The 144179-nt window shown below is 45.8% G+C and overlaps 1 protein-coding gene across 1 annotated transcript; it reads right to left on the minus strand.

Annotated features, from left to right (window-relative positions):
* Window positions 1-19953: 19953 nt before the first annotated feature.
* Window positions 19954-77584, minus strand: NEMP1 (nuclear envelope integral membrane protein 1). The gene is given in 11 exon segments (XM_069758534.1): window positions 19954-20305; window positions 30503-30537; window positions 30539-30566; window positions 43696-43869; window positions 52603-52828; window positions 54650-54764; window positions 59282-59375; window positions 66840-66912; window positions 71199-71415; window positions 73210-73331; window positions 77440-77584. Coding segments are annotated over 11 exon segments (1398 nt in total). The 5' UTR covers window positions 77537-77584; the 3' UTR covers window positions 19954-20088.
* Window positions 77585-144179: the final 66595 nt, after the last annotated feature.

Here is a 144179-nt window from a genome sequence, read left to right on the forward strand (position 1 = left end):
ACTGGAAATACATGGAGAAGCAGTGATCTTTTATATGCGCCCATGTAACCAAGGAATTCCAGCCAGCGTCCTTCATTCAGACTCCAGCCAAAGCAGAGTGGACCTCCGGAAACACGGGGTGGTACTGAAAGAGGTACTGCAGCACGGTAGACCCCGTTACACTGGTGGCAGACAGCAGGATGTGATACCCTGTCTACAGGAGGAAAGGAATGAATGGAAAACAACTATCAGAAGTTGAAGAGGACTACATTAAAAGATCTGGTGGAAGCCCGAGGATTAATCACCAGCAACAAAACAAAAGCGGATTTGATAGCAGCCATCATGGAACACGACAGTGCAGCACCCCCCAATGTGAACGTGGAGGAGACTGAATTCCAGAGGGAGGTAAAGAACAGACTGGCGTTCTATGGCCCAAACCCTGCGGTAGAGATCATACGAGAGGTGATGGCTGATGTGCGCACTGATCTGAAGGAAAAGATGACCGAGCGGACCAGGATAGAGCTAGCCAAGATGGAGTTGGCAGAGCGGACCAAAGTAGAGCTGGCCAAGATGGAGAGTCAGCGAGCAGGGGGAGCTCTGGCCTTGCCCGGGTAACTTCAACAGTCACTTCCGACATAGTGACGGATCAACGGATCCGTCACAATTATTGAGAAAACGGTTCTAACGGATCCGTTTTTTTTACGGATCCGTTACTTGGGGGTTGTCTGGGAAAAGTATCTACTTTTTTGAGCATGCGCAATTGAAAAAGCGGATTGGGGCGACGGATCCGCCGAAATGATGGTCACGACGGATCCGTCGCGATCCGCCATTTCGGCGTCGACAAAAAACATTATAATGTCCGTCCATGTCTAGATGACGCACCTTGGAAATAGGACAGAAGGTCCTGGTGTTAGAGCCCACTAGGCAGAACAAGTTCCAAGCTGCATGGCAGGGGCCCTACCAGGTAGTGGGGAAAATAGCCGACACCACCTACAATGTCGCCGATTGCGACGACCCCGGAGTTATCCGCATGTTCCACGTGAATATGCTCAAGAGCCCTGAAGAGGTAGTGGCCATCTGTGCACCTGAAGCAGAGGATTTAGCCCGACTTCCCTTGCCTGATGTCTTAGGGGAAAAGACTCAGTCTAAAACATGGGACCAGGTACACTTGAGTGAAGACCTAGGTCCCCGGGAGCGACAGAAGATATTTTTTTCGGGGAGACCAGGGTACACTCGCCTGGCACAACACAAGATTGAGATCCAGAATCAGACCGCCCTGCGACAACCCCCCTTCCGCGTCCCCGAGTCTGTACGAGAAGGGATGTGACAAGAGATACAACAAATGTTATGTTTTAGGGGTCATTGAAGAGTCAGATAGTCCCTGGGCATCCCCCGCAGTGTTAGTGCCCAAGAAGGATGGAACTACAAGGTTTTGTGTAGACTATCGTAAGCTCAATGAGAAACCGGTGACAGATGCGTATCCCATGCCGCGTGTGGATGAGTTGTTAGACCGGCTGGCGGGGGCAAAGTATTTGACCACCATTGATCTATGCAAAGGTTACTGGCAGATTCCCCTTAGTCCTGACGCTATTCCCAAGTCGGCATTTGTCACCCCGTTCGGCTTATTCCAGTTTCGAGTTATGCCATTCGGGATGAAGAATGCCCCGGCGACCTTCCAGAGGCTGGCTGACCGGCTTCTGGATGGTCTCCAGGACTATGCTTGTGTTTACCTGGATGGCATCGCCATCTACAGCGCGACATGGGAAGAGCATCTAAATCACCTAGAGACAGTATTGGACAGGATTCACAAGGCTGGAATCACCCTGAACCCAAACAAGTGTCACGTGGGCAAAGCAGAGGTTCAGTATTTAGGGCATTGGGTGGAAAGTGGCAAACAGTGACCAGAACCAGCCAAGATTGAGGCCATAGCCAAATGGCCCACCCCATGCACTAAAACCCAGGTCATGGCATTTCTAGGGACAGTGGGGTATTACAGGAAATTCGTTCCCAACTACAGCAGCGTAGCCAAGCCCCTCACTTATCTGACCCGTAAGAACCAACCCCACCAGGTAACCTGGACCCCAGAGTGTGAGGAAGCCTTCCGCCAGCTAAAGGACGCCCTCACCAATACCTCTGTATTGGCCGCACCCGATCCAACTAAACGTTTCCTTGTTCACACAGACGCTTCTATGTTTGAATTGGGGGCAGTACTGAGCCAAGTCGGGCCCGACGGCCAAGAACACCCGGTAGCTTACCCAAGTCGGAAACTACTGCCCGGTGAAGTAAGCTATGCGGTCATCGAGGAGTGCCTGGCGGTAGTATGGGCACTAAAAAAATTGCAACCATATTTGCATGGACGACAGTTTTCCTTCCTAACGGACCATAATCCCGTAGTCTGGCTTAATCGGGTCTCCGGAGACAACGCCAGATTATGCTATGTTCACATTTGCGTTGTTGGGCGCAGCATGGTCGATGCAGTGCAAAACGCATACACAATGCAGCGTTTTGTGACGCATGCGTTCAACTTTTACCTGAAATATGACGCCGAAAAACTGCATCATGTAGCATCGACTGTGCCCTGACTGTTGCGCCCAAATGACGCATGCGTCAGACGCTATACAACGCATACCGGCGCATGCCCATGTTAAAGATAGGGGCGCATGACGCATGCGTTGACGACGCTGTGCCCAACAATGCAAATGTGAACATAGCGTTACTGCGGTGGAGTTTAGCCCTACAACCTCTGGACTTCACCATCCACTACAGACCTGGCAAACAAAACGGTAGTGCCGATGGACTAAGTCGACAAACAGAACTTGTACCATCCCCATAAACTTCGGTCATCCCCAAACCGATTCGTTAAGGATCAGACTGTGTATGCCGATCACGTCGCTGAAAAGGGGAGCCGTGTTACGGAACCCCCCAGTACCCAGCATATGTTGTGCAGTTCTATGTATGTATAATAGGTTCCATGTGAGATGCATGTCCCTAATGCATCAGCCCACAGGCTGCGCCCCTGGGCAGAGGGGACAAGATATCCCCTTTCTGTCCTTCCCCCACCTTTGTAATTCCCACAGTGAATATCGGCAGGCTCCGGCCATCTGCGGCTATTGTAATGTATGTCTGGCCAGCCGCTTTTCAATTGGCCCGCCCTCTGTATCTGTGTGATATATTTTCTGTGTCCTGTGAGTAAAGTGTTGTCAGACTGGAAATACATGGAGAAGCAGTGATCTTTTATATGCGCCCATGTAACCAAGGACTAACAGCCAGCGTCATTCGTTCAGAGTCCAGCAAAAGCAGAATGGACCTCCGGAAACACGGGGTGGTACTGAAAGAGGTACTCCAGCACGGTAGACCCCGTTACACCAACCATGAGGCTCCCTTTACCATGCTTCACAGTTAGGACAAGATTTTAGTGTTGGTAGAGTTTATTTTTCCTCCAAACCTAGCATTTTACAATTTTATCTACTTAAAGTGAACCTGTTAGCAAGATTGTGCTGAGTATACTACAGACACTGTCAGGTTGGCACCGTTAGGCTACCGTCACACTAGCAGTATTTGGTCAGTATTTTACATCAGTATTTGTAAGCCAAAACCAGGAGTGGGTGATAAATCCAGAAGTGGTGCATATGTTTCTATTATACTTTTCCTCTATTTGTTCCACTCCTGGTTTTGGCTTACAAATACTGATGTAAAATACTGATCAAATACTGCTAGTGTGACGGCAGCCTTAGGGCTCCTTTCCACTTGCGAGATAAACGTCCGAGTCTCCCATGTGAAAACCAAGCTGTGGCGCCGGCCCTTGGGAGCGGAGCGTGTGGCTGCATAGCAATACATGGAGCCGCACACTCCGCTCCCAACTGCCGGCGCCAGAGCTTGGTTTTCACATGCGAGACACGGACATTTATCTCGCAAGTGGAAAGGAGCCCTTATACTGATTAAAGTCATACCTTGGTTGACGATACTCAATCCTCAAAAATATCACTTTTGTCCATCCCATTTTTGGTGTTTTGTGTGAAATGATGTCCAATTTGCCCCTTTTCTCAGTGTTTTTGTGTGTTGTGCAAATACACACAAAGGAAATAAAGTGCAGAACAAAACGTGTAATTACAATAATTTTCTTAAATACTTCCTTTTCTGGAACAATTTCAAGGGTGCCAACACTTTTGGCCCTGACTGTACATCACAGGAGGTGCTGGGGCACATACATAACAGGATGGGTTGTAAGCATATACATCACAGGAGGAATTGGGGTACATACATCACAGGAGATGCCGGGGCACATGCATTACAGGAAATGCTGTGAGCACATACATCACAGGAGTCGGGGTCACATACAGCACATGAGGAGCTGGGGGCATATATACATTACAGGAGGGGCTGTTATTATGAACAGTTAAGTAAACTAAAGATGAAATGTTGTGTAGCTGTTGGCTGATATATTAGAGACAAAGGAGAAACACAATTACAGTTCATTTTCCACCTCCTTACATTCCTCTCTTCTTTAAAGGGATTATGGCACCTGAATTTGGTGGGCTCTGTTTACGGTTCGATGGGCGGTGCTTTCTGTTCTTTCATGCACCCCTTCCTTTCCCGATGGCCGCAATATTGTCTTGAATTTGATTAGGTTTCCTCCGTAGTACACGCGTGCGCAATGCTATCTCGCCTTGAGCACACAAAGTATGCTTTGCCCAACTGCGGGCAAAGCCGAAAAGCATTAGTGCGCATGCGCCGGCACACTACGTCCCGGAAGTATTTCGCTGTGACAGGTTCCCTTTAAACTAGCCTGTCCTCGTGCAAGAAAATTTGGTTCAGACCTCAGATGCTCTCTTTTTTGGGCCAGCCCCAGAATAGATAGTATCCAGGCACACTCCTGTGCTTTTTGTACAATGCGTTGCCAAATAAATTCAATTTCTGTGTACCTAATGGGTGGGACACCAGTGTTGACATGCTGAGTTCTACGGGGCCCTTCCTGACTTACTCTTGGAGGAGCACTTGGGCCTGCTGACTTTTCTCACAGGCTCAGCCTCTGGCCTATTCTCTTGTTCAGTCTGAGGGAATGGTATGGTCGCTGTAGGTGCTGTGGGTACCACCCAACATTCATTTTTGTCATCTGTAAGGCCTCTTCGGTGCCAGGTTCTTCTGCTCTTTCAAAAGTTTGGGTACTCTATTCCCCTCAGACACACAGGGAAGAAGCATATTACAGTGTAGCACTCTTCCTGGTGCCCTCTTCCTCCTCTCATTGAACCTCATACACCGGATTCAAAGGGTGTACCCTTCTGGTGATCTGGTGGGAAGACGTCTGCCACCTGTCATCCAACTTGCCCCTAGGGCATTTTGTCCATACCAGCACTCTACAGATTGTAATTGCGCCTCCTGCACCAGTCACATGTCTGGATCGTTCGTGTCCTGGAATTTCTGTTCGATGAGCCGTCTCAGCGTCTGCAGCCGACCAGGTGATCGGGCTCATCCTGGCAATATCTTCCTCTGGGTCCTGCTCCAGCTCAGATTTTTCACTGCCGGTACAGCAAAGCAGCAACATGTGTACCTGGTTCTGGTATGAGCTTTGCTGTTGTACACCAACACCAGCTCACATGTTGAAGAGTTCGCACTCTCCATGTCCCTGAGGGTGTTGTTCTAGACTTCTCAATGCTGTAGACTCAATGTAGTTCCTCCATGCCTTTCCCCTGGATAAAATGATTGTGTCAAACAAAACAACAACTTGTCCCACAAACAAACAAGCCCTGATATGGTTATGTGATCGGAAAAATAAAAAAAGTTATGGCTCTCAGATGAAATGGAGGAAAACCAAAAAAATGACATGAAGAGGTTAGGGTGCATTTTCACAGACTGATATTGGGAAACTTATTGACTACCTATTTAAACAGGCTGCCAATCACCTTAGGTATGAGAAAAATCAGCTTTCATTGGGCAAAATTATTTTTAAAAGGGATATTTTCAAGTTGTTTCTAGGTTCTTGAGTGAGAGATATGGGGAAGAGTAAAACTATAGTATTAGGCCGTATGTTCTCTTATAGGAGAGAATCGGGCCGATTATGCTAAGGACCCTCGGCTCAAACTGTGTCAGATTTTGATTTGAGTGTCATCTGGGTATAATTAGATTCTCTCACATGAGAGAATCACAGCACAGATGCAGAGAATATGGAGAACTTACTAACACCATTTATTCTATTGTCAGCGGATGTCGGACTGCACTTTGATGTCATCCGAGTGCAGCTTGATATTTCATACGCACCCATAGACTTCAATAGGTGAGTGCGGTAGTGTTAAAGGCTACACTATCATAGCCTCAGTATTTAGCGCTGTAACTTTGCAGAACTGAGGGTCTTAGGTTTAAATCCCAAGGACAACATATGCAAGGAGTTTGTATGCTCTCCTTGTGTTTGCGTGGGCTTCCTCTGGGTACTCAGTTTCCTTCCCTACTCCAAAGGCACTGGGCGACACAGGCACAAACTAGTTAAGTGTTTGACGGCACTTCTGTTGCTGTAAAGATAGGTAAATTACGAAAGTATTGTTGATCTAATTAGCGCTATTCTGTGAGCCTTGGACAAGGACCACCCTCTATTTAAATCTCTTGCAGCTCGCAAGTTATAGGTTGTACTTACTCTGGTCTGTGGTTTTTAATTAGCCCTTGTATCGGAAGCATCCTAAGTCCTGACCTCAGCTCGTTTTCTGTCTGACTTGACCTCCTGATTTAGATCTAGCATTATAACCATTACCTGCCATCTTGCCCCACTGGCCACTTGATGGACATAACCAAGGGGCCCTACGTAAGTCTAAATCCCTTGCCAGAGGTTAAAGTGTAAAAGCAATGGTTCCCCACGGACGCGCTAAACAAAGTGGCTTGTGCTAAGTCTGTCCATGGAAACCATATTGAGAGCTTCCAGTCTTCCACCTATAGTGTTCATATACAACTGAACACAGATCGAGTTTATAGAAACCACATTCAAGAAGTTTATTAACCCTTTACGTGCTTCACAGGAACTGAAACAATGTGGAAGGAAAAAAATGAACATTTAACTTTTTTTTGCAAACATCTTAATTCAGAACCATTTTTTTTTATTTTCACATGTGTAAAAACAGAAATGTAACCATAAATTTTGTTATGCAATTTCTCCTGAATACCCCATATGTGGGGGTAAACCACTTTTTGGACGCACCGCAGAACTTAGAAGTGAAGGAGCGCCGTTTGACTTTTTCAATGCAGAATTGGCTGGAATTGAGATGGGACGCCATGTCACGTTTAGAGAGCCCCTGATGTGCCTAAACAGTGGAAACTCCCCACAAGTGACACCATTTTGGAAACTAGACCCCTTAAGGAACTTATCTAGATGTGTAGTGAGCACTTTGAACCCCCAAGTGCTTCACAGAAGTTTATAACGTAGAGCCGTGAAAATAAAAAAAATCGCTTTTGTTTACACAAAAATGATCTTTTCGCCCACAAATTCTTATTTTCAGAAGGGTAACAGGAGAAATTAGACCACAAAAGTTGTTGTGCAATTTCTCCTGAGTATGCTGGTACCCCATATGTGAGGGTAAACCACTGTTTAGGCGCACGGCAGAGCTCGGAAGGAAGGAGCGCCGTTTTGGAATGCCGACTTTGATAGAATGGTCTGCGAGCATTATGTTGCGTTTGCAGAGCCCCTGATGTGCTTAACCAGTAGAAACCCTCCACAAGTGACCCCATTTTGGAAACTAGACCCCCCAAGGAACTTATCTAGATGTGTGGTGAGAACTTTGAATGCCCAAGTGCTTCACAGAAGTTTAGAATGCAGAGTCGTAAAAATAAAAAAATATTTTTTTTTCCACAAAAAAGATATTGTAGCCCCCAAGTTTTTATTTTCACAAAGGTAACAGGAGAAATTGGACTGCAATAGTTGTTGTCCAATTTATCCCGAGTACGCTGATGTGCCATATGTGGGGGTAAACCACTGTTTGGGCGCACGGCAGAGCTCGGAAGGGAAGGAGCGCCGTTTTGGAATGCAGACTTTGATAGAATGGTCTGTGGGCGTTATGTTGCGTTTGAGTCATAAAAAAGCATTAAGCTACTTACTGGTAGCGGCATTTTTCGGAGGCCCATGACAGCACACGAGAGAGGGGATCCGCCCTTAAGGAACAAGAAACCTACAGATACAAAAGGGCGGCACCTCTCCCCATGCATCAGTTGTATTTCAGAGCCTGAGAGGACTGCCGCGGTTAGTGGTACACAAATATACATTATATACATTTTGAAACAAAATAACCCATTATTGTAATAAGACACCATACGTGAGATTTATATATTACGCTATATACATATCAGGAAGTGCTACCCCCACGTGATTAGGGAGGGAACTAAGGGTGCTGTCATGGGCCTCCGAAAAATGCCGCTACCAGTAAGTAGCTTAATGCTTTATTCGGACTCCCATGACAGCACACGAGAGATTTACAGAGATGTAAGCTACCTTAGGGAGGGACTATAGATTGTAGCACCCTTAACCCAAAGGAGAGATCAGAGGAGGACCCCAAATCCAACCGATAGTGTTTAAAGAAAGTGGAAGGGGATGACCATGTGGCCGCCTTACATATCTGCTCCACTGACACTCCAGATCTTTCCGCCCAGGATGACGCCATGGCCCGGGTGGAATGTGCCTTTAGATTCTGCGGAGCTGGCCCCCCACCTGCTGTATAAGCTAGAGAGATAGTTTCCCTAATCCATTTAGCCAGTAAATATTTTGATACTCTAAACCCTTTCCTTGGACCTTGGAAGGAAAGAAGCAGTGCCCCATCTTTCTTCCAATTATCAGTAGCTGAAATATACTGAAGAAGAGATCTCCTGATGTCTAACGTATGAAGCTCCTGCTCTTTAGGATTAGAGGGATTAGGAATAAAGGACGGCAAAACTATCTCCTGTGATCTATGGAAACGTGTCGCCACCTTTGGTAGATATGCTGGGTCTGGTCTAAGGACTACTCTGTCTGACAAGATTTCAGTGTATGGAGGAGCTCTGGAAAGCGCCTGTATATCCCCTATCCTGCGAGCTGAGGTTATGGCAATCAGGAAGGCTGTTTTGAGTGTCAACATTTTGATCGAGGCCTCCTGCAGAGGTTCAAAGGGGGGTTTAGTTAGAGAGGACAGAACTAAATTTAAATCCCATGGAACTGTTCTGTCTTTATGCAGTGGTGTAGATCTACTAACTGCCTTCATAAACCTCGCTATCCAGTAGTTATTAGCTATATTACAGGAAAACAGGGCACCCAAAGCTGAGACCTGTACTCTAAGGGTACTGGGAGAGAGTTTTAACTCGAACCCCTTTTGTAGGAACTCTAAGATTTGTTGTATTGGCACCCCGTCTTGGATATTAAATTTTGAACAAGTCAAGAACTTTCTCCAAGTCCTAGAGTAGATTCTCGTAGTTATTTGCTTTCTACTCTTTAGGAGTGTCTCTACTAAGTTTGGAGAGAAGCCTTTCCCCACTAATAGTGACCGTTCAAACTCCATGCCGTTAAATGGAGCGCCGCCACTTGTGGATGGGAGATCGGTCCCTGAGAAAGCAAGTTCGGGATCTCTGGCAGTACCCAGGGGACCGCTACGGACATTGTCTTGAGCCAGGCAAACCAGGTTCTTCTGGGCCAAAAGGGGGCGATAAGGATGACTTTCGCTCGATCCTCCCTGATTTTCCTCACCACCAGAGGTATCAGGTTCAGTGGTGGGAAAGCATAGGCCAGTGGAAAATCCCATTTTATCAGAAACGCGTCCACCGCCAGGGGATTCTCCCTGGGATTTAGGGAGCAAAAGAGTTTTACTTTTCTGTTGTTTCTGGTGGCGAATAGATCCACCACTGGTTGACCCCATCTGCGGACGATAAGTTTGAAAATGTCCTCGTTGAGAGACCATTCTCCCTGTTTTAACACATTTCGGCTGAGGAAATCTGCTGCCACATTTTCTTTTCCTTTGATGTGAAGAGCTGTCAAAGATAGAAAATTGAGCTCTGCCACCTGGAACAACCGACCCGTGATCTGCATTAAAGTTTCGGAACGAGTTCCCCCTTGCCGGTTTATGTAAGCGACCGCCACTCTGTTGTCCGACAGAATTCTGACGTGCTGGCCCTGCAGATATACGAGGAGTTTTTTAACAGCCAATTCAACCGCCAACAACTCCCTTTGGTTTGATGAGAATGTTGTGAAGGGTTCCCACTGTCCCTGGACCACCATGTCCCCCATATAGGCTCCCCACCCTGAAGAGCTGGCATCTGTGGTTATCACGTGGGTGACATCTACCATCCAGGGAACCCCTGCTGATAGATTCCGTTTATCTAGCCACCACCTAAGGGAATTCAATGTTATCGGCCCCAACGTCAATTTTCCATTCAATGCGCCTCCTAAGGCTCTGTCATGGAACAGGACTTCTTTTTGTAGGGACCTGGTGTGGAACTTAACTGCTGGAATGCAAGATGTGAGTGACCCAAGTAGAGACATTGCTTGCCTAAGTGTCATGGAAGGTGTATTGATTGCTCTTAATACAAAACTCTGAATTTGGTCTATTTTCTCTATAGGGAGGAGACACTGCTGTGTCACTGAATTCAACATTAACCCTAGGAATTTTTGAACATTTAGGGGCTGTAATTTCGATTTTTCAAATTTTATGATCCAACCCAACCGTTCTAGTTTGGTTCTACCAATCTCCCATTGTGACAGACAATGATCTACCGAGTTACCTACAATGAGGAAATCGTCTAAGTAGGGGACTATAAGGATATTTGACTCTCTTAAATGCGCCATGACTTCCGCAATTATTTTAGTAAACACCCTAGGTGCCGAGGTGATCCCAAAGGGGAGCGCTCTGAATTGAAAATGTTGAATCCTACCCCCCATTAGTATCGCTACCCTCAGGTATCGTTGGAAATCAGCATGAATGGGTACATGATAGTAGGCATCTTTCAAATCCACTACTACCATGAAACAGTTGTTGAAAAGCATCTTTATTGCCGAATTAATGGACTCCATTTTGAAAGTATGTTTCACCAAAAACTTATTGAGACCCTTAAGATTTATAATGGTCCTGTAAGATTTATCAGGCTTCTGGATTAGGAACAGGGGAGAGTAAAACCCTTTCCCTGCCTGAGAATACGGCACTTCTACCAAAACATTTTTGGAGCAAAGAGTCCTCACTTCTTCTTCTAGGGCGAATTGTTCAGTGGGAGATGAGCGCCAGGGTGTTAAACTAAATTTGTCCTGTGGAATATAAACAAATTCCAGCTTGAGACCATGGGAAACAGTGTCTTTTATCCAAACGCTGTTTGTAATTTTCGACCACTCTGCCGAGAATTGCAATAGTCTCCCTCCCACTGGAATTGCCAGTCATTGGTCTTGTTTTTTGTTTTCCGTTTGGTTACGGCGAAACATGAGACCTGTACCTCGTTTTCGCCTATCCTCCCATCTGGGACGATCTCTCCCTGGTGAAAAGGTGCGCTTTCCTCCCCGGTTGAACCTTCTTTTGTTGAAGGGACGACGGTATGGATTGAACAGGTTGGGAAACTTTTTCTTATCATCTCCTGCTTTCTCCAGGAGTTCATCCAGGGTAGGCCCAAACAAATACTCGCCTTTACAAGGGATAGCGCAGAGCTTTGTTTTTGCCTGCATATCCCCCGGCCAGCATTTCAGCCATAGGGCTCTCCTTGCAGCATTAGAAAGTCCTGCTGCTCTAGCTGCCAATTTTACGGAGTCAATTGAGGCGTCCGATAAAAAAGCCGCCCCCTCCTGGATTACAGGTAATGCTGCGAGTATGGACTCTCTAGAGGCCCCTTGTTTTAATTGGGTCTCTAACTGGTCGAGCCAGACCATCATTGACCTTGCCGTGCAGGTTGAAGCTACCGCAGGTCTTAAGGAGCCAGCTGCCATTTCCCAGGTCCCCTTTAGGAAGGTATCTACTTTCCTATCCAGGGGGTCTTTACATCAAATGGGAGAGAAGATCGTTTCGCAACCTTGGCAATTGCTGCATCCAGCTTTGGTGCTTTCTCCCAGTTACCTACTGCTGGGTCATCAAAAGGGTACCGACGTTTTTGCGCAGGTGGTAAGGAGCCTTTTCTCTCCGGTTTTCTCCACTCCCTATTAATAAGATCCTGTATTTTCTCATTTAAAGGAAACACTCTGCGCTTTTTCTGCTCCAATCCACTGAACATCATTTGTTCTTTGGATAGTTGAGGCTTGGGTTCCGATATACCCATTGTGCCTCTGACCGCCTTTACCAATTTGTCTATTCTTTCTATGGGTAGGCAAAACCGAGCAGCGTCTTCTTCCGAAGAGGAGGATGATGCTGCTGAATCGTCCGATTCTTCAGACTTGTCCTTTTCCACAGATGAATCAGATGCCCACTCAGTTCTCTGCCTAGAACCTCCTGACTGTGAAAGGTTTTTAAAGGACTCCTTAACCTCCATTCTAATCATCTCTTTGAGACTGGCCATAATAGAGGAGGATTCTTCGGCTACCTACGGGGATAAGTAAGGTAGACTAGAGTGTAAATCTACATGCTATACCCCCTCCTTCCAGAACCTCACCGTCTGCTGGATACAGGGGTCACATAGTTTGTTAGGGTGTGAGTCAGGCAAGGGAACCCCGCAGATGGCACATTCCCTATGCTTCGCCTTACTGACGTTTTTCCTTCCCTGCATAAGACATATGAGGGGAGACTAGTCACTAAGTGAACTTTCTCGAAGATCACTTACCAGTGGCTGTTCACACCCAGAAATACCGAAGCACGAGGGGAATCCTTTTTGGCTGATCCTCCAGACCCCTGTCTGGAGGAGCTTCTGCGGCCCGAACCATCGCTCCTCTTTTCATGTTCCTTCTCCTTGGGTTTCTGGGATGCTTGTTCCAGCAGCACCACCTGCTGATCCTGATCCGAATCCATTTTTAGTAAATTGGAGCCAGAACCCGGGAACATGCCGCTGGAGCCGCCTTATAAAGCCCCTCCTTCGGTCAACGCATCTTGCCCAGCTTGCTCGTTTAATTTTCCCGCCCTCCCGCAGCTGTGGGGGATCAATCGTCGCTCAGGAGGGATTGCGGCATGATCTCCGGTGGGCGCCGCCATCTTGGAGCCCCTGCGCATGCGCAGGAGCTCACCGACCCGGAAGTAGTCGCCGGCTCCGCCCCCCGACGTCACCACAGCTTACAGCGCTCCTGTCAGCGCTGCAGCCATCGTGGAACGCCGAGGCCGGCCAGCTACGTTCCGATCGGCGCCCCCTAGACGCTGCCGCGCCCCCCCTGCACAGAGAGACCCACAGCACACGGGAAGAGCGACTTACCATATGCTGGCCCCGGAGACCGGACACCCCCTGGCGACCGCTCCACGCTGTCTAGTCACCGCCGTGCCGCCCTGCCAGGGCCACCGTGACTACTTCAGGTACCCGCACCGGCCGAAGTGGGAGACCCCCTCGCCACCAGAATCGGTCCGGCCGGCCTGGACTCCTGTAGATTCTATAGGCATCCAGTCCCTTCAGGAACAGGAAACCAACTGATGCATGGGGAGAGGTGCCGCCCTTTTGTATCTGTAGGTTTCCTGTTCCTTAAGGGCGGATCCCCTCTCTCGTGTGCTGTCATGGGAGTCCGAATAAAAATATATATATATTTTTCCACAAAAAAGATTTTTTAGCCCCCAAGTTTTTATTTTCAAAGGGTAACAAGAGAAATTGGACCCCAGAAGTTGTTGTCCAATTTATCCCGAGTACGCTGATGCCCCATATGTGGGGGTAACCCACTGTTTGGGCGCATGGCAGAGCTCAGAAGGGAGGGAGCACCATTTGACTTTTTGAGCGCAAAATTGGCTGTCGTGTTTGGAGACCCCCTGATGTACCTAAACAGTGGAAACCCCCCCAATTCTAGCTCCAACCCAACTCCAACACACCCCTAACCCTAATCCCAACCCGATCCATAATCCTAATCACTAACCCTAACGATAATCACAACCCTTACCCCAAAACAACCCTAATGTCAACCCTAACCATAACCCTAATCAAAACCCTAAATCCAACACACCCCTAATCCTAATCTCAACCCTAACCTCAAACCTAACCCTAATCCCAATACACCCCTAATCACAACGCTAACCTTAACCCTAATCCCAAACCTAACCCTAATCCCAAGCGTAACCCTAATGCCAACCCTAACCCAAACCCCAACCCTAATCCCAACTCTAACCCTAACTTTAGCCCCAACCCTAACCCTAAGGCTACTTTCACACTTGCGTCGTTTGGCATCCGTCGCAATCCGTAGTTTTGGACAAGAAATGGATCCTGCAAATGTGCCCGCAGGATGCGTTTTTTGCCCATTGACTTGTATTGCCGACGGATCGTGACGGATGGCCACACGTCGCGTCCGTCGTGCACTGGATCAGTTGTGTTTTGGCGGACCGTCGGCACAAAAAAAGTCCAATGAAACATTTTTTTGTACGTCGCATCCGCCATTTCTGACCGCGCATGCTTTGCCGTAACTCCGCCCCCTCCTCCCCAGGACATAGATTGGGCAGCGGCTGCGTTGAAAAACTACATCCGCTGCCCACGTTGTGCACAATTTTCACAACGTGCGTCGGTATGTCGAGCCGACGCATTGCGACGGCCCCGTACCGACGTAAGTGTGAAAGAAGCTTAACCCTAAATTTAGCCCCAACCCTAACCCTAAATTTAGCCCTAGCCCTACCCCTATCCCTACCCCTAATTTTAGCCCCAACTGCTGTTCTCCTGCCGGCCAGCAGATGGAGACAGATGGCGGGCGCACTGCGCATGCGCCCGCCATTTTCTTTTCCCCGGCAGCCAGGAGGAGCAGCAGGAGGACCAAGGGACACAGGTGAGTATGCTAGGGTCCCCGAATCCCCCTATTTCTCTGTCCTCTGATGTGCGATCACATCAGAGGACAGAGAATTACACTTTACTTTTTTTTTGCGGTCGCCGGTAAACAGTTAATTACCGGCGATCGCAAAACCGACCCCGATCATGTTCTTTGGGGTCTTGGCTACCCCCGGCAGCCGAGACCCCAAAGATTCTCCCGGTGCCGGCCGGCGGGCGCACTGCGCATGCGCCCGCCATTTTGAAGATGGCGGCGCCCACCGGGAGACACGAGGAGCATCGGGGGAGATAGGTGAGTATTGGGGGGCTACCTGGGACCCCTTTTCTCTGTCCTCCGATGTGCGATCACATCGGAGGACAGAGAAATTAAAAAGATCGCGTTTTTTTTTTGCGATCGCCGGTAAACGGTTAATTACCGGCGATCGCAAATGCGGGGTCGGTTAAAACCCCCCCGAATCATGTTCTCTGGGGTCTCGGCTACCCCCGGCAGCCGAGACCCCGGAGAAAATCCGACCCTGGGGGGCGCTATTCACTTTTTCCACAGCGCCGTTAACGGCGCTGTGGTTTAAGTACCCTTAGCGGCCGCCGTTAAAAGGCGTATCGGCGGTCGCTAAGGGGTTAAATCCCCTCATCCAAAAAGAAAGAAGTCTAGTGAGTTTGTTGGATGACAGAGAAAGGGCTCATAAAAAGTTGTAAACATTTACTAGTGAACCTAGTGACACAATTACATGCACAGGAATCATGTAAAATACTGCACTAATTGGAGCTACAAAACACAGAATTACCAGTCAGCAGCTGATAGATTATATTCCATTAAAAAGTCCTATATACATTCACAGATTACAGTCCCCGACATTCATTTTGTAGCAAGAATCAAACTGGCCAGGGAACTGTAAAAGCAAGTAAGTAGTTCCAATAGTGGAGCAAACAAAATGTAGTGTAGGGCCCCCTTCACACATCTGCTTTAAAAAAAACAAAAAAAACAAAACAAAAAAAAAAAACCTACGCTTGAGATGGTCCGTTTTTACTTTGTCTGGTTTTCCTTTGGCCGTCCGTATGTACTATCCATGTACCATCTAACGGAATAGAAATGACAGATTTTTAGGTATTAAAGGAAACCTGACAGCAGGATTGTGCACAGCAACCTACAGTGTCAGGTTGGCGCCGTTATACTGAGTAAAATGATGATACCTTGGCTGATGAAATCCGTCTTGTAGTTGTTGTTTAATCTTTAGTAAAAGCTTTGAGTTAATGATACGCTCGTGCTCTGGGGCGGCCTGTGGGGGGTCTCCATGTGGTGCTCCGTTTAGGATATTCATAGGACATACATATATATCTTGGGAAAAAAATACCTTCTGCAGGCAGGCGATCGATAATTAATTTGTTGGATGTAATCCTAATATTCATAAGGAAAAAAAAAATCCTTTGAAAAAGGCACCGGACGCACCTGCACAGTAGCAGCTATCGGTGATCCAGTTACATAATTCCTGGCCAGTTCTGAAAACTTTTTGAAAAGTAGGTTAATCATATTCATCATAATTTACACAAAAAAATGTGGTGTAACTGATAACAAATGTTCTCAAGTACCTGACTGCAGTACATCTCTTGAGGTGGCGTACCTCTAATGAAAATTTCTCCAAATTCTTTAAGAGGCCCACAATTTCCTCCAGCACATTGTGTATCAAGACTGCCATGCAAAATGCTGGAGCAGATTAGGACGCTTTGCTGAGGCTGGGGAGACCGGTGTGAATTCCCTGCCTCTACCTATGAGTGGAAGAATACCTGTAGTTACTGCCTGTCTATAATACCGGCAGCATACATCAATGTCAACTATCAGAAGCGTGGCATGAGGACTACTGGAAAATTCTCATAGCCTGGGAATAATCAGAATTATTGGAATTCATTCGTGATAGAAGTGTCTCATTGAAACATATTGGATGTATACACATTATTTTTGTGTCGTTTTATTAAGCAAATGATGGATATTAAAATAACAATCAATTTTTATTTTATAAATTAAAAGTACATGTGGACCTAAGCAGCTTTGTAATATATCTGATGAGATCCTGGACTGATCATTTAGAAAGTGTTCTATTCTTGGGAAAGATATTATTACATTACAGAGATAATAGTGGGTTTTCATAAGATTCTATGTAAATCTCTGCTTCTCGCTCCTTCCTCCTCCTCTCTCCCCATCTTATCAGTGGCGCTGATCATCTCCCATCTCAGTGATGTGAAAAGCTGTCTTCACTGAATACAGATTTCACCCAGGAATTGAGAAATTTTTTAATTAATGATCAGCGCTGGAGGAGGAAGAAGCAGTTTCTCTATTAAATAAATGTTACAAAGTTGCTCATTTCCATGTTTACTATTAATTTATATACTAAAAATGAAAACAATGTTTACACTTTACAGTCTTTTTTTTAATTAGTTTAGCATTTTTTTAAATTTGGATCCTTCTTGCTATCTGAAAGACAGAACCTTATGAATTCTGCGACTTGAGAAGAACTGTTCCAGGAAAACAATAACAGGAGCCGAGCTCATCACCTGAGGGAGTAATACAGAAATTAATACCAAGTGGATTCGTTTGTGAATCTATATCTGCTCTCCTTTTTTTCAGAACAAAAAAAACTTGTTATGGTACTTTTAGGACCATACAAAATGTGATACTTCAGTGCCTATTAGGTCCAATTGATGCTGAATTATAAGAATTTACACTCTGTGAAAGGTGAAGATTAAAAATAAGTCGCAGAATGAAAAAAGCAATTTTTTTTAACAAAAAATTATCTTTAATAAAATAGATTTTCCATAATTAACTCTACACAACATGTTGCATTAGAAAAGATATGATCTTGAATACAACATTAAAAAAGAAACAAAAATAACCCCATACGCAGAGCTAAGGGTTACACTTTATGGAACTTTTGTGGTCTGTATGCTGTAAGTGACCCTCATTCTGATTGTCCCCTGTGTTAGACTCAAACACAGTGCAAGGAAAAGAAAGGGTTTTCTTGGAAATAACTGACTTTTTTTACTCCAGCAAACTGCGACAAACGTGTTGGCACGGCCATTAGCACATTCATTTTAGTGTTGCCGAATTACAGAGCACCAAGGGCATGGACTTGGTTGTGGTGCTCCAAGAGGTTCTGCCGATGGGCAGTGGTACCATGCATCAACACCGCAACATTAACACGTCGATGGCCAACGTTAAAGGGGTTCTTCATGAAATGTGGTAAAATAAATATACCTTTAAAATATTAAACATTTTTGTTAATAACTTCATTTAGCAAAAAGGTCTGCTTTATCTAGTGCACTCTATCAGGATTCAAAGATGGCAGGTACCATCAATCACAACTCGTCCTAGATTTCAGGACATGATGCGTGAAGAGCGAGACGTGTCTCTGTAGGCAAGCATCCTGTCCAGCATTGTGCATTTCTCTGTTCAGTCCACACTACTCCACTATGTCCTGTCAGGTTGACGGAACAGAGGAATGGAAGCTCAGGATGACTGACAGGGCGCTGCTCTGAAGTGACTTCTGCCTCGTTCTTCACGCAGCCTGTTCTGAAATCTAGGACTGGTTGGGATTGATGGTAGCAGCCAGCTTTGAATACTTATAGAGTGCAGTAGATAAATATATTTTTGCTAAATGAAGACATTTAGAAAAATCATTAATATTTATATGTGTTTATTTTAGCACATTTCTAGGAGAACCCCTTTAATGACAGACTATCAGTATTATTTGTGGAAAAGCCCTGTAAGGGTGCATTTAGAAATACTGATTTGGGCCCATCAATGCACCATTAATGAGGGTCAATGGATTATACACATGTCGTTCAGCCCTCATTAAACACAGGGGACAGAACACTTAATACTATCATTCTATCACCTTACTGTATCATTATCAGCAGCGGATTAGGTTTAGCAATGTGCTGCTGATAAAAATGATCATTTTTGCCAGCACAAACCCTCAGATTATATCCAATGACCAAGCTTTTATTTGTTGGTCAAGTGATCACTGGCATGCTTACACTGGTAGACATTGAGAACAAGTGTTATTCCGAGTATCTACAGGTATAAATGCACCATTAGAATCACAGACCGTTTTTGTGGCAGTGCTTGGTCCAAATACATGGGAAAAAATAAATGCAAATTACAAATATAATTATTGCTAGTCTATAAAATTCACTGGTTGGGCTCAAACCCTCACAGTGAGTGCAATTCCAGCTCCTGAGTTTCTTCATTATGTTTTAGTTTTGCTGTCCAAGGGCATAAAAAGTTGCTGCATAATGGTATATCCAATGTGGACATAATATTTTCACATACATAAAAAAGTGGAACTCCTCCCCCCCCCCCCCCAAACCATACAATGAGTTCTTGCGATGTCTTCATACTGGGGTTTTGCGTTCATTTTGATTGTAATTAAATGTTAAAGAGGTATTCTAAAGTTTGGAAGTTATCCCCAGTCCTGAAAAGCAGGGCTCAGAAGAGTCACATGTGAATAGAACGGTGGTTGATCATGTGCATCGGCTCCATTCATTCTCACTGTGACCACAGGAAATAGAATGCAGTGGCCGATCTTCAAAATTACCATAAGAATGAATGGAGCCGCAGTGCGCACAATCAATCTCCGCTCCATTCACACAGGGGTCTTCAGCGCGTAGGTTCGAGAACTTACAAATCTGACAAGTTACTGATGTGTCACAAAGCTCTATACATATAGCACACACACGAAGAAAAAAAAATGTAGCAGATGAAAACTGTCAGCAGAATTAGACATCATCTAACAGTAATACAAGTTTGGTACTTGCTTTATATAGCTAATCGTCGATCAGATACTGGTTTATTACATGGAGAGGTGAAGTTTTAAAACAAGCTAATGAGTGAACAGAAACACACAAAAAGTATACAACTAAGATAGAAAAAAAAAATAGCAAAAACCTGAACTCATTGGCGTTTAAAAGTAAAAAACAAAACAACAAATATTAAATGAGAGCAGCTGTAAATAATACACAGGGGTTCCGCGTCATCTTCAATTTGGTCTCTTCGGTAGCGTGGAGTTTGCATATCTGAATGAAAAGTGCAGAGTGTTCCAAGGAGGAGACAGGACAGGGATGTACAAAAACCACTGTCTGGTCTTCCAATTACCAGTGGAGAAAAAAGCTCGGATCACCGTCAGGCAGCTGACTCAAATACCTGTGCAGCCGGGAACAGCACCGCCAGATGCGAGTAATAACTCTTATGGCTTTTGAACAAGTTTTGTCCTAGAAGTCTCAATTGTGTAACGGCCTAACCTTGTTATTAGACAGCTCTCGATGGAAATGTGAGTAAGGCTCGTCATGGTCAACTTCAATGTCTTCAGTGTCTGTATCCCCTTCATCCCCAAACAACTCCTCCTCCAAGAAAGACCCTCCAAAGCCATACTCGTGTTCATGAAGAGACGCTTCATTGGATGTTAGGTGAGATGAGCCTTCCACAAAATCAGCAAACCTGGGGGGGGGGCACACAACCAAGAAAATGTGTTAGGATAAGGTCAGATGGAGTTTGCAAAGCCAAAAAAAGTGTAGATGGCAGCCTTTTACTAGGCAAAGTAACAGAGGCGGAGAATAATAATATATATATAACAAAATGAACATATTTTACATCTCCCAGAAAGCCACAATAGAATTTAATATACACATATAAATTTTTTTTTTATAGTATTAGGCAAAAATGTATGTGTATGCGCAGAAATACACAAAATATATTCAGCCCCGATACCTTGCTCTAGCAGTCACGTTTGACTTTATTCTAGACAGTTTTACCTTTAGTTCATTGTTGAATTTTTTTTTTTTTTTTTTAAATCCAGCAGTCCTAATTTTTCTGTTTTATAAAAGTAGTGTTATTAAGGGGAACGCTTCCATTCTTTTCGATTGGAGCTGCTGCTATATCTTTTTGCAGTCTGAGCAACAGGATTAAACTGCACTTCTTCGTGCAGAATATTTTAGAGATGACTAAGCCAGGGAGGCGCTCTCTCAGCTTCATGGCTAAACTGGAGATTTTATTGCACTGTTACAGTGATTATTAGCTGTGATAAGGCCCATTTTATAGTTTGCAAAAAATGTTAAAAAACAACAACCACCCAGGGCTGTGGAGTCGGTGTCGGTATAAAATGCAGCATGTGCTGAACATTTTTTCATAAGCATTTAAGAAAATGTTGAAATCACCTGAACATGTCTGCTCTATGCTTGGCTTTAAGTTGAGATGAATCTATGCTGCACTTTATGTACATGCTCAGTGGTAAAGCTCCTCCTGTACAGATCAGAGCAAAAAGGCAGTGATAAGGAACGACTGCAGCCCCGCACTCCTCAAGAACTGCTAGCAAGAACAGGAAAACAGAATTACCTGTAGATCTAATTACCATTTCCAGGAATCCATCCTGACAGCACCATTGGAGGACGTCCTTCTTACCCTCAGTGGGACAGGAACAACAAGTAGTTAAAAAGGACCCTCCCCACTCCACCACCAGTGATTTTCTAAGTACCACATCTGGATGGATGCAAAAAAGTTTATTAACAATTTTACACCAATGTTACATCACATTAGTATACAATACAGTTTTGCAGTGGGAGGGAATTAGTAGTGCTGTCAGGATGGATTCCTGGAAATACAATTACCGGTAGGTCTAATTACCGTTTTCCAGTTCACCACCTGACAGCACCATTGGAGCAATACCAAAGAATGGTAATCTAGGGTAGGACTACTGCATGTAATATTTTTCTACCAAAGGCTAACTGTTCTGATGAGACATCCAGTTTATAGTGTCTGTCAAAGGTAGAAAGACTGGTCCAAGTCGCAGCCCTACAGATCTGCCCATGATGTAGCAATAGCTCTAGTTGAGTGGGCTCTAAGGATATCTGGGGGATCTTTCCCTTGGGCTGTATACACTAGATTAACAGTTTTAATCCACCTTGCAATGGTTGATTTTGCTGCTTTACAACCTCTATTTGGTCACCCGTACTGTATGAACAGGTTAGTGTCCCATCTCCAACCTTCCGTCGCCCCCAGGTATTTTAAAACCGTCTCTCTAACATCAAGGTTATGATAGACCCCTTCCTTTGTATTTCTAGGGTGTTGGCAGAACGAGGGAAGAATTACTTCTTTTAGCTGACGTGATGGCAACTAGGAATGCTGTTTTAAAGGATAGACTGGCTATGTTCCTGTCCTCTGACAACAAGTACGGGGTTCTACACAAGACCTTAAGAACCAAGTTTAGGTTCCAAGGAGGAATTGATTTCCTCACCAGAGGTCTCATCCTCTGTGTGGCTCTAGAGAATCTTGCTATCCAAGGATGGGAAGCTAGTGAAGAATCAAAAAAGACACTAAGCTGCAATCTGTACTTTTAAAGTACTAGGTCGGAGGCCTTTTTTAAAAACAGAGTTCTAGAAAGTCGAGGACTCTGGGAATGTCTGGTTTTGAAGTATCCACAGGAACTTCTCCTAAGAAAGAACAATACCACTTCCAGATCTTGTTATAGACTGCTGAGGTCACCGGCTTCCTACTTGCTTGTTGTGTGGTGATCACATCTTCTGACAGGCCTCTGGATCTTAGAGTCAGCCGTTCAGGATCCAGGCAGATAGCTGTAGTGAGTCTGGGTTGCTGTGGAACACAGGACCCTGGGATAGAAGGTCCTGCCTTTTCGGTAGGAGGATCGGTTTCTCTTTTGACATTCTGGATAGTAGAGAGAACCAGCTCCTTTTTGGCCAAAAAGGAACCACCAGGATTACTGTTGCTCTTTCGTCTCGTATCTTCCCGAGTGTCTTCAGGATCAATGGAAGAGGTGGAAAGGCATACAGCAGACCTTCTCCCCAATGTTGAGACAAAGCGTCGACTCCTACGGCCCCCTCCAGGGGATTGAGAGAAAAAAAACTGCTCTGGTCTTTGCGTTTGACCTGGTGGCAAAAAGATCCACTTCAGGTGCTCCACACTATTGGCACAGACTGTTGAATACCTCTGGATTTAATTCCCACACTCTGGGATCTACTGGTGTTCTGCTCAAAAAATCTGTCACCTGATTCTTGGTCCCTTCCAGGTGAACTGCCGAGATGGATCTGACAGATTTCTCTGCCCATATGAAAATCTGGTCTGCTAGGTGCTGTAGAGGTGGATGTCTTGGGCCTCCCTGGTGTCTTAGGAATGCCACCGCTGTCACATTGTCGGACAGTATCCTTACATGTCTGTCTTTGACTTGTGACCGGGCCTGGTATAGCACCTTCCAGATTGCATACAGTTCCCTGAAATTTGATGACTTTGCGGACATCTCTGGACTCCACTCCCCTTGGTAGTATGTCCTTCACATGTGTCAGCCCCATCCAAACTGACTGGTGTCTGTGGTAACGGTGACACAGGGATAGAGGACCCATGGAACTCCCACCTTCAGATTTTCCGGTGTGGTCCACCAGGTTAGAGATTTCTTTCCTGAAGGGGAGATAATTTTCTTCTCCAGAGAATCCTGTCTCCTGTTCCAAGATCTCTTTCTGTAACCCCCACGAGTGGAATTGACTCCACTTCACACAGGGAATGCATGCCGTCATTAAGCCTAGAATCCTCATTGCTTCCCTTATGGAGGAAGTGCTTTTTCTGAACTGGTGTACGCTCCTGATTAACGTCCTTTGCCTTTCTTCTGGCAAAAGAGATGTTCTGGCGTTGGAATCTAATATGACCCCCAAAAATGTAATTCTGGAATTTGGGACTAGGCATGATTTTTCCCAATTCACAATCCATCCCAGATCCTGTAGAATGGAGAGTGTGAAATTGCAGTCTATTTTGAGAAGTTTCTCTGATCTCGTCATTATCACAAAGTCGTCCAGATATGATACTATGGCAATATCTTGGTTTCTTAGGTAGGCTACTACCTCTGACAGTTTGGTAAATATCCTCGGCGCCGAAGCTAGGCCGAAGGGGAGACACGTGAACTGGAAGGGATACATTAGTCCTTTGTTCGTCAAGGCGAATCTCAGGAACTTCTGGTAGGAGGTGTGTATTGGAACATGGTACGGTAGTAGCACTTTTTAGATCCAAGGTGCACATCACCATGTCTTTGTCTATGAGAGGTATTGTGGACCTTCTAGATTTCATCCTGAATCTTTTATACCTGATCCACCTGTTCAAGGTTTTAGATTTATAATTGTTCAGTATTCTTAGATGTGAATAATGGCCCTTGCCTCTCTCCGAGATGGGTACTGGGGCGATTGCCTTTATTTTTAACAACTCTTGGCTGTCTGTCCACATAGGGGAGTTTGAGAAGGAACAGGATCTGGTTACTATGAACGTTTCTGGGGGAAGGCCGGAGAACTCCAATTTGTATCCCTGAGCAATCACCTGCAGAATCCATGGATTTTTGGATATTTTCTGCCAACCCCCTAGAAATTTTTGTAACCGACCTCCCACACTGATGTCATTTGTTTGGCTTTCCTGTACCTGTTCCGGAGAAGATGGAGTCTCTACCATTTCCACCCTTGGGATAAGACCTCCTCCCGGACTTCCCTTTCCCCCTGTAGTCTGTCTTCTGACTAGGTCGGGTTCTACGAACGGGCTGGTACTTTTTCGTATTATCTTCAGGGAATCCTTTCTTGTCTGAAGCTTTTCTAATATATCATCTAGAATAGGCCCAAACACTTTACTCCCTGAAAATGGGATTGCACAAAGCTTATTTTTTGATTGGATATCCCCAGACCAAGTCTTTAGCCAGATAGCTCTTCTGGCCGCTTTGGATAAAGAGTCGCTTCTGGCAGCGAATTGTACAAATTCCGCTGAAGCGTCCGCCATAAAACCTGTAGCGAGTTTTAGCAACAAAAGGGATTTGAGAATAACATCTCTGGAGGTCTTGGCTTTGAGATGTTCTTCCAAATCGTCCATCCATATGTGCATGGACCGGGCTACCGAGGTTGCCGCTATATTGGCCCGTATTATAGCTGCCGAGGATTCCCAAGCTCTCCTGAGGAGTCCATCTGCTTTGCGATCCATCGGATCCTTTAAAGCGGAGGAGTCTTCAAATGGGATTGCCGTCTTTTTCGCCACTTTCGCTAATGGCACATCTATCTTGGGAACTTCATCCCAAACTTTAATATCCTCCGGATTAGAAGGTAAACGGAGTCTGAAGTCTCTAGTCACTACTAGTCTTTTCTCCGCTTCCTGCCATTCTTCTAATATCATGGAACGGATATGATTGTTAACTGGAAATACATTTGTGACGAGCATGCAGACCGCCAAACATTTCATCTTGAATTGAGGTCTCCTCTGGAGTGTCCTGTAACTGCATAGTGTTACGTACTGCATGTAGGAGTTCATCCGTATCTACCGCCGAGAAGAGATAACTCTTTCCTCTTCCTAATGGTTCTTTCCCTTCTTGATCCGAATTTTCCGAATCTTCTTCCTCAGAAGGACTGGACTCCCTTGGTCTTATCCGCGAGGTTTGCGGTTCTGTCTGGCTCGTCTGGGAAAGATTTAGGCTCGAGATGGACGCCTGAACCTCCTGACGTATCATTGCTCTCATATTGGTCAATAAAGAAGTCTGTTCTTCTCCAACGATTTTAGATGTGCAGGATTTGCAGAGTGGCTTCCGCCAGTTCTCCGGAAATTTAGCTGTACAAAGGGGGCATTTACTTTCCCCGGACTTTTTCTTTTCAGGTGCAGGGATGGAAGGCTCTGCCTAAAATACATAGAGATCCTAGTAATAGGGGAATATGGGAATGGGCAGGAAGCATTGTGGTCTGGCTTTGATTAGCTAACTCACGTGCCCCTGAGGTTGGTCTAGCCCTTCAGGTCTGGCTGTCCCTTCCATTATGGATACCTTAGCCGGGTGCTCCTTATCAGGATGGCCGGCGGCATATAGACCCCCATACCCTGTTTATATATGCTTTTTACCTGGTTGATCCTGCCCTCCAGACCGCTTCTATGCGGTGACCGTGCCTCAAAGGCCTCTCCTGAGGCCGGCGCTGCTGCTGGCGTCCCACGCTCGTCGCGGCCGGAAGTGAAGCGGCCGCTGTACCTGGAAGCGGATGCGCAGCTCATGGAGGCTGACGCCACCGCTGATGGAAGCAGCCACTGTGCTGGAAGCGTCCGCCGCACTCACCCCCCAGCAGACAGGCGCCCAGACCGAGAGCCCCCTGTACGGAGGAAGCAGACCCGACCCCAGGAGCAGCGCTACATTGGGGAGGCTGAGGGACCCCCCATGGCAGGTATCATCAGCAGATATTCGTGGTGGGAAAGGGAAAGGCTGGGCCCCCCGATCTCCACAGCAACGTCGGAGGAGAAGCTTGCCGTTCCTATCCACAGTGGGACAGGAAAAACACTGGTGGGTGGAGTGGGTCCTTTTAACCGCTTGTTGTTCCTGTCCCACTGAGGGTAAGAAGGATGTCCTCCAATGGTGCTGTCAGGTGGTGAACTGGAAACCACGATTAAGGCAAGCAATTCTTAAAGGGAACCTGTCAGTAGGATTGTGCACAGTAACCTACACACAGTGTCAGGTTGACGCCGTTATACTGATTAAAATGATACTTTTGTTGATGAAATCAGTCTTGTGGTTTAATCTTTATTATCAGTTTTGAGTTAACGATATGCTCGTGCTCCGGGGCGGCCTGTGGGGGGTCTGCATGTGGTGCTGAATAGGTATTCATCAGTATGGCTTCTGACAGGTCACTGATCCCTCACTGACCTACCCACTTAACACATAATTATCATTTTAATCAGTATAACGGCACCGACCTGACACTGTGTGTAGATTAGGCTACTTTCACACATCAGGCTTTTTGCTTCAGGCACAATCCGGCAATTTTTGGAAAAAAAGGGATCTGGTTTTTTTTACGCCGGATACGTTTTTTTCCCATACAGTTGCATTAGCGCCGTATTGTGCCTGATGGCCAGACGTTTCATCCATTTTTTCCGGATCCGTCCAAAAAGTCGTTTCCGGCAGACGGAGAAAACGTCCACTGCAACATTTTTTTGTCCGGCGGAAAAAAACGCACAGTGACAAAATCGGCCAAAAACATATGAAACGGAGGTGTGACACAATGATCAGGCGCCCGTATCCAGTTCTCTCTCTAACCAGGAAGTAAAAAAAAATCCATGCGCATTGAAGAAGACCGGATCCAGCAAAAAAACGTATCCGGTGCATCAGTTTCTCACAATTTATGTCAGATCCGTATTTTTAAATTAGCCGGATTTACTCGGAAAACAAAAACCTGATGTGTAAAAGCAGCCTTACTCTGCACAATCCTGCTGACAGGTTCCCTTTAAATCATATCTGAACTTTCAATAAACTGTGCATAAATCAATAGTCCAGTGTATATTTTCTCTGTATGCTCAAAGTTTTAGTTTGCTTTTCCTCCGAGCTCATGTTTGGAAAGGTTAGCTGCACAATGCTCTTTATATTATTAGGCTAAGTTCACATTAGCGTTTCGGGGCTTTGTAGAGGGCTGCGTACATCCTCTGCTAAGCCCCGCATACTTCTGCATGCGTCCTGCATACCCATCTTTGACAATTATAGAAACTTGATTCCAGCTCACCCAGTTGCTGTATGCTCATTCACCTGGGGCTCAGACACTGGCCTTGCCCTGGCCTCACATCAAGGAGATTGTGAGAAAAGAAAAAAATTGGAGTCCAGCTCAATAGGATTGGATTTTGCTTTTCTTTTTCAAAAGAAAATGTAGTGCATACAAAAGAAAAATTTACATGGTCGACATGACCCAGTCGACGCGGTCTTAGCTCTGCTAGCAGTTTCAGTTTCTTTCTGGGGTATGATTCAGCACAAACTTGCTCACTCCATGCTCACCTCTTCATATATTGTGAAAAATCATGATGTGAAACATTTATCGAGCTGTACCCTGAGAAACGTCTCAGATTGAAAGCTCAGAGTAAAGCTGTCTAATAACATATTAATATAGGAAAGATATATATCTTGGTACCGTGTTAGCCAGTAGATAGAAAAATATTTAGAATTGAGAGTCCTCAGTGGTTGATACCTTTTAATGGCTAACTGAAAAGATGGTAACAAATTGCAAGCTTTCGAGACTACACAGGTCTCTTCATCAGGCATAGACTAAAACAAATTCTGAAGAATCACATATTTATGCACAGCACAGCGAAAAAAAAAAAGTAGGGGGAAAACCATGGATAAGACAGGTGACATGAAGCAGAATTACCATGAGTGATAAACAGTTATGTCCATAAATATTGGGCCAGCTCTTAGATAAGGATTGTTTTATTGTCCTCTGATTAGGGTCTCTGTTGTGATGACCCCTCATAGTCTGAGGGGCAAGTTCCTTAGTTGATGTAAAAAGACAAATCCATGTGACACATTCATTCCTGCAGTGAGTGTCAAAGGTAGTCATCAGTTTATAGTCCCAGACTCCGTCTCTCTGAGATTTGAAGCTACCTTTTAACCTTTTTTCTCTGTGCTGTGTTGTGCATAAATATGTGATTCTTCAGAATTTGTTTTAGTCTATGCCTGATGAAGAGACCTGCGTAGTCTCGAAAGCTTGCAATTTGTTACCATCTTTTCAGTTAGCCATTAAAAGGTATCAACCACTGAGGACTCAATTCTAAATATTTTTCTTTAATAACATTAACATTTTTTTTTTTTTTTTATTTGTCATCATTAGTGTTGAGCATTCCGATACCGCAAGTATCGGGTATCGGCCGATACTTGCGGTATCGGAATTCCGATACCGAGTTCCGATACTTTTGTGGCATTGGGAATCGGTATCGGATCCATATTAATGTGTAAAATAAAGAATTAAAATAAAAAATATTGATATGCTCACCTCTCCGGAGGCCCCTGGACATCACTGCTGGTAACCGGCAGCCTTCTTTGCTTAAAATGAGCGCGTTTAGAGCCTTCCATGACGTCATGGCTTCTGATTGGTCGCGTGCCGCTCATGTGACCGCCACGCGACCAATCACAAGCCGCAACGTCATTCTCAGGCCCTAAACTCCTCATTCTAGGAATTTAGGACCTGAGAATGACCGTCGCGGCTTGTGATTGGTCGCGTGGCGGTCACATGAGCGGCACGCGACCAATCAGAAGCCGTGACGTCATGGAAGGCCCTAAACGCGCTCATTTTAAGCAAAGAAGGCTGCCGGTTACCAGCGGTGATGTCCAGAGAGAGGTAAGTATATCAATATTTTTTATTTTAATTCTTTATTTTACACATTAATATGGATCCCAGGGCCTGAAGGAGAGTTTCCTCTCCTTCAGACCCTGGGAACCATCAGGATACCTTCCGATACTTGGTGTCCCATTGACTTGTATTGGTATCGGCGATATCCGATACTTTTCGGGTATCGGACGATACTATCCGATACCGATACTTTCAAGTATCGGACGGTATCGCTCAACACTAGTCATCATCTGTACTATCGATTTATGCAAAGTTTCTTCTATTTCTATCCAAACTTGTACATGATTCCCTATTTGTATTTGAGCATTTCACAGTGACTCCAGGTAAACATTTTTTGTATCAGTGCATGACAGAAGAAAACAAATGCTGGGAGATCAAAATTAGTGCATACTCAGGCAGTGATAAAAAATGCTCCTATGAGAAAGAACGACTACAACACCACCAAGAAACTAGTGCCCAGCACTTCCCCTGCCCCATGCAAAGGAGGATAGAGTATCTCAAACATGAGTTACAAGATATTTTGTAAGTGACAAAGTTACTATAACAATGACAGCAGATATGTTTGAAAAACAGCTCAGAGCTTGTTGTGAAAGACTGTGTACCATTATTATTTGCATGACCATCTTTTACAGCTCTTAATGGAGAAATGGTCCGCAAACTTGGTGATCCTTTGGAAAGAGAAAAGTGTTATTGAAGAAGCCCTTAACCAAGAGGAGGACCTGAAAAAGACTCAAGAAATTTTTCACTTGCTCTCGTAGTAGAAGAGTTCAACCATTCATCAAAACTGACTGTGCATGAGGCAATTCCTATATACCCTGAAATGGTTAGAGAAGTTGCCCATGTGGTTACTGCTTGGCCATCAACCCAAGTTAGTGTAGACAGGTTGTTCTCTAGCCTTAAAATAATTAGGTCAGATTTGAGGTCATCTATGAAGGAGGCCATACTATTTCTCAGAACAAATTCATACACGGCACAAATGTTATTCAGTTCGTTTTTGTTAAACACTTTTTTCCCCCACTTACTATAGAATGTATTGCATATTTACAATTTAAAGTTTTTTTGTGTTGTGAAGTTGTATTCCAATAAATACATTTCATGTTCTATCTAAATAGCTTGATTATTGTGTCATAATGGTGATTAAAAGCCTGATGTTACACTTTTATTACAGTAAACGTATCACTAGAGATTAGCCATGTATGAAGGTATCCGGAGTCGGAGTCAGAGAAATGTAGTCGTTGGAGGTTTAGCTTACCGACTCCACAGCAGTGAAAAAAAAAAAAAAAAAAACCACAGCTCAGTCATCTCTGCTCAAGTCTGTGCAAAAGAGAATCAGCCATGCAAACCCTCGCCAGTCTCTAAAAAAAAAAAAACCAGATAAACTGCACACCAGTTAGCCTAAAAAACGGATGTTGTAAATTTTCTGAAAGAGTGGTATCTATGCTGCAGAGCACAAAGCTACAGCTATACATGTGCTGATCTGTACGATCTAGCTAAAGGATAACAAATGCCTGAATTCAATAGTAAGTACCATGGTCTCCTTTCCTCTTCTCGCTCTCCATTGAGGGGATATCATGGTCCTTGAATGTTCTGACCTAGCGAGCAATAAAACGTTTGCAACATAAAACTCACTGCTTTGAAAAGACAGTTATTAGTTCTCTTGTAATACAATGGTCAATTCCACAAAAATAAATATATATTTTCATAACAATCAAAATGAAAAGTAATACATATACATACACTTTATATTATATAGATTTTACAACATTTCTACACCTTTCCTCACCATCAATCTCAATGGAGGAGATTTACAGAGTGCGGCTCAACTGGGCCAAATGTTGGTGCAAAATGTCCTTCTCTGGAAAGGGGCACATCTTAAAATGCTATAGTGCATGAAAGGCACCCACTATAGCACAAAGCCAGTCAGCCAAGGGGTGGCGAAATGTTACACTTATTGGAGTGAATTAGTAAATCAGTGAGAGGAGTTAAAAAAAATAAATAAAAAGGCTTCTGGGTTTTTTTTTTTCCCCCCAGAGCAGAATTAAAACACAACACGTCTTCTAGTTCCGGGACACTTGATGACCAATATGTACAGACAAGCAGGGACTTTTAGTATATCATGGAAACTATAAGCCACATCAGAAATCCACATTTTCCCACCCAGGACACTGCTTCACACCTTCACTGCCAAAGACAAAATATGTCAGGACTTTAAATCGCCTGCAAACTAAAATGCAAGAGCAGAATAAGAACTTTCAAATAATATGGATATTCGGCAATATTTGGGGAGATAAAATGTATAAGAGGGAGGAAGTTGCAAGAAAAATCAGGAAAAATACCGTATATACTCAAGTATAAAAGCCGAGACCCCTAATTTTGCCACAAAAAAATAGGAAAACTTAATAAATCGAGTATAGGCCTAGGGTGGGAAATGCAGCAGCTACTGGTACATTTCAAAAATAAAAATAGATACCAATAAAAGTAAAATTAATTGAGACATCAGTAGCTTAAGTGTTGTTGAATATCCATATTGAATCAGGAGCCCCATATAATGCTCCATACAGTTCATGATGGGCCCCATAAGATGCTCCATACAAAATATGCCCCATATAATGCTGCACAAAAGTTGATTATGGCCCCATAAGATGCTCTATAGAAATATTTGCCCCATATGCTGAATTTAAAAAAAAAAAAAAGACGTACTCGCCTTTCGTCCTGAGCAGGCGGGGACACCGGCACTTGCGATATTCAACTGACCCCGTTCCACCATCGTGTGCCGCTCTGTCTTCAGTCTCTCTGCAGGGACTGTTCAGGCAGAAGGTGGCGCGCACACTAAACATGTCATCGCGCCCTTGGACCTGAACGTTACAGCCAGAGGACGGAGAAGACACAGCGGCGCGCGGCGGTGGAACGGGGGACAGGTGAATATCGAAATGCTCATTCTCCCAATATACTCACCCTCCCGACGCGGTCCCTGGAAGCTTCTCCAATGTGATGGTCTCTGACACCGGGCAGCTTGATCCTGTGTTCACCGGTCACTTGTACCGCTCATTACAGTAATGAATATGTGCTCCACCCCTACGGGTGCGGGGTCGCGTCCACATTCATTAATGAGCGGTACCACGTGACCGCTGAACACAGGGAGAGCTGCGTGCGCCGGAGAAGTTGTTGTCCAATTTGTCCTGAGTACACCGATACCCCATATGTTAGGGTAAACCCCTGTTTGGGCGCATGGGAGAGCTCGGAAGGGAAGGAGCGCTGTTTTACTTTTTCAACACAGAATTGGCTGGAATTGAGATCGGACGCCATGTCGCGTTTGGAGAACCCCTGATTTGCCTAAACAATGGAAACCCCCCAATTATAACAAACCCTAATCCAAACACACCCCTAACCCTAATCCCAACGGTAACCCTAACCACACCTCTAACCCAGACACACCCCTAACCCTAATCCCAACCATAACCCTAACCACACCCCTAACCATGACACACCCCTAACCCAAATCCCAACAGTAAATGTAATCCAAACCCTAACCCTAGCCCCAACCTTAAAGGGAAAATGGAAAAAAAAATTTAATTTTATTATTTTTCCCCAACTAAGGGGGTGATGAAGGGGGGTTTGATTTACTTTTATAGCTTTTTTTTAGCGGATTTTTATGATAGGCAGCTGTCACACAAAGACGCTTTTTATTGCAAAAATATTTTTTTGCGTTACCACATTTTGAGAGCTATAATTTTTCCATATTTTGGGCCACAGAGTCATGTGAGTCTTGTTTTTTGCGGGACAAGTTGACGTTTTTATTGGTAACATTTTCGGGCCCGTGTTTTCTTATTTAGGATTTTTTTTTTTTACACATGGAAATTTAAAAAAAAACATTTTTAACTTTGCCCCGGGGGGGTGGGGGACATCACACTTTGCTCTGCACTGTGTCAGATCAGCGATCTGACTTGCACAGCAGGGAGGCTTCCCGGCACCTGCTCTGAGCAGGTGCTGTGAAGCCAGGACCCAGATGCAGTCCCACGTCCATTTTGGATCTGGGGCCTGCAGGGAGAAGAAGGTAGGAGACCCTCGGAGCAACGCGATCACATCGCGTTGCTCCGAGGGTCTCAGGGAAGACCGCAGGGAGCCCCCTCCCTGCGCGATGCTTCCCTGTACCGCCGGAACACTGCGATCATGTATGATCGCAGTGTGCCGGAGGTTAATGGTTAAGGGTCAGTGACCGCTCCTGGCACATAGTGCCAGATGTCAGCTGACACCCGGCCGCGATCCCCCCCTTCCCCGTGAGCGCGGCTGATCGCTATGACGTACTATCCCTTCGGTGGGCATACGGGCCCACCCCACTTCGAGGGGATAGTACGTCTAATGTCAGAAATTGGTTAAAGCCTTAAAAAAAATAAAAAAAAGTGGCCTGAAAATCTCGGCTTATACGGTAATTCCTTTTAGGTTCAATTACCCCTGTATGGGCTGCCGTGCTGGATGCACTTTTTATGAAACATTACACTTTTATGATAAACTGCATTAAGTGTCTACAATGCGGAAGTGGTTAATGGCGTTGTCACCAAATATTTTCAGAAAATATATAGGGTCATTGGTATAATATTATTTATAATGTGCATTTTAAAAAACAGAAATTTGTGCCAACAGTGAAAGTTGATTCCGACTACCAATCTATAGTACTGGCAAAGCTATGAGCAGAAAGTAAATCCAAGAGGTATGGCTGGTTTCACATTTGCGTTAGAGTCCGCAGCGTATCGCCCGCAACCGCTACTTTTTTACTCGCATCAATCAGCTTATGAATGATGGCAAAAAAAAAAAAAAAAAAAAAAAAAAAAAAATCGCAGTGCTTGCTTGCGTTTTTACATGCATTTGCGCTTTTTATGCGCATGCGTTTGATATTTCCAGGAGGGCGTGTCTAAATCAGTTCCTGGACACACGCAGTCCAAAGTACGCAAGCGCATCGAACGCATGCATACGCAAAGACATGCGTATGCATGCGTTCCCATAGACAGTAATCCATTTTTTTTTATAACGCACCAATCTGCATGCCTGCGCATATTTGACGGAAATTTGCCGCCTCAAAAATTCCAATATGTTGCGTTAGCTCCGCCCAGTGAAAAAACGCATGTGTAAAGCAAACGAGGGCGAACGCATGCACCTGCGTCTACAAGGTTAAACATAGGAAATCAAGACGCATGCGGATGTGAAACCAGCCTAAAGTCTCTTCTTGTGGAGAGAGCCAATGCTTATGAAAAGTGTAGTTACTCACCGATAACGGTGTTTCTCAGAGCCCATGACAGCACTACCAGAGAGAGGGGATCCGCCCTTCAGGGACAGGAAACCTACAGGATAAAAGGGCGGTACCTCTCCCCTGCATCAGTTTTGTTTACAGAGCATCGGAGGTCCTCCAGGTTAGTCACAACACAAAAAATATGCAATTTAATCATAATGCTTAACAGTGAACACCGTGTCTATATGTAAAAACCACTTCACACAAATAATGTGCTCACCGCACATGTGAAAAGGGGGGGGGGGGGAATAAGCAGGTGCTGTCATGGGCTCTGAGAAACACCGTTATCGGTGAGTAACTACACTTTTCTCAGTCGCCCATGACAGCACTACCAGAGAGAATTACAGAGATCATTGCTTAGGGAGGGACCACAGCCTGCAGAACCCTTCTCCCGAAGGTTAGGTCAGACGAAGAGGCTAGGTCTAAGCGGTAGTGTCTGAAGAAGGTTGATGGTGATGACCAGGTGGCCGCCTTACAGATCTGATCTAATGGTACCTCTGACCTTTCGGCCCAGGAGGTCGCCATAGCCCTTGTAGAATGTGCCTTCAGTCCTTGCGGAATGGCGTTCCCGGAGGATGAGTACGCCAAAGCTATTGCGTCTGTGACCCATCGAGCTATAGTGCCCTTAGAAGCTTGGAGTCCTTTCCTGGGTCCCTGGAAGCAGATAAAAAGAGACCCTTCCTTCCTATACTGCTGGGTGATTTTTATGTATTGGACCAGGCACCTTTTAACGTCTAGTGTATGGAATTTCTCTTCCTTCTTATTTTTAGGGTTTTGACAGAAAGAAGGAAGGATTATTTCTTGGAATCTATGGAATGTTGACGCAACTTTCGGTAGATAGGAAGGGTCTGTTTTTAATATAACTTTATCATCCAGAATTTGTGTAAATGGAGGGTTTACGGACAGGGCTTGGAGGTCACTTATCCTACGGGCCGAAGTCAGGGCTATTAGGAGGGCCGTTTTAAGAGAAAGAATTTTAAGGGGTACCGATTCTATGGGCTCAAACGGGGAGTCTGTTAAGGCTGACAGAACTAAGTTCAGATCCCAGGTTGGTAATCTACTTCTAGTTAGCGGTTTAGACCTTGCGGCTGCTCTGATAAACCGTATAACCCAAGGGTTGGCTGCTATGTTCTCACAGTATAAAGCTCCTAGAGCTGCTATCTGTACCTTTAAGGTACTTACCGAAAGGCCTAAGTCTAAGCCCTTCTGTAGAAATTCTAGTATTTCAGATACTGGAACACCATCTTGCAATTTTACCCCAGAGGAGGACAAAAATTTTTTCCATGTTTTGCCGTATATTTTTGTGGTCACAGGTTTTCTACTTTTCATTAGTGTAGACACTAGCTTGTCAGAAAACCCTCTTTCCCTCAATAGTGACCTCTCAAAAGCCACGCTGTCAGATGGAGATTTTCTGATTGAGGGTGGAACACCGGTCCCTGAGACAGGAGGTCCGGAAGATCCGGAAGCACCCAGGGATCGGTGATTGATAACATCCTCAGCCATGAAAACCAGGCTCTCTTGGGCCAGAAGGGGGCTATCAAGATGAGTCTGGATTTGTCCTGCCTGATCTTTCTCAGAACTGCTGGAATGAGAATAGTAGGGGGAAATGCATACGTTAGGGTCTGTGTCCAGGGTATTGTGAATGCATCCACAGCCTGAGGATTCCCCCTGGGATCTAGGGAACAGAAAGTTTCCACTTTCTTGTTGTGCATATTGGCAAAGAGGTCTATTACAGGGATCCCCCATAGATCTGTGATTTTGTTGAATATGCCCTGATTTAGAGACCACTCCCCCTGCTTTAGTAGGGTACGACTCAGAAAGTCCGCTTTTTGGTTTTCCACCCCCTTTATATGTAGGGCTGATAGGGACAGGAAGTTGTTTTGTACCAGGCTGAAAATTTCGAAGGTGGTTTCCATTAATGATTGAGACCTGGTACCCCACTGGTGGTTTAAGTAAGCTACTACTACTTTGTTGTCCGAGAATACTCGGACATGATGGCCTTGCAGTTGGTCTAGGAAGTACAGTAGTGCGTGATTCACAGCCCTCAACTCTTTTTGATTTGAGGAAGATCTGAGCTCCTGAATTGTCCATATCCCCTGAGTGACTCTGTCGTCTAGGTGAGCCCCCCACCCTGTGGGACTTGCGTCTGTGGTAACTATCTGAGATGCCTCTGTTACCCAGGGAATCCCTTTTGATAAATTGTTGGGATTCAGCCACCAGCCCAGGGAATGAATAGTGGGTAAACTTAGAGTCATTCGATATTCTAACCGTCCTCCTAGTATTTTTTGGTTCCTTAAAATATCCCACTGAAGTGTCCTTGTGTGGAGCTGTGCCCACTGAACCGCTGGGAGACAGGCTGAGAGGGACCCCAGTAATGACATTGCCTTCCTTAGAGTCATGGTAGGGTTTGCACGCGCTTGTGACACTAGGTGGATTATGTTTTGTTTTTTCTTGTCTGGTAGGTAACAAACCTGAGAACTTGAGTCCAGGATGAGACCCAAGAATTCTTGAACCTTGGTTGGTTCCAGTTTTGATTTTTGGAGGTTCACCAGCCAGCCCAATTTTGTTAAGGTGTCTATGACACTGTCGCATTGTTGACGGCAGAGTTCGGCCGAGTTGCAGAAAATCGTCTAGATATGGAATAATCAAGACGTCTTCCTCTCTCAAATGTGCCATCATCTCCGCTATCAACTTTGTGAAGATGCGGGGAGCAATTGATATGCCAAAGGGAAGAGCCCTGTATTGGTATTCCCTGGTCTGTCCTTTTATGACTACTGCCAGTCTGAGGAATTTCTGAGAGGTCTTGTGGATGGGGACGTGATAATATGCGTCGCTGAGATCTAGAACTATCATAAAACAGTTGGGAAACAGATTTTTTTATCGTTGATTTTATTGACTCCATTTTGAATCTGTAGTTTTTTACATAGGTATTCAACTTCCGTAAGTTTATTATAGTTCGGAAGGTTCCGTCCGGTTTGGGAACCAGGAACAATGGAGAGTAGAATCCCTTCCCTCTCTCCAGAGGGGGGACTTCTTGGATGACAGCCTTGTTTACTAGTTTTACAATTTCTAGTTCTAGAGCTTCTTGTTGTTGAGATGATCTCAGCGGTGTTACCACATATTTCCGTGGGGGTAGGGATAAAAATTCTATGCGAAGCCCTTCTCCTATTAATTTTAATGTCCAAGGGCTGGTCGAAATTTTCTCCCAGGCCGGGAGGAATTGAGTCAATCTCCCTCCCACCCTGGGGAAGACGTCACTTGGGGGGGGGGGGGTTTCTATCTCGAGGGGAGTTACCAAAGAGGAAACCTCTGTCTTTCCTCCTTCTGTCATCCCATCGGTTTTGCTCCCTAGGTGGTCTCCTTCTAAAAAATTTTCTGTTCCGAAAGGGCCATTTATTATATGTTGGGGCCAGGATGGGAAAACTTTTCTTTTTATCACCAGCTTTTTGCAGGATGTCGTCCAAAGTCTCTCCAAAGAGGAATTTACCTTCACAGGGGATTGAACACAGTTTGTGTTTAGTTTGTAAATCCCCCGGCCAGCTTTTTAACCATAGGGTTCTACGTGCCGCATTTGAGAGAGCTGCTGATTTAGATGTTAATTTGATGGAATCAGCTGAAGAGTCTGCCAAGAATGCCGCGGCTCCTCTAATCATAGGGATGGAGTCTAAAATTTTATTCCTAGGGACCCCATCTCTAATCTGTTTCTCTAAGTTGTCGACCCAAATCATTAAGGAACGCGACGTACATGCCGCTGCTATAGTTGGCCTTAAGCATCCTCCGGCTGACTCCCAGGCCCCTTTAAGAAAGGTATCTGCTCTTTTGTCAAGAGGGTCTTTCAAGGTTCCCATATCCTCGAATGGTAATGCGAACTTTTTCGAGGCCTTAGCTACCGCAACATCGAGTTTGGGGGCTTTATCCCACGAAACCGAAGCTTCTTCTTCAAAGGGGTATTTCCTTTTAATAGAGGGAACCGATGCATTTTTTCTCTCAGGTTTCTCCCACTCCTTCTTAATTAGCGTTTGAATATTTTCATTAAGGGGAAATACCTTACGCTTTTTTTGGGAAAGACCACCAAACATAATGTCCTGTACCGTTTTATCAGGACGAGGATCTAACACCCCCATCGTCGATCTTACAGCCTTTACAAGGCCGTCAACCTCATCTAGGGGGAAGCAATGACGACCCCCACTTTCACTGTCTGAAGAGGAGGGGGATGAATCTTGCGTATCCGAGTTTTTACTCTCGGAGCTAGAAGAGTCGGAATTTCTATCAGGAGCTGATTTCTTAGTAGATCTCCTGTCGCTTTTAAGGGAGTTAAACACCGTCTCAACCTCCGCTTTAATTACAGAGCGTAACTCAGAGGCGAAGTTCGGGGTCTCCTCACAGAGGACTCGCTCAATACAGGAGTCGCATAATTTCTTCTCCCAGGACTGTGGTAATGCTTTCTCACATAAGGGGCATGTTCTATTTTTCATCTTCCCCGTTCTCTTCCTCGCCTAAGATAAGGGAGAAGGGGAACCCCAATTACAAAAAATGAGCTTTCACGAAGATCACTCACCAATCTGACGCAGCCACAGGTACCGGTTCTGGAGGAGGGGTAGGATCCTGAGGCGTATGATCCGTGGCCGGCCGCAGGTTTACCGCACTGGAACTACATGGTGTGGAATGGCTACTGGATCGGGAACTTCGGTTGCTTGCAGAAGTTCTCTTCCCCTGGGCATCTGGTTTCTGGCGCTGACGACGGCGCTGCTGCTGCTGCGGTGGCGGCGGTGGCTGGAGCTGCTGATCGCTGTCTTCCATCTTGGAACAGCATGCAGCAAGGGTCTGTCAAGTGCACCTTCTTTTTAAAGGGTGGCGCTTGGTCCCCTCCCCCTGTGGCTGCACTGTTTGGGGGAAGCGTTTTTTTTTTTTTTTTTTTCCTTTCTAGCCACTGCGCATGCGCGCGCAGCCAGACGACCCGGAAATGAAGGATTCTGGTTCCGGGGCAGCGCCATCTTGGTGTAGCCATTTACCTCACTGCCCCCGAACCGGAAGTTCCTCCACTACTTCCGGTGCGGCGACATCTTGGATCCTGGCGTCCTGCGGCAGTGTGCTGGAGCGCTCCAACTCCTATCCGGAGTGGCGGCGGCGCTTCCCCCCGCTCACGCTTTCGGACCCCTCGGTCGAAGTCGTGGCGGCCTCGGATACCGGACCAGCCGTGGCAGGGGCCTCCCCGCCGCCAGAACTCGGACTGGCCGGTTCCGGATCTTCGCCAGGTTAGTCTTCCGGTCGTCCATGCCAGGTACCGTCCGAGAAGGTTCCCCGTCAGGGACAGGAAACCAAACTGATGCAGGGGAGAGGTACCGCCCTTTTATCCTGTAAGTTTCCTGTCCCTGAAGGGCGGATCCCCTCTCTCTGGTAGTGCTGTCATGGGCGACTGAGAAGCATTACTTAGCCTATAAGTCCCCTTATGGCGGACTTGACACTCTCCACCAGGAGAAACTTTCCCCCTTAGATATACCTGCCAGAAGCCTGTCATCTAGCCAAATCAGCACTCCTGCTTTGAAATGATGAGGGGCAAACACCCCCAAACACGTGTCTGCAGATGGAGTGCCTGTTTTGACTTATTAGTGATCGCAAACGTGCTCAGATAAGGCTACTTTCACATTTCCGTCGGTACCGTCCCGTCGCAATGCGTCGGGCCGATGTACCGACGGGCGTTGTGAAATAACTGCAAGACGTGGGCAGCGGATGCAGTTTTTCAATGCATTCGTTGCCCATTCTGCAGTCTGGGGAGGAGGGGGCGGAGTTTCGGCCGCGCATGCGCGGTCGAAAATGGCGGACACGTTGCGCAAAAAAAGTTACATTGAACTTTTTTTTTGTGCGTCGCGTCCGCCAATACACGACGGATGCGACGTGTTCCCATCCATCGCGATCTGTCGCTAATACAAGTGTATGGGCAAAAAACGCATCCTGCAAGCACATTTGCAGGATCCGTTTTTTGCCCACATCGACGGATTGCGACGGAGGACAAAAGACGGAAGTGTGAAAGTAGCCTAAGGTGCCGTGCCTGCATGTCTCGACAACTGCAACACATGCAGCTGTAGGGACTCGAGCATGCCGAAGACACTTAGCACACAAACATGCTCAGATAACCCATTATGCGAGCATACTCGCTCATCACTACTTCTTATCTCAAGTCATGGGCAAGGTCTTTTTAACTCCCTCATGACTTTTGACGTACAGGTACGTCAAAAGTTGTGTCCTGGACATTGATACAGGCTCCGCATCTTTCCTTTAATCTCTAGTTTAATCAATTGTCATGTGCCTTTAACAGCCGCGAGTGTAGTGGAGCAGTAACGTGCTCGCGGGGCACCGATAAGTTGCCATGACAGCCGGGATGTCAGAGATGTCCGGTAAAGTTGGCACTGATGATATAGCCAGTCTATGTTTGCTTGATTGGAGAAGGACGGAACTAAAATTATTCATTGTGCACTGAAACTACAGCTACTGCCCAATTCTTGGAATTTGTTTTTGGCCATACAAAAAAAAAAAAGTACCGGTGAGTACAAGCATTTCTGATTTTTTTTTTTTAATGGCACTTGTAAAAGGGAATAGACAGGTTGCAGTATTTAACCCTCCCCCCCCCCCAAAAAAAAAAAAACAAAAACAAAACAAAACAAAAACATTAAAATCTACATAATATATGCTGTGTCAGATGATCTCAGCCTCAAGTCCCTTAAGGGGACTAACACAATAGAAAAAAATACTCTAAGTTTTTAAAAATATTAAGAAAACTCACAAAGTTCAAATCACTCTTTTGCCCCATTAAAAATCAACCAATAATAATAAAAAATACTTATTGGGCATCTCTGTGTTCGCAAACATCTCAACTATCAAAGCAAATTAATTTGGTAAATGGTATAACAAAAAAAAAAAAATAATAATAATTACATTTTTTGCTGGCCCAACATTGCTATAAAATGCAATTAGAGACTATGAAGTCATTGTATCTACCCCAAGATGGTATCAGCAAACCAGCAGCTCAGGGTGCAAAAAATAAGCCCTCACGAATACCCAACAAATGGGGGAAAAAGTAAAAAATACATTGTTGATTTTTTTATGCCGCTTTCACTCCCAAAATAAACAAAAACAATAGCACTATACATGTTTGTTATAAGTTGGAACCCCCCCCCCCCCCAGGGGCCGTGGGGTACTAGGTACCGGGACGTCCGTATTAAAGGGGAAAGGTCTTTAACCTTCGTCAGGCTGCATACGTTAACAGGCTGCTGAGGTACAATCGTGCCTTCATATATACCTCCACTGTGATATTTGGCCAATATATTCTGGACCAAAACTGCAGAGATGTCACGAAATTTCAGCCCTCTACGGCTTTTCGAAAAAAAAAGTTATTGCAATTTTAAAAAAAGGGAATAGTTACAATTGTACCTAGTCAGCCGGATTAAAGGGATAGAGTTTATGTTCGTGACGCCACCTGTGGTGTTCGGTCAGGGTGACCAACACTACTTTAAGGGGTCCGCTGGGGTGATGGTATGGCGACCAGAAGATATACCTTCCCACAGGTGAAGTATGTCCCCAGGGCTTCCCAGTGTGTAGATGGTGAATGGTGCAATGAAGAACGAGGACACAAGGTCTCTTTACCTTTACTGAAGACTTCAGAATCCACAGTCCAGAGCACCAGATCATGGGGCAGGCAGAGTCCGGCTGGTTTGGAGGCAAGTCCAGAGTCCCCTTATCCAGGTGGAAATCAGTAGCCTTCCCTTGCGCTGCGGTGGTGCAGTCCCTTACTGCCTATGGCTTCACATAAGGGTCTCACAGTTGCGATATTTTGCTCTCTCTGTCCCTCTGGCGACTTGAGCCTGTTTATAGGGTCTCTTAGATAACCCAGCTCTGTAGGTGTCACCGTGCCTCCGACAGGTAACCTGCAATTAGCTGTCCTGCCGGTCCCTGAAATAAGGTGTAGAGGTCCTTACTCCCTCAGTGATCCGGCTACCGGGATTTTGCGCCTCAGAAGGAGACAGCTTGAGCGGGACTGGTCCCCTTCTGGTATCCTTTCCTTTGCTTCGACTTCCTTCACGCTCGCTGCAATACAATTCTGTCTTTCAAGGTCTTTTTCCGGGAGCTGCAGCTCTGAGGGCATGCACAGCTCCGTTATCCTTCTGTCCTCAGACGCTGGTCTGGAACTCACTGAGCTGAGCTCAGCCAGCAACTGACTAACTTTCCCTACAGACTACCAGTTATATATATATGGGGAGTGACCTAATAAATAGGAGCAGAAGCTCCCCCTGGTGGTCTGGAGTGTGAAATGTGTTGCATGTTTCTGATACCTGGATGCAGTTATCCTTATTTGCCTCCAAACGAAGCATCACTCTCCTCGAGAGGAAAGCAATACCACTGCGACGACCAGGACCCTGGGGAGCTGCATATGCATACTCATATGGATTTGGAAAATCATATTGCCTATTCAAATTTTACCATATAGTGAACATGGTAAAAAAAAAAAAAATAAATAAAACAATTGTGGAATTGAACTTTGCTTGGAATTTCAACGCACTTGGAATTTCTTTATCTGCTTCCCAGTGCATCACATGATACAATAAATTATAAATTATGTTATTCAAAAGTTCAATTTGTCCCGTAAAAAAAAACAAAAACAAAAAAAACAAACAAGCCCTCATATGGCTTTGAAGAAGCCATTTACATGTCCAAAAATGTAATACTTGATGCAGTAATACTGTTCACCGCTAGATGTCGATATTTGACTGCAATCTATTAACTTATTCTCTGCCTACATGCCCTGCAACAATGATTACACCACAGGTCACACTGCTGTGCAACAAGCAAGTGTATGCCCAACTCCATCCATGGGAACTAAACAGTAGTGTCCTTTTCTTCCATCCTTTAAAACATAAAATGAAAATCTGAAATTGCTGCTTTGCATGATAAACTACTTAACCAAGCCTTGCATTAAAATAGCAGATGTCTGCAGATTTAATTTATACATTCTTTCCAGATTTCTCTTCCATAAACCTAGGCTCTCTCATGATATGTGCACAAGATGTCATGTTCAGGCAGGTCCGCTCTGAAAATCCTCCTGGAAATAGCAATTCAAAACTGCTAAAAAGAAAGAACGCGCGCACTGCAATGTCAAAGCGACTTGCCGTTTATATGTTCCATCTTTTTTCGTTTCCTCCAATCTTGTCACACTTCTAAAGCCGCAAAGTGAGTGAAGGAAGTGACCTGTGTGGTCTTCTGGTGGCTTCACTGATGAGTATTATACTTGAATAACTTGGCGGGTTTGCCAGAGTTTAAAAACTGTTGTATGCTCATACTCCAAGGATATATTGGACATACAGCCATTACATTGGAACCATTCAAGGAAACATCAAATGTCATAGCGAATACGGTGTGTCCTGAGACCAAAGAATAACGTTTACCTTTTTGGGGACTGGATCCGTGAAATCATCCTCCATGTTTGAAAATCTGGGCTAGTGCAGTATTCCCGCAAGTCTTCAAGTGCTTTCTTGGTTTCCTCTTCCCCCTGCCGTCTGTATTCTTCTTCTGACAGCAGACGCGGTGGAGCAGGTTTGTTTCTGGATTTAACGATGGTCCTAAACATTAACAAATAAGATAATTTGCAAACAATTATCCAGTGTCTGCTGGGCTAAGGGGCATTAAATGAGAATTTGCACATACTGGGGGCAGGTTTATGAATGCTGCCTAGCTCTATGACCATTCACACAGACTAGACAGTTACTGTAAAACGCAATTACACAAAACTGTCTGCAATAATATTGTAGGCACTTCATAAACAGCCATAAACAAAACTAAATTTGAACCAAAAGTATAAAGGATCAAATAGAGAAGAGATCCAATGAAAAAAAAAAATAAAAATCAACACTAAAATATTAAGCAGAGAAGTCACAGTAACGGGATGCTAAGAGGTGGCAACCAAAAGACAAGGATGGAATATAAGTAATAAGATAAGAGTGGTATTACATTCCAATTCCTTGCAATGCAGCAGATAGCAAACAAGGAAAAAATAAATTATATATGAAGGATAACTTAGGGACTGTGTACTAATCTCTCAATAGTGTGGAAAAGTCTCCAAATACTGTAGCTAGAAAAAAGGAGCAGTGCAGGAGTCCAGTCAGGTAATGTATACAACTGCAGAATGGAGATAAATAAAGTATAGGGCGGCCAAAGCACTGAGATAGATAGATAGATAGATAGATACACAAGTGACTGAGTATGTATATATGTGTGCAAGAAGGAAAATGGGCTGAAGCAAAAGTTTGGTCACCTTTGGAGATTTGTGTGCTGTGCTCAGACATTGATTTGCCTGTTAGGGTTATGGCTTGTTCACCATCATCGTTAGGAAAGGTTACGTGATCTAGCACGTGCTATCTAGCACTCTGAAAATGATGGAGGTCCACAAAGCTGGAGAAGGCTATAAGAAGATAGCGAAGAGTTTTCAAGTTGCCCCTTCCTCAGTTCAAAATCTAATTAATAAGTGTCAGTTAACAGGAACAATGGAGGCGAAGATAAGGTCTGGAAGACCAAGCAAAATTTCAGGGCTGCTCGTATGATTGTTAGAGAGGAAAATCAGAACCTCCATTTTACTGCAAAAGACCTTCAGAAAGAATTTGCAGACTCTTGAGTTGTGGTACATTGTTCTACTGTTCAGAGACATGCACAAATATTGCCTTCATGAGAGTCATCAGAAGAAAACCTATGCTGCGTCCTCACCATAAAATTCAGCGTCAGAAGTATGTAAAGGAACATCTAAACGAGCCTGATGCAATTTGGAAACAAGTGCTGTGGACCGATGTGGTTAAAAATGGAAGTATTTGGCCACAATGATCAAAAGGTATGTGTGGAGGAAAAAAGGCACGGAATATCAGGAAAAGAACATCTTACCAACCATTTTAAGGTTGGAGTGGATCAATCATGCTTTGGGATTGTGTTGCAGCCACTGCACACACATGACGTCGCCCCACGCCTTCTAATTTGGAGGAACCGGGGATGCAGACAAGTAGGAGGAGGTTTGCAGGGCTCTAGTCTGGCATCCACAAACGACGGGTTCGCTGGACCAAGATCCATCAAATCACTATGCTCAACTTTAACAACAACCAGCCAGTGTTTTCATTTTTAAAGGGCATCACCAGGGAAACATAACGTCACCCAGATAATGTACATAAGGATCTAAGAACAATCTACAGACTTGGGACAGATATTTCTGGTAAAGATGGCATTGATGATATAGCCAGCCTATGTTTGCTTGATTGGAGGAGGACAGAACAATTTATTGTGCACTGAAACTACAACTACTGCCCAATTCTTGGAATTTGTTTTTTGGGCATAAAAAAAGCACCTGTGAGTACAAGCATTTCAGATTTTTTTTAATGACACTTGGAAATAGCAATAGAAGGGTTGCTGTATTTAACCCTCTCCCCCCCCACAAAAAAAACAAACAAACAAAACACAAAAACATTTAAATCTTCATAATATGTTATATGTACCCCAAATTGGTTCCTATAAACAGTGCAACTTGTTCTGCAAAATACAAGGCCTCACAGAGTGCTAACAAAAAGAAAAATGAGCTATGATAGTTGGAGGGGGGAGAAATTTTACATTTCTGGCTAAAATTAGTTACTGGAAGTAAAAAAAAAAACAACAAAAAAACGATTTAAAAAATATGAACGTTTTTCTATATTTTCGGAATAAATAGTTGTTTATTTTTTAACCCCTTCCCCACCTGTGACACAGCGTATGCGTCATGAAAGTCGGTGCCAATCCGACCTGTGACGCATATGCTGTGTCACAGAAAGATCGCGTCCCTGCAGATCGGGTGAAAGGGTTAACTCCCATTTCACCCGATCTGCAGGGACAGGGGGAGTGGTAGTTTAGCCCAGGGGGGGTGGCTTCACCCCCCGTGGCTACAATCGCTCTGATTGGCTGTTGAAAGTGAAACTGCCAATCAGAGCGATTTGTAATATTTCACCTAAAAAACTGGTGAAATATTACAATCCAGCCATGGCCGATGCTGCAATATCATCGGCCATGGCTGGAAACACTTATGTGCCCCCACCCCACCGATCGCCCCCCCAGCCCTCCGATCTGTGGTCCGCTCCCCTCCGTCCTGTGCTCCGCTCCCCCCGTGCTCCAATCCCACCCCCGTGCTCCAATCCAACCCCCCCGCACTCCGATCCCCCCCGCGCACAGCGATCCCCCACCCTGTGCTCCAATCCACCCCCCGTGTTCCGATCCACCCCCCCATGCTCCGATCCACCCCCCCGTGCCCTGATCTCCCCCCCCTTATACTTACCTAGCCTCCCGGGGTCCGTCCGTCTTCTTTGCTGGGCACCGCCATCTTCCAAAATGGCGGGCGCATGCGCAGTGCACCCGCCGAATCTGCCGGCCGGCAGATTCGTTCCAAAGTGAATTTTGATCACTGTGATAAAACCTATCACAGTGATCAAAATAAAAAAAAACAGTAAATGACCCCTTCCCCTTTGTCACCCCCATAGGTAGGGACAATAATAAAATAAATATTTTTTTTTTTCCCCCCACTAAGGTTGGGGTAAGAACTAGGGTTAGGGTATGTGCACACGTATTCTGGTCCTCTGCGGATTTTTCCACAGTGGATTTGATAAATCCACAGTGCTAAACCGCTGTGGATTTATCGCGGATTTACCGCGGTTTTTCTGCGCATTTCACTGCGGTTTTACAACTGCGATTTTCTATTGGAGCAGTTGTAAAACCGCTGCGGAATCTGCAGAAAGAAGTGACATGCTGCGGAATGTAAACCGCTGCGTTTCCGTGCAGTTTTTCTGCAGCATGTGTACAGCGATTTTTGTTTCCCATAGGTTTACATTGAACTGTAAACTCATGGGAAACTGCTGCGGATCCGCATCGTTTTCCGCAGCGTGTGCACATACCTTTAGAATTAGGCTATGTGCACACGCTGCGGATTCGCTGCAGTGTTCCATCAGGTTTACAGTACCATGTAAACATATGGAAAACCAAATCCGCTGTGCCCATGGTGCGGAAAATACCGCGCGGAAACACTGCGTTGTATTCTCCGCAGCATGTCAATTCTTTGTGCGGATTCCGCAGCGTTTTACACCTGTTCCTCAATAGGAATCCACAGGTGAAATCCGCACAAAAAACACTGGCAATCCGCGGTAAATCCACAGGTAAAACGCAGTGCCTTTTACCCGCAGATTTTTCAAAAATGGTGCTGAAAAATCTCATACGAATCCGCAACGTTGGCACATAGCCTTAGGGTTAGGGTTGGGTTGGAATTAGGGTTGTGGTTAGGGTTAGGGGTGTGTTGGGGTTAGGGTTGTGATTAGGGTTACGGCTACAGTTGGGATAAGGGTTAGGGGTGTGTTGGAGTTAGAATTGAGGGGTTTCCACTGTTTAGGCACATCAGGGGGTCTCCAAACGCAAAATGGCGCCACCATTGATTCCAGCCAATCTTGTATTCAAAAAGTAAAATGGTGCTCCCTCACTTTCGAGCCCCGATGTGTGCCCAACATATGGGGTACCAGCATACTCAGGACAAACTGCGCAACAATTACTGGGGTCCAATTTCTCCTGTTACCCTTGAGAAAATAAAAAATTGCTTGCTAAAACATCATTTTTGAGGAAAGAAAAATGATTTTTTATTTTCACGGCTCTGCGTTGTAAATGTCTGTGAAGCAATTGGGGGTTCAAAGTGCTCACCACATATCTAGATAAGTTCCTTGGGGGGGGGGGTCTAGTTTACAAAATGGGGTCACTTGTGGGGGGTTTCCACTGTTTAGGCACACCAGGGGCTCTGCAAACTCAACGTGACGTCCGCAGACCATTCCATCAAAGTCTGCATTTCAAAAGTCACTACTTCCCTTCTGAGCCCCAACGTGTGCCCAAACAGTGGTTTACCCCCACACATGGGGTACCAGCGTACTCAGGAGAAACTGGACAACAACTTTTGTGGTCCAATATCTCCTGTAACCCTTGGGAAAATAAAAAATTCTGGGCTAAAAAATTATTTTTGAGGGAAGAAAACGTATTTATTATTTTTACGGCTCTGCGTTATAAACTTCTGTGAAGCACTTGAGGGTTCAAAGTGCTCACCACACATCTAGATTAGTTCCTTTGGGGGTCTAGTTTCCAAAATGGGGTCATTTGTGGGGGGATCTCCAATGTATAGGCACACAGGGGCTCTCCAAACGCGACATGGTGTCCGCTAATGATTGGAGCTAATTTTCCATTTAAAAAGCCAAATGGCGTGCCTTCCCTACTGAGCCCTGCCGTGCGCCCAAACAGTGGTTTACCCCCACATATGGGGTATCTGCGTACTCAGGACAAACTGGACAACAACATTTGTGGTCCAATTTCTCCTAATACCATTGGCAAAATAGGAAATTCCAGGCTAAAAAATCATTTTTGAGGAAAGAAAAATTATTTTTTATTTTCATGGCTCTGCGTTATAAACTTCTGTGAAGCACCTGGGGGTTTAAAGTGCTCAATATGCATCTAGATAAGTTCCTTGGGGGGTCTAGTTTCCAAAATGGGGTCACTTGTGGGGGAGCTCCAATGCATAGGCACACAGGGGCTCTCCAAACGCGACATGGTGTCCGCTAACAATTGGAGCTAATTTTCCATTCAAAAAGTCAAAAGGTGCGCCTTCCCTTCCAAGCCCTGCCGTGTGCCCAAACAGTGGTTTACCCCCACATATGAGGTATCGGTGTACTCAGGAGAAATTGCCCAACAAATTTTAGGATCCATTTTATCCTATTGCCCATGTGAAAATGAAAAAATTGAGGCGAAAAGAAATTTGTGAAAAAAAAAGTACTTTTTCATTTTTACGGATCAATTTGTGAAGCACCTGAGGGTTTAAAGTGCTCACTAGGCATCTAGATAAGTTCCTTGGGGGGTCCAGTTTCCAAAATGGCGTCACTTGTGGGGGAGCTCCAATGTTTAGGCACACAGGGTCTCTCCAAACGCGACATGGTGTCCGCTAAAGAGTGCAGCCAATTTTTCATTCAAAAAGTCAAATGGCGCTCCTTCCCTTCCAAGCCCTGCCGTGCGCCCAAACAGTGGTTTACCCCCACATATGAGGTATCAGCGTACTCAGGACAAATTGGACAACAACTTTCGTGGTTCAGTTTCTCCTTTTACCATTCGGAAAATAAAAAAATTGTTGCTGAAAGATCATTTTTGTGACTAAAAAGTTAAATGTTCATTTTTTACTTCCATGTTGCTTCTGCTGCTGTGAAGCACCTGAAGGGCTAATAAACTTCTGGAATGTGGTTTTGTGCACCTTGAGGGGTGCAGTTTTTAGAATGGTGTCACTTTTGGGTATTTTCAGCCATATAGACCCCTCAAACTGACTTCAAATGTGAGGTGGTCCCTAGAAAAAATGGTTTTGTAAATTTCGTTGTAAAAATAAGAAATCGCTGGTCAAATTTTAACCCTTATAACTTCCTGGCAAAAAAAAAATGTTGTTTCCAAAATTGTGCTGATGTAAAGTAGACATGTGGGAAATGTTATTAACTATTTTGTGTCACATAACTCTCTGGTTTAACAGAATAAAAATTAAAAATGTGAAAATTGCGAAATTTTCAAAATTTTCGCCAAATTTCCGTTTTTATCACAAATAAACGCAGAATTTATTGACCTAAATTTACCACTAACATGAAGCCCAATATGTCACGAAAAAACAATCTCAGAACCGCTAGGATCCATTGAAGCGTTCCTGAGTTATTACCTCATAAAAGGGACACTGGTCAGAATTGGAAAAAACGGCAAGGTCTTTAAGGTCAAAATAGGCTGGGTCATGAAGGGGTTAAATACCTGGAATTGCCGAATCTAAATTTCATACTTCCAGTATTGTCACTAGAGTTGAGCAAATATGTTCGGAAATGATCGCCAAATCTGAAGTTGCCACATTCCTGCCATTTTTATACCCTGTTCGTGCCGAATTTATGTTTGACGATCGGTTCCGAACACTTTTGTTTAACTCTAGTCCCATTGACTCCAATGATGCTCGGCTGTATTCAAATATTGCAAATGAAATATTTGCCGGTAATCATAATCCGAACAGAATTTTGTCACCACCCAGGAACCGGCAGGAAGTCATCATCCGTGCATTCCCTCCCATTAGCAATATGGAATCCGAAAGTCAGGCAAACCTTGGATGAGCTGATAAACTTGTTTTCTGCTTTCTGAAATTAGTTACACCACTAGCCAATAAGGAATTACAATGCACCAACTAAATTTGCTTGAAATAAAATTCAAAATCAACAAACATGAACTTTTCCAATTTACAATTTGTCCCCACAGATTAAAGGTGATTGAGAAGGGTAAAAGCAAGGCAGATCACGGAAGGTGTCCTTAAACTACAACTAATTTGTGGGCAGATAAAAGTTGATGGGCTCCCATAATATACTGAACACTTTTTTTTAGCACAGTTTGCTTGGTCCATAGAAAAGATTTCCCCTGTGAAGTAACAGTGAAACTATGATCCTCTGAAACAGGATCTTTTGATGATCAATTTATTAAATTGATTTAAAGGGACTCTGCTGGCACTGAGTGACTGTACAAACCAAGCACAGGTGCTCGGTGCATCATGGCGGGGCCAACCATCTACCGTATATACACGAGTATAAGCCGACCCGAGTATAAGCCGACCCGAGTATAAGCCGACCCGAGTATAAGCCGACCCCCCTAATTTTGCCACAAAAAACTGGGAAAACTTAATGTCTCGAGTATAAGCATAGGGTAGAAAATGCAGCAGCTACCGGTAAACGTCAAAAATAAAAATAAGTAAAATTAATTGAGACATCAGTAGGTTAAGTGTTTTTGAATATCCATATTTAATCAGGAGCCCCATATAATGCTCCATACCGCTCATGATGGGCCCCATAAGATGCTCTATACAAAATACGCCCCATATAATCTCCATACAGTTTGTGATGGGCCCCATAAGATGCTCCATATTAAAATATGCCCCATACAATGCTGCACAAATGCGGATTATGGCCCCATAGGATGCTCCAGAGATATTTGCCCCCATATAATGCTGCACATATGCGGATTATGGCCCCATAAGATGCTCCATAGAGCTATTTGCCCCATATGCTGTTGCTGCGATAAAAAAAGAAAAAAAAAAAAATCACACTCACCTCTCGTCGCTCAGTCCCCCGGCACTTGCTATACTCACCTTTCCACTGCTGAGCGCCGCTGTGTCTTCCGCGTCCTCTGCACTGACTGTTCAGGCAGAGGGTGGCACGCACACTAATCGCATTATCACACCCTGACCTGAGCGTCACTGCAGAGGACGTGGAAGACGAAGCGGCGCATACAGTGGAACGGGGGGACAGGAGAATATACCCCTGTTATACTCACCTACTCCTGGCATGGTCCCTGGTTCTCTGGGCGCTGACAGCTTGTTCCTGTATTGAGCGGTCACATGGTACCGCTCATTACAGTAATGAATATGCAGCTCCACCCGAATGGGAGTGGAGTCTGGTCCATATTCATTAATGTAATGAGCGGTACAATGTGACCGCTCAATACAGGAACAAGCTGTCAGCGCCCAGAGAACCAGGGACCTGCAGGGACCGCGCCAGGAGCAGGTGAGTATTATTACACAGCTGCCGCTCCCCCTCCCCTGCCGACCCCGGGTATGACTCGAGTATAAACGGTAAGTAAATCTTCCCACTTGATTGTTTTTCCTCCACCTCTGCCTTTTCCTGCCTCTATAAAGCCAGAGCCGTCAATCAAAATAGAGAAGGGTGGAGATAGTTGGAAAACAAGTAGGTGGGAAGGTGCACTTAAACGACTGCCTTCTTGTCAGGCATTCCCTGCATATGTTACTGCTGTCGAACAGTCGCGAGACATGCAGCCACGGGGACTCGAACATAGTATCCGAGCATGTCCAAGATACTTGAATAACACAATATCTGAGCACGCTCGCTCATCACTAGTGGCCACACAAAGGGCGCACCAAGTGCCTGTGCTTCGTTTTAACAATCATTCTGCAATAAGTCCCTTTAAAGGAAGTCTGGATGTTTTTCTAGAGAAATGTATTACAAGTTATCTGTACTCGATTGCAGAGATGAGTGACTGATGCAAAGATATACTCAGATTACTCCTTTGGGCACAGCGTACTGGTCACCTATGTAAACAGCCAAGGCATAAAAGGTAACATTCAGAATGACACTAGTGCCAAGTTAGTTATGTAGAACTAGACCGTGCCAACATAACTTATTGTCGAAAACTAATCGCTAAAATAAAGGCTTGATGTCCGTCATTAGATGAGCACATGGAAATTGATTTCTTTCACTTACTTGTATAAGGTGTGTATCCACCGCAGCGGGTACTCAATCTGCTTGGTACAAAACGCTATTACGATCATAACCAGCGCCACATAGCGCACTTGGATGCCGATGTACATCAGCAGCAATCCGATTATTTGCAAAGTCCAGTTCAGCAGGTTTACACTCCGCTCATTTTCCAAAGGTCCATATTTATAGCACACTGCAAAGCTGACAAAGCCCACGATACCCAGATAGCCTAGGAAACAAAAGGAATGTGGGAAGGGGAAAAACTTAAAATTCTTTAAAAAGTACCAAAAGGATGATTTTTACCCAATAGTCAAAACAATCAGAGGATGCAATAATGTCAATAGTGTGCAAAAGTTCTAGGTAGGTGGGGGAAAAAGAATGTAAAGAATGCTTTCAAAGGGAGGAATGTTAATAGTATTTTTTTAAGCAATTAACAAAACATATATAGTGAGTGTCTGCTGTAATCGTGCCCCGTCACCGGCTCTGCAGTGCATAAGCACCGAGCCGACTGTCAGTCAGTGCCGGAGTGTGTTTACTAAGAGGTGACAGAAGCCACATAAGCCGCATGACTGACTGAAAGCCAGAGGCTGTCGAGGGGAGCAAAATTCATCCAGATAAAACCAACATCTGCAGGTTAATAGGTTTTTTGACAAAAGAGATTCCCTTTAACCATTTAGTTGAGGTATCAATCACTGACAGCAGCATTTAAAGAGACTGTCAGTACAGAACGACTGCTCAAATTAGGTCCGGCCATTCGATGCTTCACAGCGGCGCCTATCATTTCTATAAACTTCTACCTACACCCCCCCCTCCCACTTCTTTAATTGGCATCTCTGGTTTCATAGAGCCAAAGAAGGGTGAAGGTGGACAGAAGCTAAGAAGGCAAAAAGGAGTATATAGATCTTTGGCCTCAGCATGAAGCACCGAGCGCCTGTATTTGGTTTGAAAAGTCATTCTGTGCTGACACAGTATCATAAAAGAAAAGTAATTAAACTGTACAGTAAAAGAAAAATAAATAGAAACAACGCCAGTATTGTTGTGTATTTGGTTGCCACACCCATCTCAAAAAATGCATTACATGTCGCTTTAGTCTTGCTGTATTTGTACTGAGCTGGAGAATCAGATTGTTAGGTCACTCTTACGACACAATGAACATTGTAAAAACAAATAGAGTAGAGCAGGGGTGTCAAACTGCATTCCTCGAGGGCTGCAAACAGGTCATGTTTTCAGGATTTCCTTCTACTGCACAGGTGATAATTTAATCACCTACACACATATGATTGCAGCACCTTGTGCAATGCTAAGGAAATCTTGAAAACATGCATGGTTTGCGGCCCTCGAGGAATGCAGTTTGACACCCCTGGAGTAGAGCGAATATGTTCAGAGACTATCGCTGAATCTGAATTTGCCATATTTGTGCTGTATTATGGGTACCCCATTTGTGCCGAATTTATGTTTGACGATCGGTTCCGAACATACTTGGTAATTTCTACTCCCACTGAATTTAGACAGTCCGATCAGCGGTTGATTAATAGCATGTTTAGACAAACCGGTTGCACATAAAATCCTTCTGTGCACACAGGACATGTTCTCAGAAGCACATCCTGTTTACACAGGATCGCTGTGCTACAGAGAACGATTGTTTATACGCTTCAGATGCAATCGCCCAAATGATTAGTAATATCATCCAGTGCACATAGGCTGCCATTAGTCTCGGCAGTGCAGGTCCTGTTTATACAGGATGATGAGCTGCCAAGAACAAAGATGCTTTGTGCAAATCAAACCTTGTTCGTCAGGTGATTGCCTGCCTGTTTACACAGGCCATTAATTGTGGAACGAGCCTTCCTACGAGCGCTTTTCTCGATTATCGGAAATATCCTGACCGACGTGCAACTACAGTTGCTTTTAACGACGATAATAAAACTTTTACATTAAAATATTTACCGTACATTAAAAATTTAAGCATTTAGTACAAACGGTAAGGGATTAAAAAAGTGATATGATCTTGTACAGAGTTTACAGCTTCAGAAATAATAAAATACCAGTGTACCTAGTAGATACTGCCAATGCTCTCTGCAGATTTCCTGGAAGTTTTTCAACACCAGTTGGATAATATATAGTGAGAAGGACCAACCTCCGACTAGTAACATATAGAAAGGGCTTTTCTGGAGCAAAAGCAAAAAAAAGTTGTTAGAATATTCTTCATAACAACCCTAAAGTTACGTATAAACTGTACACATATAATGGAAGTGTAAGCGATGATGTAAAAATATAAAGATTAACTGATCATGTTTTATCTACGAGACACTAAGCTAGAATTGGATTGAGCTTTAATTTCAAAGGAGCAATAGACCCCGTTTCCTTATCTTATATATAATTGTCTAAGGGTCATTTCCGTCTGTCTGTCCTTCTGTCACGGTTATTAATTCGCTGATTGGTCTCGCCAGCTGCCTGTCATGGCTGCCGCGACCAATCAGCGACAGGCACAGTCCGGAAGAAAATGGCCGCTCCTTACTCCCCCGCAGTCAGTGCCTGTCGCCCGCATACTCCCTTCCGGTCACCGCTAACAAAGGGTTAATGCCAGCGGTAACGGACCGCGTTATGCCGCGGGTAACACACTCCGTTACCGCCGCTATTAACCCTGTGTGTCCCCAACTTTTTACTATTGATGCTGCCTATGCGGCATCAATAGTAAAAAATGTAATGTTAAAATAATAATAAAAAAAAAACCTGCTATACTCACCCTCCGTAGTCGCTCGCGCTGGCCGCCATCTTCCGTTGCAGGTGCCGGTGGCAAAGATGGTATGGCAGAAGGACCTGCCATGACGTCACGGTCATGTGAATACGACGTCATCACAGGCCCTGCGCTCATACCAACCCTGGGACCGGAAGCTGCCGCGGACTACAAGGGGCCCTCGGAAAGGTGAGTATATGTTTATTTTTTAACCTGTGACAAACCTGGCTGGGCAATATACTACGTGGACATGCATATTCTAGAATACCGGATGCGTTAGAATCGGGCCACCATCTAGTATATTATACCTAGCTACACTTAGTTTTCACTAGCTCAACACTAGCTCACTGAAGCACTGCAGGGCCGGCCGGCTGACAGCCAGCCAGCGCCGGCAGCCAGCCAGCCAGCCAGCCAGGGCCGGCAGCCAGCCAGCCAGGGCCGGCAGCCAGCCAGCCAGGGCCGGCAGACAGCCAGCCAGGGCCGGCAGACAGCCAGCTAGCCTGCCAGGGCCGGCAGCCAGCCAGCTAGCCTGCCAGGGCCGGCAGCCAGCCAGCTAGCCTGCCAGGGCCGGCAGCCAGCCAGCTAGCCTGCCAGGGCCGGCAGCCAGCCAGGGCCGGCAGCCAGCCAGCCAGCCAGCCAGGGCCGGCAGCCAGCCAGCCAGCCAGGGCCGGCAGCCAGCCAGCCAGCCAGCCAGCCAGCCAGCCAGGGCCGGCAGCCAGCCAGCCAGCCAGCCAGGGCCGGCAGCCAGCCAGCCAGCCAGCCAGGGCCGGCAGCCAGCCAGCCAGCCAGCCAGGGCCGGCAGCCAGCCAGCCAGCCAGCCAGGGCCGGCAGCCAGCCAGCCAAGGCCGGCAGCCAGGGCCGGCAGCCAGCCAGCCAGCCAGCCAGGGCCGGCAGCCAGCCAGCCAAGGCCGGCAGCCAGGGCCGGCAGCCAGCCAGCCAGCCAGCCAGGGCCGGCAGCCAGCCAGCCAAGGCCGGCAGCCAGGGCCGGCAGCCAGCCAGCCAAGGCCGGCAGCCAGGGCCGGCAGCCAGCCAGCCAAGGCCGGCAGCCAGCCAGCCAGGGCCGGCAGCCAGCCAGCCAGGGCCGGCAGCCAGCCAGCCAGGGCCGGCAGCCAGCCAGCCAGCCAGCCAGGGCCGGCAGCCAGCCAGCCAGCCGGCAGCCAGCCAGGGCCGGCAGCCAGCCAGGGCCGGCAGCCAGCCAGCCAGCCAGGGCCGGCAGCCAGCCAGCCAGCCTGCCAGGGCCGGCAGACAGCCAGCCAGCCTGCCAGGGCCGGCAGACAGCCAGCCAGCCTGCCAGGGCCGGCAGACAGCCAGCCAGCCTGCCAGGGCCGGCAGCCAGCCAGCCAGCCTGCCAGGGCCGGCAGACAGCCAGCCAGCCTGCCAGGGCCGGCAGACAGCCAGCCAGCCTGCCAGGGCCGGCAGACAGCCAGCCAGCCTGCCAGGGCCGGCAGACAGCCAGCCAGCCTGCCAGGGCCGGCAGACAGCCAGCCAGCCTGCCAGGGCCGGCAGACAGCCAGCCAGCCTGCCAGGGCCGGCAGACAGCCAGCCAGCCTGCCAGGGCCGGCAGACAGCCAGCCAGCCTGCCAGGGCCGGCAGACAGCCAGCCAGCCTGCCAGGGCCGGCAGACAGCCAGCCAGCCTGCCAGGGCCGGCAGACAGCCAGCCAGCCTGCCAGGGCCGGCAGACAGCCAGCCAGCCTGCCAGGGCCGGCAGACAGCCAGCCAGCCTGCCAGGGCCGGCAGACAGCCAGCCAGCCTGCCAGGGCCGGCAGACAGCCAGCCAGCCTGCCAGGGCCGGCAGACAGCCAGCCAGCCTGCCAGGGCCGGCAGACAGCCAGCCAGCCTGCCAGGGCCGGCAGACAGCCAGCCAGCCTGCCAGGGCCGGCAGACAGCCAGCCAGCCTGCCAGGGCCGGCAGACAGCCAGCCAGCCTGCCAGGGCCGGCAGACAGCCAGCCAGCCAGCCAGGGTCGGCAGACAGCCAGCCAGGGTCGGCGCATGGTTACAGTCGCCGCTCAGTGCTGTAAGGCTGGTTTCTCACTTGTGTTCCCCTGATGTGCGGCGGGCAACGGACTTCCTCCGTGAAGCCCCGCCCTCCCCGCATGCGACCTGCGTACCTATATTTAACATTAGGTACGCAGGTCGTGCGGCTGTATGGGAATGGTGCCGCATGCGTCGTTTTGACGATGCGGCGACCAGCGGAGACGCAGCCGTGTAGCTTTTTTTTTTTGCCGCATCGTCAAAACGACGCATGCGGCACCATCCGCATACAGCCACACGACCTGCGTACCTAATGTTAAATATAGGTACGCAGGTCGCATGCGGGCCGCATACAGATGTAGGCGGAGATAACAGCGGAGGTGCAGCCGAGGACGGGGCTTCACGGAGGAAGTCCGCAGCCCGCCGCACATCAGGGGAACGCAAGTGAGAAACAGGCCTAAGACTGTAACTGTGACAGGCACACCGGTATGACTGAAAGCCAACAAATAAAGTAATAAAGTTCATTTTATTCTGACGCGCTTTCAGTACTGTGGATGGGCACCTTTCTAATGCCATGATCCTGCAGATTAACCCTAAATCTGCAGGTGAATAACATTATCTGACGAAAGAGGTTCCCTTTAAGTATTTTCAATACAGGCAATGTTGCTGCTCTGTGTGAGAAAATGATCAAAATGTTACAAAGGGGCTGATACATTTGTAGCACCTTGAAATATGTCTAGAGAGGTTTCTTTAAATTCTTCAATTGTTACTCTCCCACTTTCCCCATCCCCTACTGATGTGAGGTTAGACAAAGACTTAGCTACTTTTTAAAAAAGTGGTATATCCATAAATGACTAGATCCACGCCAAGCATCAAGGCTTGCCCACTTGTCAGTCCAGTTTTACAAACGGATGTCCAAGGAGAATGTGGATTATAAATATGTCAGAAAGCGCACCAGACATTTCCTAGTAGAATGTGCCAAAAATAGGCACAAATTGACTGAAGGAGGAGGGTCTATTTGTGCGTCAATTAACAAGAGAGCATACGGATTAAAAGTACTCTGTCAGCACAGAATGACTGAACACACAAAATGCAAAAGCTCGGTGCATCATGGCGCGGCCGAACTTTTAAGTGTACCTTCCCACCTTCTTGTTTTCCCTCTATCTCAACCCTTCTCTATTTTGATTGACAGCTCTGGCTTTAATGGAGCCAGTGAAAAGCAGAGATGGAAGGAAAAACAAGCAAGTGGGAAGATGCACTTAAATGTTTGGCCACGCTAAGGGTGCACAGAGGGGCCAAACTTGGTCTGAATAGTTATTCTATGCTGACAGTCTCCCTTTAAATGAAGAGACAGAAGGATTTTCACAAGCCTATATCCACAGAAAATCTATGGTTAGTTCTCCACGATATTTGGAACAACCTACCTGTTGAATTACTTCAAAAACTGTGTACAAGTATACCTAGAACAACGGATGCTGTAGATTCCTCTTTTGGGCATTTACTTTGCATCTCGTTAATTGATAAAAACAAACTAAACTATTAACACATCTATTATTGGAAGGTCGTACTTTGCAACAGGCGGCTTTACACACCTGCTTAAAAGTTTTGCACAAGATATAAATGGTTTCTAATGATGCAAAACATTTATCATCCAGAGTGATAACTCTGCATATGGTCTTATTCTAAACAGTCATAGATATAAAGACAGTATTTGTATTTCATTATTAATACCATACATCCTCCTCATTGTGTAAGAATAAATACACGGGCAGGGTCCTCTCTCCTCCTGTACCAGTTATGACTTGTATTGTTTAAGATTATTGTACTTGTTTTTATTATGTATACCCCTCCTCACATGTAAAGCGCCATGGAATAAATGGCGCTATACCAATAAATAATAATAATAATAATAATAATAATAAATGTAGCATCGTGCACACCCGCAGCAATTATCATACAGGGTTACACATATTACCCTAGGTAGCAGCCTGGACAGCATGAAGACAAGTATCAGTATGGAAGCCATCATCCCCACACTCATCCCTGTGCCATAGAAAAACACTTGGCTTCTGTGGAAGAAAAAGACAAACGTTCTGTACATGGATCTCACTCAGGGCCAGTGGCGCCAACACTTCTACTCTTTACAGTTACATGTGAACATTGCCTACGTACAATTGAAAAGGAAACATAATGCTGTATGTTAGGCTATACTTCTCGTTAAAACAACAGAATCCCTTGGAATATTTTGTCAACGTGGTTATCAGTAGAGTTGAGTGAATTTGTTTGGGTTCCCCCTGGCTACCAATCAGTGAACAGGTTTTTATGTGTTCAGTGACTTTGGGGAAATCACTGAACATATCTCAGTACAGAAATCGAAGATCCTGCTGTTTGTATCTGCAGAAGTACGGACAAATGGAGACAAGGCACATGAAATACAAGGCCAGCTTCATCTTCAGTAAACAAATGCCGAGTTCAAATAGCAGAAAGGTGGGTAGTTGGGACTTGGTGCGGTGAGGATGCCATATACAGGTACTTTAAGTTTTCTCAGAACAAGGGTAGAATTTAATGCATTTGCCTGTTTTGGTTCATAAAGGTATAACCCAATGAATAAAGAGTGCTTACCCCAATGATGCTTGAAAGAAATCAAAAGCAATTGGAATTAAGTGTAGAACAATCCATCAGCATAGAGGAAGAAGAGAGTTAAGCGATTGGCTAAAAAGCATCAAGTTTTTGCCATTATCCCCTACTCTTTGCTAATAGATCCCTTCACAAGAATAATTTAAAGCAAAATCAGAAGAGATTAGAAAAACAGGATTTTTGGTTGCTTACCGTAAAATCTGTTTCTTGAAGCCTCCATTGGGGGACACAGGAACCATGGGTGTATGCTGCTGCCACTAGGAGGCTGACACTATGCAAATAAAAAAGTTAGCTCCTCCTCTGCAGTGTACACCCCACCGACTGGCATTATACTCTTCAGTTAGTGAGAAAGCAGTAGGAGATAATGAAACAAGGTTGAAAAACCATAACCACAAACTTGAGAACTGTAACGTGAGAACAGTCATAGAACAGATAACAACAGAAAACATTGGGAGGGAGCTGTGTCCCCCAATGGAGGCTTCAAGAAACAGATTTTACGGTAAGCAACCAAAAATCCTGTTTTCTTTATCGCCTCTCATTGGGGGACACAGGAACCATGGGACGTCCCAAAGCAGTCCCAAGGGCGGGAAAACAGACTTCCATCAGGTCAGAGGACTCACCACTGCCGCCTGCAGGATCCTTCTGCCTAGGCTGGCGTCCGCCGATGCGTAGGTATGGACCTTGTAAAATTTGGCGAACGTGTGGATGGAAGACCAAGTTGCCGCTTTGCAAAGCTGTAGGGCGGAAGCCCTGTGGTGCACCGCCCAGGAGGCGCCGACTGCCCGGGTAGAGTGAGCCTTAATCCCAGGAGGGGGCACTCTGTTCTTGACCCGGTAAGCCTCCAAAATTGCCGTTCTGATCCAGCGAGCAATAGTCGCTTTAGAAGCCGGCTGGCCTCTGCGCGTGCCATCAGGAATGACGAAAAATGAATCCGTCTTCCGGAAAGAGGATGTTCTATCCAGATAAATCCTCACTGCCCTGACTAGGTCCAGCTTGTTCAACGATCGCTCCAGAGGATGAGTCGGAGCTGGACAAAAGGAAGGTAGAACGATGTCCTCGTTGAGGTGGAAGGTGGAAACCACCTTAGGAAGAAAAGAAGGTGGAGGTCGGAAGACCACCTTGTCCTGGTGAATGACCAAAAACGGAGGGCGGCAAGACAGTGCCGCCAGCTCGGAAACGCGGCGAATGGACGTGATGGCCACAAGAAAGGCCACCTTCCAAGATAAAACTGATAGAGGAATCTCCCTAAGAGGTTCAAAGGGAGAAACCTTCAAAACGTCCAGTACCAGGTTTAGGTCCCATGCCTCCACAGGGGCCCTGTACGGCGGGACGGCGTGGGCTACCCCCTGAAAGAAGGTCTTAATCTGTGGCCGAGAGGCCAAGGTCTTCTGAAAGAGGATGGAAAGCGCAGAGACCTGACCCTTCAGGGAACTAAGAGCCAGGCCCGAATCCAGTCCTGCCTGAAGGAAGGCCAAAAGAGAAGGCAGGGAAAAAACCATAGGCGGCACGCGGTTGGACTCGCACCAACGGAAGTAGGCCTTCCAGGTGCGGTAGTAGATCCTGGAAGACGAAGGCTTCCGAGCCTGAATCATGGTGTGAATCACCCGGTCCGAAAGGCCGGACGCTCTTAGAACCGCGGTCTCAACAGCCACGCCGTTAAACTGAGCGACCGAGAATTCGGGTGGCAGATCGGACCCTGGGACAGCAGATCGGGCCTGTCTGGAAGGCACCAGGGAGCGTCCGCGAGAAGGTTGACGAGCTCCGCGAACCAAGCTCTCCTGGGCCAATCCGGGGCGATCAGGATGACCGGCACCCCTTCCGCTTTGATCTTCTTCAACAGTTTGGGAAGTAATGGAAGGGGTGGGAACAGATAGGGCAGCTTGAACTGTGACCAAGGAATGGCCAGAGCATCGACGCCCACTGCGAGAGGATCGCGTGACCTGGAGACGAATTGTGGAACCTTCCTGTTGATCCGAGACGCCGTGAGATCCACATCCGGAGTTCCCCATCGAAGACAAATCTGATGGAAGACCTCCGGATGCAGGGACCATTCCCCTGCCGCAAGACCCTCGCGGCTGAGGAAGTCGGCGGCCCAGTTTTCTACGCCGGGGATATGCACCGCGGATATCACCGGAACCGTTGCCTCTGCCCAAAGGAGGATCTTGGACACCTCGGCAAGGGCCAAGGAGCTCCGAGTCCCCCCCTGATGGTTGACATATGCCACAGCCGTGGCATTGTCCGTTTGGATCCGGACTGGAAGGCCCCTGAGAATCCTTTCCCAATGGCGGAGGGACAGAAAGATGGCCCGAATTTCGAGGACGTTGATCGGCAGCGCGGACTCCTGCAGCGACCAACGGCCCTGAACCGTCAGGTGGCGAAAAACCGCACCCCAGCCGATCAGGCTGGCATCCGTTGTCACCACCTGCCAGTGAACCGGAAGGAAGGACCTGCCCTGGGAGATGAGAGGAGACGTCAGCCACCAGTTGAGAGACCGCTTGACCCGAAAGGAGAGTCTGATCGGCCGATCCAGGGAGAAGACCGACCTGTCCCACTGAGACAGAATGGCTTGCTGAAGGGGTCGAGAATGGAATTGGGCGAAGGGAATCGCTTCCAAGGTAGCTACCATCCTCCCCAGAACCTTCATGGCCGATCGGAGGGAGGGAGGCCGAGGACCCTGGAGCAAGAGAATGTCCCGACAAAGGGTGGATCTCTTGTCCTTGGGAAGGAAGACTCTGGACTGACGAGTGTCGAAGAGCATGCCCAGAAAGATGATGCGCTGAGAAGGAATAAGGCAGGACTTCTTCCGGTTGACCAGCCATCCGAAACGGGATAAGGTGTCGAGAACAATGGACAAGCTTTCGTGGGCCTGAGCAAAGGACGGAGCCTTGATGAGGATGTCGTCGAGGTATGGAAACAGAACCAAGCCTCTGACTCTCAAAATGGCCATCAGCGCCGCCATGATTTTCGTGAACACCCTTGGCGCGGTTGCGAGACCGAACGGCAGGGCGACGAACTGAAAATGATCTTGTTGCACTGCGAAGCGCAGGAAACGGTGATGTCCGGGAAATATTGGAACATGTAGGTAGGCGTCCTGGATATCTATAGAGCATAGAAATTCCTGAGCCTCCATGGAAGCAATTACTGAACGAAGGGATTCCATCCTGAAGTGTCTCAGGCGAACCCTCCTGTTCAACAATTTGAGGTCCAGAATGGGACGAACCTTGCCGTCTTTTTTCGGTACCACAAAGAGGTTCGAGTAGAAACCCGTGTACCGTTCCTTTTCTGGGACGGGAACGATTACCCCGGATTTGAGCAGAGAAGCGATGGCTGCGAAGAAGCCCGGAACCAAAGCGGGATCTTTTGGAGGACGAGATTGGAAGAAACGATCTCTGGGTCGGGAGGCGAACTCTATTTTGTATCCCGAAGACACAACTTCCCTGACCCATGCATCCTCTACTGCGGAAATCCAGACGTCCCTGAAACGGAGAAGACGGCCCCCCAACCTGGGAGTTGGGCTGGAGTCTTGCCAAGAGTCATGCGGAAGTGGATCTTCCAGTCCTGGGCCTGGACGATCTACCCTGGGAATAGCGAGGACGCCAGGACGGAGTGGGCCTGAAGGACACCGCCTTCTTCTCTTGACGTGCCTGTGGCCTCTGTTGCTGCTGGGAAAAGGAGTTTGACGCAGCGAAGCGACGAAAAGGCCGGAACGAGCGAAACTGCCGTCTAGGAGGAGGGCGACGAGGTTTAGCCTGGGGGAGAAGGGAACTTGTGCCCCCAGTGGCGTCCTTAATGATCTGGTCCAGCTGGGAACCAAAGAGACGAGAGCCCTGGAAGGGCAGACTAGTGAGGGACTTTTTGGAGGACAAGTCCGCCTGCCAGGCCTTGAGCCAAACGGTCCGGCGGATGGCAACGGCATTGCTGGAAGCCTGAGCCGCACAAGAGGCGACATCCAGGGAGGCGGAAACCAGGTATTCACCAGCGTGGGAAATCTGGTTGGCAAGTTCCGCTAATTGCGCGGGAGGAGCCCCGTCCAGGATACCTCGCCGCAGATCCTTGGCCCATTTTGAGATGGATTTTGAGGCCCAAGTGGAAGCAAAGGCCGGGCATAGCGCTGCTGAAGCCGCTTCGAAGGCAGATTTTGCGAAGGATTCTATAACTCTGTCGTTAGAATCCTTCAGAGACGCTCCGCCGGACAGTGGGAGCACCGTGTTGGTGGACAGCCTGGACACAGGTGGATCCACCGAGGGAGAGACCGTCCAATTGGCGGTAAGATCTGGTGAAAAAGGATATAACACCCCCAGGCGTTTTCCCCTCTGAAAACGTCTGGTCGGATTCTCTCTCTCTCTGGCCAGGATTTCCTCGAATTCAGGATGAGGGGCAAAAAATCTTGAAGGTGGTTTGGCCCGTCTAAACGAAACCGCCTGATCTGCGGGTTCCGTAGAGGGATCCTTAATGCCACAGGTTTGGTTTATAGCCCGAATGAGGTTCTGGACCGACTCACTCATGGTGGCGATTTGGCTAGGATCCAACTCCGACATCTCCTCTGAGGGCGCATCAGATAAAGCCTCGCCTGACTCAGGGGAGGAGGAACGGTGCGACACCAACCGCGGGGGAGGGCCGTGCGGCGAGATGGAACGCGAAGAGGACTCAGACCGACGTTCCTGTCTGGACCTTTTGTGGCTAATCAAGGAGGGCTCGGGCGGCGGTTCCTGCGACCCGCTGGCCACTGCAGGGGTCTGCAGGGGTAACCGATCCAGCGCGGACACCAGGGTTTGAGACACCCGTGTTAAATCGGCCACCGATTGTGACAGAGAAGCGGCCCAGCCTGGGATGGGGGGATCACTCTCGGGCGGAACAGCCGGGGGATCCTGGGCGGTGGGAGCAATCGGGTTGCTGCAGGACTGACACAGCGGGGAGGACTGACCTGAGGGAAGTTTGCTGTTACAGGACGAACATGCAAAGTACGTGACTAAAGTAGTAGATGAAGAAGAAGTAGGGGGGCGAGAGCGGCCCCCTTTAGAGGAAGACATTTTGAGGGACCCTGAAGATGCCAGTTGGTTAGGGGACAGTGGGCAGAGGGGGGTGTCAGACTGCAGTGCAGCTACTCACGGACCCGGTCCTGGAAGATGTCCCACTTGTCCTTGGTGGAGAAATCCCCTGGTGCTGAGCTCACAGAAGATGCGGGCGAAGGAGCGTGGCGCGCTGCGTGAGGCACTGCAAGGGCTGCTGCTGTGGTGTGAAGCGATGCTCACACCAGACGAGTGTCCCACAAGGAAGGGGGCGGAGCTAGACGCAGAGGCGCCGGTGGGCAGGTCATAGTATGTCGGGCGGGAAAAAGCCCGCCCGCAGAAGCGGAAGTGACAGATCCGAAGACCGGAAGTAGGCCCCGGCCGAAGCCGGGGCCTAAATTAGGAACCGGCGGCCGGGAAACGAGCCGCGGCGCCGGTATAGAGCGCCGGAGCTATGCGCCGCGACGGGAGGCTGGCGGCACAGGCGCCGCAGCCTGCTAGGCTGCGCCGCTGAAGGGCGCCGCAGATCCACCTCCTGCGGCGCCGGAGCAGTGCGCCGCGACGAGAGGCTGGCGGCACAGGCGCCGCAGCCTGCTAGGCTGCGCCGCTGAAGGGCGCCGCAGATCCACCTCCTGCGGCGCCGGAGCAGTGCGCCGCGACGGGAGGCTGGCGGCACAGGCGCCGCAGCCTGCCAGGCTGCGCCGCTGAAGGGCGCCGCAGATCCACCTCCTGCGGCGCCGGAGCAATGCGCTGCAGCGATAAGCAGCGCGATAGACTGCAGGGCTGCTGCGCTGAGGACTGTGCCCAGTGAAAAAACCGCCGCGCTGATAGTGCGCCGCGGAAAGGAGCGAACAGCAGCCAAAAGCTGCCAAGAAAGAAGGTGCTGGTCACGGGTGAGAGCGCTGCGGCCAGAAAAAGGGCCCCGCGCTGGAGCAGAAGGCCCTTGCAGAATGGGGAAAATGCTGGAACCGATAAAATATCGACCGCGCCGCAAGGATACAGGCGATGACCGGGTAAGAGAGGGTCACCGTCTGGGAGCCCTTAACAAGAATCCCCCCCCTATACAAGGATCTGGGATGGGATAGGGGAAATACTCACCTAAAAAACATCCCACGCCGTACTAACCTTAAAAGAGGGTGAGACATCCAGGGCTGATGGACGTCCTCGTCTCCTCCGACCGACAGGCTCTGGTGGGCGAGTGGGTGGGGGACGGAGCCAGGACCGGACTTCTGAGCACGCTGGTGTGCCAGGATCTTGGTCCTGGTGAGGGATCTATGAGGATACGGGGTGGCAGTACACACCGTACTCATAGTCCGCTTGTGGGAATACAGGTGTGACTGCTCACCCTGTATCCCTGCAAGGAAACCTGTAAAGAAAACGACGCACATTGAGGTAGATAAGGGTCTAATGAAAGACCCGTGTCCACCTCCTACTGACACTAAGCTAAACTGAAGAGTATAATGCCAGTCGGTGGGGTGTACACTGCAGAGGAGGAGCTAACTTTTTTATTTGCATAGTGTCAGCCTCCTAGTGGCAGCAGCATACACCCATGGTTCCTGTGTCCCCCAATGAGAGGCGATAAAGAAAGGTGAGTATGGAAGATTTGAGCTTATGTACAACAAGGTTGCATTCCCCAGGGGGCAGACACCATGTTGGGATACTTACGGGTGCTATGCTGCAGTTCTAATGTATGGCATAGTTTAGGGTCATAGCCTTAGGGATACAGCCCGAGAGGTCATGTGTACCCTAATACATTAATATCACAGCGTGAAAACAGTGACAGGTTCTCCGCTACACTCCAGCAACAATAAAATGTCTTCCTTCCTGTACCAATCACAATTAACCATGGTAATAGTCATGATTGTATCCAAGATGACAAAAACCTACCGACTGAGCGAGTCTCCATAGAAGAACAAGAAAAGACCAATAACGAAGATGGCAACCAGCTTGGGATCAAAGTCTGCAAAATAGAAAGATGGACACGTCAATGAAACGCGTGAAAGGAAAAACAGCATATGTAAGCAGCCTGCGATCATCAGTTCACAGCAGTAGTACCAACCCAGCCTGTATTATGACAGCTGCGCCTGGGGCCTCTGACTTTCTGGGCAATTTAAGAATCTTGGAACGCAACACAAATTACTAAGATTTAGATTCTCTTCCTAAATATTGCAGATAACTAACTTAAAAGGGAATCTGTCACCAGGTTTTTGTTACGTAATCTGAGAGCAGCATAATGTAGGAGTCGACACCCTGATTCTATTGGTTTTATCACTTACTAGGGTGCTTGAGGCAGTTTCAATACAATCAATGTTATCACCTGGAGATTATAACTAAAAGGACTAGGTGTCACATGCCATATTGTCCTCCTGGTGTATAATGCCGCCCGACACAGAAAGATGCCAATCAGTGGTGTGGGCAAGTTATACAGAGCTGATCATTCAGAGAACTGGTAAATCTGCAGCATAGAAGACAAGGACTTTATCAAAACTCATACCGGAAGAGGGTGCCCTCTAAAATGTCCAACGATTTTCTAAAAGCAAGGTAAGGTTGTAATTAGCATTAAGCACCTTTCCGTATGTCTTAGACAAGCCTTGTTCATATCCTGTTAGGTTATGCAAGAGAGTAGGAGATGTCTTACAAAAAGCAGCATTGCTTATATAGCAAGTGTGTCAACATAAGACCGTCAGTGGCTTTCTGTGCGGTCCTCTACAATCTGGTCACAGACAGGCCTAAGGGTACCGTTACACTATACGATTTACCAACGATCACGACCAGCGATACGACCTGGCCGTGATCGTTGGTAAGTCGTTGTGTGGTTGCTGGAGAGTGGTCACACAGACCGCTCTCCAGCGACTAACGATGCCGAAGTCCCCGGGTAACCAGGGTAAACATCGGGTTACTAAGTGCAGGGCCGCGCTTAGTAACCCGATGTTTACCCTGGTTACCAGCGTAAAAAAAAAAAAAACAGTACATACTTACATTCCGGTGTCCGTCAGGTCCCTTGCCGTCTGCTTCCCGCACCGACTGACTGCCGGCCGTTAAGTGAAAGCACAGCACAGCGCGCTGTGCTCTGCTTTCACTTTACGGCCGGCAGTCAGTCAGTGCAGGAAGCAGACGGCAAGGGACCTGACGGACACCGGAATGTAAGTATGTACTGTTTGTTTTTTTTTTACATATACGATGGTAACCAGGATAAACATCGGGTTACTAAGCACGGCCCTGCGCTTAGTAACCCGATGTTTACCCTGGTTACAAGCGAACGCATCGCTGGATCGGTGTCACACACACCGATCCAGCGATGACAGCGGGAGATCCAGCGACAAAAGAAAGTTCCAAACGATCTGCTACGACGTACGATTCTCAGCAGGGTCCCTGATCGCTGCTGCGTGTCAGACACAGCGATATCGTATGGATATCGCTGGAACGTCACGGATTGTACCGTCGTAGCGACAAAAGTGCCACTGTGAGACGGCACCCTAACAGTGTATTTTCCATGTTAGGGAGTAGAGTACAACCCCTGGAAAAAATTATGGAATCACCGGCCTTGTTGCACCACCTCTGGCTTGTATAACAGCTTGCAGTCTCTGAGGAATGGACTTAATGAGCGTCAAACAGTACTCTTCATCAATCTGGCTCCAACTTTCTCTGATTGCGGTTGCCAGATCAGCTTTGCAGGTTGGAGCCTTGTCATCGACCATTTTCTTCAACTTCCACCAAAGATTTTCAATTGGATTGAGATCCGGACTATTTGCAGGCCATGACATTGACCTTATTTGTCTTTTTTCGAGGAATGTTTTCAGTTTTTGCTCTATGGCAGGATGCATTATCATCTTGAAAAATTATTTCATCATCCCCAAACATCCTTTCAATTGATGGGAAAAGAAGTGTCCAAAATATCAACATAAACTTGGGCATTTATTGAAGATGTAATGACAGCCATCTCCCCAGTGCTTTTACCTGACATGCAGCCCCAAATCATCAATGACTGTGGAAGTTTGCATGTTCTCTTCAGGCAGTCATCTTTATAAATCTCATTGGAACAGCACCAAACAAAAGTTCCAGCATCATAACCTTGCCCAATGCAGATTCTAGATTCATCACTGAATGACTTTCATCCAGTCATCCACAGTCCACGATTGCATTTCCTTAGCCCATTGTAACCTTGTTTTTTTCTGTTTAGGTGTTAATGATGGCTTTCGTTTAGCTTTTCTGTATGTAAATCCCAATTCCTTTAGGTGGTTTCTTACAGTTCGGTCACAGACGTTGACTCCAGTTTCCACCCATTCATTCCGCATTTGTTTTGTTGTACATTTCCTGTTTTGGAGACATATTGCTTTAAGTTTCCGGTCTTGACGCTTTGATGTCTTCCTTGGTCTACCAGTATGTTTGCCTTTAACAACCTTCCCGTGTTGATTGTATTTGCTCCAGATTTTAGACACAGCTGACTGTGAACAACCAACATCTTTTGCAACATTGTATGATGATTTACCCTCTTTTCAGAGTTTGATAATCCTCTCCTTTGTTTCAATTGACATCTCTTATGTTGGAGCCATGATTCATGTCAGTCCACTTGGTGCAACAGCTCTCCAAGGTGTGATCACTCTTTTTTAGATGCAGACTAACGAGATCTAATTTGATGCAGGTGTTATTTTTGGGTATGAAAATTTACAGGGCGATTCCATAATTATTTCCTCAGAATTGAGTGATTCCATAATTTTTCCCCTATGCTTGGTTAAAAAAGTAACCATTACTGACTACCACATTTTTTGTTCTTGATTTCTTTTAGTGTTTCTTAAAGCCAGAAAGTTGCCATTTGAAATGACTTTAGTTTTGTGCCATGTCTGTGATCGGCTTTTTTTCTACAAAATTAAGCAACTGAATGAACATCCTCCAAGGCCAATTTTTTGCCACTTTTTGCCAGGGGTTGTTTTGTCAGGTAGCACCTTTGGGATGGGTAACTCTTATTGATGCACTGTGTGGCCATGTCATCTAGGTAAGGAGATGAAGTAAATACGTGGCTGTGTGTGAGTGCTGCTAGAATCATTGTAGGTTAAGGGAGAAATGTGACTGTCAGCGTCTCACGTAACTACACTGGGCAAAGCTGGACCTGTGGGCTCTTCCTTTCTGGATATGAACAGAAGAGAAGAGCACCTCTATCCCCGTTATGGGTGGTAATAATAATAATAATAATAATAATTTTTATTTATATAGCGCCAACATATTCTGCAGCACTTTACAATTAAGCGGGGACACGTACAGACAATAAATTCAATACAAGTTAGGACAATTTAAACAGTGACATTAGGGGTGAGGTCCCTGCTCGCAAGCTTACAATCTACAAGGAAATGGGGGGGGGGACAAAATAGGTGAAAAGTGCTTGTTATACTAAATATGGAATCAGCACCTATTAGATATTTAGGTTATGATGTTTTAATGAAGCCAATTGGGTTTTTTCCAATCTGACAATGTGGCCCTTAGACCCCCCCAAAAAAACGATAAGAGCAGAGGTGTACAGAGTGTCCATTTTTCCTTGCATTAAACATATGACCCATTGATTTCAACGTTTGAAACATTTCCCTTCACTCGCACAGCCACAGGAGGTGGAAGTGATCGTGTATGCCACCAATGTCAGCTGATTGTGAGGCCAATAACAACCAAGCCTATAAAAGGAACAAGTTTAAAGAAGAACTTCCATCAAAGTTTTTATCCTCCTAATACAGATTGCAATCATCAGATTATAGAGCACTGCGCACTTACAATTTCTCATTTTGCCTTTCTACCCAACTAATTCTACTCTTTTCCATTAGGTGTATGACATGATGTGATTAAGAATTGAGAATCTGAATCTTTCTAAGCGCTATGTAGAAACAGGAGATCTCATTACCCTATATGAGTCATAACTCACTGCAAGAGTCCCTAATAGGGTGGAGGAGGAGCAGCTGGGACAGGAGTTAAAGAGGGAAATTATAAATGTAGGGACAAGATACTTACTGTTTCTACATAGAGAAAAGAAAAGAATTAGCTGGGTAGAAAGGCAAAATGAGCAACTGTAAGTACACGGTGTTTTACAATATGGTGATAGCAATATAGTAAAGAGGATAAAAACTTGAGTGCATCTTTAAAATTTTCTGTGCTGATCTTCAGGCAGGTAGGAAGGTAAAAAATTGGTTATAATTGGGGACATTCTGTAAATTAAAATTGTCTGTAGCAAACAGACCACATACAGAACGTCCAAATGCAATCTACCTTTAGAAAGGGTGACAGTGTAACGGGTTTCTGCTTCATTCACATGGACTTTAATGCAGGTCTTGTTGCTCTGGAGATCCACATTTATGTGGGTATCATTTAATTTCTCCTTGAAGAATGAGAAGATGTCAAACACTGTAAAGCCTTCCAACTCCTTAAGCTTCTCCTCACTATCCACCTGCGTCACTCGGATCATCCTGCTGCTGTTCACCCGAATCTGTAGGAGAGAAAAGCACAAAACAAAAATATAAAATAAACTCCTAATTATGCAGCTGCCAGTAAAGATTGATTGCAGACTAAATGTACTACAACGATACATCACTTCAGGATTGTGTTCTCACAGTACCAACGAATAAGAAAAATTTTTTAAAAAAAATCAAACTAAATTGGGCCTATCACCAGATTTCACAACATACATGGCATTCAATATTAAACAGATCTCTTAGACCTGATGAGTTTGGTGTATTTTAAAATCCATGCCAGAATGGCTGTATGACCCTGATATTAACCCCTTCATGCCATATGAAGTACATTTACGTCATATGTCGTGTCCCTGAATTTGCGTGTACTGCAAACCACCATTTTTCCAGACCGATTATGGCTGATTTATCATGTGCCTGTAAACTGCCAATCTCAGACAGCGGCATTTAACATGCGCCAACATGTGGATGCGCGCCATTCCACCCACTCATCGGCGCACCTTTGACATGATCATGGGGTGCTGACAGGCTGCCATGACAGCTGGGGATCTGGGGAGACCTCCACGCTTGTCATGACGATCCTCCTGTGAAAGCCAGCGTTTATCAGGGACATCAGCACTGCCATATACATGACAAGTGATCAGACAAAGCACAGGTTCAAGTCACTATTAAATCCAGTTAAATGGGAAGAAAAATGTTCTTAAAAATATGAAAAAAAAAGGAGTTCAAATCACCCACTCTCCTTCTGCCTCCTTAAAAAATTTTAAAAAAATACACATTTGATATCGTTTGGTTTGTAAAAGTAATCAAAATATAAAATAAATTAATTTGTTTGACAAATGATGTAACAAAAGAAAAAAAAAATCTAAAAGCCAGTATTACGTTTCTTTTGGAAGCTGCAAGACTGCAATAAAAGGCGATCAAAACATCATCTCTATTCCCAAAATGGTATCAGTAAAAATGTCACCTCACAAAAAAATAGCCCTCACACAGCCCCATATCCCGAAAAATGACGTTACAGGTCTCAAAAAATGGAGACACTGAAAAAAAATGTTTTTCTTTTTACAAATTTCACTCATTTTTTTCCACCACTTAAAAAAACTACCGGAAACATGTTTGGTACGTGCGTAATCATATAGTGAACATGGTAAACAATAATAAAAAATTAAAAAAAAAAACAATTGTGGAATTGCACTTTTTTGCAATTTCAAACACGTTAGGAAGTTTTTTCCCGCTTTCCAGTGCACCACATGATAAAATGAATGCGGTGATTCAAAAGTACAACTCGTCATTGGCTGGATCGGATCCAACTGCTGGTATACAGGGAATGCAGCGTCCATCATTTCCATGACGATAGATGATGGAATTTTTATTGTGTAAAAAGCCCTTTAGCTAAAAAAAAAATAAAAAAATCTTGTTTTGTTTTTAGCCACCTACGTCTTTAAGATATTTCTTGCTACAACAATTAAAAAGTACAGATTAAAAAGTGTATTTACACTGGAAGTTATTGTAATCAAGCGTTTCTAGCAGCGTTTGGCTCATGATTACACTGCAGTGTAAACAGGCTGCCAATTATCCTATGAATTGGGAAAAATGATTTTTTGTGCTGCACAAAAGAGCTTCCTTCTAATAGCCGCTCATGGCAGCCTATGTGCACTGAGTAATATGCTACAGATCCTTCAGTGCACATCATTACACCAGGCCTGTATAGACGGCGTATTAAACGACCGCCATTTGGTAAATGTTTAGCGCCACAAGGACACTGAGGTTGATCAGATAAAGACATCACTATATACAGTGACGGCTCCTACCTGTACTTTCGTCCAAACATCGTGCCACTTTGGCTCCGACGCTTTATTGTAGCAGAAGTTCTCGGACGTATTGTAAGTGGCAGACTTTCCTTCCAACAGTTTTATCACCTTTACTTGGTTCCCTGAAAAATAAATTGTAAGATATAAAAACAATTTACAAAGTTACAAATAATCGTAATGTTTCAAAAATTAATTTATATTACAAAATATTCTAGGTGAGCAGCTTAGGGTGCGTTCACATATACTGACAATGCCGAGAGGGGAAGCTGTACAATTACCTAAGCATTTGATTTGTTCTTAAAAGGTGTTTTCCACTACTAAGACAACCCCTTCTTGATCTGAATGTTTGCCCTTGTGACCACTCATACTCATGTCCCGTGCCGGCGCCGTTCCAGCACTCGTGTTCCCGGGGCTCTTGGGAGGTTGTTATGACACGTGAGCCCGATGCCCAATCATCGCTGGCGTCACAGTCACCGTCTTCGGAGGTATACGTAATCAAGAGGAAGAGGGCGCTGCGGCTGGCCGCTTACTTCCTTTTGATTACAAATATGTAAGAGCTGCAGTTCACAAAATTCATTCATGAAAAAAAAAAAAAAAAAAGAAAGCCAGTGCATGAGATTTCTGAAACCTGATAGCTGTGTTTTACAATACCTGCAAAAGCTTATTATTACATAGCCTAAGGGTATGTTCACACGTTCCTGATTTCCATCCTTTTTTTTTCAGGACTGTTTTTTAAAAAACTGCAGCTCTTGGCAGAAAACGCAGGTCTTTTTTTGGTCCTTTTTTTGATGCGTTTTTTGATCCTTTTTTTTATGCAGTTTTCTATGCAGAGTCTGTGTGTTTTCTAGGAAGTTTTTTAGGGTTAAAATGGCTGAAAATACCCTAACCCTACCCCTAACCCTACCCCTATTCTAACCTTAGTGGAAAAAAAAAAAAAAATTCTTAATTTTTTTTTATTGTCCCTACCTATGGGGGTGACAAAGGGGGGGGGTGTCATTTACTATTTTTTTTTTTTTTTGATCACTGAGAGATTATATCTCAGTGATCAAAATGCACTTTGGAACGAATCTGCCGGCCGGCAGATTCGGTGGGCGCACTGCGCATGCGCCCGCCATTTTGCAAGATGGCGGCGCCCAGGGAGAAGACGGCCGGACGGACACTGGGACGCCGGGTAAGTATAAGGGGGGGAGATTAGGGCACGGGGGGGGGGCATCGGAGCACTGGGGGAGGGCATCGGAGCACGGGGCGGTGGGATTGGAGCACGGGGGGGCGGGATCGGAGCACGGGGGGGCAGCCACACTCCGCCCACGCACTTCCGCCCGCTTCCCCGCACTTCCTGCTGCAGCGGTTCTGCACCACAAACCGCAGTAAAACCCGCAGATATTTTTTTCATCTGCGGGTTTTACTGCGGGTTTGACCTCACAATGGAGGTCTATGGGTGCAGAACCGCTGCGGCTCCGAAAAAAGAAGTGACATGGTACTTCTTTTTTCCCGCAGCTATTCAGCGCGGCTTTTTTTTTTTTTTTTTCCGCATTGTGGGCACAGCAGTTCCTGTTTTCCATAGGGTACAATGTAATGTACCCTGCATGGAAAACAGCTGCGGACCCGCAGCGGGAAAATCGCGGCAATTCCGCATGAAAAAAAGGATCGTGTGAACATGGCCTAAGTGTTTAAAAAAAAACATTGAGTTCTAACGTTTTAGAATCAAAAGGGTTAGTGCATATATGGCAGAACTACTTTGGAATACACTGTGTAGAGAATGTGGTAACACCACCTTTCATGTAAAACCAGCTCTGGAGGTGGATTCTTATGCAGATCAGTGTCCGAACCACAGATTTCATTTACATATAAAGAAAAACGTGGATTTCTCTAGAATAAAATATTGGATCATAAAAATTCCTATGACCTGCATGGTCGTATAGATGGCTTCGGAGAATTGGTCCTACTGACAGATTCTGCAGATATGGCTGGGGTCACACTTACGAGTATAATGTGAGAAACTCGCACGAGTCTATCGCATCAATACCTGGCACTGCCGCCGGCACTCGGGACCAGAGCGTGCGGCTGCAAGTATTTCTATACAGCTGAACACTCCATTCCTGAGAGCCGGCAGCAGCCGGGTATTGAAGCACAAGTTTCTCGCATTGCACTCACAAGTGTGACCCCAGCCTATCTGTGAAACTTGATCCGAGCATGGACAACAATGCAGGGCTCACAGAGAGTCTCCCAAACACAACTCCACAGCCTCATGTATCCTAGGGACAGTGCTTCATCGACATCTGCATGACCCCAAATTGTGCGCAGACTGGTGGAGGTCCCAGTCCTGACACCCACACCGATCAGCTGTTTGGCTATGTGCACACGTTGCGGATTTACTGCGGATCCCAGCGTTTTTTTCTGTGCACAAACGCTGCAGTTCCACAAGTGATTTACAGTACAATGTAAATCAATGGGAAAAAAATGCTGTGCTGATAGTGGGGAAAATTCCGCACGGAAAACGCTGCACATTAAAAGAAGGAGCATGTCATTTATTTGTGCGGATCTGCAGCGTTTTTGTACCCATTCCATTATAGAAATCTGCAGGGGTAAAAACACATGAAATCCGCAGTAAATCCGCACCTGCGTTTTCTGCTAAGAGATGCAGAATCCGCACAAAAAATCCCAGAGGCAAATCCGCAAAGTGTGCACATAGCCTAAGAACTGTGAAGCTCAGGAGACAGGAGTGTGCATGACACAGTACAAATGCATTGGGTACAAGCTCAGGCAGGAGATGCAAACTTTCAAAAAGGTCTTTTCTGCCAATGTTAGAGGTCTTAGGGTCCGGACCCCACAGATCTGATCAGAATAAAAACGTCCTAAATTATATTAAAAGAATTAACCTAGAAATAAAATCACACCAAGGGCTCAAACTCACATGCGAGAAACTCGGATGAGCCTCGCACGTCAATACCCGGCACTCAGGAGCGGAGCGTGCAGCCGCATAGGAATACATGGAGCCGCATGCTTGGCTCCTGAGTGCTGGGTATTGGCGTGCGAGACTCATCCGAGTTTCTCGCATGTGAGTTTGAGCCCAAAGGGTTATTTACTCTTACCAACTCTGCACAAAATGACATACATGTACAACAGCGCTGCTGTCACAATGTGTGGAGGGGGCTCAGGAGCTGACCTCTCTCTCCACAGTAGATGGCGGCCATGTTGCAGATGGTATTTTCCAATCAATCTGACAACAGCATTAAAATGGAGCAGTTGCTATTTCTTTGGCGCGCCGGCTCCTATTATTCAACCATGGGGGTACCGATAAGTAACCATAGCTGTCAGAGGTCCCATTTGCTGCCAGCTTGGCACTTGTGGATTTTTTTAGTCACACCTCTCTAAAAGAATGCAATAAAAATCTATCAAACTGTTGTATGTACCAGAAATTAATATCAATGAAACCACCAGATCACCACGGAAAAATAAAAAACGTTAGTCTCGGAGGATGGCAATCCAAACCAAATGTGCTGACCGGAGAATATGGCTGCCAGAATGTTTTTACCATCACTTTGTCCTCTGTAAAAGCAAAACTCAAAAAGACTATGGCGGAATTGCATTTTTACACCATTGTTCAGTACATTATATGGTAAAACAAATGGTGGAATTCAGAACTACAACTTGTCCTGCAAAAAGCACCATCACAAATCTCTACTGATGGAAAAATGAAGGACGTGACGGCTCTTAGAAGGGGCAATCCGAAGGCGAGAGCTCGCTGCAGAGGGCAGAGCGCCGGTCACCCTGGGGCAGCGCTGCGCCATGGCGGTGACGATCTCGCCCGCTGAGCACGCACCTCACATGGGGTGTGCAGTCACCTAATGGGGTCCTCATTGATGCCATTGCTTCATGTGTAACCTCACATGGGGTGTGCAGTCACCTAATGGGGTCCTCATTGATGCCATTGCTTCATGTGTAATATAAGTGAAGAGCAACTTTAATGGTCCGGCAGACTGGAGGCAGAGCCAGGACCCTGGTGGGCTGCAGGGTCGCACCCCACACCCAGCAATAGGGAGCACTAAAGGGGTCGCTAATAGCTGGGGCTCTATGTGCTCACAGGCTGCACACAGGGGCCAGGACCGCCTGTCACGGCACACATGGGGGCAGCCATTTTCCGGGAGGCGTCGTGTTCCCTGCACTGAGGCTGAGCAGCACTGTCCGGCCGCCTGCAGCGTGCACAAGACCGGGCGGGCTCCTCGTTACCTGCTGCCGGAGCACACAGTGTCGGGGCCAGAAATAACAGCACAAGCACCGCCGGCCTCATCACTCCACAGCCAGACACTTCTCCCGCCATAACCATGGACTCAAAAGAGCCGTCCGACCGAGGCGTGGAACGCAAACACTTCCGCAGCGTGTCACCAGACCATAGCAGGGCCGATGCTGTGTGATGACGTCAGGGTCATGTGATCGGGTTTATAGTTACACGGATGAAGGGGCTGAGGAGACGTCTGTCACATGAATGGCGCTTGTAGTACCACAAAGCCCCGGCCGGGGGCTCCACAGAGCATGTTAGGTTTAGGGCGACCAGTGGTCATTCTCCCTCTAGTAAGCCCCCGGTCCCTTTCTCATGACTGATGTAGACCGGCTGTGGAGGCGTCACGTAGACCCGTGCTGGTAAAATGACGACCCCATTACAGTCACGAGGGTCCATAGGTGCCCTGCTGTCTAGCGTGCCAAATTTTCTTTAGCCCCTTTACCCCCAAAGGTGGTTTGCACGTCAATGACCGGGCCAATTTTTACAATTCTGACCACTGTCCCTTTATGAGGTTATAACTCTGGAACACTTCAACGGATCCTGGTGATTCTGACACTGTTTTCTCGTGACATATTGTACTTCATGACAATGGTAAAAATTCTTTGATAGTACCTGCGTTTATTTGTGAAAAAAACGGAAATTTGGCGAAAATTATGAAAATTTCGCAATTTTCCAACTTTGAATTTTTATGCAATTAAATCACAGAGATGTGTCACACAAAATACTTAATAAGTAACATTTCCCACATGTCTACTTTACATCAGCACAATTTTGGAACCAAATTTTTTTTTTGTTAGGGAGTTATAAGGGTTAAAAGTTGACCAGCAATTTCTCATTTCTACAACACCATTTTATTTTAGGGACCACATCTCATTTGAAGTCATTTTGAGGGGTCTATATGATAGAAAATACCCAAGTGTGACACCATTCTAAAAACTACACCCCTCAAGGTGCTCAAAACCACATTCAAGAAGTTTATTAACCCTTCTGGTGCTTCACAGGAATTTTTTGAATGTTTAAATAAAAATGAACATTTAACTTTTTTTCACAAAAAAATTAATTCAGCTCCAATTTGTTTTATTTTACCAAGGGTAACAGGAGAAAATGGACCCCAAACATTGTTGTACAATTTGTCCTGAGTACGCTGATAGCCCATATGTGGGGGTAAACCACTGTTTGGGCGGATGGGAGAGCTCGGAAGGGAAGGAGCGCCGTTTGACTTTTCAATGCAAAATTGACAGGAATTGAGATGGGACGCCATGTTGCGTTTGAAGAGCCACTGATGTGCCTAAACATTGAAACCCCCCACAAGTGACACCATTTTGGAAAGTAGACCCCCTAAGGAACTTATCTAGAGGTGTGGTGAGCACTTTGACCCACCAAGTGCTTCACAGAAGTTTATAATGTAGAACCGTAAAAATAAAAAATCATATTTTTTCACAAAAATTATCTTTTCGCCCCCAATTTTTTATTTTCCCAAGGGTAAGAGAAGAAATTGGACCCCAAAAGTTGTTGTACAATTTGTCCTGAGTACGCTGATACCCCATATGTGGGGGTAAACCACTGTTTGGGCGGATGGGAGAGCTCGGAAGGGAAGGAGCGCCGTTTGACTTTTCAAAGCAAAATTGACAGGAATTGAGATAGAACGCCATGTTGCGTTTGAAGAGCCACTGATGTGCCTAAACATTGAAACCCCCCACAAATGACACCATTTTGGAAAGTAGACCCCCTAAGGAACTTATCTAGAGGTGTGGTGAGCACTTTGACCCACCAAGGGCTTCACAGAAGTTTATAATGGAGAGCTGTAAAAATAAAACAAAAATTTTTTCCCACAAAAATTATTTTTTAGCCCCCAGTTTTGTATTTTCCCGAGGGTAACAGGAGAAATTCGACCCCAAAATTTGTTGTCCAATTTGTCCTGAGTGCGCTGATACCCCATATGTGGGGGGGAACCACTGTTTGGGCGCATGGGAGGGCTCGGAAGGGAAGGAGCTCCATTTGGAATGAGGACTTAGATGGAATGGTGCAGGTGTCACATTGCATTTGCAGAGCCCCTAATGTACCTAAACAGTAGAAACCTCCCACAAGTGACACCATTTTGGAAACTAGACCCCCTAAGGAACTCATCTAGATGTGTTGTGATAGCTTTGAACCCCCAAGTGTTTCACTACAGTTTGTAACGCAGAGCCGTGAAAATTAAAAAAATCTTTCCCCCCAAAATTATTTTTTAGCCCCCAGTTTTGTATTTTCCCGAGGGTAAGAGGAGAAATTCGACCCCAAAAGTTGTTGTCCAATTTGTCCTGAGTACGCTGATACCCCGTATGTTGGGGGAAACCACCGTTTGAGCGCATGGCAGAGCTCGGAAGGGAAGGAGCGCCATTTGGAATGCAGACTTAGATGGAATGGTCTGCAGACGTCACATTGCGTTTGCAGAACCCCTAATGTACCTAAACAGTAGAAACCCCCCACAAGTGACCCCATATTGGAAACTAGACCCCCCAGGGAACTAATCTAGATGTGTTGTGAGAACTTTGAACCCCCAAATGTTTCACTACAGTTTATAACGCAGAGCCGTGAAAATAAAAAATCTTTTTTTTTCCCACAAAAAATATGTTTTAGCCCCGAGTTTTGTATTTTCCCAGGGGTAACAGGAGAAATTGGACCCCAAAAGTTGTTGTCCTATTTGTCCTGAGTACGCTGATACCCCATATGTTGGGGTAAACCCCTGTTTGGGCACACGGGAGAGCTCGGAAGGGAAGAAGCACTGTTTTACTTTTTCAACGCAGAATTGGCTGGAATTGAGATCGGACGCCATGTCGCGTTTGGAGAGCCCCTGATGTGCCTAAACAGTGGAAACCCCACAATTATAACTGAAACCCTAATCCAAACACATCCCTAACCCTAATCCCAACAGTAACCCTAACCACACCTCTAACCCAGACACACCCCTAACCCTAATCCCAACCCTATTCCCAACCGTAAATGTAATCTAAACCCTAACTGTAACTTTAGCACCAACCCAAACCGTAGCCCTAGCCCTAACCCTAACCCTAGCCCTAACCCTAATCCTAACCCTAGCCCTAACCCTAGCCATAACCCTAACCCTAGCCCTAACCCTAGCCCTAACCCTAGCCCTAACCCTAGCCCTAGCCGTAACCCTAACCCTAGCCCTAACCCTAGCCCTAACCCTAGCCCTAACTCTAACCCTAGCCCTAATGGGAAAATGGAAATAAATAAATTTTTTTAATTTTTCCCTAACTAAGGGGGTGATGAAGGGGGGTTTGATTTACTTTTATAGCGTGTTTTTTAGCGGATTTTTATGATTGGCAGCCGTCACACACTGAAAGACGCTTTTTATTGCAAAAAATATTTTTTGCGTTACCACATTTTGAGAGCTATAATTTTTCTATATTTTGGTCCACAGAGTCATGTGAGGTCTTGTTTTTTGCGGGACGAGTTGACGTTTTTATTGGTAACATTTTCGGGCACGTGACATTTTTTGATCGCTTTTTATTCCGATTTTTGTGAGGCAGAATGACCAAAAACCAGCTATTCATGAATTTCTTTTGGGGGAGGCGTTTATACCGTTCCGCGTTTGGTAAAATTGATAAAGCAGTTTTATTCTTCGTGTCAGTACGATTACAGCGAGACCTCATTTATATCATTTTTTTATGTTTTGGCGCTTTCATACGATAAAAACTATTTTATAGAAAAAATAATTATTTTGGCATCGCTTTATTCTCAGGACTATAACTTTTTTATTTTTTTGCTGATGATGCTGTATGGTGGCTCGTTTTTTGCGGGACAAGATGACGTTTTCAGCGGTACCATGGTTATTTATATCTGTCTTTTTGATCGCGTGTTATTCCACTTTTTGTTCGGCGGTATGATAATAAAGCGTTGTTTTTTGCCTCGTTTTTTTTTTTTTTTCTTACGGTGTTTACTGAAGGGGTTAACTAGTGGGCCAGTTTTATAGGTCGGCCCGTTACGGACGCGGCGATACTAAATATGTGTACTTTTATTGTTTTTTTTTTTTTATTTAGATAAAGAAATGTATTTATGGGAATAATATATATATTTTTTTTCATTATTTTGGAATATTTTTTTTTATTTTTTTTTTACACATTTGAAAATTTTTTTTTTTTACTTTTTTACTTTGTCCCGGGGGGGACATCACAGATCAGTGATCTGACAGTTTGCACAGCACTCTCAGATCACTGATCTGACATGCAGCGCTGCAGCCTTCATAGTGCCTGCTCTAAGCAGGCTCTGTGAAGCCACCTCCCTCCCTGCAGGACCCGGATCCGCAGCCATCTTGGATCTGGGGCTCGAGCAGGGAGGGAGGTAAGACCCTCGCAGCAACGCGATCACATCGCGTTGCTGCGGGGGGCTCAGGGAAGCCCGCAGGGAGACCCCTCCCTGTGCGGTGCTTCCCTGCACCGCCGGCACATCGCGATCATCTTTGATCGCGGTGTGCCAGGGGTTAATGTGCCGGGGGCGGTCCGTGACCGCTCCTGGCACATAGTGCCGGATGTCAGCTGCGATACGCAGCTGACACCCGGCCGCGATCGGCGGCGCTCCCCCCGTGAGCGCCGCCGATCGCGCTGGACGTACTATCCCGTCCATGGTCATAGGGGCCCACCCCACATGGACGGGATAGTACGTCCGATGTCAGAAAGGGGTTAATTATTATAGTTTTGTCCTTTGGGGGGTTTTTTGCACACCTTTTTTTTTATCAAAAACATTTTTTTTCTTTAAAAAATATATATATTTTTGGAGTGCTGCCTGTTTTTTTTCTGATTTTCTACTTTGGAGGTTTGGACATCACCCTTACAGGTTTATTGCACCCGTTCTTTTTGGTAGCGCTGCCAAATTTCCTTTAAATTATTATAGTTTTGTCCTTTTGGGTTTTTTGCACACTGTTTATTTAAAAAATTCTTACATTTTTTTTTCATTTTTAAAAAATTTTAGTTTAAAAAAAGTGGACTTTATTGCCCAAATGGCATATACCATTTGGGCAATAAAGTCCACTTTTTTCAAACTTTTTTTGTGCTGTTTTTCATTTTTTTACTTTATAGCTATATCTATCTGTCTATAGATATACAGTGGGGCAAAAAAGTATTTAGTCAGTCAGCAATAGTGCAAGTTCCACCACTTAAAAAGATGAGAGGCGTCTGTAATTTACATCATAGGTAGACCTCAACTATGGGAGACAAACTGAGAAAAAAAAATCCAGAAAATCACATTGTCTGTTTTTTTAACAATTTATTTGCATATTATGGTTGGAAATAAGTATTTGGTCAGAAACAAAATTTCATCTCAATACTTTGTAATATATCCTTTGTTGGCAATGACAGAGGTCAAACGTTTTCTGTAAGTCTTCACAAGGTTGCCACACACTGTTGTTGGTATGTTGGCCCATTCCTCCATGCAGATCTCCTCTAGAGCAGTGATGTTTTTGGCTTTTCGCTTGGCAACACGGACTTTCAACTCCCTCCAAAGGTTTTCTATAGGGTTGAGATCTGGAGACTGGCTAGGCCACTCCAGGACCTTGAAATGCTTCTTACGAAGCCACTCCTTCGTTGCCCTGGTGGTGTGCTTTGGATCATTGTCATGTTGAAAGACCCAGCCACGTTTCATCTTCAATGCCCTTGCTGATGGAAGGAGGTTTGCACTCAAAATCTCACGATACATGGCCCCATTCATTCTTTCATGTACCCAGATCAGTCGTCCTGGCCCCTTTGCAGAGAAACAGCCCCAAAGCATGATGTTTCCACCACCATGCTTTACAGTAGGTATGGTGTTTGATGGATGCAACTCAGTATTCTTTTTCCTCCAAACACGACAAGTTGTGTTTCTACCAAACAGTTCCAGCTTGGTTTCATCAGACCATAGGACATTCTCCCAAAACTCCTCTGGATCATCCAAATGCTCTCTAGCAAACTTCAGACGGGCCCGGACATGTACTGGCTTAAGCAGTGGGACACGTCTGGCACTGCAGGATCTGAGTCCATGGTGGCTAGTGTGTTACTTATGGTAGGCCTTGTTACATTGGTCCCAGCTCTCTGCAGTTCATTCACTAGGTCCCCCCGCGTGGTTCTGGGATTTTTGCTCACCGTTCTTGTGATCATTCTGACCCCACGGGGTGGGATTTTGCGTGGAGCCCCAGATCGAGGGAGATTATCAGTGGTCTTATATGTCTTCCATTTTCTAATTATTGCTCCCACTGTTGATTTCTTCACTCCAAGCTGGTTGGCTATTGCAGATTCAGTCTTCCCAGCCTGGTGCAGGGCTACAATTTTGTTTCTGGTGTCCTTTGACAGCTCTTTGGTCTTCACCATAGTGGAGTTTGGAGTCAGACTGTTTGAGGGTGTGCACTGGTGTCTTTTTATACTGATAACAAGTTTAAACAGGTGCCATTACTACAGGTAATGAGTGGAGGAAAGAGGAGACTCTTAAAGAAGAAGTTACAGGTCTGTGAGAGCCAGAAATCTTGATTGTTTGTTTCTGACCAAATACTTATTTTCCACCATAATATGCAAATAAATTGTTAAAAAAACAGACAATGTGATTTTCTGGATTTTTTTTTCTCAGTTTGTCTCCCATAGTTGAGGTCTACCTATGATGTAAATTACAGACGCCTCTCATCTTTTTAAGTGGTGGAACTTGCACTATTGCTGACTGACTAAATACTTTTTTGCCCCACTGTATCTATAGATAGATAGATATTAGATAGAATATATCTATAGATAGATCATACCAAGGCCGATGTTTAGTGATAAACATAATAAAATGGTACATAAAGAGTTAAATAAAGACACACACAAAATCTGTGTGCACACCTTCAGGATTTCTCCTTCGCCACATTGGGGACACAGGACCATGGGTGTTATGCTGCTGTCGCTAGGAGGCTGACACTAAGTTGAGACAAAAAAAGTTAGCTCCTCCCCTGCTGTACACACCCTCGTGCTGGCTCCAGGCAGAGACCCAGTTCAAGCTTAGTGTCCGTAGGAGGCACACTGGGTCTGCTATTCAGACCAGAACTTTTTACTATTTAACCTTTCTACCAAGACGAAGGGGCGACGGAACCTTTCAAGGCTCCGATCTCCTCGAACCAACAACAGGCGAGCACGGGAGTGTTACCTCTCCGTATCCTCTCCTGTGACGTGGGATGCCACTGCCTGAACTGATTCTAGGGGCGACAGGCCCCTTCAAGGGCACCGATCTCCCCCCCCTCCCTTAACAGTCGAGCACTGGAGTATCACCTCCACGTATCCTCTTCTGCAACCAGGCCTATTGCCGGACATTTTGCTCTGCCCACCAGTCCTTACCCTTGGATGTCCAGAGGCACTCTCCAGCGTGGCGTCCGTGCAGCCCCCACTGCATCACCACTGAAAAGAGAGGATGATGAAAGGAGGCGGACGGTTCCTCTCCATCCCCCTTTCAAGGGGATGGTGGATGGAGGCTCCCCCAACCCTGCTCCTCCAATCCTGAGCATTCACCACGCCATTCAGCCTCTGGTAGCTCCGCTTCTCGCTCTCCCTCTCCAGGGGTTCGCAGCGATCATAACTCTGAGTATGAGTCTGAGGCGTCCTTGGACCCGGAATCTCCAGAGTTTCAATCGACTGTGGATTCCCTCATTGAAGCTGTCAATCATGCGCTAAAGGTTGATGGCTCAGGATCATGCGGCATCTTTTACAAGAACCAAGCGATCCCATAGGGTGTTTCTCTCATCCAGATTTCTTAGATATAGTCCGGCGACACAGGGAGCAACCGGATAAGCGCTTTACGGGTAAAAAGGCCCTGGGATTGAAAGGGAACCTGTCACCAAGATTGCCTTGCGCAGGCATGTACTATGGAGGACAGAGAATGAACTTCAATCCAATATTGCGGCCAGCATGCAGTCAGCGGGTATGGAAAGGGTGAATCAAACACCCGAAAACGCTGGCCATATGACCGAAAACCGGTCCCGCCAAATTCAGGTGACCGGTTCTCTTGAAGTATCCTTTTTCCGCAGATCTTGCAAAGATTGGACGGAACCTCCAACAGTAGATCCTCCGGTATCGCGTTTGGCTGCCAAAACGCTTTTATCTGTACCTGATGGGGCTTCAATTAAAAATCCCACAGAACGCCAGATAGATTCCCTGGCTCGCTCAGTATAAGAAGCCTCAGGTTCCTCTTTATCCCCTTCCTTTGCGGCGGCCTGGGTCGCAAAAGCAATGGTTTTCTGGGCAGATGCCCTTGCAAAATCTATTCAGGACCAGGCTCTTCCTTCTGAGGTGGCGGATCTCGCCAAACAAATCACTATGGCTGGAGACTATGTGATGTACGCGTCTTTAGACGCAGCAGACTGTGCGGCAGTTGGTGCCTCAAACGCCGTCACCATTAAGAGAGCATTATAGCTTAGAGAGTGGCGTGCGTATTCCTCTCTAAAAAGTCTCTGATTTCTCTGCCTTTTCAGAGCGGACATCTGTTTGGAGAAAAATTAGACCAGCTTATTTCCGATGCTACAGGAGGGAAAAGCAAATTCCTCCCGCAGCACAGGCCTAAAACTGCTTTTCGGCGTCAGCAACATTTTTGCTTTCGGCCCTTTCGCAATAGCCCATTTTGGTCCTCCTCCATGGCTTCATCCAGATCAGAATGATCTCCACATACAGAGAGAGGCCCTCGGCCCTCATACAGGCCGAATCAGTCCTGGCGAGGTAAGCCTAGGCAACCCAGAGCCAGGGGATCCAGAACCTCCAGATTTCCTTCACAATGACTTGGGGAGTTTTCCGGTCGACACCACCAGAGTAGGCGGACCCCTGCTTCTCTTTCAACATGTCTGGCTTTCCGTCATCCACGACGAATGGGTCAGAGACCTGGTGTCTTCTGGTTACAAAATAGATTTCTCTGCCTCCCCTCCGCAACGCTTTTTTCCCTCTCGTCTCCCAAATTCAGGAGCTCAGTCTCGCGCACTTCACCGGGTCATCGAATCTCTCCGCTAAAACGGAGTTATTCCGGTTCCAGAACACAAGAGATTCAGAGTTTTTTTTTACTCAAACCTCTTCGTCGTTCCAAAAAAGAACGGGACGGTGCGCCCTATTTTGAATTTAAAGCTCCTAAACAAGTATGTAAAGGTCCGGCACTTCAGGATGGAATCCCTCCGGGCGATCATCTCATTGGAGAGAGGAGAGTTTCTAGCATCAATAGACATCAAAGATGCTTATCTCCATATCCCAGTCTTCCCGCCACATCAAAGGTTCCTGCGTTTTGCCATCCAGGAGGACTCTTTTCAATTCACGGCCTTACCCTTCGACCTTGCCACTGCGCCCAGGGTATTCATAAAGGTCATGGCGGCGGTCATGGCCATTCTTCACTCCCGAGGAGTGGTCATGTTGCCTGTTGTGATTCTGTGGCAGAGCTCCCTCTTGTTGTCACAAGTGGTACTTCGGCTGATTCTCTCTGTGAGCTTCCGTTGGTGGAGGAGAGTGGTACTGCGGCTTCTGAGTTTCCTTTCTCAGGTGATGTGGTGAAGTCGTTAGGTGCTGCTCTATTTAACTCCACCTAGTGCTTTGATCCTGGCCTCCAGTCAATGTTCTAGTATTGGACCTGTTTCCTCCTGGATCGTTCCTGTGGCCTGCTGCTCTGCATAGCTAAGTTCCACTTTGCTATTTTGTTTGCTGTTTTTTTCTGTCCAGCTTGTCTATTTGTTTTTTCTTGCTTGCTGGAAGCTCTGGGACGCAGAGGGTGTACCTCCGTGCCGTTAGTTCGGTACGGAGGTTCTTTTTGCCCCCTTTGCGTGGTTGTTGTAGGGTTTTGTGTTGACTGCAAAGTTACCTTTCCTATCCTCGCTCTGTTCAGAAAGTCGGGCCTCACTTTGCTAAATCTATTTCATCTCTACGTTTGTCTTTTCATCTTAACTCACAGTCATTATATGTGGGGGCTGCCTTTTCCTTTGGGGTATTTCTCTGAGGCAAGGTAGGCTTATTTTCTATCTTCAGGCTAGCTAGTTTCTCAGGCTGTGCCGAGTTGCATAGGGAGCGTTAGGCGCAATCCACGGCTGCCTCTAGTGTGGTTGGAGAGGATTAGGGATTGCGGTCAGCAGAGTTCCCACGTCTCAGAGCTCGTTGTATGTTTTTGGGTTATTGTCAGATCACTGTATGTGCTCTGACCTCTATGTCCATTGTGGTACTGAATTACCTTATCATAACAGTCCTGGAGGTTCAAAGTACTAATGATTCTCAATAGAGGGAAAAAAGAAGTTCTGAGACCATTTTTTTTTCTCTGCACTGTGTTTTGCCTTTTTTTCCCCTAGACATTTGGGTGGTTCAGGACACAGGTGTAGCGATGGACATTAAAGGTCTGTCTTCATGTGTGGATCAGCTCACGGCAAGAGTACAAAATATTCAAGACTTTGTGGTTCAGAATTCTATGTTAGAACCGAGAATTCCTATTCCTGATTTGTTTTTTGGAGATAGAACTAAATTTCTGAGTTTCAAAAATAATTGTAAACTATTTCTGGCTTTGAAACCTCGCTCCTCTGGTGACCCAGTTCAACAAGTTAGGATCATTATTTCTTTTTTACGTGGCGACCCTCAGGACTGGGCATTTTCTCTTGCGTCAGGAGATCCTGCATTAAGTAATATCGATGCGTTTTTCCTGGCGCTCGGATTGCTGTACGATGAACCTAATTCAGTGGATCAGGCAGAGAAAAATTTGCTGGCTCTGTGTCAGGGTCAGGATGAGATAGAGGTATATTGTCAGAAATTTAGAAAGTGGTCCGTACTCACTCAATGGAATGAAGGTGCGCTCGCAGCTATTTTCAGAAAGGGTCTCTCTGAAGCCCTTAAGGATGTCATGGTGGGATTTCCTATGCCTGCTGGTCTGAATGAGTCTATGTCTTTGGCCATTCAGATCGGTCGACGCTTGCATGAGCGTAAATCTGTGCACCATTTGGCGGTATTACCTGAGCTTAAACCTGAGCCTATGCAGTGCGATAGGACTTTGACCAGAGTTGAACGGCAAGAACACAGACGTCTGAATGGGCTGTGTTTCTACTGTGGTGATTCCACTCATGCTATCTCTGATTGTCCTAAGCGCACTAAGCGGTTCGCTAAGTTTGCTCATGCTATCTCTGATTGTCCTAAGCGCACTAAGCGGTTCGCTAGGTTTGCCACCATTGGTACGGTACAGTCAAAATTTCTTCTGTCCGTTACCTTGATCTGCTCTTTGTCATCGTATTCTGTCATGGCATTTGTGGATTCAGGCGCTGCCCTGAATTTGATGGACTTGGAGTAAGCTAGGCGTTGTGGGTTTTTCTTGGAGCCCTTGCAGTGTCCTATTCCATTGAGAGGAATTGATGCTACGCCTTTGGCCAAGAATAAGCCTCAGTACTGGACCCAGCTGACCATGTGCATGGCTCCTGCACATCAGGAGGTTATTCGCTTTCTGGTGTTGCATAATCTGCATGATGTGGTCGTGTTGGGGTTGCCATGGCTACAAGTCCATAATCCAGTATTAGATTGGAAATCCATGTCTGTGTCCAGCTGGGGTTGTCAGGGGGTACATGGTGATGTCCCATTTCTGTCAATTTCGTCATCCACCCCTTCTGAGGTTCCAGAGTTCTTGTCTGATTACCGGGATGTATTTGATGAGCCCAAGTCCGATACCCTACCTCCGCATAGGGATTGTGATTGTGCTATCGATTTGATTCCTGGTAGTAAATTCCCAAAAGGTCGACTGTTTAATTTATCTGTGCCTGAGCACGCCGCTATGCGGAGTTATGTGAAGGAGTCCTTGGAGAAGGGGCATATTCGCCCGTCATCGTCGCCATTAGGAGCAGGGTTCTTTTTTGTAGCCAAGAAGGATGGTTCGCTGAGACCTTGTATAGATTACCGCCTTCTAAATAAGATCACGGTTAAATTTCAGTACCCCTTGCCATTGTTATCTGATTTGTTTGCTCGGATTAAGGGGGCTAGTTGGTTCACCAAGATAGATCTTCGTGGTGCGTATAATCTTGTGCGTATTAAGCGAGGCGATGAATGGAAAACTGCATTTAATACACCCGAGGGCCATTTTGAGTATCTAGTAATGCCATTCGGACTTGCCAATGCTCAATCAGTGTTTCAGTCCTTTATGCATGACATCTTCCGAGAGTACCTGGATAAATTCCTGATTGTGTACTTGGATGACATTTTGATCTTCTCGGATGATTGGGAGTCTCATGTGAAGCAGGTCAGAACGGTGTTTCAGGTCCTGCGTGCCAATTCTTTGTTTGTGAAGGGATCAAAGTGTCTCTTTGGTGTTCAGAAGGTTTCATTTTTGGGGTTCATCTTTTCCCCTTCTACTATCGAGATGGACCCTGTTAAGGTCCAAGCCATCCATGATTGGACTCAGCCGACATCTCTGAAAAGTCTGCAAAAGTTCCTGGGCTTTGCTAATTTTTATCGTCGCTTCATCTGCAATTTTTCTAGTATTGCTAAACCATTGACCGATTTGACCAAGAAGGGTGCTGATGTGGTCAATTGGTCTTCTGCTGCTGTGGAAGCTTTTCAAGAGTTGAAGCGTCGTTTTTCTTCTGCCCCTGTGTTGTGTCAACCAGATGTTTCGCTTCCATTCCAGGTCGAGGTTGATGCTTCTGAGATTGGAGCAGGGGCTGTTTTGTCGCAGAGAAGTTCTGATTGCTCGGTGATGAAACCATGCGCCTTCTTTTCCAGGAAGTTTTCGCCTGCTGAGCGAAATTATGATGTGGGCAATCGAGAGTTGCTGGCCATGAAGTGGGCATTCGAGGAGTGGCGTCATTGGCTTGAAGGAGCTAAGCATCGCGTGGTGGTCTTGACTGATCATAAGAACTTGACTTATCTCGAGTCTGCCAAGCGGTTGAATCCTAGACAGGCTCGTTGGTCGTTGTTTTTTGCCCGTTTTGACTTTGTGATTTCGTACCTTCCGGGCTCTAAAAATGTGAAGGCGGATGCTCTGTCTAGGAGTTTTGTGCCCGACTCTCCGGGTTTATCTGAGCCGGCGGGTATCCTCAAAGAGGGAGTAATTGTGTCTGCCATCTCCCCTTATTTGCGGCGGGTGCTGCAAAAATTTCAGGCTAATAAACCTGATCGTTGCCCAGCGGAGAAACTGTTTGTCCCTGATAGGTGGAGGAATAAAGTTATCTCTGAGGTTCATTGTTCGGTGTTGGCTGGTCATCCTGGAAGCTTTGGTACCAGAGAGTTAGTGGCTAGATCCTTTTGGTGGCCATCTCTGTCGCGGGATGTGCGTTCTTTTGTGCAGTCCTGTGGGATTTGTGCTCGGGCTAAGCCCTGCTGTTCTCGTGCCAGTGGGTTGCTTTTGCCCTTGCCGGTCCCGAAGAGGCCTTGGACACATATCTCTATGGATTTTATTTCAGATCTTCCCGTCTCTCAAAAGATGTCAGTCATTTGGGTGGTCTGTGATCGCTTCTCTAAGATGGTCCATTTGGTACCCTTGTCTAAATTACCTTCCTCCTCTGATTTGGTGCCATTGTTCTTCCAGCATGTGGTTCGTTTACATGGCATTCCAGAGAATATCGTTTCTGACAGAGGTTCCCAGTTTGTTTTGAGGTTTTGGCGAGCCTTTTGTGGTAGGATGGGCATTGACTTGTCTTTTTCCTCGGCTTTCCATCCTCAGACTAATGGCCAGACCGAACGAACCAATCAGACCTTGGAAACATATCTGAGATGCTTTGTTTCTGCGGATCAGGATGACTGGGTGTCCTTTTTGCCTTTGGCTGAGTTCGCCCTTAATAATCGGGCCAGCTCGGCTACCTTGGTTTCGCCGTTTTTCTGCAACTCTGGGTTCCATCCTCGTTTCTCTTCAGGGCAGGTTGAGTCTTCGGACTGTCCTGGTGTGGATACTGTGGTGGACAGGTTGCAGCAGATTTGGACTCATGTAGTGGACAATTTGACCTTGTCCCAGGAGAAGGCTCAACGTTTCGCTAATCGCAGACGCTGTGTGGGTCCCCGACTTCGTGTTGGGGATTTGGTTTGGTTATCTTCTCGTCATATTCCTATGAAGGTTTCCTCTCCTAAGTTTAAACCTCGTTTCATTGGTCCGTATAGAATTTCTGAGGTTCTTAATCCTGTGTCTTTTCGTCTGACCCTTCCAGATTCTTTTTCCATACATAACGTATTCCATAGGTCATTGTTGCGGAGATACGTGGCACCTATGGTTCCATCTGTTGATCCTCCTGCCCCGGTTTTGGTGGAGGGGGAGTTGGAGTATATTGTGGAGAATATTTTGGATTCTCGTGTTTCAAGACGGAAACTCCAGTATCTGGTTAAGTGGAAGGGTTATGCTCAGGAAGATAATTCCTGGGTCTTTGCCTCTGATGTCCATGCTCCCGATCTTGTTCGTGCCTTTCATATGGCTCATCCTGGTCGTCCTGGGGGCTCTGGTGAGGGTTCGGTGACCCCTCCTCAAGGGGGGGGTACTGTTGTGAATTCTGTGGCAGAGCTCCCTCTTGTGGTCACAAGTGGTACTTCGGCTGATTCTCTCTGTGAGCTTCCGTTGGTGGAGGAGAGTGGTACTGCGGCTTCTGAGTTTCCTTTCTCAGGTGATGTGGTGAAGTCGTTAGGTGCTGCTCTATTTAACTCCACCTAGTGCTTTGATCCTGGCCTCCAGTCAATGTTCTAGTATTGGACCTGTTTCCTCCTGGATCGTTCCTGTGGCCTGCTGCTCTGCATAGCTAAGTTCCACTTTGCTATTTTGTTTGCTGTTTTTTTCTGTCCAGCTTGTCTATTTGTTTTTTCTTGCTTGCTGGAAGCTCTGGGACGCAGAGGGTGTACCTCCGTGCCGTTAGTTCGGTACGGAGGGTCTTTTTGCCCCCTTTGCGTGGTTGTTGTAGGGTTTTGTGTTGACCGCAAAGTTACCTTTCCTATCCTCGCTCTGTTCAGAAAGTCGGGCCTCACTTTGCTAAATCTATTTCATCTCTACGTTTGTCTTTTCATCTTAACTCACAGTCATTATATGTGGGGGCTGCCTTTTCCTTTGGGGTATTTCTCTGAGGCAAGGTAGGCTTATTTTCTATCTTCAGGCTAGCTAGTTTCTCAGGCTGTGCCGAGTTGCATAGGGAGCGTTAGGCGCAATCCACGGCTGCCTCTAGTGTGGTTGGAGAGGATTAGGGATTGCGGTCAGCAGAGTTCCCACGTCTCAGAGCTCGTTCTATGTTTTTGGGTTATTGTCAGGTCACTGTATGTGCTCTGACCTCTATGTCCATTGTGGTACTGAATTACCTTATCATAACAGTTGCCATACTTAGTTGACCTCCTGATCAAAGGTCCGTCCTATCACGCCTGTGAAGCAAGTGTCCGCATTACCTTGGATACCCTTTCATGCCTGGGCTGGCTGATCAAATTGGACAAGTCCTCCCCCATTCCAGACCGACGGATCTCCTTCCTAGGCATGATCCTGGACACGTCCAAGGGGCTGGTCTTGCTTCCTCGGTCCAAGGCCCAAGCGCTTCAGCAGGGAACCCGAACGCTTTGTCGTCCCTTTCCTCATTCCATTCGGTTTGCCATGAGGATCCTGGGAAAAATGGTGGCCGCAATGGAAGCGGTTCCCTTCACTCAACTGCATCTCCGCCCCTTACAACAGGCTCTGCTGGACAACTGTGACAGGAGTCCCTTATCCCTCGATCGGCCATGTCGTCTGCCCCCGCGGATCTGGCAAGCGCTCAAATGGTGGACTTTGGAATCATCCCTCAGACAGGGGAGGTCCTTTCTCCCCACCCACTGGCTGGTGGTGACTACCGACGCCAGCCTCCTCGGTTGGGGAGCGGTATTTCGCCACCACACTGCCCAGGGGCGTTGGACCATTCGGGAGTCGAGACTTCCAATAAACATCTTGGAGATTTGAGCGATCAGATTTGCCCTGAGATGTTTCCACTTCCTCCTCCCGGGTCACCCAATTCGGATTCAATCAGACAACGTCACAGCTGTGGTGTACATAAACCATCAGAGGGGACCCGCAGCAGAGCGGCGATACAGAGGTCTCCCACATTCTCCGTTGGGCCGAGAACAACCGCTCCATCATTTCCGCAGTGCACATTCCAGGCGTCGAAAACTGGGCGGCGGACTTTCTCAGCCGTCAGGGTCTTCCAGCAGATTTGCCTTCGCTGGGGGACTCCGGACGTGGGTCTGATGGCGTCCAGACTGAACGCAAACGTTCCCAACTTCATAGCACATTCTCTGGCCCCAACCCTAACCCTAATGGGAAAATGGAAATAAGTACATTGGGGTGATAAAGGGGGGGTTATTTACTATTTTTTTTATTTTGATCACTGTGATAGGGTTTATCACAGTGACCAAAATGTCGGGTGCCTGCAGGCAGATCTCAGCGGGCGCAATGCGCATGCACCCGCCATTTTTTCCCTGATAAAGATGGAGGCGCCCACCGGAGAAAGCAGGAGGGCCGAGAAGCACCGGGAGACACTGGTAAGTATGCGGGGGCGATCGGGCACCCTATTTCTCTCTCCTCTGATGTACGATCACATCAGAGGAGAGAGAAATTACATGGCACATCGGACTTGCTTTTTTTATTTGCAGCCACCGCTACACTGTTAGTAGCGGCGATCGCAAAACTGGGTATGTAAGAACCGACCTGACCCAGCAGAGCGCCCGCCATTTTTTCCGGGTAAAGGTTGCGGCGCCCATGTGAGGAGGAAGCAGGAGGACCCACGGACACGGGGAGACCCCGGTAAGTATCGCGCTTTTTTTTTTTTTTGCGGCCGCTGGTAAACGGTTAATTACCAGCGATCGCAACCCGGGGGTTGGTAAAAACCGACCTGAGTCATGTTCTCTGGGGTCTCAGCTACCCCCGGCAGCCGAGACCCTGGGGAAAATACGACTCTGGGGGGCGCTATACACTTTTTCCACAGCGCCATTAATTAATGGCACTGTGGTTTAAGTACGCTTAACTTCCGCCGTTAAAAGGTGTATCGGCGGTCATTAAGGGGTTAATTAAAAAAAAACATTTTGAAAAAAAAATGGTGTGGGTTCCCGCTCAATTTTCTGCTCTAGAGAGGGAAAGTCAACAGCAGAGGGCTGATGTTTATAGCTTGGGAAGGGGTTAATACCCATGGATCTTCCCAGGCTATGAATCTCATCCAGCAGCTGTATATTTAGCTTTTATTGGATATTAACCCCTTCATGACCCAGCCTATTTTGACCTTAATGACCTGGCCGTTTTTTGCAATTCTGACCAGTGTCCCTTTATGAGGTAATAACTCAGGAACGCTTCAACGGATCCTAGCGGTTCTGAGATTGTTTTTTCGTGACATATTGGGCTTCATGTTAGTGGTAAATTTAGGTCAATAAATTCTGCATTTATTTGTGATAAAAATGGAAATTTGGCGAAAATTTTGAAAATTTCGCAATTTTCACATTTTGAATTTTTATTCTGTTAAACCAGAGAGTTATGTGACACAAAATAGTTAATAAATAACATTTCTCACATGGATACTTTACATCAGCACAATTTTGGAAACAAAATTTTTTTTTGCTAGGAAGTTATAAGGGTTAAAATTTGACCAGCGATTTCTCATTTTTACAACGAAATTTCCAAAACCATTTTTTTTAGGGACCACCTCACATTTGAAGTCAGTTTGAGGGGTCTATATGGCTGAAAATACCCAAAAGTGACACCATTCTAAAAAATGCACCACTCAAGGTGCTCAAAACCACATTCAAGAAGTTTATTAACCCTTCAGGTGCTTCACAGCAGCAGAAGCAACATGGAAGGAAAAAAATGAACATTTAACTTTTTAGTCACAAAAATTATCTTTTAGCAACAATTTTTTTATTTTCCCAATGGTAAAAGGAGAAACTGAACCACGAAAGTTGTTGTCCAATTTGTCCTGAGTACGCTGATACCTCATATGTGGGGGTAAACCACTGTTTGGGCGCACGGCAGGGCTTGGAAGGGAAGGAGCGCCATTTGACTTTTTGAATGAAAAATTGGCTCCACTCTTTAGCGGACACCATGTCACGTTTGGAGAGCCCCCTTGTGCCTAAAAATTGGAGCTCCCCCACAAGTGACCCCATTTTGGAAACTAGACGCCCCAAGGAACATATCTAGATGCATAGTGAGCACTTTGAACCCCCAGGTGCTTCACAAATTGATCCGTAAAAATGAAAAAGTACTTTTTTTTCACAAAAAAATTCTTTTAGCCTCAATTTTTTTCATTTTCACATGGGCAACAGGATAAAATGGATCCTAAAATTTATTGGGCAATTTCTCCTGAGTACACCGATACCTCACATGTGGGGGTAAACCACTGTTTGGGCACATGGTAAGGCTCGGAAGGGAAGGAGCGCCATTTGACTTTTTGAATGAAAAATTATCTCCATCGTTAGCGGACACCATGTCGCGTTTGGAGAGCCCCTGTGTGCCTAAACATTGGAGCTCCCCCACAAGTGACCCCATTTTGGAAACTAGACCCCCATAGGAACTTATCTAGATGCCTAGTGAGCACTTTAAACCCTCAGGTGCTTCACAAATTGATCTGTAAAAATGAAAAAGTACTTTTTTTTCACAAAAAATTTCTTTTCGCCTCAATTTTTTAATTTTCACATGGGCAATAGGATAAAATGGATCCTAAAATTTGTTGGGCAATTTCTCCCGAGTACGCCGATACCTCATATGTGGGGGTAAACCACTGTTTGGGCACACGGCAGGGCTCGGAAGGGAAGGCGCACCATTTGACTTTTTGAATGGAAAATTAGCTCCAATTGTTAGCGGACACCATGTCGCGTTTGGAGAGCCCCTGTGTGCCTAAACATTGGAGCTCCCCCACAAGTGACCCCATTTTGGAAACTAGACCCCCCCAAGAAACTTATCTAGATGCATATTGAGCACTTTAAACCCCCAGGTGCTTCACAGAAGTTTATAACGCAGAGCCATGAAAATAAAAAATAATTTGTCTTTCCTCAAAAATGATTTTTAGCCTGGAATTTCCTATTTTGCCAAGGGTAATAGGAGAAATTGGACCCCAAATGTTGTTGTCCAGTTTGTCCTGAGTACGCTGATACGCCATATGTGGGGGTAAACCACTGTTTGGGCGCACGGCAGGGCTCGGAAGGAAAGGCACGCCATTTGGCTTTTTAAATGGAAAATTAGCTCCAATCATTAGCGGACACCATGTCACGTTTGGAGAGCCCCTGTGTGCCTAAACGTTGGAGATCCCCCACAAATGACCCCATTTTGGAAACTAGACCCCCAAAGGAACTAATCTAGATGTGTGGTGAGGACTTTGATCCCGCAAGTGCTTCACAGAAGTTTATAACGCAGAGCCATGAAAATAAAAAATAAAAAATTATTTTCTCAAAAATGATCTTTTAGCCTGCAATTTTTTATTTTCCCAAAGGTAACAGGAGAAATTTGACCACAAAAGTTGTTGTCCAGTTTCTCCTGAGTACGCTGATACCCCATATGTGGGGGTAAACCACTGTTTGGGCACATGTCGGGGCTCGGAAGTGAAGTAGTAACGTTTTGAAATGGAGACTTTGATGGAATGCTCTGCGGGCATCACATTGCGTTTGCAGAGACCCTGATGTGGCTAAACAGTAGAAACCCCCCATAAGTGACCCCATTTTGGAAACTAGACCCCGAAAGGAACTTATCTAGATGTGTGGTGAGCACTTTGAACCCCCAAGTGCTTCACAGAAGTTTATAACGCAGAGCCTTGAAAACAATAAATACATTTTCTTTCCTCACAAATAATTATTTAGCCCAGAATTTTTTAATTTTCCCAAGGGTAACAGGAGAAATTTGACCCCAATATTTGTTGTCCAGTTTCTCCTGAGTACGGTGATACACCATATGTGGGGTTAAACTACTGTTTGGGCACATGCCGGGGCTCGGAAGTGAAGTAGTGACGTTTTGAAATGCAGACTTTGATGGAATGCTCTGCGGGTGTCACGTTGCGTTTGCAGAGCCCCTGATGTGGCTAAACAGTAAAAAAAAAACACAAGTGTCCCCATTTTGGAAACTAGACCCCGAAAGGAACTTATCTAGATGTGTGGTGAGCACTTTGAACCCCCAAGTGCTTCACAGAAGTTTATAACGCAGAGCCGTGAAAATAATAAATACGTTTTCTTTCCTCAAAAATAATTATTTAGCCCAGAATTTTTTATTTTCCCAAGAGTTACAGGAGAAATTGGACCACAAAAGTTGTTGTCCAGTTTCTCCTGAGTACGCTGGTACCCCATGTGTGGGGGTAAACCACTGTTTGGGCACACGTCGGGGCTCAGAAGGGAAGTAATGACTTTTGAAATGCAGACTTTGATGGAATGGTCTGCGGGCGTCACATTGCGTTTGCAGAGCCCCTGGTGTGCCTAAACAGTAGAAACCCCCACAAGTGACCCCATTTTAGAAACTAGACCCCCAAGGAACTTATCTAGATATGTGGTGAGCACTTTGAACCCCCAAGTGCTTCACAGACATTTACAACGCAGAGCCGTGAAAATAAAAAATCATTTTTCTTTCCTCAAAAATGATGTTTTAGCAAGCAATTTTTTATTTTCACAAGGGTAACAGGAGAAATTGGACCCCAATAATTGTTGCGCAGTTTGTCATGAGTATGCTGGTACCCCATATGTGGGGGTAAACCACTGTTTGGGCGCACGTCGGGGCTCGGAAGTGAGGGAGCACCATTTGACTTTTTGAATACAAGATTGGCTGGAATCAATGGTGGCGCCATGTTGCGTTTGGAGACCCCTGATGTGCCTAAACAGTGGAAACCCCTCAATTCTACCTCCAACACTAACCCCAACACACCCCTAACCCTAATCCAAACTGTAGCCATAACCCTAATCACAACCCTAACCACAACCCTAATTCCAACCCTAACCCTAAGGCTATGTGCCCACGTTGCGGATTTGTGTGAGATTTTTCAGCATCATTTTTGAAAAATCCGCGGGTAAAAGGCACTGCGTTTTACCTGCGGATTTACCGCGGATTTCCAGTGTTTTTTGTGCAGATTTCACCTGCAGATTCCTATTGAGGAACAGGTGTAAAACGCTGCGGAATCCGCACAAAGAATTGACATGCTGCGGAAAATACAACGCAGCGTTTCTGCGCTGTATTTTCCGCACCATGGGCACAGCGGATTTGGTTTTCCGTAGGTTTACTTGGTAATGTAAACCTGATGCAACACTGCTGCGAATCCTCAGCGGCCAATCCGCTGCGGATCCGCAGCCAAATCCGCACCGTGTGCACATAGCTTAATTCTAAAGGTATGTGCACACGCTGTGGAAAATGTTGCGGATCCGCAGCAGTTTCCCATGAGTTTACAGTTCAATGTAAACCTATGGGAAACAAAAATCGCTGTACACATGCTGCAGAAAAACTGCACGGAAACGCTGCGGTTTACATTCCGCAGCATGTCACTTCTTTCTGCGGATTCCGCAGCGGTTTTACAACTGCTCCAATAGAAAATCGCAGTTGTAAAACTGCAGTGAAATGTGCAGAAAAACCGTGGTAAATCCGCCATAAATCCGCAGCGGTTTAGCACTGCGGATTTATGAAATCCGCAGCGGAAAAATCCGCAGAGGACCAGAATACGTGTGCACATATCGAAACCCTAACCCTAACCCTATTCTAACCTTAGTGGAAAAAAAAAAAAATTCTTTATTTTTTTATTGTCCCTACCTATGGGGGTGACAAAGGAAGGGGGGGGGTCATTTACTATTTTTTTTATTTTGATCACTGTGATAGATTATATCTCAGTGATCAAAATGCACTTTGGAACGAATCTGCCGGCCGGCAGATTCGGCGGGCGCACTGCGCATGCGCCCGCCATTTTGGAAGATGGCGGCACCCAGGGAGAAGAAAGACGGACCCCGGGAGGATCGGTAAGTATGATGGGGTGGGGGGGAGCACGGGGGGGGGGGGATTGGAGCACAGGGGGGGTGGATCGGAGCGCGGGGGGTGGATCGGAGCGCGGGGGGGTGGATCGCAGCACGGGGATGGATCGGAGCACGGGGGGTGGATCGGAGCGCGGGGGGGTTGGATCAGAGCACGGGGGGGTGATTGGAGCATGGGGGGAGCGGACAAGACCACGGGGAGAGCGGAGCACAGGACGGAGGGGAGCTGGAACAGTGTACCGGACAGATCGGTGGCTTGGGGGGGGGGGCGATCGGTGGGGTGGGGTGGGGGCACATTAGTGTTTCCAGCCATGGCCGATGATATTGCAGCATCGGCCATGGCTGGATTGTAATATTTCACCAGTTTTAATAGGTGAAATATTACAAATCGCTCTGATTGGCAGTTTCACTTTCAACAGCCAATCAGAGCGATCGTAGCCACGGGGGGGTGAAGCCACCCCCCCTGGGCTAAACTACCACTCCCCCTGTCCCTGCAGATCGGGTGAAATTGGAGTTAACCCTTTCACCGGATCTGCAGGGACGCGATCATTCCATGACGCCACATAGGCGTCATGGGTCGGATTGGCACCGACTTTCATGACGCCTACGTGGCGTCAAAGGTCGGGAAGGGGTTAAAGATAGGGGGACCCCCCAAAAAAAATGAAAATAGGAAAACTTAATAAATCGAGTATAGGCCTAGGGTGGAAAATGCAGCAGCTACTGGTAAATTTCAAAAATAAAAATAAAAATAGATACCAATAAAAGTATAATTAATTGAGACATCAGTAGGTTAGGTGTTTTTGAATATCCATATTGAATCAGGAGCCCCATAAATGCTCCATACAGTTCATGATGGGCCCCATAAGATGTTCCATATTAAAATACGCCCCATATAATGCTCCGTATACAAATGTGCCACATATAATGCTCAATGCAGTTCATTATGGCCCCATAACATGCTCCATATACAAATGTGCCACATATAATGCTCCATGCAGTTCATTATGGCCCCATAGATGCTCCATATAAAAATGTGCCACATATAATGCTACATACATTTCATTATTGCCCCATAGATGCTCCATATAAAACTGTACCATATAGAATGCTCCATACATTTCATTATTGCCCCATAGATGCTTCATATAAAACTGTGCCATATAGAATGCTGCTGCTGCTGCAATAAAAAAAAAAAAAGAACATACTCACCTCTCCTTGCTTGCTGCCCGCTGCTCCTCAGCGTCCCGTCTCTCCGCACTGACTGTTCAGGCAGAGGGCGGCGCGCACACTAATACGTCATCGCGCCCTCTGTCCTGAAGCGTCACTGCAAGAGGATGGGAAGATGGAGAGGCGCCCGGCGGGTGGAACGCGGACAGGTGACTATGAAATACTCACCTGCTCCGGCGTGGTCCCTGGCAGCTTCTCCTGGACAGATGGTCTCCGAGAGCCGGCAGCTTCTTCCTCTGTTCAGCGGTCACACGGTACCGCTCATTACAGGAATGAATATGCGGCTCCACCCCTATGGGAGTGGAGTCCATGTTCATTACTTTAATGAGCGGTACCATGTGACCGCTGAACAGAGGAAGAAGGTGCCGGCTCCTGGAGACCATGGGACAGGCAGGGACTGCGTCAGGGGCGCCAGGAGCAGGTGAGTCGAGTATAAGCCGAGAGGGGCACTTTCAGCCCAAAAATTTGGGCTGAAAATCTCGGCTTATACTCGAGTATATATGGTAATAGCCAGAAAGGCTATGCAGACAGTTGCGGGCTTATATTCATAGCCTAGGAAGGGACCATGGATATTGGCCCCCCGGCTACAAACACCAGCTCCCAGCCGCCCCAGAAATGGTGCATCTGTAAGATGTGCCAATTCCGGCACTTAGCCTCTCTCTTCCCATTGCCCTGTAGCGGTGGCAAATGGGGTAATAAGGGGTTAATGTCACCTTTGATTGTAAGGTGACGTTAATCCCAGTTAGTAGTGGAGAGGCGTCAATTAGACGCCTAACCATTACTAATCATATAGTAGTAAAAGGGTTAAATAAAGACAGCCAGAAAAAAGTATTTTAATATTCTTAATTTCACCATACTTACAACCACACCTAATTCCCCGAAGCCATCGATCACCTGCAAAGAAAAACAAACAAACAACAGTATACTCCCTGTTCCGACGCAGTCCAATTAATAACGAGTGTCCTGCGACGATCTCCCCTATAGTACAGTGACATCGGGTCATGTCACTGATCTATAGGCCTCACACAATGCACTGACAGGAGATAATGGCTCCTGCAGTGCATCGCTGAAGAGGTTACCTGAGTTCAGGCTCGCTTTACGGCAATGCTGCGATGGAATTTTCTAACAAAGCGCTGCCAGGGAGAATGAACTTTGGTGACCTTTCTCCCGGCAGCGGCGGAGGGATACATCGTGGAGGATTACCTCCACTGTCAGTTCACCGCGGGGCCCCTGTACAGCACTGACATCGCCCAATGTCATTGTTCTACATGGGAGATCGTCGTGGGACACTCGTTATTAACTGGACTATGGCAGAAAGGTAAGTATAGGTTGGTTTATTATGTTATTTTTTATTACAGGTGATCGAGGGCTTTGGGGACTAGGTGATTGGTGAGTATGTACTCTATGTTATGTGCTGTATGTACTGTCTGTGATGTATGTCCTGTATGTCTGCTGTATGTTCTGTATGTTTTTTTTTTTACTACTGAACTCAGCCATTGTCTGATGGGACTACTTTCCCATCATCGGCAATGCGGTCACTGTGAGCATTCATAGCCGGATGGGAGCAGTAGTCCCATCAGACAATGGCTGCTTACACAGACATGCACAGACACAGACCTGCACACACACAGACACACACATAGTATTGCCCACACACTTCCCCTCCTCCCGTTCTGCAGCGTTTCTCGCAGGCACATCCGCAGCAAATCCGCAGATCTTTTTTAAACCTGCAGGTTTGCTGCGGATTGGTTTGACTCAATGGAAGTTAATGGGTGCAGAAACACTGCAGATCCACAAAAAGAATTGACATGCTGCGGAAAATAAAACGCTGCAAATCCGGGCCTTTTTTTCTGCAGCATGTGCACAACAATTCTCAATTTTCCATTGACTAACATTGGTTGTGACCTACACTCTGGATTTGAAACAATTCCGCGTGTCCAAAAACGCTGTGGATCCAAATCAAAATCCGCAACGTGTGCACATAGCCTAAGATGCCTTCCCAGAAGAGTGGAAGCTGTTATCTCTACAAAAAAGGGGATGAACTCAATATTAGTGCCTATGGATTTAGAGCGGGATGTCCTAAAAACTCCTATACTCCATATACTGTATATGATATGCCTTTACCCTAAAAACTGCATATAGATTACATACTGTACATACATATATCACTTATTAACTCCCAATGTAAAAAGAAAAAATAACATTCACTTCAGCTTTTCAATACAATGTAAATAAAATATGACCTTACATATTTTGTCCCTGCCACTGTTCTATTATTGTTTGCAGCTGTTCTGTCTTCATACACGTTGATACGGTGTGTGATCCGACATACGGCATAAACCACTTCTGTCTCCCAAATAGGCAGACTGTTCTCTGTAGTCTAACTTGTTTATTGGTAAACATGAGCGCGGTAAAACTATAAGAATACAAATGATTTGAGTAAGTATTGGGAAATAATAACATGACTGCAACTAACAGGGAAAGCATACAGGATGATGCAACTTCTATAATAACTACATACAGCAGGTAACCAAAAATCACATTTCCTGTGTACTGGCTGCTATACAGTTAATCACACTCTATAGAATATTACATAGCAAGAACAGGGATAATGATCTTACCGGATAAACTTAACCGGAATGGGAAGTAAGTGAGGTAGTTCCAACACAACAGAAGAACACGTGTGTCCAGGAAGAACACAGAGAAAAAATGGAGTTTCCCCTTCCCATGATACCTTGGTGAATCCCAGAATGCAACACTCTAATAATTACTGAAAAACACAGGTAATAAATTTAACCACCACTGGGTGGTGCTATAACACAGCAAAACCAAAACTATGGTATTAAACCTTTTTAAAGCTAGGTACGAAACCCTGACCTTCGCTAGAATGGGCAGAACAGCAGCGCTGCAGACAATCTGAGTTTAGCTGCTTGTGCTGTCAACTGGGGCAAAGCCATTGAGCGCCTGTTATTGATTGCAATGTTGTCGACAAGATGCCATTGCTGCAGATAATGAGATACATTTTTAAACAAATCACAGCCATGGGATAGGGATTTTCCGAAACTGAAAAGACCCTTTCAATAGGACCAATCATCAGGTCACAAACGGACAGTTTTTGTTCTTATTTCATACCCGCTGCTATCATGAATATTCTTTTTTTTGTCTATTTTATAGGAGGAACCTATTATCAGAAAATGATCCTGTCGTTGTGTTTCATGTATTTATTAAAAAAAATTTGCAATAATAATAATAATAATTTTTATTTATATAGCGCCAACATATTCCACAGCGCTTTACAAATTATAGACGGGAATTGTACAGACAATAGACATTACAGCATAACAGAAATATAGTTCAATACAGATACCAGGAGGAGTGAGGGCCCTGCTCGCAAGCTTACAAACTATGAGGAAAAGGGGAGACACGAGAGGTGGATGATAACAATTGCTTTAGTTATTCGGACCAGCCATAGTGTAAGGCTCAGGTGTTCATGTAAAGCTGCATGAACCAGTTATCTGCCTAAGTATGTAGCAGTACAGACATAGAGGGCTAATACTGCATAAAGTGTATGAGAACATGATGCGAGGAACCTTTTTTTTTTTTTTTTTATAAATAGGCCACACAGGGATCGTTAGGTTAATGCATTGAGGCGGTAGGCCAGTCTGAACAAATTAGTTTTTAGGGTATGCTTAAAACTGTGGGGATTGGGGATTAATCGTATTAACCTAGGTAGTGAATTCCAAAGAATCGGCGCAGCACGTGTAAAGTCTTGGAGATGGGAGTGGGAGGTTCTGATTATTGAGGATGCTAACCTGAGGTCATTAGCGGAGCGGAGGGCACGGGTAGGGTGGTAGACTGATACCAGGGAGGAGATGTAGGGTGGTGCTGAGCCATGGAGTGCTTTGTGGATAAGGGTAGTAGTTTTGTACTGGATTCTGGAGTGGATGGGTAGCCAGTGTAATGACTGGCACAGGGTAGAGGCATCGGTGTAACGGTTGGTGAGGAATATGATCCTGGCTGCAGCATTCAGGACAGATTGGAGCGGGGAGAGTTTTGCAAGAGGGAGGCCGATTAGTAGAGAGTTACAATAGTCCAGACGAGAATGAATAAGTGAAACAGTAAGAGTTTTTGCAGAGTCGAAAGTAAGAAAAGGGCGAATTCTAGAAATGTTTTTGAGATGCAGGTAAGAAGAGCGAGCCAATGATCGGATGTAGGGGGTGAATGAAAGGTCAGAATCAAGGATGACCCCAAGGCAGCGGGCATGTTGCTTTGGAGTAATGGTGGAACCGCACACGGAGATGGCAATGTCAGGCAAAGGTAGGTTAGTAGAGGGAGAGAACACGAGGAGTTCAGTTTTTGACAGGTTTAGTTTCAGATAGAGGGAGGACATGATGTTAGAGACAGCGGTAAGACAATCACTGGTGTTTTCTAAAAAGGTCAGTGTGATATCAGGAGAAGAAGTGTATAATTGGGTGTCGTCAGCATAGAGATGGTACTGGAAACCAAATCTACTGATTGTTTGTCCAATAGGGGCAGTATACAACGAGAAGAGGAGGGGGCCTAGGACTGATCCTTGAGGAACCCCAACAGTAAGGGGAAGGTGAGAGGAGGAGGAACCAGCAAAACATACAGTGAAGGATCGGTCAGAGAGATAGGAGGAGAACCAGGAGAGAACGGTGTCCTTGAGGCCGATGGAGCGGAGCATAGTGAGGAGGAGCTGATGATCCACAGTATCGAATGCTGCAGAGAAATCCAAGAGAATTAGCATGGAGTAGTGACCATTAGATTTAGCTGTTAGTAGGTCATTAGAGACTTTAGTGAGGGCAGTTTCAGTAGAGTGTAAAGAGCGGAAGCCAGATTGAAGAGGGTCGAGAAGAGAGTTATCTGAGAGATAGCGGGTAAGACGGGAGTGGACCAGGCGTTCGAGGAGTTTAGAGATGAAGGGAAGATTAGAGACAGGTCTATAATTTGCGGCACAGTTTTGATCGAGGGATGGTTTTTTAAGTAATGGATGTATGATGGCATGCTTAAATGAGGAGGGAAAAATACCGGAAGTGAGGGAAAGGTTGAATATTTTTGTTAGGTGAGAGGTGACAGCCGGGGAAAGGGACTGGAGGAGATGTGACGGAATGGGGTCACTGGTGCAAGTGGTCGGGCGAGAAGATGCAAGGAGCCTGCTTACTTCTTCTTCTGTAACTGCTTCAAAGTCAGAGAGTGAACTAGATGCAGTGGGGGAGGGAGGACAGTGCATGGTATGAAGAGATTGGGAGATGATTTCCTGTCGAATGTGGTCAATTTTTTCTTTGAAGTAATTGGCCAGATCGTCAGCACGGAGATCCGTGGTTGGGGCCTGCTCTCTTGGGTTGAGTAGGGACTGGAACGTGTCAAAGAGACGTTTAGGGTTATTGGACAGGGAGGTGATGAGGGTGTTGAAGTAGGTTTGTTTGGAGAGGTGAAGGGCAGAATTGTATGTCTTTAGCATGAACTTATAATGGATGAAATCTTCGGGTAGATTAGATTTTCTCCACAGACGTTCTGCGCACCTGGAGCACCGCTGCAGGAAACGTGTTTGCAGCGTGTGCCACGGTTGTTGCCGTCTGTGCCGAGTTGTTTTATGTATAGGAGGAGCAGCTTCATCCAGAGCACTTTGCAGGGTTTCATTGTAATGCTTCAGAGCAGAATCAGGACATGAGATGGAGGAGATTGGGGCCAATGAGGACTGCAAGTTCTTCATAAGTTTCTGGGTGTTAATGGCCTGTATGTTTCTATAAGTGTGGAAAGTGGGGGTGACCTGAGCGGGATGGCAGTTCTTGATAGAGAATGAAAGAAGGTTGTGGTCAGAGAGTGGGAGAGGGGAGTTTGTGAAATCATCCACTGAGCAAAGCCGGGAGAAGACCAAGTCAAGGGAGTTTCCATCTTCATGTGTTGGAGAGTTAGTATGCTGCGAGAGGCCAAATGCAATGTTTTTTTATTTTATTTTACATATCACAATTTTTATTAAAAAGAAAGACTTGCAATTTTCATACTGTCTACTGAGGCTTTTTTAGACTCATAAATTCTTGTTCTTTAAAGGGGTTGACCGGGCCTCCGGCTTCACGTCTGCAGTCACTATATGTGATTCCAGACCCTCACATGTGATGATTCACAAGTCTGCAGTCACATAGACAACCTCTTTAACGTAGAGTCTACAAGAGTTTTCTTATCCATAGAGGGAAGATTACAATGACATGTAACACCTCTATAGACAGCTGATAGCATAGGATCAGGATCCACCAATCACAATAAGTGATGTCACAGCAGACCCTGCTCCCCGTCTGATTACAATGACTTCTGCACATGCTCACTAGACATCAATACAAATGATACGGTCCAGATTTGATCAATGGCAATGTGCATGTGTTGTTTCCTGAAACAAAAGGATGTATTAATGTAAATAAGCCCCAGAGGTCAGTGATAACATAGCAAGATTTCTATTTTTTATTAGTACCAATTTGAGACATAGGAAAAAAATTACCAAAAATGTAAAATACATTTATCACAAAAATCTGATTTAATCAATAGGTCATTTATTGATAATAGCTTCCTTTTAAATCTACACTACAGATTCACAAATATGGGTTGCTTTATTTAGTGTTAGATATTATGGTCTTAATAAGTTACAAGAGGACTTTGCTCATGTACTGTCTTCTGGCTGGGCCACGTCTTCCAGCTAGGCCACAACTTCTGGCTTGGTCACGTCTTCCGGCTGGGCTACGTCTTCTGGCTGGGCCACGTCTTCTGGCTGGGCCACGTCTTCCGGCTGGGCTACATCTTCTGGCTGGGCCACGTCTTCCAGCTACTCTGCATCATTACCCTGTTATCACCACTTCAGTTAATAAAGACCTTTAACCCCTTAGTGACAGAGCCAATTTGGTACTTACTGACCAGGCCAATTTTTGCAATTCTGACCACTGTCACTTTATGAGGTTATAACTCTGGAACGCTTCAACGGATCCCGCTGATTCTGAGACTGTTTTTTCGTGACATATTGTACTTCATGTTAGTGGTAACATTTCTTCGATATTACTTGCGATTATTTATGAAAAAAACGGAAATATGGCGAAAATTTTTAAAATTTTGCAATTTTCAAACTTTGTATTTTTATGCCCTTAAATCAGAGAGATATGTCATGAAAAATAGTTAATAAATAACATTTCCCACATGTCTACTTTACATCAGCACAATTTTGGAAGCAAAATTTTTTTTTGTTAGCGAGTTATAAGGGTTAAAAGTTGACCAGCAATTTCTCATTTTTACAACACCATTTTTTTTTAGGGACCACATCACATTTGAAGTCATTTTGAGAGGTCTATATGATAGAAAATAATGAAGTGTGACACCATTCTAAAAACGACACCCCTCAAGGTTCTCAAAACCACATTCAAGAAGTTTATTAACCCTTTACGTGCTTCACAGGAACTGAAACAATGTGGAAGGAAAAAATGAACATTTAACTTTTTTTTGCAAACATCTTAATTCAGAACCATTTTTTTTATTTTCACAAGTGTAAAAACAGAAATGTAACCATAAATTTTGTTATGCAATTTCTCCTGAATACGCCAATACCCCATATGTGGGGGTAAACCACTGTTAGGGCGCACCGCAGAACTTAGAAGTGAAGGAGCGCCGTTTGACTTTTTCAATGCAGAATTGGCTGGAATTGAGATCGGACACCATGTCACATTTAGAGAGCCCCTGATGTGCCTAAACAGTGGAAACTCCCCACAAGTGACACCATTTTGGAAACTAGACCCCTTAAGGAACTTATCTAGATGTGTGGTGAGCACTTTGAACCCCCAAGTGCTTCACAGAAGTTTATAACGTAGAGCCGTGAAAATAAAAAATCGCTTTTGTTTACACAAAAATGATCTTTTCGCCCACAAATTCTTATTTTCACAAGCGTAACAGGAGGAATTAGACCACAAAAGTTGTTGTGCGATTTCTCCTGAATACGTCGATACCCCATATGTGAGGGTAAACCACTGTTTGGGCGCACCGCAGAGCTTGGAAGTGAAGGAGCGCCGTTTTACTTTTTCAATGTTGAATTGGCTGGAATTGAGATTGGACGCCATGTCGCGTTTGGAGAGCCCCTGATGTGCCTAAACAGTGGAAACCCCCCACAAGTGACACCATTTTGGAAACTAGACCCCTTAAGGAACTTATCTAGATGTGTGGCGCGCACTTTGAACCCCCATGTGCTTCACAGAAGTTTATAACGTAGAGCCGTGAAAAAAAAAAAAATCGCATTTTTTCTACAAAAATGATCTTTTTGCCCACAAATTTTTATTTTTACAAGGGTAACAGGAGAAATTAGACCACTAAAGTTGTTGTGCAATTTCTCCTGAGTACGTCGATACCCAATATGTGGGGGTAAACCACTGTTTGGGCGCACCGCAGAGCTTGGAAGAGAAAGAGTGCCGTTTTACTTTTTCAATGTAGAATTGGCTGGAATTGAGATCGGACGCCATGTCGCGTTTGGAGAGCCCCTGGTGTGCCTAAACAGTAGAAATCCCCCACAAGTGACCCTATTTTGGAAACTAGACCCCCCATGGAACTTATCTAGATGTGTGGTGAGAACCTTGAATGCCCAAGTGCTTCACAGAAGTTTATAATGCAGAGCCGTGAAAATAAAAAATATTTTTTTTTTCCACAAAAAGATTTTTTAGCCACCAAATTTTTATTTTCACAAGGGTAACAAGAGAAATTGGACCCCAAAAGTTGTTGTCCAATTTGTCCTGAGTATGCTGGTACCCCATATGTGGGGGTAAACCACTGTTTGGGCGCACGGCAGAGCTCGGAAGGAAGGAGCGCCGTTTTGGAATGCAGACTTTGATAGAATGGTCTGCGGGTATTATGTTGCGTTTGCAGAGCCCCTGATGTACCTAACCAGTAGAAACCCTCCACAAGTGACCCCATTTTGGAAACTAGACCCCCCAAGGAACTTATCTAGATGTGTGGTGAGAACTTTGAATGCCCAAGTGCTTCACAGAAGTTTAGAATGCAGAGTCGTGAAAATAAAAAATATTTTTTTTTCCACAAAAAAGATATTGTAGCCCCCAAGTTTTTATTTTCACAAGGGTAACAGGAGAAATTGGACTGCAATAGTTGTTGTCCAATTTATCCCGAGTACGCTGATGTGCCATATGTGGGGGTAAACCACTGTTTGGGCGCACGGCAGAGCTCGGAAGGGAAGGAGCGCCTTTTTGGAATGCAGACTTTGATAGAATGGTCTGTGGGCATTATGTTGCGATTGCAGAGCCCCTGATGTACCTAAACTGTAGTAACCCCCCACAAGTGACCCCAGTTTGGAAACTAGACCCCCCAAGGAACTTATCTAGATGTGTGGTGAGAACTTTGAATGCCCAAGTGCTTCACAGAAGTTTAGAATGCAGAGTCGTGAAAATAAAAAATATTTTTTTTTTTCACAAAAAAGATTTTGTAGCCCCCAAGTTTTTATTTTCACAAGGGTAACAAGAGAAATTGGACCCCAGAAGTTGTTGTCCAATTTATCCCGAGTACGCTGATGCCCCATATGTGGGGGTAACCCACTGTTTGGGCGCACGGCAGAGCTCAGAAGGGAGGGAGCACCATTTGACTTTTTGAGCGCAAAATTGGCTGTCGTGTTTGGAGACCCCCTGATGTACCTAAACAGTGGAAACCCCCCAATTCTAGCTCCAACCCTAACCCCAACACACCCCTAACCCTAATCCCAACCTCATCCATAATCCTAATCACTAACCCTAACCATAATCACAACCCTTACCCCAAAACAACCCTAATGTCAACCCTAACCATAACCCTAATCAAAACCCTAAATCCAACACACCCCTAATCCTAATCTCAACCCTAACCTCAAACCTAACCCTAATCCCAATACACCCCTAATCACAACCCTAACCTTAACCCTAATCCCAAACCTAACCCTAATCCCAAGCGTAACCCTAATGCCAACCCTAACCCTAATACCAACCTTAATCCAAACCCTAACCCTAATCCCAGCTCTAACCCTAACTTTAGCCCCAACCCTAGCCCTAACTTTAGCCCCAACCCTAACCCTAGCCCTAGGGCTACTTTCACACTTGCGTCGTTTGGCATTCCGTCGCAATCCGTCGTTTTGGACAAGAAACGGATCCTGCAAATGTGCCCGCAGGATGCGTTTTTTGCCCATAGACTTGTATTGCCGACGGGTCGTGACGGATGGCCACACGTCGCGTCCGTCGTGCACTGGATCAGTTGTGTTTTGGCGGAGCGTCGGCACAAAAAACGTTCAATGAAACGTTTTTTTGTACGTCGCATCCGCCATTTCTGACCGCGCATGCGTGGCCGTAACTCCGCCCCCTCCTCCCCAGGACATAGATTGGGCAGCGGATGTGTTGAAAAACTACAGCTGCTGCCCACGTTGTGCACAATTTTCACAACGTGCGTCGGTATGTCGGGCCGACGCATTGCGACGGCCCCGTACCGACGTAAGTGTGAAAGAAGCCTAACCCTAAGTTTAGCCCCAACCCTAACCCTAAATTTAGCCCCAACCCTAACCCTAAATTTAGCCCCAACCCTAGCCCTAACCCTAGCCCTAACCCTAGCCCTACCCCTAACCCTACCCCTAACCCTACCCCTAACCCTAACCCTACCCCTAACCCTAACCCTAACCCTACCCCTAACCCTAACCCTACCCCTAACCCTACCCCTAACCCTACCCCTAACCCTAACCCTACCCCTAACCCTACCCCTAACCCTACCCCTAATTTTAGCCCCAACTGCTGTTCTCCTGCCGGCCGGCAGATGGAGACAGATGGCAGGAGCACTGGGCATGCGTCCGCCATGTTCTGCTGCCGGCGGCCAGGAGGAGCAGCAAGAGGATCCAGGGACCTAGGTGAGTATGCTAGGGTCCCCGAATCCCCCTATTTCTCTGTCCTCTGATGTGCGATCACATCAGAGGACAGAGAATTACACTTTACTTTTTTTTTTTTTTTGCGGTCGCCGGTAAACAGTTAATTACCGGCGATCGCAAAACAGGGGTCGGTAATACGGTAAGATTCTCCCGGTGCCGGCCGGCGGGCGCACTGCGCATGCGCCCGCCATTTTGAAGATGGCGGCGCCCACCGGGAGACACGAGGAGCATCGGGGGAGCTAGGTGAGTATTGGGGGGCCACCTGGGACCCCTTTTCTCTGTCCTCCGATGTGCGATCACATCGGAGGACAGAGAAATTAAAAAGAGATCGCTTTTTTTTTTTTTTTTTGCGATCGCCGGTAAACGGTTAATTACCGGCGATCGCAAATGCGGGGTGGGTTAAAACCCCCCGAATCATGTTCTCTGGGGTCTCGGCTACCCTCGGCAGCCGAGACCCCGGAGAAAATCGGCCTCTGGGGGGCGCTATGGACTTTTTCCACAGCGCCGTTAATTAACGGCGCTGTGGTTTAAGTACCCTTAGCGGCCGCCGTTAAAAGGCGTATCGGCGGTCGCTAAGGGGTTAAAGTATAACTAAATACAAAACCCCATATCTCTGCAACTGTATGGTGGATTTAAAAGAATTAAAAAATAAAATAATCAGGAAAGTAGTGAGAATAGAATAAGAACAAAAACGGTTCACTTTTGACGTTGTAACAGGTCATCTTTCACATAAATTTAGGGAATTAGATTTTATTATTCCTTTTCTTAGGAAAGTATTGCAATTGCTAAAACTGTTTAGATGAAACATGATAAAATGTATGCAATAGCTAAAAGCTTGTTAAGTTAGATGACATTTGCTTTTAACCCCTTCATGACCCAGCCTATTTTGACCTTAAAGACCTTGCCGTTTTTTGCAATTCTGACCAGTGTCCCTTTATGAGGTAATAACTCAGGAACGCTTCAACGGATCCTAGCGGTTCTGAGATTGTTTTTTCGTGACATATTGGGCTTCATGTTATTGGTAACTTTAGGTCAATAAATTATGCGTTTATTTGTGATAAAAACGGAAATTTGGCGAAAATTTTGAAAATTTCGCAATTTTCACATTTTGAATTTTTATTCTGTTAAACCAGAGAGTTATGTGACACAAAATAGTAAATAACATTTCCCACATGTTTACTTTACATCAGCACAATTTTGGAAACAACATTTTTTTTTGCTAGGAAGTTATAAGGGTTAAAATTTGACCAGTGATTTCTCATTTTTACAACGAAATTTACAAAACCATTTTTTTAGGGACCACTTCACATTTGAAGTCAGTTTGAGGGGTCTATATGGCTGAAAATACCCAAAAGTGACACCATTCTAAAAACTGCACCCCTCAAGGTACTCAAAACCACATTCCAGAAGTTTATTAACCCTTCAGGTGCTTCACAGCAGCAGAAGCAACATGGAAGGAAAAAAATGAACATTTAACTTTTTAGTCACAAAAATTATCTTTTAGCAACAATTTTTTTATTTTCCCAATGGTAAAAGGAGAAACTGAACCACGTAAGTTGTTGTCCAATTTGTCCTGAGTACGCTGATACCTCATATGTGGGGGTAAACCACTGTTTGGGCGCACAGCAGGGCTTGGAAGGGAAGGAGCGCCATTTGACTTTTTGAATCAAAAATTGGCTGCACTCTTTAGCGGACACCATGTCACGTTTGGAGAGCCCCCGTGTGCCTAAAAATTGGAGCTCCCCCACAAGTGACCCCATTTTGGAAACTAGACGCCCCAGGGAACTTATCTAGATGCATAGGGAGCACTTTGAACCCCCAGGTGCTTCACAAATTGATCCGTAAAAATGAAAAAGTACTTTTTTTTCACAAAAAAATTCTTTTAGCCTCAATTTTTTCATTTTCACATGGGCAACAGGATAAAATGGATCCTGAAATTTGTTGGGCAATTTCTCCTGAGTACACTGATACCTCATATGTAGGGGGAAACCACTGTTTGGGCACATGGTAAGGCTCGGAAGGGAAGGAGCACCATTTGACTTTTTGAATGAAAAATTATCTCCATCGTTAGCGGACACCATGTCGCGTTTGGAAAGCTCCTGTGTGCCTAAACATTGGCGCTCCCCCACAAGTGACCCCATTTTGGAAACTAGACCCCCCAAGGAACTTATTTAGATGCCTAGTGAGCACTGTAAACCCTCAGGTGCTTCACAAATTGATCTGTAAAAATGAAAAAGTACTTTTTTTTCACAAAAAAATTCTTTTCGCCTCAATTTTTTCATTATCACATGGGCAATAGGATAAAATGGATCATAAAATTTGTTGGGCAATTTCTCCCGAGTACGCCGATACCTCATATGTGGGGGTAAACCACTGTTTGGGCACTCGGCAGGGCTCGGAAGGGAAGGCGCGCCATTTGACTTTTTGAATGGAAAATTAGCTCCAATTGTTAGCGGACACCATGTCGCGTTTGGAGAGCCCCTGTGTGCCTAAACATTGGAGCTCCCCCACAAGTGAACCCATTTTGGAAACTAGACCCCCCAAGGAACTTATCTAGATGCATATTGAGCACTTTAAACCCCCAGGTGCTTCACAGAAGTTTATAACGCAGAGCCATGAAAATAAAAAATAATTTTTCTTTCCTCAAAAATGATTTTTTAGCCTGGAATTTCCTATTTTGCCAAGGGTAATAGGAGAAATTGGACCCCAAATGTTGTTGTCCAGTTTGTCCTGAGTACGCTGATACCCCATATGTGGGGGTAAACCACTGTTTGGGCGCACGGCACAGCTCGGAAGGGAAGGCACGCCATTTGGCTTTTTAAATGGAAAATTAGCTCCAATCATTAGCGGACACCATGTCACGTTTGGAGAGCCCCTGTGTGCCTAAACATTGGAGATCCCCCAGAAATGACCCCATTTTAAAAAACTAGTCCACCAAAGGAACTAATCTAGATGTGTGGTGAGGACTTTGAACCCCCAAGTGCTTCACAAAAGTTTATAACGCAGAGCCATGAAAATAAAAAAAAAAAATTATTTTCTCAAAAATGATCTTTTAGCCTGCAATTTTTTATTTTCCCAAGGGTATCAGGAGAAATTTGACCCCAAAATTTGTTGTCCAGTTTCTCCTGAGTACGCTGATACCCCATATGTGGGGGTAAACCACTGTTTGGGCACATGCCGGGGCTCGGAAGTGAAGTAGTGACGTTTTGAAATGCAGACTTTGATGGAATGCTCTGTGGGCGTCACATTGAGTTTGTAGAGCCCCTGATGTGGCTTAACAGTAGAAACCCCCCACAAGTGACCCCATTTTGGAAACTAGACCCCCCAAGGAACTTATTTAGATGCCTAGTGAGCACTTTAAACCCTCAGGTGCTTCACAAATTGATCTGTAAAAATGAAAAAGTACTTTTTTTTCACAAAAACATTCTTTTCGCCTCAATTTTTTCATTATCACATGGGCAATAGGATAAAATGGATCATAAAATTTGTTGGGCAATTTCTCCCGAGTACGCCGATACCTCATACAGTTAGGGCCAGAAATATTTGGACAGTGACACAAGTTTTGTTATTTTAGCTGTTTACAAAAACATGTTCAGAAATAAAATTATATATGTAATATGGGCTGAAAGTGCACACTCCCAGCTGCAATATGATAGTTTCCACATCCAAATCGGAGAAAGGGTTTAGGAATCATAGCTCTGTAATGCATAGCGTCCTTTTTTTCAAGGGACCAAAAGTAATTGGACAATGGACTCTAAGGGCTTCAATTATCTCTGAAGGCGTCTCCCTCGTTAACCTGTAATCAATGAAGTAGTTAAAAGGTCAGGGGTGGATTCCAGGTGTGTGGTTTTGCATTTGGAAGCTGTTGCTGTGAGCAGACAACATGCGGTCAAAGGAACTCTCAATTGAGGTGAAGCAGAACATCCTGAGGCTGAAAAAAAAGAAAAAATCCATCAGAGAGATAGCAGACATGCTTGGAGTAGCAAAATCAACAGTTGGGTACATTCTGAGAAAAAAGGAATTGACTGGTGAGCTTGGGAACTCAAAAAGGCCTGGGCGTCCACGGATGACAACAGTGGTGGATGATCGCCGCATACTTAATTTGGTGAAGAAGAACCCGTTCACAACATCAACTGAAGTCCAGAACACTCTCAGTGAAGTAGGTGTATCTGTCTCTAAGTCAACAGTAAAGAGAAGACTCCATGACAGTAAATACAAAGGGTTCACATCTAGATGCAAACCATTCATCAATACCAAAAATAGACAGGCCAGAGTTAAATTTGCAGAAAAACACCTCAAGAAGCCAGCTCAGTTCTGGAAAAGTATTCTATGGACAGATGAGACAAAGATCAACCTGTACCAGAATGATGGGAAGAAAAAAGTTTGGAGAAGAAAGGGAACGGCACATGATCCAAGGCACACCACATCCTCTGTAAAACATGGTGGAGGCAACGTGATGGCATGGGCATGCATGGCTTTCAATGGCACTGGGTCACTTGTGTTTATTGATGACATAAGAGCAGACAAGAGTAGCCGGATGAATTCTGAAGTGTACCGGGATATACTTTCAGCCCAGATTCAGCCAAATGCTGCAAAGTTGATTGGACGGCGCTTCATAGTACAGATGGACAATGACCCCAAGCATACAGCCAAAGCTACCCAGGAGTTCATGAGTGCCAAAAAGTGGAACATTCTGCAATGGCCAAGTCAATCTCCAGATCTAAACCCAATTGAGCATGCATTTCACTTGCTCAAATTCAGACTTAAGACGGAAAGACCCACAAACAAGCAAGACCTGAAGGCTGCGGCTGTAAAGGCCTGTCAAAGCATTAAGGAGGAAACCCAGCGTTTGGTGATGTCCATGGGTTCCAGACTTAAGGCAGTGATTGCCTCCAAAGGATTTGCAACAAAATATTGAAAATAAAAATATTTTGTTTGGGTTATGTTTATTTGTCCAATTACTTTTGACCTCCTAAAATGTGGAGTGTTTGTAAAGAAATGTGTACAATTCCTACATTTTCTATCAGATATTTTTGTTCAACCCTTCAAATTAAACGTTACAATCTGCACTTGAATTCTGTTGTAGAGGTTTCATTTCAAATCCAATGTGGTGGCATGCAGAGCCCAACTCGCGAAAATTGTGTCACTGTCCAAATATTTCTGGCCCTACCTGTATGTGGGGGTAAACCACTGTTTGGGCACTCGGCAGGGCTCGGAAGGGAAGGCGCGCCATTTGACTTTTTGAATGGAAAATTAGCTCCAATTGTTAGCGGACACCATGTCGCGTTTGGAGAGCCCCTGTGTGCCTAAACATTGGAGCTCCCCCACAAGTGACCCCATTTTGGAAACTAGACCCCCCAAGGAACTTATCTAGATACATATTGAGCACTTTAAACCCCCAGGTGCTTCACAGAAGTTTATAACGCAGAGCCATGAAAATAAAAAATAATTTTTCTTTCCTCAAAAATGATTTTTTAGCCTGGAATTTCCTATTTTGCCAAGGGTAATAGGAGAAATTGGACCCCAAATGTTGTTGTCCAGTTTGTCCTGAGTACGCTGATACCCCATATGTGGGGGTAAACCACTGTTTGGGCGCACGGCAGGGCTCGGAAGGGAAGGCACGCCATTTGGCTTTTTAAATGGAAAATTAGCTCCAATCATTAGCGGACACCATGTCACGTTTGGAGAGCCCCTGTGTGCCTAAACATTGGAGATCCCCCAGAAATGACCCCATTTTGGAAACTAGTCCACCAAAGGAACTAATCTAGATGTGTGGTGAGGACTTTGAACCCCCAAGTGCTTCACAGAAGTTTATAACGCAGAGCCATGAAAAAAAAAAAAAATTATTTTCTCAAAAATGATCTTTTAGCCTGCAATTTTTTATTTTCCCAAGGGTATCAGGAGAAATTTGACCCCAAAATTTGTTGTCCAGTTTCTCCTGAGTACACTGATACCCCATATGTGGGGGTAAACCACTGTTTGGGCACATGCCGGGGCTCGGAAGTGAAGTAGTGACGTTTTGAAATGCAGACTTTGATGGAATGCTCTGTGGGCGTCACGTTGCGTTTGTAGAGCCCCTGATGTGGCTTAACAGTAGAAACCCCCCACAAGTGACCCCATTTCGAAAGGAACTTATCTAGATGTGTGGTGAGCACTTTGAACCCCCAAGTGCTTCACAGAAGTTTATAATGCAGAGCCGTGAAAATAATAAATACGTTTTCTTTCCTCAAAAATAATTATTTAGCCCAGAATTTTTTAATTTTCCCAAGGGTAACAGGAGAAATTTGACCCCAATATTTGTTGTCCAGTTTCTCCTGAGTACGGTGATACCCCATATGTGGGGGTAAACTACTGTTTGGGCACATGCCGGGGCTCGGAATTGAAGTAGTGACGTTTTAAAATCAGACTTTGATGGAATGGTCTGCGGGCGTCACGTTGCGTTTGCAGAGCCCCTGATGTGGCTAAACAGTAGAAACCCCCCACAAATGACCCCATTTTGGAAACTAGACCCCGAAAGGAACTTATCTAGATGTGTGGTGAGCACTTTGAACCCCCAAGTGCTTCATAGAAGTATATAATGCAGAGCCGTGAAAATAATAAATACGTTTTCTTTCCTCAAAAATAATTATTTAGCCCAGAATTTTTTATTTTCCCAAGGGTTACAGGAGAAATTGGACCCCAAAAGTTGTTGTTCAGTTTCTCCTGAGTACGCTGATACCCCATTTGTGGAGGTAAACCACTGTTTGGGCACACGTCGGGGCTCAGAAGGGAAGTAGTGACTTTTGAAATGCAGACTTTGATGGAATGGTCTGCGGGCGTCACGTTGCGTTTGCAGAGCCCCTGGTGTGCCTAAACATTAGAAACCCCCCACAAGTGACCCCATTTTAGAAACTAGACCCCCCAAGGAACTTATCTAGATATGTGGTGAGCACTTTGAACCCCCAAGTGCTTCACAGACGTTTACAACGTAGAGCCGTGAAAATAATAAATCATTTTTCTTTCCTCAAAAATGATGTTTTAGCAAGCATTTTTTTATTTTCACAAGGGTAACAGGAGAAATTGGACCCCAGTAATTGTTGCGCAGTTTATCCTGAGTATGCTGGTACCCCATATGTGGGGGTAAACCACTGTTTGGGCACACGTCAGGGCTCGGAATTGAGGGAGCACCATTTGACTTTTTGAATACGAGATTGGCTGGAATCAATGGTGGCGCCATGTTGCGTTTGGAGACCCCTGATGTGCCTAAACAGTGGTAACCCCTCAATTCTACCTCCAACACTAACCCCAACACACCCCTAACCCTAATCCCAACTGTAGCCATAACCCTAATCACAACCCTAACCCCAACACACCCCTAACCACAACCCTAACCCCAACACACCCCTAACCACAACCCTAATTCCAACTGTAGCCATAACCCTAATCACAGCCCTAACCCTAACCCTAACCCCAACACATCCCTAACCCTAATCCCAACTGTAGCCATAACCCTAATCACAGCCGTAACCCTAACCCCAACACACCCCTAACCCTAATCCCAACTGTAGACATAACCCTAATCACAACCCTAACCCCAACACACCCCTAACCCTAATCCCAACTGTAGCTATAACCCTAATCACAACCCTAACCCTAAGGTTATGTGCCCACGTTGCGGATTCGTGTGAGATTTTTCAGCATCATTTTTTAAAAATCCGCAGGTAAAAGGCACTGCGTTTTACCTGCGGATTTTCTGCGGAATTCCAGTGTTTTTTGTGCGGATTTCACCTGCGGATTCCTATTGAGGAACAGGTGTAAAACGCTGCGGAATCCGCACAAAGAATTGACATGCTGCGGAAAATACAACGCAGCGTTTCCGCGCGGTATTTTCCGCACCATGGGCACAGCGGATTTGGTTTCCATATGTTTACATGGTACTGTACACCTGATGGAACACTGCTGCGAATCCGCAGCGGCCAATCCACTGCGGATCCGCAGCCAAATCCGCACCGTGTGCACATGGCCTAATTCTAAAGGTATGTGCACACGCTGCGGAAAACGCTGCGGATCCGCAGCAGTTTCCCATGAGTTTACAGTTCAATGTAAACCTATGGGAAACAAAAATCGCTGTACACACGCTGCGGAAAAACTGCACGGAAACGCAGCGGTTTACATTCCGCAGCATGTCACTTCTTTGTGCGGATTCCGCAGCGGTTTTACAACTGCTCAAATAGAAAATCGCAGTTGTAAAACCACAGTGAAATGCGCAGAAAAAACGCGGTAAATCCGCCATAAATGCGCAGCGGTTTAGCACTGCGGATTTATAAAATCCGCAGCGGAAAAATCCACAGAGGACCAGAATACGTGTGCACATACCGAAACCCTAACCCTAACCCTACCCCTAACCCTAACCCTACCCCTAACCCTAGCCCTAACCCTAGCCCTAACCCTACCCCTAACCCTAGCCCTAACCCTACCCCTAACCCTACCCCTACCCCTACCCCTAACCCTACCCCTAACCCTAACCCTACCCCTAACCCTAACCCTATTCTAACATTAGTGAAAAAAAAAATTCTTTATTTTTTTTTATTGTCCCTACCTATGGGGGTGACAAAGGGGGGGGGGGTCATTTATTATTTTTTTTTATTTTGATCACTGAGATATAATCTATCTCAGTGATCAAAATGCACTTTGGAACGAATCTGCCGGCCGGCAGATTCGGCGGGCGCACTGCGCATGCGCCCGCCATTTTGGAAGATGGCGGCGCCCGGGGAGAAGACGGACGGACCCCGGCAGGATCGGTAAGTATGATAGGGTGGGGGGGAGCACGGGGGGGGGGGATCGGAGCATGGGGTGTTATGCTGTGCTATCAGGCAACACAGTGTGCAGTAATCAGCGCACATACAGTGATATGGCAATAACCCAAAAACAATAGAACAAGCTCTGAGACATGGAATCTCTGCAGACTGCAATACCTGAACCTATCCTCACACAACTAAAAGCAGCAGTGGATTGCGCCTAACACTACCTATGCAACTCGGCACTGCCTGAGGAGCTGACTAGCCTGAAGATAGAAATACAAGCCTGACTTGCCTCAGAGAAATACCCCAAAGGAATAGGCAGCCCCCCACATATAATGACTGTTAGCAAGATGAAAAGACAAAACGTAGGAATGAAATAGATTCAGCAAAGTGAGGCCCGATATTCTAGACAGAGCGAGGATAGCAAAGAGAACTATGCAGTCTACAAAAAACCCTAAAGCAAAACCACACAAAGGGGGGCAAAAAGACCCACCGTGCCGAACTAACGGCACGGCGGTGCACCCTTTGCGTCTCAGAGCTTCCAGCAAAAGAGAATAGCACAGCTGGACAGAAAAAACGGGAACAAAAACAAAGTAACACTTATCTAGCAGAGCAGCAGGCCACAGGAAAGATGCAGTAGCTCAGATCCAACACTGGAACATTGACAAGGAGCAAGGAAGACAGACTCAGGTGGAGTTAAATAGCAAGGCAGCCAATGAGCTCACCAAAACACCTTAGGGAGGAAGCCCAGAGGCTGCAATACCACTTGTGACCACAGGAGTGAATTCAGCCACAGAATTCACAACGGTACCCCCCCCCCCCCCTTGAGGAGGGGTCACCGAACCCTCACCAGAACCCCCAGGCCGACCAGGATGAGCCACATGAAAGGCACGAACAAGATCTGGGGCATGGACATCAGAGGCAAAAACCCAGGAATTATCCTCCTGAGCATAACCCTTCCATTTGACCAGATACTGGAGTTTCCGTCTAGAGACACGAGAATCCAAAATTTTCTCCACAATATACTCCAATTCCCCCTCCACCAAAACAGGGGCAGGAGGCTCCACAGATGGAACCATAGGTGCCACGTATCTTCTCAACAACGACCTATGGAATACATTATGTATGGAAAAGGAGTCTGGGAGGGTCAGACGAAAAGACACCGGATTGAGAATCTCAGAAATCCTATACGGACCAATAAAACGAGGTTTAAATTTAGGAGAGGAAACCTTCATAGGAATATGACGAGAAGATAACCAAACCAGATCCCCAACACGAAGTCGGGAACCCACACGGCGTCTACGATTAGCGAAAAGCTGAGCCTTCTCCTGGGACAAGGTCAAATTGTCCACTACCTGAGTCCAGATCTGCTGCAACCTGTCCACCACAGAATCCACACCAGGACAGTCTGAAGACTCAACCTGTCCTGAAGAGAAACGAGGATGGAACCCAGAATTGCAGAAAAATGGAGAGACCAAGGTAGCCGAGCTGGCCCGATTATTAAGGGCGAACTCAGCCAACGGCAAAAATGACACCCAATCATCCTGGTCAGCAGAAACAAAACATGTCAGATATGTTTCCAAGGTCTGATTGGTTCGTTCGGTCTGGCCATTAGTCTGAGGATGGAAGGCCGAGGAAAAAGATAGGTCAATGCCCATCCTACCACAAAAGGCTCTCCAGAACCTCGAGACAAACTGGGAACCTCTGTCAGAAACAATATTCTCAGGAATGCCATGCAAACGAACCACATGCTGGAAGAACAAAGGCACCAAATCAGAGGAGGAAGGCAATTTAACCAAGGGCACCAGATGGACCATTTTAGAAAAGCGATCACAGACCACCCAAATGACCGACATCTTTTGAGAAACGGGAAGGTCAGAAATGAAATCCATCGAAATATGTGTCCAAGGCCTCTTCGGGACCGGCAAGGGCAAAAGCAACCCACTGGCACGTGAACAGCAGGGCTTAGCCCTAGCACAAATCCCACAGGACTGCACAAAAGCACGCACATCCCGTGACAGAGATGGCCACCAGAAGGATCTAGCCACTAACTCTCTGGTACCAAAGATTCCTGGATGACCAGCCAGCACCGAACAATGAAGTTCAGAGATAACTTTACTAGTCCACCTATCAGGGACGAACAGTTTCTCGGCCGGACAACGATCAGGTTTATTAGCCTGAAATTTCTGCAACACTCTCCGCAAATCAGGAGAGATGGCAGACACAATGACTCCTTCCTTGAGGATACTCGCCGGCTCAGATAACCCCGGAGAGTCGGGCACAAAACTCCTAGACAGAGCATCCGCCTTCACATTTTTAGAGCCCGGAAGGTACGAAATCACAAAATCAAAACGAGCAAAAAATAACGACCAATCCTGTCTAGGATTCAAGCGCTTGGCAGACTCGAGATAAGTAAGATTCTTATGATCAGTCAATACAACCACGCGATGCTTAGCTCCCTCAAGCCAATGACGCCACTCCTCGAATGCCCACTTCATGGCCAGCAACTCTCGGTTGCCCACATCATAATTACGCTCAGCAGCAGAAAATTTCCTGGAAAAGAAAGCACATGGTTTCAACACTGAGCAACCAGAACCTCTCTGTGACAAAACCGCCCCTGCTCCAATCTCAGAAGCATCAACCTCGACCTGGAACGGAAGAGAAACATCTGGTTGACACAACACAGGGGCACAGCAAAAACGACGCTTCAACTCCTGAAAAGCTTCCACAGCAGCAGAAGACCAATTAACCAAATCAGCACCCTTCTTGGTCAAATCGGTCAATGGTCTGGCAATGCTAGAAAAATTACAGATGAAGCGACGATAAAAATTAGCAAAGCCCAGGAATTTCTGCAGACTTTTCAGAGATGTCGGCTGAGTCCAATCCTGGATGGCCTGGACCTTAACCGGATCCATCTCGATAGTAGAAGGGGAAAAGATGAACCTCAAAAATGAAACTTTCTGCACACCGAAGAGACACTTTGATCCCTTCACGAACAAGGAATTAGCACGCAGTACCTGGAAAACCATTCTGACTTGCTTCACATGAGACTCCCAATCATCAGAGAAGATCAAAATGTCATCCAAGTAAACAATCAGGAATTTATCCAGATACTCACGGAAAATGTCATGCATAAAAGACTGAAAAACAGATGGAGCATTGGCAAGTCCGAACGGCATCACCAGATACTCAAAATGACCCTCGGGCGTATTAAATGCCGTTTTCCATTCATCTCCCTGCCTGATTCTCACCAGATTATACGCACCACGAAGATCAATCTTAGTAAACCAACTAGCCCCCTTAATCCGAGCAAACAAGTCAGATATCAATGGCAAGGGATACTGAAACTTAACAGTGATCTTATTAAGAAGGCGGTAATCAATACACGGTCTTAGCGAACCATCCTTTTTGGCTACAAAAAAGAACCCTGCTCCCAATGGTGATGACGATGGGCGAATATGTCCCTTCTCCAGGGATTCTTTCACATAACTGCGCATAGCGGTGTGTTCAGGCACGGACAAATTAAATAAACGACCCTTAGGGAATTTACTACCAGGAATCAAATTGATAGCACAATCACAATTCCTATGCGGAGGTAGGGCATCAGACTTGGGCTCTTCAAATACATCCTGAAAGTCAGACAAGAACTCTGGGATGTCAGAAGGAACGGTTGACGAAATAGACAAAAATGGAACATCACCATGTACTCCCTGACAACCCCAGCTGGTTACCGACATAGAGTTACAATCTAATACTGGATTATGGGTTTGTAGCCATGGCAACCCCAACACGACCACATCATGCAGATTATGCAGTACCAGAAAGCGAATAACTTCTTGATGTGCAGGAGCCATGCACATGGTCAGCTGGGCCCAGTACTGAGGCTTATTCTTGGCCAAAGGTGTAGCATCAATTCCTCTCAACGGAATAGGACACCGCAAAGGCTCCAAGAAAAATCCACAACGTTTAGCATAATCCAAATCCATCAGATTCAGGGCAGCGCCTGAATCCACAAACGCCATGACAGAATACGATGACAAAGAGCATATCAAGGTAATGGACAGAAGGAATTTGGACTGTACAGTACCAATGACGGCAGAGCTATCGAACCGCCTAGTGCGCTTAGGACAATTAGAAATAGCATGAGTGGAATCACCACAGTAGAAACACAGCCTGTTCAGACGTCTGTGTTCTTGCCGTTCAACTTTAGTCATAGTCCTGTCGCACTGCATAGGCTCAGGTTTACTCTCAGACAATACCGCCAGATGGTGCACAGATTTACGCTCGCGCAAGCGACGACCGATCTGAATGGCCAAGGACATAGACTCATTCAAACCAGCAGGCATAGGAAATCCCACCATGACATCCTTAAGAGCTTCAGAGAGACCCTTTCTGAACCAAGCCGCCAGTGCAGATTCATTCCACAGAGTGAGTACTGACCACTTCCTAAATTTCTGACAATATACTTCTACATCATCCTGACCCTGGCATAAAGCCAGCAAATTTTTCTCAGCCTGATCCACTGAATTAGGCTCATCGTAAAGCAATCCAAGCGCCTGGAAAAACGCATCAACATTACTCAATGCAGGGTCTCCTGGCGCAAGAGAAAACGCCCAGTCCTGTGGGTCGCCGCGCAAAAAAGAAATAATAATCAAAACCTGTTGAATAGGATTACCAGAAGAATGAGGTTTCAAGGCCAGAAATAGCTTACAATTATTTTTGAAGCTCAGGAACTTAGTTCTGTCACCAAAAAACAAATCAGGAATAGGAATTCTTGGTTCTAGCATAGATTTCTGATCAATTGTATCTTGAATCTTTTGTACATTTATAACGAGATTATCCATTGAGGAGCACAGAGCCTGAATATCCATGTCCAGAGCTGTGTCCTGAAGCACTCTAATGTCTAGGGGAAAAAAAAAAAACTGAAGACAGAGCTGAGGAAAAAAAAAAAAATGATGTCAGGACTTCTTTTTTCCCTCTATTGAGAATCATTGGTAGGGCTCCTTGTACTGTTATGCTGTGCTATCAGGCAACACAGTGTGCAGTAATCAGCGCACATACAGTGATATGGCAATAACCCAAAAACAATAGAACAAGCTCTGAGACGTGGAATCTCTGCAGACTGCAATACCTGAACCTATCCTCACACAACTAAAAGCAGCAGTGGATTGCGCCTAACACTACCTATGCAACTCGGCACTGCCTGAGGAGCTGACTAGCCTGAAGATAGAAATACAAGCCTGACTTGCCTCAGAGAAATACCCCAAAGGAATAGGCAGCCCCCCACATATAATGACTGTTAGCAAGATGAAAAGACAAAACGTAGGAATGAAATAGATTCAGCAAAGTGAGGCCCGATATTCTAGACAGAGCGAGGATAGCAAAGAGAACTATGCAGTCTACAAAAAACCCTAAAGCAAAACCACGCAAAGGGGGGCAAAAAGACCCACCGTGCCGAACTAACGGCACGGCGGTGCACCCTTTGCGTCTCAGAGCTTCCAGCAAAAGAGAATAGCACAGCTGGACAGAAAAAACGGGAACAAAAACAAAGTAACACTTATCTAGCAGAGCAGCAGGCCACAGGAAAGATGCAGTAGCTCAGATCCAACACTGGAACATTGACAAGGAGCAAGGAAGACAGACTCAGGTGGAGTTAAATAGCAAGGCAGCCAACGAGCTCACCAAAACACCTGAGGGAGGAAGCCCAGAGGCTGCAATACCACTTGTTACCACAGGAGTGAATTCAGCCACAGAATTCACAGCAATGGGGGGGGTGAATCGGAGCGCGGGAGGGGTGGAACGGAGCACGGGGGGGTAGAACGGAGCACGGGGGGGTGGAACGGAGCACGGGGGGTGGAACGGAGCACGGAGGGGGGTGGATCGGAGTGCAGGGGGGGGTGATCGGAGCACGGGGGGGGGGTGATTGAAGCACGGGGAGAGCGGAGAAGAGCACGGGGGGAGCGGAGCACAGGAAGGAGGGGAGCCGGAGCAGTGTACCGGGCAGATCGGAGGGCTGGGGGGGCGATCGGTGGGGTGGGGGCACATTAGTATTTCCAGCCATGGCCGATGATATTTCAGCATCGGCCATGGCTGGATTGTAATATTTCACCCGTTATAATAGGTGAAATATTACAAATCGCTCTGATTGGCAGTTTCACTTTCAACAGCCAATTAGAGCGATCGTAGCCACGGGGGGGTGAAGCCACCCCCCCTGGGCTAAACTACCACTCCCCCTGTCCCTGCAGATCGGGTGAAATGGGAGTTAACCCTTTCACCCAATCTGCAGGGACGCGATCTTTCCATGACGCCACATAGGCGTCATGGGTCGGATTGGCACCGACTTTCATGACGCCTACGTGGCGTCAAAGGTCGGGAAGGGGTTAAATAGAGTGTGAACGCTCTATTGTAAATGACAGTGAATAACTCTTATGAACACTAGAGGGCACTATGTCCAACATAAGACCAATATGCTTGTGAGGTCTCTGCTGTCTACACCAGCATTGGTCTGCTGATTGTCACAAAAGGCCTTTGATGAGGTTCCTGTCTACATTAGATCATTGTACATCACCCACATTCAACCACAGACTAGGCATGAGATAGATATACATACATGTATAGGACATCTTTACTGTGAGACCAATGGATGGGATTGGTGTTTCATACATCAGTTTTAGACCTATAGCCCACGAGAGAAAGGTGCACCAAATGTATCAGGAGGGAACATGGCCTTTAATACAGTGCATTTTTGAGTCATGCGAGTGGCATGTGACGTACAGTGCCTTGCGAAAGTATTCGGCCCCTTGAACTTTTCAACCTTTTCCCACATATCATGCTTCAAATATAAAGATACCAAATGTAAATTTTTGGTGAAGAATCATCAACAAGTGGAACACAATTGTGAAGTCGAATGAAATTTATTGGTTATTTTAAATTTTTGTGGAAATTCAAAAACTGAAAAGTGGGGCATGCAGTGTTATTCGGCCCCTTTAACTTAAAGGGACTCTGTCATCCCTCCAGCCGTTAGAAACTAGAAGAGCCACCTTGTGCAGCAGTAATGCTGCATTCTGACAAGGTGGCTCTTTTAGTTATTGGTGCAGTTAAAGCCAAAATAAAGCATTTTATAATTTCGCCAAAATACCTGTCTTTAGACAGGGAGGCAGGTCTTAACCCCCCTGCTGCAAACGCCACACTTCAGTCACTCAAATCTTCGGCGCCGGGCGCCACCCCCTCCGCGCTGTTTTCCAATCAAATCCGGCGCCTGCGCTGTTTAGTACTGGCTGGGGCAGGCGCAGTGAGCTCTGGCCGTCTGACCTCAGATGCAGTCTTGCAGACTGTGCCTGTGCGGCCGCCCTGCTTGTGAATCCCAGCCCCACAGTGTGTTAGGCTAGGTTCACATTGCGTTAATGGGTTAACGCTAACGGACAGCGTTACACCGTGAAAATGTCGCAATTAACGTCGTGCAACGGGTCCGTTAGCGCACCCATTGGCAGCAATGTTATTTCTGCCTGTAGCTCATCGCTAGCGCGTGCCATTTTCGGCACGCGCTAGCGATGTGCCATTCTTTTGTGACGGACCTCGAACGCTGCTTGCAGCGTCCGAGGCGCGTCCGAGCTCCGGTCCTCACTAGCGCAGATCGAGCTCAGTGAGGTTTGATGGAGATCGTTTGTGGACAGCAGTTTTCTGTTCTTTCCACAGATTCTCGATTGGATTGAGGTGTGGACTTTGACTTGGCCATTCTAACACTTGGATACGTTTATTTGTGAACCATTCCATTGTAGATTTTGCTTTATGTTTGGGATCATTGTCTTGTTGGAAGACAAATCTCCGTCCCAGTCTCAGGTGTTTTGCAGACTCCAACAGGTTTTTTTCAAGAACGGTCCTGTATTTGACTCCATCCAGCTTCCCATCAATTTTAACCATCTTCCCTGTCCCTGCTGAAGAAAAGCAGGCCCAAACCATGATGCTGCCACCACCATGTTTGACAGCGGGGATGGTGTGTTCAGGGTGATGAGCTGTGTTGCCTTTACGCCAAACATATCGTTTGGCATTGTAGTCAAAAAGTTTGATTTTGGTTTCATCTGACCAGAGCACCTTCTTCCACATGTTTGGTGTGTCTCCCATGTGGCTTGTCGTGAACTTTAAACAACACTTTTTATGGATATCTTTGAGAAATGGCTTTCTTCTTGCCACTCTTCCATAAAGGCCAGATTTGTGCAGTGTACGACTGTACTATGGACAGACTGTCCCACCTCAGCTGTAGATCTCTGCAGTTCATCCAGAGTGATCATGGGCCTCTTGGCTGCATCTCTGATCAGGGTCTTGGCAGATTTTCAGTGGTTTGATACTCCTTCCATTTCATTGTGATCGCTTGCACAGTGCTCCTTGGGATGTTTAAAGTTTTGGAAATTATTTTGTATCCAAATCCGGCTTTAAACTTCTCCACAACAGTATCACGGACCTGCCTGTTGTGTTCCTTGGTCTTCATGATGCTCTCTGTGCTTCAAACAGAACCCTGAGACTATCACAGAGCAGGTGCATTTATACGGGACTTGATTACACACAGGTGGATTATATTTATCATCATTAGGCATTTAAAACACCATTGGATCATTCAGAGATCCACAATGAACTTCTGGAGTGAGTTTGCTGCACTGAAAGTAAAGGGGCCGAATAATATTGCACGCCCCACTTTTCAGTTTTTGAATTTTCGCAAAAATTTTAAATAACCAATAAATTTCATTCAACTTCACAATTGTGTTCCACTGGTTGCTGATTCTTCACCAAAAATTTGCATTTGGTATCTTTATACAACCCCTGGCAAAAATTATGGAATCACCGGCCTTGGATGATGTTCATTCAGTTGTTTAATTTTGTTGAAAAAAAGCAGATCACAGCCATGGCACAACACTAAAGTCATTTCAAATGGCAACTTTCTGGCTTTAAGAAGCACTAAAAGAAATCAAGAACAAAGAATGTGGTAGTCAGTAAAGGTTACTTTTTTTAACCAAGCATAGGGAAAAATTATGGAATTACTCAATTCTGAGGAAAAAATTATGGAATCATGAAAAACAAACAAACAAAAAAATACTTCAATATATTACTAGTATTTTGTTGTACCACCTATTGCTTTTATAACAGCTTGCAGTCTCTGGGGCATGGACTTAATGAGTGCGAAACAGTACTCTTCATCAATCTGGCTCCAACTTTCTCTGATTGCTGTTGCCAGATCAGATTTGCAGGTTGGAGCCTTGTCATGGACCATTTTCTTCAACTTTCACCAAAGATTTTCATTTGGATTGAGATCCAGACTATTTGCAGGCCATGACATTGACCTTATGTGTCGTTTTTCAAGGAATGTTTTCACAGTTTTTGCTCTATGGCAGGATGCAGTATCATCTTGAAAAATGATTTCATCATCCCCAAACATCCTTTCAATTGACGGGATAAGAAAAGTGTCCAAAATATCAACATAAACTTGTGCATTTATTGAAGATGTAATGACAGCCATCTCCCCAGTGCCTCTACCTGACATGCAGCCCCAAATCATCAATGACTGTGGAAATTTGCATGTTCCCTTCAGGCAGTCATCTTTATAAATCTCTTTGGAACAGCACCAAACAAAAGTTCCAGCATTATCACCTTGCCCAATACAGATTAGTGATTCATCACTGAATATGACTTTCATCCAGTCATCCACAGTCCACGATTGCTTTTCCTTAGCTCATTGTAACCTTGTTTTTTTTCTGTTTAGGTGTTAATGATGGCTTTCATTTAGCTTTTCTGAATGTAAATCCCATTTCCTTTAGGCTGTTTCTTACAGTTCGGTCACAGACGTTGACTCCAGTTTCCACCCATTTGTTCCTCATTTGTTTTGTTGTGCATTTGCTGTTTTGGGCACATATTGCTTTAAGTTTCTGGTGTTGACGCTTTGATGTCTTCCTTGGTCTACCAGTATGTTTGCTTCAACAACCTTCCCATGTTGTTTGCATTTGGTCCAGATTTTAGACACAGCTGTGAACAACCAACATCTTGTGCAACATTGCGTAATGATTTACCCTCCTTTATAAGTTTGATAATCCTCTCCTTTGTTTCAATAGACATCTCTCGTATTGGAGCCATGATTCATGTTAGTCCACTTGGTGTAACAGCTCTCCAAGATGTGATCACTCCTTTTTAGATGCAGACTAACGAGCAGATCTAATTTGAAGCAGGTGTTATTTTTGGGTTTGAAAATTTACAGAGTGATTCCATAATTTTTTCCTCAGAATTGAGTGATTCCATAATTTTTCCCTATGCTTGTCTAAAATAGTAACAATTACTGACTACTACATTTTTTGTTCTTGATTTCTTTTAGTGTTTCTTAAAGCCAGAAAGTTGCAATTTGAAATAACTTTAGTTTTGTGCCATGTCTATGATCTGCTTTTTTCAAAAAAATTAAACAGAATGAACATCCTCCAAGGCCGGTGATTCCATAATTTTTGACAGGGGTTGTATTTGAAGCCTGATATGTGGGAAAAGGTTGAAAAGTTCAAGGGGGCCGAATACTTTTGCAAGGCACTTTATATGGTATATATGGCATATATTTTATTAATTTGTTGTGCGACAGTAGGTCTCACCCACTCAATACGCCCGTTTTTAGAAAACTACTAAGTGTTGGAAAAGGTGCCTTCCAGGTGTAGGAGAGACGATAAAACTTCCTTCTCCATGCTTTGCCCAATAAAACTTTTAAATCCTAGAAGTGCTTTTGTGAAATATAAACAGGGGAACCATCGGCACAAAGACAGCCATGTAACTCTGGGGGCACAAAGGCAGCCATGTAACTCTGGGGGCACACATGCATTTTCATGTTCCATTTTAGGTATAGTCAAAATTCATAAGCTAAAGGGATCCGTGGCAAAACTGATACAAACAAAAGCAGGACCAATGTATAAAGGCTGCCAAAAACACCCAACAAATGAGCAATATGCTGGTGCATCGGGTGAAATGATTTTTAAGCTTTCGTAAAAACCATTGTTCTCATCGTCCTTTGTAAACAGTGACAACTGATGAGCACAGAATCATCTAGGAAGGATCATTGTGTGCCCATGAGAACGGTGGTCGGTCAGTATAAACAGGCTATTAAATGATCATTAATCAGCGGTCATTTAACGCCGCGGGTCGGCTAGTCTACATTCATCCTTAAACTAGAAAATCATACAATGAGGCAGATTTATCAGAGCAGTTCATATTGTTTAACAAATCCAGCACATTTTATTTTAGACAGTCTAGTCTAAGTTAACACTTTTATTAGCCAGCTTTCTTTGTCACAGAAATTTCTACAACTTTAGAACTTTTTTGGAGCCTCACGTCATGTATTATGCCACACCCTTTTAGATAAATCACAGTCATTTTAGTGAGGCAATGCCCCCTTGTCAGGAAAGGCACGCTTTGTGTCCAAAACACATAATAAGTATGGTGCATATAATGAAAGACAATTTGGACAGAATTGTGACACGTTTAGACTGACGTATCTCCACCAATTAATCTGCTCTAACAGAAATCTCCATAACAGTTTCATTTATAGAGTCCCCGAAAAATTAGGCAATAACAGACACCATTTAATACCATGCAATCTCTCCACATTTGTGCATGCCCTGTTCTCTAACCCATCATAACTCCTAATGTTATACCAGAAGAAGCTGAGACAAGCGTCTTTCCTTCTACAGGGAATCAGGCAGCAGCTACTCTGTCCTCTAATTTAGAAGCTCTCTGAGCCCCAATATACAGAAGTGTTCCACCCCCAACATTACCCATATGTTGAGATGAGGGGCAGCTGTGTAAGGGGTGACAGAGACTGGTATATGCCCTCACCCCTTTAACCCCTTTACCCCCAAGGGAGGTTTGCACGTTAATGACCAGGACAATTTTTACAATTCTGACCACTGTCCCTTTATGAGGTTATAACTCTGGAACACTTCAACCAATCCCGGTGATTCTGACTCTGTTTTCTCGTGACATATTGTACTTCATAATAGTGGTAAAATTTCTTTGATATTACCTGCGATTATTTATGAAAAAAACGGAAATTTGGCGAAAATTTTGAAAATTTTGCAATTTTCCAACTTTGAATTTTGATGCAATTAAATCACAGAGATATCTCACACAAAATACTTAATAAGTAACATTTCCCACATGTCTACTTTACATCAGCACAATTTTGGAACAAAATTGTTTTTGTTATGGAGTTATAAGGGTATTTCTCATTTTTACAACACCATTTTTTTTAGGGACCACATCTCATTTGAAGTCATTTTGAGGGGTCTACATGATAAAAAAATAACCAAGTGTGACACCATTCTTAAAACTGCACCCCTCAAGGTGCTCAAAACCACATTCGAGAAGTTTATTAACCCTTCAGGTGTTTCACAGAAATTTTTAGAATGTTTAAATAAAAATGAACATTTAACTTTTTTTTTCACAAAAAATTTACTTCAGCTCCAATTTGTTTTAAAAAAATGGATCCCAAAATTTGTTGTACTATTTGTCCTGAGTACGCTGATACCCCACATGTGGGGGTAAACCACTGTTTGGGCGCACGGCAGAGCTCGGAAGCGAAGGAGCGCCATTTGACGTTTCAATGCAAAATTTACTGGAATTGAGATGGGACGCCATGTTGCGTTTGGAGAGCCCCTGATGTGCCTAAACATTGAAACTCCCCACAAGTGACACCATTTTAGAAAGTAAACCCCATAAGGAACTTATCCAGATGTGTGGTGAGCACTTTGACCCACCAAGTGCTTCACAGAAGTTTATAATGCAGAGCCGTAAAAATAAAAAATCATATTTTTTCACAAAAATGATCTTTTTGCCCCCAATTTTTTATTTTCCCATGGGTAAGAGAAGAAATTGGACCGCAAACGTTGTTGTACAATTTGTCCTGAGTACGCTGATACCCCATATGTGGGGGTAAACCACTGTTTGGGCGCATGGCAGAGCTCGGAAGGGAAGGAGCACCATTTGACTTTTCAATGCAAAATTGACAGGAATTGAGATGGGACGCCATGTTGCTTTTGGAGAGCCCCTGATGTGCCTAAACATTGAAACCCCCCATAAGTGACACCATTTTGGAAAGTAGACCCCCTAAGGAACTTATCTAGATGTGTGATGAGCACTTTGACCCACCAAGTGCTTCACAGAAGTTTATAATGCAGAGCCGTAAAAATAAAAAATCATATTTTTTCGCAAAAATGATCCTTTTGCCCCTAATCTTTTATTTTCCCAAAGGTAAGAGAAGAAATTGGACCCCAAAAGTTGTTGTACAATTTGTCCTGAGTACGCTGATACCATATATGTGGGGGTAAACCACTGTTTGGGCGCATGGCAGAGCTCGGAAGGGAAGCAGCGCCATTTGACTTTTCAATGCAAAATTGACTGGAATTGAGATGGGACGCCATGTTGCATTTAGAGAGCCACTGATGTGCCTAAACATTGAAACCCCCCACAAGTGACACCATTTTGGAAAGTAGACCCCCTAAGGAACTCATCTAGGTGTGTTGTGAGAGCTTTGAACCCCCAAGTGTTTCACTACAGTTTATAACGCAGAGCCGTGAAAATAAAAAATCTTTTTTTCCCACAAACATTATTATTTAGCCCCCAGTTTTGTATTTTCCCAAGGGTAACAGGAGAACTAGGACCCCAAAATTTGTTGTCCAATTTGTCCTGAGTACACTGATACCCGATATGTGGGGGGGAACCACCGTTTGGGCGCATGGGAGAGCTCGGAAGGGAAGGAGCGCCATTTGGAATGCAGGCTTAGATGGAATGGTCTGCAGACGTCACATTGCGTTTGCAGAGCCCCTAATGTACCTAAACAGTAGAAACCCCCCACAAGTGACCCCATATTGGAAACTAGACCCCCCCAAGGAACTTATCTAGATGTGTTGTGAGAACTTTGAACCCCCAAGTGTTTCACTACAGTTTATAACGCAGAGCCATGAAAATAAAAAATCTTTTTTTTTCCACAAAAATTATTTTTTAGCCCCCAGTTTTGTATTTTCCCAAGGGTAACAGGAGAAATTGGACCCCAAAAGTTGTTGTCCAATGTGTCCTGTGTACGTTGATAACCCATAGGTGGGGGGCAACCCCTGTGTGGGCACACGGGAGAGCTCAGAATGGAAGGAGCACTGTTTTACTTTTTCAACGCAGAATTAGCTGGAATTGAGATCGGACGCCATGTCGCGTTTGGAGAGCCCCTGATGTGCCTAAACAGTGGAAACCCCCCAATTATAACTGAAACCCTAATCCAAACACACCCCTAACCCTAATCTCAACGGTAACCCTAAACACACCCCTAACCCTGACACACTCCTAACCCTAATCCCAACCCTAGTCCCAACCGTAAATGTAATCCAAGCCCTAACTCTAACTTTAGCCCCAACCGTAACCCTAACTTTTGCCCCAACCCTAACCCTAACTTTAGCCCCAACCCTAACTGTAGCCTTAACCCTGGCCCCAACCGTAACCCTAACCTTAGCCCTAACCCTAGCCCTAACCCTAACCCTAGCCCTAACCCTAGCCCTAACCCTAGCCCTAACCCTAATGGGAAAATGGAAATAAATACATTTTTTTTTTTATTTTAATTTTTCCCTAACTAAGGGGGTGATGAAGGGGGGTTTGATTTACTTTTATAGCGGGTTATTTAGCGGATTTTTATGATTGGCAGCCATCACACACTGAAAGACACTTTTTATTGCAAAAAATATTTTTTGCGTTACCACATTTTGAGAGCTATAATTTTTCCATATTTTGGTCCACAGAGTCATGTGAGGTCTTGTTTTTTGTGGGACGAGTTGACGTTTTTATTGGTAACATTTTTGGGGACGTGACAATTTTTCATCGCTTTTTATTCCGATTTTTGTGAGGCAGAATGACCAAAAACCAGCTATTCATGAATTTCTTTTGGGGGAGGCGTTTATACAATTCCGCGTTTGGTAAAATGGATAAAGCAGTTTTATTCTTTGGGTCAGAACGATTACAGCGATACCTCATTTATATCATTTTTTTATGTTTTGGCGCTTTTATACGATAAAAACTATTTTATAGAAAAAATAATTATTTTTGCATCGCTTTATTCTGAGGACTATAACTTTTTTATTCTTTCACTGATGATGCTGTATTGTGGCCTGTTTTTTGCGGGACAAGATGATGTTTTCAGCGTCACCATGGTTATTTATTTCAGTCTTTTTGATCGCGTGTTATTCCACTTTTTGTTTGGCGGTATGATAATAAAGCATTGTTTTTTGCCTCGTTTTTTTTTTTTTTACTGCGTTCACTGAAGGGGTTAGCTAGCGGGACAGTTTTATAGGTGGGGTCGTTACGGACGTGGCGATAGTAAATATGTGTACTTTTATTGTTTTTTTTTAAATTTGGATAAAGAAATGTATTGGGGGGGCATCATGTTATAGTGTAAGATCGCTGATCTGACACTTTGCTGTGCACTGTGTCAGATCAGCTATCTGACATGCACAGCTGCAGGCTTCACAGTGCCGCGGCCATCTTGGATCCGGGCCTGCAAGGAGGAGGACGTAAGAGACCCTCGCAGCAACGCGATCACATCACGTTGCTGTGGTGGTCTCAGGGAAGCCCGCAGGGAGCCCCGTCCCTGTGCAATGCTTCCTTATACCGCCGGCACACCGCGATCGCGTTGTGCCGGGGGTTAATGTGCTGGGAGCGGCCCATGACCACTCCTGGCACATTGTGCCGGATGTCAGCTGCGATAGGCAGCTGACACTCGGCCGCGCTCCCCCCGTGAGCGCGGCCGATCGCTATGACGTACTATCCCCTCGGTGGTCATACGGGCCCACCCCACCTCGACGGGATAGTACGTCAGATGTCAGAAAGGGGTTAAGTACATCCCGGTTGAAGCTAGTACTAAATTATATATGTTGTTGTAGTTAAATGCCGTATCTGGTGCTGTTATCTATATATATAATTGTTAAAGGGTTTTTCCGTCTGTCTGTCTGTCTGTCTGTCTGTCCTGGAAATCCCGCGTCTCTGATTGGTCGAGGCCGCCAGGCCTCGACCAATCAGAGACGGGCACAGTATCGACGTAGAAATCCCGCGCCTCTGATTGGTCGAGGCCGCAAGGCCTCGACCAATCAGCGACGGGCACAGCGACGATGATGTCATAAAGGACGTAGACATCCCACGTCTCTGATTCAGCTACGGGCACAGTGTCGACGTAGATGTCATAATGTTTGCCATGGCGACGATGATGTCATAAAGGTTGCCTCGACCAATCAGCGACGGGCACAGTCTGCCGCAAATTCTGGAATCATCATTGTCCTTATACTACGGGGACATGCATATTCTAGAATACCCGATGCGTTAGAATCGGGCCACAATCTAGTGTATATTTATTTATATACTAGCTGAAGAGCCCAGCGTTGCCCGGGCATAGTAACTAACTGTGGTTAGTTATAACAAATTATAATGATTATCCTCCATCCCATAGTCCCATGCCCATATACCCATCAAATATAAACACCAAAACAGAAAACAGAGATCCCTAAAAAATAACTTTTAATAATACCATAAAAAACTATATTTATCCAAGATATTAAAACAGTATTAAATGTACCTAATGGACCCTAGCATGAACTACAATGAGTCCTACCTGGCAGTGGAGGTTGGCACCCTACTTTTCTGCGGTTGGCGCCCCCACTCCTCGACGGCTAACCCTTTAAGGCCCTATTAAGGACCTAGAATAGAAGAAAGGCTAAATACGCCCTACTCTCAACACCTATACTAATCACCTGCCTGCCAGTGGAGGTTGGCACCCTACTTTACTGCGGTAGGCGCCCCCACTCAACGGTGGCTAGCCCTAGGGTCCCTAATAATCCCTAACATAAAGGATAGACAAACAGATATTGTCCCACAAACACCGCGATACCCGTAGAAGAGAGAAAAAAAAAAAGCACAAAACGAGAAAATAAGATCCCAGAAATAGATAAATAATAAATTTGGAAATCATAAGAAATAGCACTGTACTCTAATGCTATACCACAATCATCCCATATACCCATCAAACATCCTCCATCCCACAGTCCAGTGCCCATATACCCATCGCACATCCTCATCTCATAGTTCCATGCCCATAAACCCATCATACAACACACCCTCCATCTCATAGTCCCGTGCCCATATACCCATCATACATATCCTCCATTCCATAGTCCTATGCCCATATACCCATCATACATATCCTCCATCCTATAGTCCTGTGCCCATATACCCATCATACATATCCTCCATTCCATAGTCCCGTGCCCATATACCCATCACCCATATCCTCCATCCCATAGTCCCGTGCCCATATACCCATCATACATATCCTCCATCCTATAGTCCAGTGCCCATATACCCATCACACATCCTCCATCCCATAGTCCTGTGTCCATATACCCATCACACATCCTCCATCCCATAGTCCTGTACCCATATACCCATCACACATCCTCCATCCCATAGTCCTGAGCTGGGTGGTGCTGAGCAGGGAGTTCCGGGAAATGTGTTGTTATGTAACCTGGCAGTGCGGCTCTGTGTGCAGCCGCTGATGATGCGATTTTCTATGCCGGTAACAATAGAGCGTGGCAGTAATAGAGGGGGTGGGGGGTTATTCATTTCTGTCATGTCTGGGGGGCAGACAATGGCTGGGAGCTTATGTTCCCAGGGATGCTAGATTTCTCCCACCTCGTCAGTGTCTGCTGAGGTGTTGTGGAGTGGGAAAACTGTTGCTTATAGTAACCAATCACAGCTCAGCTTCTTTTAAACAGCGCTGGTGAAATGAAAGATGCTTAGTGATTGGATGGGGTTATGTGGAGTGGGCGTGGCTGATACGCACACACATTCACACACATGCACTCATTTTTATATATATAGATTGTCTTTATGTATATGCTGTTTAATTAAGATGGTTACTTAGGGAAAGTGCAGTACCTTAATTAGGACACAAGATGGGGCACAGTAGGATTAGGTAATAGAAGCTAAGTATAGTAACTAGATAATATAGGAGGGGTCAGCTGTGGTTAAGACAGGAGCATTTCCTGAAGTGAAACAGCTCTGGAGGGCCCAGAGAGCCCAGACAGTCCCGGAGGGCCTTAGGCCCGGGGCAACACAGTGGGCCCCGCAACATTTAAGACAAGGGACAAAGCCAGCTGAATCAGCACAGGGTACAGCAGTGGTGAAGCAGAAGAAACAGTGGGTTCACAGCAGTACGGGGACGTAGGTCGTTCAACATGTGGCAGTTCATCGCATGGGCTGACACTCTCAGATCAGGTGCAAAACGGACGAGGGACCTCCCCAGCACAGTGAGTCTGGACAAGGAGGACGCTACGTTACTGCAAGAAGCGTTACGATCCAGGTACATACTGAAGGACCAAGGGAAGAGTGCAGGGAAAGTGGATAGTGTGAGCTGTAGGAAACTATATGCAAATGCTGTCTGTTAAGGATGTGCTATGCAAAGAAGGAAGTAAAGTTTTACGTTTCAAGTTGCAACTGGACCGTGTCTCTGTTTGTACGACAACGACCGCAAGGGACCTTAGGCAGCAGAGAAGAGGCCCTGACAGTGCAAAGGATAGAGAGGCAAGTACATTCACCATGGGATGTTATCTGCTTGTGACGGGAAACCAGGGCGAGCAAGACCTGTTAATCTCAGCCACGACTATGGCCCTGGCCCTCCCTCACAGTTGCACCCTTGGTAGCTTTCTTCTCCAAGTGTCAGCATCTAAGTTATCCATTGGGACCAACTCTGGAGTGCTTACATTGATAAGATTGTAATTCAGGCAGAGTAATTGGCTATTGGTCCTGTAATGCCATGGACCGTTTTTGGTAGATCATGAAAAAGTGTGTGCTAAATCCATTTATTATAAACCACACGGCAGTTGAACACCTTAATGTACCACTATAGTAGTGCTAACTTGGATTTTAACTCAGATTTATATTCAGACATCCAGGTTTTTATTGCATGCACAAAAATGTTTCTCATCAATGTGCAGCATCTGATTTCCATCCATTTTTGGTCTGTTTGTTTTTACCATTAGTATGGTATCCGTTATTCTTGTCTAAAATAAAAAATCTTCCAAGCTTCTTCAACCCACTACACACAGATAGCGTCCAGGTGCTGTCCTATCTTCATAAACCCATTGATTTTGGCCTTAGGCCTCGTTCATACTTTCAGTATTTGGTCAGTATTTTACCTCAGTATTTTTTAGCCAAAATCAGCAGTAGAACAATCAGAGGAAAAGTATAATAGAAACACGTCACCACTTCTGTATTTATCACCCACTCCTGGTTTTGGCTTACAGATACTGAGGTAAAAACACTGAATGTGGCTTTAGGCCGTATAACACGGACGACAATCACATTGAAGTGCACAGACTGGTCGGTGACTCTCCTGACCTGAGCGTGACAGCTGCATAGAAATACATGAAGCTGTCGGCCAGTCCAAGCATTGCAATGTGATCGTTGTCTGTTATGTTGGCAATCCAGTGACACAGTGTGCCAGCAATCAGAGCACATACAGTGATCTGACAATAACCCAAACACAATAGAACGAGCTCTGAGACGTGGAATCTCTGTAGACCGCAATACCTGAACCTATCCTAAACACAACTAAAGGCAGCTGTGGATTGCGCCTGACACTACCTATGCAACTCGGCACAGCCTGAGGAGCTGACTAGCCTGAAGATAGAAATACAAGCCTGACTTGCCTCAGAGAAATACCCCAAAGGAAAAGGCAGCCCCCCACATATAATGACTGTTAGCAAGATGAAAAGACAAACGTAGGGATGAAATAGATTCAGCAAAGTGAGGCCCGATATTCTAGATAGAGCGAGGATAGCAAAGAGAACTTTGCAGTCTACAAAAAACCCTAAAGCAAAAAACCACGCAAAGGGGGCAAAAAGACCCACCGTGCCGAACTAACGGCACGGCGGTACACCCTTTGCGTCTCAGAGCTTCCAGCAAAACGAATTGACAAGCTGGACAGAAAAAGAAGCAACAAAAGCAAAGAAGCACTTATCTAAGCAGAGCAGCAGGCCACAGGAAAGATCCAGAAGCTCAGATCCAACACTGGAACATTGACAAGGAGCAAGGAAGACAGAATCAGGTGGAGTTAAATAACAAAGCAGCCAACGAGCTCACCAGAACACCTGAGGGAGGAAGCTCAGAAGCTGCAGTACCACTTGTGACCACAGGAATGAATTCAGCCACAGAATTCACAACAGTCGTCCGTGTCATACAGTATGCCTGTCTGACTGTACCCTTAGAGTAAGAACTGCAGGACCTAGTGTAAAGAAACACCACAGATCTGGAAGACTATATAAATTAGGGAGATTGTTTTATCTACCAGCACTTAGAGAAGGAGGCTGAGATCAGCCTGAGTTCTCCTCAAGCCCCATGTCTGCTGTCTTCATAAAATATACTTTGTTTTGTTTAGCACTGCTATTACTATTAAAGTATTTGTGTATTACAGTGCACAATAAAATGTGAAAATAAGACTTGTCTTTCAGTTTTTACTGTTATGTGATCAGTTACTTTCTAGAAATTAATAATCTAACATCTTTTCATCTCATTTCAAGCAGCGAGAGTCTAATCCTGTTGTACATTCATAGTTTCAGGTCACTGTAGGTTACACATGTGGCCAGCTATGCACGTCACGCTCCTGCTAAATATACCGGCTTTTGTTTTACATAAATTCAATCAGGACCGTAGGACTTCCTGCTTGCATGTAAACTCCTTGGGAATTTAGTCATCCACTCTGCCCACACCTCCCAGTGCTGGACCCTTACTTGTCACTAAATGACAGTACTCATCCTTTATCTTCTTTCACATGGTTGTCATAGAGTTGGAAGTGGAAGGGACCTCAAGGGTCATTGTGTCCAACTCCCTGCTCAATGCAGGATTCACTAAACCATCTCAGATGTCTGTGCAGCCTCTGTTTGAAAACTTCCATTGAAGGAGTACTCACCACCTCTCATGGCGGCCTGTTCCAATCATTGATCACCCTCACTGTCCAAAAGTTTTTTTCTAATATCTAATCTGGATCGTCTTCCTTTCAGTTTCATTCTATTGCTTCTAGTGTTTCCATGTGCAAATGAGAATAATATAACCCGGACCATCAGGAGGGTTATACATGGCTTTACCTGGCCATGATAAAACCCACCTATTAATCGGTTAAGCCTGGTGGGAAAAGTTTCCCGCCAAGCTTTCCTGGCATTTTTGATGTACAGTGATGGTGGAGGTTATTAGCCTGTCAGCAGCATGTCGCTAGGTGAAGTATAGCTTTTCCCTCAGCGACTTCCGTTAATAGGACAATCTATTTAGTAAATACAGGTGGGGTGGGGGGATAATAAGAGGCAGCGATGAGGGAGTTTTGTCATTCCTCATCGCTGCCCAGCTGATGTACCTGCTATGGAGGCTGTCCTGGATGAGCTCCTTGTGAAGCTGGGAGAAGAAGGTGCCCTCTCAATCTTGCAGCGCTGCCTGAAGGATCCAGAAGACGATGCTTCCAGACCGAGCGCTGGATACCGAGTATGCGGTAAACAGGAAGCTGAGAGACTACATCATTGGTGAAGCGCCGGGAGCTGCGTTGATGTCATCCCAGGGCATGGGCATGCGCACTGGATCCCGGAGCAAAAGAAGGACAGTTTTATACTCTCCTTTCCCTGTACACAGCCAACGGAGCTCCAACAGACGGCGAGGACATAGGGGGTCATCCGATTCCCCACATAAAGAAAGGACAAGGCTGGTCCTGGGACTGCCAGTCCTCCAACTGAAGGACCAGCCGAGGGAGATGTCTTCAGGTGGGAGCAAGCCCACGACACCTTATCTGAAGGTGGTGAGTATGAGCCTCAATCTGCACACACCTCACACACCTTACACAAATTGTCACAGGTGCTAGGCTCACTCAGGGATTTACTCCAGCCCCCCATTTAACACTACATGCTCAGCCAGTATATATCCTCCAGGACCCCAGGTGTAGTGGAGGTATGGAAACACCTGGACGATGGCCTGGAGGATGAGCAGAGAGAATACGGGTCTTCAATTACTGCCGTTGCATTCAGGGCTGCCACTAGAAATTTCTACTGGCAAAATTTTCAGGGCCCCCTTGAGACTCTGCCCAGGCTCCACCCCAGCCCCACCTCCACGCTCCACCCCTCAAACTGTCCACAGTCCCACCGCTCTCTCTTGGAAAAACTCCACTTCTCACCTATCACACATTAACAGTTCCCATCACCAGATCACACATATAGCCGGCAGCCCCTGTGTCCACCATAATGCCCCTGTGTCCAGCTTTCTGCCCGCTTGTCCAGCATTCTGCCCCTTTGTCCATCATTCTGCCCCTTTGTCCAGCATCTCTGCCCCTGTGTCCAGCTTCTCTGCCCCTGTGTCCAGCATTCTGCCCCTGTGTCCAGCATTCTGCCCCTGTGTCCAGCATACTGCCCCTGTGTCCAGCATACTGCCCCTGTCCAGCATTCTGCCCCTGTGTCCAGCATCTCTGCCCCTGTGTCCAGCATTCTGCCCCTGTGTCCACCATAATGCCCCTGTGTCCAGCTTTCTGCCCCTGTGTCCAGCATTCTGCCCCTGTGTCCAGCATCTCTGCCCCAGCGTGTCCAGCGTGTCCAGCATTCTGCCCCGGGCCCCCACAACCCCCCTTTGGATCGCTGCTCTCGAAAAAAAAAAAGCGTTCTTACCTGGCCGTGCTCCTGCAGCAGGCGAAGCTCACTTCCTCCACGCAGGTGAAGGAAGCACTCGCCGGCGGCTGACAATGACGTGAGACGCCGGCGAAGTGCGACTGCGCACTGCAGCCGCTCAAGTCAGCTGCCAGCCTCCAACTGGCTGGCGGCGACTGTTAACTATTGACGTGCGGGCACGGGCCCGCACGTCAATAGTGTGCCGCAGTGCCTGCAGGGGGGGCCCGGTGAGCAGATGAGACCATGCCCGATGCACAGTGTAAATGGCCTAATTCTTGCAGGTATAAACATGAATATTCCTTTTGTGAAGGGTCACACCCGATGGCCAGGTGTTTTAAAAAAAGCAAACCTTCTGGGTCAGCCCTCAACAAGGGAGTATTTCAATAAAGTGATCGAGTACAGGAAGTCTGGAGAAAGTGCAATGGTTGCTAGAATGGTACCCAGATCTCAGCATGACCAAGCTACTAACTGAGGGTTTTAATGACAGTTATTTTAATTCCGCAGTTTATGAATGAAGGTTGTGTTTGGGTGAATAATTTAAAATCTGCTGAGCTGCATCCAGAGCTGATAGAGAGGAGATCAGAAAAAGAAATTGTATGTGGTAGGGTGGCGGGTCCTTTTACGGCACCACCTTTGTCAATTTACGTTAATCACCTCTGTGCGTAGTTCCTAAGAAAGAGCCAAGCGCCTTCCAGCTAATCCATCACTTATCCTACCCATATGGTTCGTCGTTGAATGATAGTATTGATAACTCTGTTATGTAAGTTACTTATACGGCTTTTGATAGGGCTGTCAAGTTGATTAGACGTTTCAGGCCAGGAGAGTTAATGGCTAAAGCTGATATTGAATCAGCTTTTAGACTGTTGCCTCTTCATCCTAGTGGATTTAATTCCTTAGGTTTTCAATTTCGTAGATATTTTTACTTTGACAAATGTTTGCCAGTGGGTTTTTCAGTTTCCTGCTCTTATTTCAAGGCCTTTGCCTCTTTTGTTGAATGGGTAACAGCGTTGAGATGTATGAAAGGGGGTATAGCCCACTATCTTGATGACTTTTTATTTGTAGGTCCTAAAGATTCAACTGTATATGAGAAAATCTTGAATACTTTCCATTCTGTCTGTAGTGATTTTGTTATCCCATTATCTGTAA

The sequence above is a fragment of the Ranitomeya imitator genome, chromosome 3, assembly GCF_032444005.1.
Source record: "Ranitomeya imitator isolate aRanImi1 chromosome 3, aRanImi1.pri, whole genome shotgun sequence".
In the NCBI taxonomy this organism is placed as follows: Eukaryota; Metazoa; Chordata; class Amphibia; order Anura; family Dendrobatidae; genus Ranitomeya; species Ranitomeya imitator.